Source organism: Cyprinodon tularosa, unplaced genomic scaffold (genome assembly GCF_016077235.1).
Source record: "Cyprinodon tularosa strain WSP-4 unplaced genomic scaffold, ASM1607723v1 ctg141, whole genome shotgun sequence".
NCBI lineage: Eukaryota > Metazoa > Chordata > Actinopteri > Cyprinodontiformes > Cyprinodontidae > Cyprinodon > Cyprinodon tularosa.
This window is the reverse complement of record NW_024038232.1, coordinates 429,464-554,381: the sequence shown is the minus strand read 5'-3', so window position 1 is coordinate 554,381 and position 124,918 is coordinate 429,464. Positions and strand designations below refer to the sequence as shown.

The 124,918-nt window shown below is 38.3% G+C and overlaps 3 protein-coding genes across 16 annotated transcripts; 1 reads left to right on the top strand and 2 right to left on the bottom strand.

The window, feature by feature from the left end:
- Positions 1 to 5,106: 5,106 nt before the first annotated feature.
- Positions 5,107 to 18,025, bottom strand: mybphb (myosin binding protein Hb). Its single transcript, XM_038278487.1, has 12 exons — positions 17,759 to 18,025; positions 16,079 to 16,150; positions 15,860 to 15,994; positions 14,349 to 14,516; positions 11,600 to 11,688; positions 11,324 to 11,519; positions 11,104 to 11,243; positions 9,703 to 9,862; positions 7,476 to 7,612; positions 6,290 to 6,476; positions 6,111 to 6,162; positions 5,107 to 5,442 (listed from the first exon to the last, which is right to left on the bottom strand). The coding sequence occupies exons 1-11, from the start codon at positions 17,952 to 17,954 to the stop codon at positions 6,131 to 6,133; spliced, it is 1,512 nt and encodes a 503-aa protein (XP_038134415.1). The 5' UTR covers positions 17,955 to 18,025; the 3' UTR covers positions 5,107 to 5,442; positions 6,111 to 6,130.
- A 249-nt stretch (positions 18,026 to 18,274) lies between these two features.
- Positions 18,275 to 95,559, bottom strand: nav1b (neuron navigator 1b). 14 transcript variants are annotated; one of them, XM_038278472.1, is made up of 32 exons: positions 94,774 to 95,558; positions 94,541 to 94,629; positions 71,759 to 71,861; positions 64,500 to 64,859; positions 44,458 to 44,608; positions 41,257 to 41,557; positions 38,822 to 39,581; positions 38,088 to 38,501; positions 36,201 to 36,242; positions 35,959 to 36,119; positions 35,685 to 35,858; positions 35,220 to 35,272; positions 34,624 to 34,647; positions 34,147 to 34,224; positions 33,743 to 33,754; positions 32,480 to 32,563; positions 31,783 to 31,894; positions 31,568 to 31,689; positions 30,806 to 30,814; positions 30,170 to 30,345; positions 29,801 to 29,957; positions 29,425 to 29,623; positions 28,650 to 28,747; positions 28,465 to 28,560; positions 28,026 to 28,194; positions 27,167 to 27,402; positions 26,906 to 27,060; positions 26,752 to 26,823; positions 26,354 to 26,550; positions 26,138 to 26,256; positions 21,283 to 21,480; positions 18,275 to 21,187 (listed from the first exon to the last, which is right to left on the bottom strand). In XM_038278472.1, the coding sequence occupies exons 1-32, from the start codon at positions 95,532 to 95,534 to the stop codon at positions 21,110 to 21,112; spliced, it is 5,760 nt and encodes a 1,919-aa protein (XP_038134400.1). In that variant the 5' UTR covers positions 95,535 to 95,558; the 3' UTR covers positions 18,275 to 21,109. The 14 variants fall into 14 exon arrangements, with proteins under 14 accessions (XP_038134400.1, XP_038134402.1, XP_038134405.1 ...); XM_038278474.1 differs by having other exon boundaries at positions 33,743 to 33,751; XM_038278477.1 differs by lacking the exon at positions 34,624 to 34,647 and having other exon boundaries at positions 94,774 to 95,559.
- A 25,770-nt stretch (positions 95,560 to 121,329) lies between these two features.
- On the top strand, positions 121,330 to 124,422 carry csrp1b (cysteine and glycine-rich protein 1b). The gene is made up of 6 exons (XM_038278489.1): positions 121,330 to 121,448; positions 122,148 to 122,257; positions 122,660 to 122,828; positions 123,038 to 123,167; positions 123,283 to 123,376; positions 124,074 to 124,422. The coding sequence occupies exons 2-6, from the start codon at positions 122,149 to 122,151 to the stop codon at positions 124,148 to 124,150; spliced, it is 579 nt and encodes a 192-aa protein (XP_038134417.1). The 5' UTR covers positions 121,330 to 121,448; position 122,148; the 3' UTR covers positions 124,151 to 124,422.
- Positions 124,423 to 124,918: the final 496 nt, after the last annotated feature.

Below are 124,918 nucleotides of genomic sequence, written 5' to 3'. Positions count from 1 at the left end.
AGGTGAACATGGGCCTGGAGTGGTCATGACTTTTAGCTACAGCTTTGGTCTTATAACCATGAAGCTCACATTTGATATAAAAGGCATTTACTACGGTTTAACTTTTGAAAATATTGTTGAATTACAAACATAAACTACAAGAAAGTCCATGTGTTTGCAAGAGGCATTCCTTTTTAGTTGGGTCTATGTCATTTTCAGGTGTTCATTATTTTGTTGTTTAATATGTTGTGTTGATGTGAGCACATAAATTGTGCATAGTCCATTTATTAAGCTAAAATGTATGAGTTAAGATCAAGGAGATGCAATACATGATATTTAGGATAAACATTAAGCATATATGGTTTCCAATAATTGTACTGGCCCCCTTTCATTAGCAGTTCAGCTGCAACCATTTTGTGGCATTTGTATCAGCTTAGTCTTTGCTAATTAGCTCAAACAAAGTCAAACTAGGAGGCAAACATCCGTCTTGCAACAGATGGTCAGCAGGATTTTGGTCTAGACTTTGGGTTGAACTGATTGATGCTAATTGATGAGGTGCCTCAGTGGTTGCCATGATATGTGCTGTTTAAATAGTGCTAGCAGTATGAAAGGAGGAAGGAAAAGGAATATATATGTTTCCCATCAAAGTTGATTTAGCAAAGGGATCTGTTGATTAAGAGCTACTGTATAAGGAATTCCACAATCCTAAAAACAGACCACCTCAGAGATTTAACTGGGTGGAAAATATGAGACTATAAACACTTGCTCATGTTTTTTGTTTTTTTTTCTAACCAAAAGCTGCAGTTATTCACTACATTTGAGTCAGTTTAGTTTTTTGTCGTTCTTTTCTGAGTAGCTGTAGTCTTGATTTTAGAAGCATCATCCATGTGCATTTCTGCAGCATGCATTGCAGTGGCTTAATGGCTGTCTGAATTAAGAACAGTATAGACTTCTTGCTGTTGACCCCAAGAAGGTTGAAGGAACATGAGCTAGGGGCTCCAATTAGTTGTATTCAATATTATTTAGTGACTACCTGTCATGGACTTCTCTTGTTTTTTGTTTCTGATTATTGCACTCACCATTTTTCTTTGTTCACTTCCTATAAGTAGTGGTTCATTAAAATATATCCATCCACTATGCATCTGCCAATGTCTTGTTTGCACTTCAGTCCCCAACAGCAGAACATGGCATAATTCTTTTCAAACCAATTGCTTTTATCTAAATCTGGGGTCTTGAGTCCAGCTGCTCAGGATCACTGTCCAGCATGTTAGATGGGTCTCTGATCCAGCAAACCTGGAGGAAATTGTATTACTTTTCCAGCAGCAATACAGTGCTGCAGAGGTCTGTTTGTCACTCATTAATTTAAGTCAGTTGTAACCATTTAAAGCATGCATTGTAGTGGGTCCTAAAGACCAGGATTGAAAAAACTGATCTAAACCTTTGTGTTGTAGCTCTGGCTGTATATCTATGGTGGCTGAATTAATGAAAGGTGAACGTCCCCCTAAACTTTTATTTACTTCTATCCACTTTTTAAACTCAAATTTCCTATTTTTGCTGGAGGAACGCACCATCACATTAACATACACCCACCACCATGTTTAATTGCAAGCAGGGTGAGGAGTGATGTTGTTTTGTGCTTATTTAAACAATGTTTTCATCATAGTAATCTTCTGAAAAAATAGCATGTAAACAAAAAGACTGGTCCTGAGATATCAGTTAATTTAAAATCTGCTCTCCCATTTATTTCTCCTTATTATTAAGTGCATGTTAAAGTGACATTTAAATGCAGTCAAAACACACCCAGGAATGGAATATGCAAGTAACAACATTACTAAAGATAGTGTCACAGAGACAGCTAAAGAGTTTAGTACATGTTTCTTCTGTGCTTAATTAATTTGAATGATTTTAAACTGTACAAAATGAACACTTATAATAAAACATTTTTGGTCTTATAAGGAAATTCCTAAAAAGTCTGCACTCTTCTGGATCTCAGGTTTATGAAAATATACATACAAGAGATACACTGAGACAAAGGGACAATCACTTGCATAATGAAAGTTGTTTTGATCCATTTATTATCACGATGATTCTCATCTTAATTATCATTATTATGTGTAGTACTGAAACTTCATTGTAAAGGGTTTACACAAAGACATTGTTCCATCCGTGATTCATAATTTTGCCTGTATGAGGCTTGCTTCAACATAACTGGAATACGTGTCCAGCATTAAAATAGAAGTCATAGGAAAAATGTGTTCTACGTGCCCACCAGATCAAAGCATTTTATGTTTATCTATAATTTACAGTGTTGTGAAAAAGTAGATTGAGGTTAGAAAATCTAGATTCTGATCTTTTTCAAATGTGCTGCTTCGCTTTTGTTATTAAGCTGCTCACAGGGAGGTTATCCCCTCCTCCAGAAGGTATACACATTCACTGTTTTACTTTAATATATTATTATCAATCAAATTTTTTGTATTTATTTATTTTCCTAATACAAATATATAAATATCTCATCTAATTTCTAAAGTTTGGTGCGTTAAATGTATTTTTAATTCTAAAATTGTGTATGTTAACAAATTGCCTTAATTTTTCTAAGCCTTTTTAATGTGCGAGACCTTAATTAGCAGAAGTAATCTTTTTTTCTGTGACCCTGTTGGAGCATGTCAGCATCCAGGGACTCATCAGAAATAGGCCCAAGACCCAATATGGATCATAGCCTAAAGGTTAAAGGTACACTACTCAAACTATACAAAATACATCAAAAGATAACATTATAAAAGGGAAATAGCAAAGCTAAGAACTAAGAACAATTTAAATGCTTATGCTGTATAAATTTTGTGATCATTTATGACTACATTTTTCAGTTATATATTTAATAACATACAGTTAACTGGCAAACCAAGTTAAGTCTTTTAATGCAGGTTTTTCTAATGTCATTACATAATTTGACCACCAGAGGACGCCAGGTTCAAAGAAGCCTTTTTTTTAGAACTTCTATTTAAATTCACTTTTGCATTTACTACACTGTACCAGGTTGTCTAGCAGGGTGGACCTTTACTTTACTACAATATTTGAAATAAAATATGTGTGAGTAGAAGAGCATTTTGTTTTAGTTATTAACTGAAATCAGATGGGGGAAAAATATTTAGTAAGATGAGATAGAATTATCCTTGTACAGTAATTGCCTGTTCAATTTTTATTCTTTATTTGTAGTTTCCCCACCAACTTAAATACAGTAACTTAAGGCGCAGAAGTTCATTTCAGCAGCTGAGCTACTTGGTCCAAAAATAACCTCAACAAGATGGAGCAGCAGGACTAATTTTGTCAAGCCTCTGGGTGAACGCTAGTGTTTCTGTAACCTCGATATCTATGGCATCCAAGCCCTATCACTATGCAAGCAACTCATACATGAAATAGTTACAAGATCAGTACTTTGGTTTGACATTATTATTGTAGTATTCCTAGCATACTGAATAAGAAATCAGCCAAATATGTACATAAGGATGTTTAGAGAATAATATTTGAACCAGTCAGTAATAGAGGAACCTCCTGGTTTTCTGCCACTAAAATTATGTCAGTAAATGTTAGCTTTTAAATAATAAAAGTTAAATTTGATTAAAAAAGCATTTCTTTATTTAACATTTTTCTTAAGTAAATCTGGCATTTAATGCATACTAAATGTCTTTGAAATACTTTCATTCTACTATATTCTTTGACAAATAAAATTACAGCTCAAAAATTTTAAAGCACAATGAAAAGTTTTTGTTTTTTTCTTATTCTTATACAAGTCATAATTATTTAAATTAATAACACAGTGAAATATTTCAAGACTTTATTTTTTTGCAGTTTTGATGATTTTGGCTTGCACATAATGAAACTTCCAAAAATCAATGTCACAGAAAATGCTAGATCGTAAACATTTTGCACTTACATTGCATAAATACACTTCCTTTATACAAACTTACTGATTTGATACAATGTTCAGAAATCCAGAGATGCAGACGTCTAACTTTTTCTTTCTTTCCCAAGAAGTCTTAAATGGTACAAAACACCCGTTTACGCATAATTATACATATACCATGATGTGGGAGAAATCAACAGTGATGGTCCACTGTTCTTAGAAGTCAAATAAACTCTATATGCAATAAAGTGCTACATTACACCAACAAGTATAACAATAAAGGACTTCATCTATGCTGAACAATTGAAGTACAGGGAGCACATCTATCATACCTTCATTTCCTTAATCAGAAATCCATCCTCTCAAGCCTGCGGTAACCGTGTTGCTAAAGCACCTTTTGCTAACTCACTTTTTCCTTATCAAACTTCTAGGTATTTAACTTTTTGACAATATTCTAATAATTTGATTCATCGCTTTATTGGGTTTCACTATCTGCAAGCCATAACCAGCAAAATTACAAGAACAAAAATGTAAATCTCTTGCATAAAAATGTTGGCAAAGATATCTCCTTGGGTTTTTCCCTAAAAGAAACTTTCTTCAATACAATCTGCTTGGTTTTATATTCTCACAACAGCAGAATTTCAGCTGTTTTAAAAACAGGATTTTTTTTTATCAGTTACACATCAGATAATTCAACAGTTTAACAGTTGCACAAGAAGCCTTAACAGGCTGTAGAAGTCAACAGGATTCCCTGACACAATGGAAAATGGGTTAAAACTTTAAAGTGCAGTTCATTTGGCAGTTATAATGCTAAGTAAACGACTGCATGTGGTTTTCATCAAAGCACCTTCATTAAAGGGACATAACAGATTTTATCTGATATCTGCATGCTCACATTAGCCCAAATTAAAGAGTAATATACTTTTTTTTAACTCTTATGCCATGATAGGTTAATGAAATCTATTTATTATTAACTTGTATCTTCTATTTTCACATTTCCATTAATCTTAACATTTAAGGTAGTAAGGCATGTATTTCATTTTATTATCGCAATATATTTTTTCGCCTGTCTCAAGTTCAAATCACCTTGTTAACAAACGATGCAGTACATGCCAGCTGCATGCATAATTGCCTTCAAACAGGTTTATTCATCAGCCAGTGGAGTTCCTGCTTAACAGATGTATTAGTTGAATTGACTAAGAAGACACACAATTTTTGCTGTAATATAAAAAACAAAACCAGAAATTAAATTATTTATTGACATAAACACAGATGTTACATGTAGTTCTCCTATGAGGAACAGTAAATTAATTTAAGTAGAACTGACAAGTTGTTAAAGTAAAACAACGTTTGAAAGTGTCATAATGTAATGATTATTACTGAGAGAATATGTGGGGGAAATGTCATGGATTTGGATCTGGACTTGTAGTTCTAGGCATAAAACGATGACAAACACTGTTCATCTTAATAGATGTTTAAACTCCATAAGACGTCAAAGGTTTAAATCCATTGGTAGTAGAATCACCAGCTGTAGATGCTGTCTTTCCAGTATCCAACCAATCCTGTGATGACAGAAAAATAGTTTGGAATTTACCATCTGTTTTATTGATGTGGACAGCTGCTTTAGAAACACTTAAAGTGACACACACCTTAAACTGCAAAGACCTTCTGCTCCTTATTTTAGAATTGTAACAATGAAAAAAAAAGCTGCTGTTTAGTAATGTTGGGATTTTTCCAACAGTTACAAGTATATGTAGATACTTTAACACAAATGTTAGCTTTTAAAACACTTTTACACGTGCAAAGGCCCCAAAAATATTTCTTTTGATAGTACTAAGAGAATACCTTATACGTTAAATTACTGTATGTACTGAAAGACACGCCTGCTGAGTCAAGGAAATGTGATTAAGTCACCAGACTGAGTGTAGCAGGAGCCATCATAGATCTAATTTATGAGTGCTTCTGCTTAGACCCTCTCAGTGGCAGAGGCCAAGTTTAGTGACCTCCATATATGGACAGCCTTTTCCATTTATGTCACAGAGGAAGCTGGAGTTAAATTAGTCCTTATATATCCCACTTGAACAACATGGAGTTTGAGTGTTTCATTTGCATGGAATATGATTGATAAAGATTAAAGTATAAATGCAGCAACCTATTTTGGAATAATTTCCATAAACGAGTATAAAAATGAAGTGAAAACACATCAAGTATTTTCATATGATTTTCTCACCTGTTTGTGCAGACGTCCATTTACTTCTTCTCTGCATCTGGATTGATTGGTTCTGTTTAACAGAAGGTTTATGTTAGACGCACTGCTTAGCAACCGGCAATATCCATTTTCTAAACACAGAACATGTTCAACCTATCATGAATTCAAAGAAATGGTAAAAGTTTAAAATCTTGACTTACGTTTCACGTCCAGCTTGCAGCTGACTACTGCCTCTCCGTGATCATTCTTGGCTCTGCAGGAGTACACACCACCGTCAAAGTTTCCAGGCTTCCGGATCTCCAGAGAACAGATTCCTTGGACGCAGATCTGCCTGAACTTGGGGTCATCTCCGATAACCATCTGGTTCTTCATCCATTCAATCTTGGGCTTTTAACACAATGTCACATCACAACACCAGCAAACAATTAGCATGCTATTTGAAGGCCTCAGATACATGACAAGACAGTAAAAAAAAGCTTTGATTAAGGAAGACACACAGTACACTCGTGGTATGGGACGTTTAATGACAACGATATGGTGAGAACCTCCCTGGGCCCCAAACAGAATGTTAAACATCTAACCAAGCTTCCCTATCCACCTGCTTCTCCTCTTCCAATGCCTCAAAAAAGAATTCTGTTGACATTTCACCCTGTTGAGACCCAGCTGATTATAAGCCAAAAGAGAGGGTGAGAGGCTCAGACGGCAAGCTAATGAAGGCAGGTGAATATCTTCCACATTGTTAGGCCAAAGCCTGAGCACTGACAGCAATGCAAGAGCAATGGGGGGGATGTGCTGATACTGACAAGTAGCCAAAATTTATATCTATGAGGTTTGCACCCCTGATGTTTAAGGAATTAAATTCTAACTGACTTAATTACTTTTTGTGTATTAAAAACATCCCCTTCACAGTAAGGCGCCTGATGAAGAAATAGCCGATTTTTAAAGTAATCTTCACCTAATTTCTTTCTAACTTTTTTTTTTTACAGCAGACAAAAGAAGCTTGAAAATCTTCTTCATCTTTTATGGATATATTATACCACAGGTAAACAGCATATAACCAATATACTCTCATTACTTTGGGATCTAAAACATTGAAAAAAAGCCTTTATATACAAATTCTATTGATATATAGAAAAAAACACAAAACGGTACTGTTTTTATATCAGTGTTATGAAGTAATCTTAAAAGTATTTTAGTTCTAAACACTTTTTTCACCTAAATGCAAAATTTCTAAACAAAATAAACCTGAAGCTCTCCTGTTACCTTACCTTAAAAATACAGAATTCCCTCTTTGCTGGTGTTTTCTAACATAATTCCCTTCATCATCCTCATTCCATTGCTGATTACATATATTTTCAAACATGAACTACTCCATTGTAAGGGTACCTTAGGGAATCCCCTGACGGAGCATAGCAATTTGGTGTTGTAGCCAACAGTGGTGGCCCTGTCAGTCAGAGAGGTGGTGAACTTAGGTGCTTCACTGAAGTCATGCTCCTTATACTCAGGCGGCTTGTAGTCAATACCTAAAGAAAGGAAAATATACGTTAAGGATTAACTTTAAATTGATGGTGTCAAGGTGTCTAGATACAAACATAGAAAACCAGTCCAGATCAGAGTGGTATCTATCAATAATGAGAAACTCTGCTCATGTTTTATATGTATTGTATTTTTCCCAAAAGTTTTCCCAAAACTTCCCACAAACAAAACATGTTAAAATATTGTTTCGCTAATAAGACACACAAATCTATTAAAAACCGTATTTATGGTAAGGAAAGAGGGTATTAAATATTAGCTATAGTCTTTATAACCTCAGCCTAATATCTGCCCTATGAGGCACTAATGCAGGAAAACAAGCTTTTTTCTGTTTTTTTTCTTTTGTTCTTTCTGCCTAAAAAGCAACAAAATATGTATATTTTTAATGTTTGTCAATATTAATGATTATCAACAAAGAATCTATTCCCCATTTAAACAGCCTGCATCTCATTTCAAACTTTTTTTTTCATTATTTGTGAAACTGGGTCATTTGCACAACACACTGTAGGGGTGTCCCGGTACAACTTTTTCATTTTCGCTACAATGCCAATATTTCAGCTTTGAGAATTGGCCAATAGCAATAATGATCCAATATGATATTAGTATGAATCATACCAGCTTTTATTACTTATTTTATTGTGTAGAATGTTAGGAAAGATTTGATCAAGTAATATTACTAAATCAGAGAACGTAAGTCAACAACAAAGTGTATGAACGCAACTGACCCATCTAAAATTATCTGATCAGAAACAGAAAGTTTAACAGAAATATGGTGTTCCTATCAGGATTAAAATATTGGAGATTTAATATGCTGTCCAATAAAATCCAATATTAATATCGGACTGATATTAATACCGGATCAGGACATCCCCAACACACTGTATTTAAAAACAAATAAAAAAAAATCAATGCAATTGTCAGATGCTAAAAACATATACGTCATTAAAAACTATGACCTGCACTTATATAGCACCTGTTAAGTTAGAGGACTCCAAAAAGGTTTGCCCTATATTTAGTTATTCACCGATTCAGGGGGTGGTAAGCTACAGTGTAGCCACCGCTGCCCTGGGGCACACTGACAGACTCCAGGCTGCTGCAAACAAGTGTCACAGGGTCCTTGATCACTATTAGTAGGCAGTATGAGTGAAGAGTCTTATCCAAGGACACAATGACTAAGATGGAGAGAGCTGGGTTTCTATGTGGTGACCCTCAGATTGCAGGACAAGCTTCCTAACTGGTCATTTTATGGCGGGGGGTTGCATTGGGGTATATAACCTTCCTTATATTGGGGTATATGCAATTTAAGTTTCAAATCCCTACTTAAGCAATATATACCATTTTACAATTTTCATAGAATTTTACATCTGAGAATAAGATTCTGTCTCTGGCTTATACACTGTTTAGACACTGTTTATGAATTAAATCAGTGAAAATAATTCTGTGAAAGGTCCTAAAGTCAAGATGACTTTAAGGTAGTATAGAAAACAAATATATGTAAGATATGCATCGTTTGTAAAATAAAACAAGCAGACAGGAGTGAGCCTGTTACATTGTAAAAATCAAAAACAGTTAAAAACAACAGTGCTTTTAAATTGGGATGATATAGGAAAAAAAAGCCTTATTATTTCGTTGTTTACCAGAAAGGTGTGTCTCTTAACAAATCAACTATCTGCATGGGGTAGTGTCTTTTTTAGCATAAAGGTTTAATGATAATAACTGACAAAAAAAAAGTCACAACTTGAACTCAGTGTTGCAGCCACAGTTAAAAATCTTATTTAATAGCAAATAGTCCCATTGTTTATAGAGCAAAATGGTCCTACTGAGACTATTTATCACTTACTGATGTTTTCAACCTATCCAACTGTTTCCTTGCAGCATAAATTCTTTCAATATTCTGCTGATCTTTGTTCGTTAATACTTAGTTTCTTCAGCATTTATTCTGAAATCTTTTTATTTTTGAAAAATAACAACATAATGAGTCTCAAATGGTCAAAATTATGGCCTTTTCACTAATAAACAAACATGCATACATTTTACATATGCAAAGCAGAAGCGCCTACAGCAGAACACAAAGTGTTACCTGTCTTCATGATCTTAGCCTCTTCCTTTGTAACAGCAGCAGACTCGCTTATTCCACACTTGTTCTCAGAAAATACTCTGAACTTGTAAGTGTTTCCCATGATGAGGTCAGATATGGTTGCATTCAGTCTGTGGTAATGTTCCAGAACAGTGAACCAGTCCTGGAAAACCAAAGTACAAAGCAATCAAAATGGATACCAACTTCTATGGATTGGTTTTTAGCTCTCTGACCTAAATAACCACCAAATAAAATTCAGCAAGGCTAAATGCCTTTAGAATTCACCTAATTAGTAAATTCAGTTTAAGAAATTTAAGCTTAAAAAACATTCAGAAAGGATATTATATAGGTATTTTTTAACCCTTTATCTACCAGGTTTCTTCAAACAGAGGTTGGATATAGTGATGCCTGGGAATAGGAAAGATCTCCAGCAGTGCATCTTCTCACAGCACATCCATAGAAGCCTCTGACTTAAGACACTCTGTTTAAGAGTCTTCTTGAAAAGGATACTCAAGGTTTTAGACTAGTCCCAAGACTAGAATCAGATTTCCTTATGAGGCTGTTGACACTTTTTTTTATAAGTTCCTGGTTCTGATGTTCCTCTCCAAAGAAATGGTGGCAAGAGATCTCACTCTCCATAACAGACTCATAGACGGCATGCAGCATCTTCCTGCAAACACTGAGGAACCTAGGCTTCCTTAATAAGTGCAGCCTACAAACACTCTATATTACATTTAATTTCAGGTTAAATATAGAGGTTTTCTCAGAGGTTTGTTATGGTATGATACAGTTATTGAGAAATTTAAAGTAAGACTAGGTTATGAAATCTTGAAAGCTTTAAAAATCTAATTGAAAAAAATGAAAAAGGTTTGGTACGGATACGATACAAATCTTCCATCCTTTCTTTGCTCATGTGAGAGAATGACTGACTATTACATAATATCTGACATTAGCAAAACCATTATTAAAGCAAACAATCAGAAGAACCATATGCATTTTCCTATGAGTCTTACAGTAAAAACCATAAAAAGAGAAGAAAGTACTTAGAATTTAAAATGAAATGTGGTTTATAACAGTGAACCCTGAATACATCGACTTCACAAAGAACTTTTGCTATAGTAGCAATATGGTGGAGAGATGCTTTCTTTTGCCTGCAAAAGGAATTTATTAGGAGTTGATATATTGTGTGATTACATGTGATAGCAATAGTGAAAGAAATATGTAAGAAGAACATTTCTACAGACATAAACCCTTAAGACTTACAGCTAATTATGGGAAAAGCTTGATTATTCTCAGGGGACATTTAGATCCAAAGCATCTAACAATTTTCTGATATTTTTTTGTAAATGATTTAAACCCTTTGCAGACTATTAAGACTAGTAAGCACTGATGTGGAGAACTTACTCCTGTCTTTTTGTCAGCCTTCTGGATTGTATATCCTGTGATCTCAGTGTTTCCATTGTCTTTGGGTGGAGTCCACTCTAGAGCAACATTGAAGCCCCAGGTATCCACGATTTTCACACTGGCAGGAGGTCCTGGCAGCTCTGTGGGTCATCATTCATAAATTCATAGTCAGACTGTAGCATGTTAATCCTTGACACCCTTTTGTGTTGATTTAACTCACCAACAATCTGAAGGATCAACGAGGCCTTGTCTTCAAAGTCATCCACCTTCACACACATCTCATACACTCCAGAGTCGTCTCTCTCAGATGCACGGATGAACAGGATGCTGTCTCTTTCCGTGCTGCGGATGTTCACTCTCTTTTTGTCCAGGGGCTCGCCGTTCTTTGTCCAAGACACCACAGGTTTGGGTTTGCCCTGAAAAAGTAAATAAATAACATCAGCAATATTGTATCTTTTATTAAGTGTGGTGAGATCCATTTTGATATAGTGTTTACAGAGAAAGGGATGGTCAGGTTGATCTTTTCCCCAACTTGAGCGACGTATCTCTGCCTGAGGAACCGAGGCAAGCGGACCTTAGGACGATCTGTAGAAATAAATGTAATATAACAGTAACAGTAAAGTTTTTTAAAAGTTATCCAAATGCAGAGTTTATTTATATCTTGCTTATTTTAAATATCTGCTTTTATAAAGTTTAAATGCAGCCTTTTTTTATCTCAGGAGTTTGCTCAGCAAACAGAACATGAAACCAACAAAATCTGAACAAAAAAGTTAATTTAAAAAGTTCCATTACGCACAAATAATATTAAAAAGTCACAGAGTTTATATCTGCAAAGCTAATTTTAAGCCAGTTTACATGCAGTAAGTAGGCAAATCTAATGAGCAGAACACAGTGACCAGCCTGCTGAATGCAAGGTTTTTCTCTTAACACATAATTTTTTTAGGATACTAAAAAGTTTAATTATTTAGTTTAATTATTTCCATTTTTCTAAATGAATATTTGTTACCATGGTTTTATTTTTCTGAGTAGTTTAAACTATGGTAGATAGCCTGTATTCAAAACATTTTTCCGCCCTGTCATACAATTAGACCAAATATCTTCTACTTGGTCTCATTAAAGGTTAATAAATGAGTTTTATTCTGCCATTGTCTTAATGGCAGAATAATAAGAGCAGTTTTTAGAAAATGTTTTATTGCCTTTTTCTTGCTCATAAGATTACATTTATTTTTAGAACTTTTTGGTAAAATTAACTTTTAAATAACACGTCTTAGGCCAAACACTTAGCGTACAGTATGTCTCCAAAAGTGTCTGATAGTAGTGTGCTGCACACTATGACACTCAACAGCAATAAGTAAAAAAAAAAATCTGACAGGAGAATTTGGCTTGATTTTGCTTTTTTTTAGTGTTTTACTTTACGATTATGTGGTGAATTATTTATTTATCAATAATGTGACATTGTACAGAGAAGATCTCTTTGCCCAACTTATGATCCAGTGTTGCCTAGCATTTTCAGATTTTAAGGGACTAGCTTGGCATCTCATTAAAAAGCCACTTTAATCCCTGCTCTTTAAACAGCATTTGTTCATAAAGAGTTACAGGAAAACTAAAACTAGTGAAGCTGTAATGGAAAAAAAAACAAACTCATAATGTACATTTAAACAACTCAGCTAAAGATGGTGAGATAAGAGCGGTAACCAGACAGAATATGTAATCTACTCCATAATTCCATTATTCTCTCTACAAAGCCTTATTTTCCGAAAGGTTAAAGTTAGCTCATGATACCTTAAATATATATAAATTGGTTGTGTTCTGCTCTGATTTCTGACGTGACACCAAAGCCCCTGTTAAGGCACTTGGAAGTATATTCCTGCAGGTCACCACCTGCTGAGTGAAGCACAGCAACATTTGTCAGGACTCTAAATAAAGAAGGGATACTGTAGCACTCACCATGTCAGCTCCCTCCTTCACATCAAATTTGGAGATAAAGTTACATAAGAAAGATTAAAATCTTCAATGAATTATTTTTAAAAAATCATAACAAAAAACTATAAGAGAACAGGGGAATGCTATCAATGTCTATACTTTACAAAAAAAAAAGATTTATTAAAAATAAATATATACATATTGTAGTTTCTCAGTAAAGTTAGAATAAACTTCAGATACGGATCATGCTTAATGAGTATTCCCCTTGCAAAGTCTTTAGTATGTTGCAAGATAAACAGTTAATTGCAGGAGCTTCCATGAGATTTGGGTGCAATTTGAGAAGTCAGAGCCAACACCCCCTTTCTTGGAGATGGGGCCCACTGGAATTCACTACCCCCTCCCCTCTTCTCTTCATAGCCCAACCCTACTTTAAGTCAGACCGATTGACACCATCTATCTAGCAGAAATTAGTCTGACCCTTCCCTCAGCATGAGTCCTGGCAAAGATCCCTACTCACTCCAAACTCCCAGAGAAAACTATTTGTTACCAGCAGGTATATCACAGCTATTTTCCAAACATTTGCAGCAAATCTGCCAGAGACTATTCAGTAAATTGTTGCTAATTGAGGACCATCTGGTATGGTGAATATGCATCGTGGAGACCAGCGCCAGCTGAGCTGGGATCATGTTGCCATTCCACCCACTTTGCTTCCACTTCTTTAAGCATAACACCAATCTGAAAGATAACCAAAGTGCCACAGCTCATCCTTTTTAAATCCTCAGGGTCTAATCAGCATTTACCAAGTAAATTGCTACAGATTAACAACGTCAGATGTACAGGGTCAGGGTAACCACCAACTTATCACATGCTGCAGCGGGAAGGATAGGTGTTTCAGCTCAAAGTGGGAAGGAGTTACTGGTACAAAGTTGTATCCCTTCATGTTGCAGGTATGTTTCAACGGACCAGGAAAGCTGAGAAGAAATCATTTCTGAGTTTCTCCTACTTATAATTTATGGCTGTAAACCATTTAGGCCACATCGATATTAGATTTGTCCCAATTTAGTTTTAGCCTAATTAACAAATAAGAGACATTCCTTTTGTATTTAAAAACAAGATTAAAAAAGCTAAAACATGTAAATAGTGCTTATACATTAGCAAGATTTTGTTAAACTCGTGTCTTTTGTATTTATCTGATGGTATTTGTTCTTGTATCTACTTTCACTCTAACATCTTCCCAGACATAGTTTATTATAGGATTGCAAATTGTAAATAAAATGTGACCAAAATGTTTTCAGCTTAATCTAACACCAAACATTTCTTACCAGCAACCTCCTTCACCAGTACGGGCTCAGGGAGGGTGACAGGGGGGCTGCGGCCTCCTTCGTTCACAGCTACCACCCGGATCTTCAGGCGGTCACCAGTGGTCTGGTTCTTGATTACATAGCGACTGGACTTCTGCAGGTCTTCATTAACAGCTTTCCAATCTTCAGCTGAATAAAGATAATGTTAAAGCGTAAAGTCTACAGCGCTGTGATAGTATTGCACAAAAACACAAGCATTTATTCAGTAAATGCAGACCAATGTGGAAAAAAAGTTTCTATGGATACAAGAGCTTTCTCAATGGTATGTTATTGGATTAATTTATTCTTGAGGTCATAAACAGAAACTTGGCAATGATTCTGATTGCTCTGCCAAGCAGCTGAAATGTCTTCTATAATATTGTATTAAAACTGATTTATTTCCTCAAATAACACTGTTATTTATCTTTATTAAAATTATTTTATTGACATTTATTTTACAAATAACCCTTCTGATTGCTTAACTATATACATTAGCTACTTGTTTTTCTAATAAAGAGAAGTAAAATTTTTGACAATGTTATCGCGAGATAAGATTCTCATGCATGTCGGAAATTGAAATAATGCAATGTTGATTTTTTTTTTTTTTTTTTTTTTGCATGAACAAAAAGTCAAAAGGTAAATCTGCACAAGTCCTACATTTGACCAGAATAACCAATCTTGTAATGAGGCTTTCTTCTTTTACAAACTTTTACAATACTGTGTAAAAATCAATAGAAATCAGTGGACTTTGCATTTTTTTAACAAATCTATTATTTGACTATTTTTTATTTATAGTATTATTTTCCAGTTGTAAAAACCAATTCAAGTCAATAGTTTTTGGTCCACCATCTGTTTATTTCTTCAGTTTCACATCCATTTATCTTGATTTGATCTAACCATGCAGGCTGTTATTAGACGTAAAGACAACCCAAAACATATACAACAATACCAAACTTATGCTAAGCAGGGATTCACTTTTCTTGGCGCAAAAGTAAGTTATTTTGCACTCCATAATGAGTCACACATAAATGTTATATAGTCTTATGTATAATGCCAAATAAAATACCAAAAATGATAAAGTTTTGTAATGGAAATAATGGTGCATTTGACAATTTGTGCATTTAGCACTGAATTGTCTGTATTTGCTAAATGAAACGCTCACTCAACCACTGTTAGTCTAAAAGCAGGACCTTTAACAGGAACACACCAGCCCTGAAATGCTTCTTCCCTTCTAGGGAGAAGTTAGGTAGCTAATGATATAACTCTAAGACGGACACTTCAGGGACAGCTGTAACTGATACGGCTGACCCATAATAAAAAACCAATGTCACATTTTCCTCAATGGATCTAAAAGAGCGTTAGTCATTGTGTTGAAAACTGAGACATAAATATACTAGTAAATGTAAAAAACAGCTGTCTACTGAACAGCTCATAAAAACATTTCTAAGGTCAGTCTTTTCAGTGCATGCACTTGAAAGGAGCAAAGGACTTACTTCCATCCTTGCAAACTTCAATGACATATCCGTCTAGACCACAGGGCCCGACGGTCTCAGGCTGGCTCCAAATAATGGTCACCGAAGTGTCATTTTTGTCTTCAATAAACAGATCCACAGGAGCGCTTGTAGGCTCTGGAAATAACCAGTAAAATGTTAATTATTTAGCTGAAAAACGTTTGATTTCTGTCTTTTTTTTCTCCCAGAAAAAAACCTTACCTTTGGGTGGAGGAGGTGGAGGAGTGGGTGGTTTAGGCTCTTCTGGTGCAGGTGCCTCAGCAGGAGCCTCTCCTAATATTGAAAAGACAGCTGTATTATTGTTTGTAAAATTATTAAAGGTTTTATTTTAATACAGGCATTTTATAAATGTATATCCCTATGAATGTATAGAAGGACTTTTCCTGGGTGGTTCACTATTAACAGCTGCCTCAGACCCTGGAGCAGGAGCATCAGCAAATATTATTAAATGTTAGATATCAATAATTAGTGCTTAAAGCAGACTTTTTTTTTTTTTTTTTTTACAAATAATTCAAGCAACGGTTGAGTTGAAAAATCATCATAAGAGACCAAGCCCTAGACTTAGCTTCACTAAGATAATAATAAAGGCTTACACTGTTTCTGTATTGGTTTGTATTTTACCATTAGTGAAGGCGATAGTAATATATATTTTTTTCCCCCTTCTGCATGAATAGTTGGTGATGTTGTAGATTAAAACAGACGCCTAACAGAGAAAATAGCTTTCCTGTTAAAGTAGGACAGTTTAAGATTAGATGCTCCACTTGTTGTTGTTATACTTTTGGCGAAAACTGCAGCTGCAGCAGAAGCAGCAGCTGAGGATTCTGAAGTAGCAGATGCAGCGGCTGACTTATATGGAGAACCAATAGAACCAGAATAAAAAATAATAAAAACTTGTTGAGATTGAAATAAATTCACCGTGTTTTAGATCATAATCAGAAAATGTATAAGTAAAAAATATATAGTTTGATTCACTGCATACATTATTATTTCACAGCAGCCTGTAGCAGCATATCGTGAAATAATTTAATCTGAAAGTCATACTTCTCAAAGTTAGTGAGCCACTGCTAAACAACTGTGGGTACTACTATATATTTAAGACATTTATATTATGTTTTATCAATATATTTACATTAAATAAATGAAAGCACATTACATTTTGAAAATAAAATGTGTAAAACAGTAATTTGATTTCATTCCATATGTTGGCAATTTTGGCATTCTATAGACACTAAAGTGGTTAGTATACAGAAATTAGGTGAAAATTGGGTATTTTACCTTAAAAGGAGGTCACAACCTTTGGTCAGCAAGCAGTATTAAAACTAAAATTGAGATTGTAAATGTAAAAGGAAAAAACACCTCAGCAATCAATAGAAAAATAATTGATTTACAGAAGCATCAACAGTAAATTTTAGTAGAAGCAGAATTAGCTGGGTAAAGATACTATATATAAGAAACTACATATTACAATACATATAAAACTATTTTTCTTCTTATCCTTAAAAAGGGTAAACCAAATAATGTCGGATTTTAGTCGCACTTTACTTTAAGGTTTCTTAATTGGTGTCCCAAACTAAAACTGGTTTTTATCTGCAGTGTCAGGTGAAAATGATTCACTTTTATGTCACTATTACGGTGCTTATTTCCATGGGGTGAGAAAGGAATTCACTAATTCACTTCTTTTTCCTTATAGGCTGGAACTTCTCAGAAGGAAACATAGAGCCACTCTCACAGGCGCGTAAAGGTGCGCACTAATCTGATTTGCACAAACACGTTTTCACATCATTAAAACAAATCCCAGGTTTATCCATGGATATATTTTATAAATGATGGTGTGTCTTGCATTAATCGTTGTAAGCCAGGTGACGAGGCGCTGGAAATTACCCTCTGCAGGGGCAGCGCCCTCAGCAGGCGCTTCTCCTTCAGCAGGCGCTCCTTCAGCCGGAGCGGCTTCAGCCGGTGCAGGCTCTGCAGGAGCGGGCTCCGGGGCGGGCTCAGGGGCTGGCTCTGGAGCTTTTTCCTCCTTTTTGGCTGGTTCTTTCTTGGCCGCCTTCTTGATCGGGGCAGGCTTGGACGGCATGTTGGAGGTCGCAGCAAATTCCCAACTCAGTTAAGCCCTTCAGACTGTATCCAATGCCATCATTGCTCGGGGGAATCAGAGGCTTATATATGGCTCTGCACGATGAGTCGCCACCCCTTTCATGAGCTGCATGTAATAGATACTAAACCCAACGGATGACTCAAAGCATCATGTCTGAACAGAGTGCGTCTTCAGAGCCTTTTTGGTATCATCCATGGATCAGCACATATATAAATATATATTTTTTCTTACTTACCTTCCTTATAGCAAGATATATCAGGGATCTCACCTATAAGTTAAACTGCACACAGGAAGACAAAGAATATGACATGTATTTATTAAATGCCAACAAACAGTGATGAGTGGATGAAAGCCTTCAGGAGCACCATTTATCCATCTGTTGGACTCAACTCTGTTGAAATATATCTTCTATGTGATACTTTTTAATTTCCCCTCTTTAATTGTTGCTGCATCCATAATGTTGACCAACCGTATTTACAGTCTCTACACTGATGTACTGTACAAAGTAGATAAATCAAGTATTACAAAGGATTATCTTAAAAAAAAAAAAAGATATTAAATATTTAGGTATTTTTTAAAAAAAAGAATGTTTTCGAATGTTTTCTTTTTTAAGTCTACGGTCAGGTGAACATTTTAGTCTCATCACTCAGCGATTAAACATGCATTAACAACACCTAAGAACCCTTAACTTTTGCACAGCCATGACATTACAAACAGCATAACTTTGCTTAAATCTTAGTTTAGTCAACAACAAGCTTTAAAAAAATATGACTATTCAGCAACCTGTATTGGCCTAAGAACTCAGGTTTAGAACTGATTTAGGCTCATAATTTGATCCTTAACTGTCTTTCAACAATTTGTAGCTGAAGTTACATTTCTTCTGGTGCCATACATTATCACAGAATTGTTTTAGACATCCTACATTTTTCATCCATATATGAAACCCTGTATTTAAATCCCAACTCTGTTAAGGCCATGTCTGACTGGCTAAAACAAACCCTCTGATGGATTTTGATCCAAATCAGGAACTTAGGAAAGACCCGATGAGAACACAAAGCAACTGCATGTGAAGTTGAGATCTCTGCCAATTGTAAACACCAGTAAAAGTTGCTGCATAGTCCTGATACACCAGTAAGCAAACACATATCACAGCTTATACAGAGCAACAGGCACAACAACCAGAAAATGAGATGAAAATCTGGACCCGATGGCTTTAATCAACCTGCAGAAACGGTTTAGAGTGTCATCAATGGCCGGTAACACCATTTGATACCTGGAATATTTACAGCAAAGATCATTTACTTTGTTTTTCTCTTTAATCCATTAATTTGTACCAGTCAGAGCTGTGGGAATACAAAATAAATGATTACACTTCCTTATTGTGCGGTCATTAAAGTGGTACGACATTCAATCAGCTAGAACATTACTGGGTGTTTTGGGATGATGGATATTGCACAACCACATACCCTACATTTGATGTACTTTAACAGGACCTCTTCACATAAGTCTACATTGAGCACCTAATTAAGTTTCATTTGTGTCCATACAGATCCGAAAATATTCTCAAAAGAATACTGTACTACACTGATGAGTGTTAAAAACCACACAATGTCTCACATGGGTGTCTTCACCACTATTTCACAGAGAGGTCATATTTCCAGTTTGACAGAAAAGACATCAAACTTTTTGCTAACCTACTTTGCAATACAATCCTAGAACAGTTTTGGGGCATTTTTTTTATAGAGCATCATACAAATCTAACCGATACTGTTATGCATGAATGGTGACAGTGCTTATTTTAACTGTGGTGGAGGAATTCACCATGCGCAGCGGTATAGTCACTCTGCTCATCCATTTTATGTGTTTTGCAGTTGTACTTTGATAAGGCTTAAGCACCTACTACATGATCCTAATGTACACTTAAGTGTTTTATAAACATTCATAGCTCAACTTAAATGACTAACTTAGCAGGTAATATGTAAGGTTAAAGTAAAATATTTGGTTCAGTATATTAGATTTTTTTTTGCACCAACTAATGCAGATAAACTGCCACACAGTCTGTTTGTATGTACACTATATATACACAATATCATGGCAACCATTTAAAAGAAATGTGCTCTTTCTAAGAGAAATTACGGTCTGAATTGGATTCAGTAAGCATTCACTCATTTGTTTCTTTTTCCCCCCATTAAACGGTGTTTCTTATTACTATCCCTGTAGAGTAAGCATCTTATACCTGATATTCATGGCAGCCTCATGGTGGCACCGCTTGCCTTTTATGAAATAAAACCTTCGTAACGTGGTGCGTGCAGCAACAGAGCAATTAAACCACATCACAAATATTTAAGCTCAGTTTTATATAAAAGTAAAAGAGTATGACAGCAATATTTCCTATAAAACTGAAAAAGACCAAAAGGTCTGATATATTTTGTTGTAAAATAAATGATTAGCTGAAATGATGAAATGCAGAGAGACCTGGGGAAAGAAAAGATTTTGTACTGAATAGTTGTGATATTGATGAAAGCACCAGTAAAACCAGCTTATGTCAAGGTGAGAAGAACATCTCTGCTGTTAAGGCATTTTTTTTTACCTGCTTGAGTTGTAAAGTTCAGGATTGCATATGTGTTCAGAAAAAAAAGCCTTCAAAGGCTTTCTGTATACTGTAGATATGTAGAAAAGATTTTTGCGTCTAACGTTGGAGTCTGGCATGCTGTCATACTCTTTTCCAGAAGGTTAATATCACAATTAGAACCATTTGATGAGGACTCACTATCCCAGTATGCACTTAAGGATAAAACAGGATGGACGGTGCATGTTTTTGCAGAAATCCCCTGAACTGAGAGTGGATTTCAGAGTAAAAAGATAGCACCAATCTAATAGTATTGAGGGCTAGTGTGGTGGTAGACTGTTACATATAGTTTTGTTACAGAATATAGATATTTATTTATTAGAGCTTAAGTGTTTGTCTTTTATGTGTTTTCATATTGTGAATCTAAACTGTAAAAGCTTTACTCATATAAACTTTCCCCAAAACCATTTTTTTCCAGGATATTTTTCCTCCTGATTGCTTCAACACAGTGAAACACATGAAATCAAAAATCTTTAGTGCTGCATTTTAAAACGTGAGTTTGTGTTCAAAGTTTAGGCAGATCTTCCTTGTCTGGAGATTCGATGTAATTAGCAGCCTCTTGAAGTTTGAGAAGCATTGCCATCTACAAAAGAAAGAAAATGAATATCAGAAAAAAATACATTAATAAGAAAAATGATTTAAAGTATGTGAAAAAAACTTTCAGAGATTCTTTCCTACCAGGGGATCTGATTCCATAGAGCTGGGCGGAGTTTCTTTGTGAGGCCTCTCCTCACTGGACTGACACGGACTGCTAGAGCTGACACTTGGAGGAGGGAGATGGAATAGCTTTGCCTGGTCCTGCTGTGCGGACGGCCATGGCAGGGTTCCCCTCACCCACTCCACTGGGTCCTCCCATACCGCATTCTGACCATGAACCTAAAAAAGCACAAAAATCCATACATTTAATTTGTGTTTGAAAAAATAAAGGAGAAAATGTAGATGAAAGATGTTAAAGATTTGACTTGACTGTTGTCAAGTTTGGCTGGAAGTTGATTGAGGAACCACATGCAGAGATGAGGAGGCAGAGATGAGTTATTGTAGATTTTATTTAAATTCTGATGGCAACAGAAGCACAAATCCAGCAACAATAAAGGAAACCGAAAAAGGTGACGCCAGGGAGAAACACACACGGGGAGCAAAGCAATGAAGAGAAACCAGCATGAGGAACTGGGCAGGAATAGTATAATATATGATAGACAGAACAAAGAATGGGGTAATCAGCTGATAGGGAGCATGTGTGGATAGAAGCAACTAGAAGCCAGGGGAAAAGAGACTGGTGCAAGAGGGCAACAGAGAGCAACACAAAAACACAACACTGCTTAAATACAACTTGAAAACAACTACAATAACACAAAATTACAAAAAAAAACAATAACCAAGAAAACAGAGAATGAAATCAATAAAAATGCAAGTGAAAACTCAAAAAGTTCAACTCAAAAACTTAAACAGAACCAAAAAGTCCACAAAGGGCAGGATCATGACCACCATATGTAGGGTCTGTTGTTTTTCTGCTCAACATTAAAACATTGGTGAATGTCAGTGTTCAGCAGTTTCTTTGTCCAGACAAGTGTCATCTTTTCCATGTTTCAGTTCTTTGCAGCAATGTAAAAGGTAGTCTAACTAAAATGAGGGAGACCTAGTCTTGGGGGATTGTAGTGATCTATCTTGACATGTTATAAACAGTGACAGCACATACAAACACACCATATTTTCACCTCCAAGAGCTGCTGGCCACTTAAAAATGTTCTTGTAGGGGCCTTTAGATTTATCTCTGTCTGTAAGGTCCCTTAAAAATATGTTTTATAACTTTGACAATTGTTACGATGAAAACGTCTAGGCTGGATTTTTTGTGAGAGCTCTTCTCCTGAAAGCAGATGCTGACCAGAGGAGAGCTAAATTAAAGAAGATTTTGTTTTCCAGAGCTTTATAGAAACACAATAAATAGTTTTTTTTCCAACTGGGTCAAGGAGACTGATCAGCAGTTCAGAACTGCTTAAAACAGCTGCTTTTATTAGTGTTGATAACTACACCACTTCCAATTTTGCACAATTGTTCCTAAAGGGATCACAGAATGATTATATAGGGTATTTGGTTCTGGTCCTTAAGGTCTCTAATAGGGTTTGCAACATTGATTGGGCTGAAAATGGCATATTTGCTGTTCTATTAGCCCTAATGCAGGCCTGGTTAAAAGCCCTAGAATGAAACGACAGGTTTTCTTCCTCTAATGGTATGCTCATGAATATTTAGATGAGCTGTGCACTGATTAGTTGGTTTACAACGAGCGAAGCTGCTAAGCAAAGACGCATCATAGAAACAAGCACTCACTCACTGAAACATCAAATTGTTGTTATGGTAGGGTGACCAGACATCCTCTTTTTCCCGGACATGTCCTACTTTTCATACCTAAAAAAAAATGTCTAGGGGAATTTCAAAATCGTCCAGGATTTTGGTCGACTACAGTACAGCAGTAGTCGAAACACAATGGGCATTCGAACCCAGCCGTCAGTGCCGGGGCTGGTCCGGGAACCCCGGCGGACGGGGGCAGGGAGCCAGTGGGGGACAGAGTGACCGAACCCAACCCAGTAATGGTAGCCTGGACACCGGTGGCCCCGTGCTTCCCCCCGCCTGCCTTACCGGCCCCCACCCCGTCTCCTCAGGCTAAGGAGGGGGGTTGGCTAGCGCCTGGACCACTCTCTGCTGAGGTGCGGTCCAGGACCTAGCCCAGAAGTCGACACTTCATACCGTTCATATCTGTTACTTTAAACAGAATTTAACACTGAAATAAAATTAGGTGTTTATGCATCCATGATATACAGTGAATTTTTCAATAAAAATAAAAAAATCCATTTTAAAATCTAAAGTGTAGATTTCAAAATGGATTGGTGAAGTAGAGAACAACAATCTTTCAGTTTGGTATATAGACAATTTCCTGACTCATTTTTTAAATAAAATACCTGAACTGACGTTTGTTTTTTTTCTTTCTTTTTTATGGCTTAATGAGAGCAGTGGGCTTTAGGCTGCCCTGCAAGGCTTTAAAAGCCTAACTGGGGACAGGCATTGAGAATGAGCCTTAGCTTAAATGTTGTAGTGTGTGACATTATTCATGAAACATACTTGTCCCAATCAAATAAACAAATAAATAAATAAACATGGGTTTTATTGAATGGAGACAAAGCCATTCCCAAGCACATATCAAGGTGCTCATTTTGAGCCTGTATCCATATTTATTTTTGATTCTTTTCATGGTGGAGAATCCTGCTTCACAGCAGGAGGTTGAGCCAAATATACTCTAAATATTCAGGCTCTGCTCCGGTCCGGCCAGGTCAAGATCTGCTATTGCAATCGCACCAAACAGGAAAAAGAACAGCGAGAAGATCTGGTTTGTCAAATTAAAATATAGTAACAACAGATTGGTACCTACAAATTAGAGCATAATTCTTATATATTTCAAAAAACTAACACCGTTTATTTAAATAATTGGATGCAAACGATTGGTACTTCAACAGACCAGGAAGCAGATTTCTCATCTCCATCAGAAACCGCACATAAGCTGGATGCTGTTGGGAATTATTTTGATATGTCATATTAAATTAAGCCTTCATTTCTGTATGTTTTGCTCCTTTGAATTTAATGATAATATCGCACACGCTCTCCTCAAGCTCCGAAGATAAGTCAGAGCTCAGCAATACAGGAGGAATAGCAGAGGCTCTAGGCTTTGCTATGCGCAGGAGGTCTGGAATGCTGCGGGGTGGAGCAGTGATGGAGGATGTGGGATTTCGGAGAAGGAGAAGCGGTGCAAGTGACATCAGACAACATGCAGTAATTTATTCATGTTTTAAATCAGGTTGGGACAGGATTAGCCAGCAGGTGGGTCCGGATCCAGACCACGGTCTGCTAATCTGTGACCTCTGATCTATGACAATATAAACTCTGTTTTGCATTCTATGTCCCCTTTAAAAATTCTATTTGCTACTTCAACCTACAATATAATAGAAAAGAATACAATAGAATTTAATAGAATGGAATGGGAATAGAATAGAATAGAATAGAATAGAATAGGATAGAATAGAATAGAATAGAATAGAATAGAATAGAATAATTACTTATTATTGCACATTGGAGAAAGTGAAAGGCAAATGGAAACATGCAGATACACACAAAGGTAAAAATGAAAAACACACGATTGTGTACAGTAAGGTGAAGTTATTAAATGGTAAAAAACAAAAAAATTTAAAGCCAAGTGTATCAATCTCATATCAAACCTAAGTGTTTGAGACCTCTGTAATATTTTTTTTCTTGCTAACTCTGACTTACACAACCAGGAACATATAGTGAACAGAAAACCTTTAAACGATTATACAGAAAGGACTATTGATCCAAATTGATGCAAATAAAGGATCTAGTTTGACTTATACAAAATGTATGATTTTTAATTTCATTTTTCATAAAGTTCAAATATAATTAATTGTACATCAGATATGTTTGAATAATCCCTTCCAAAGTCTAAACACTTTCCCTTATAACATACAGTATATAGATACTTTCTATTAGAAACTTTGTCTTTATGTTTCTTTTTTCACTGTTACTAACTGGATGTCCTCTTTGTCACCCTCTTACATGGGAGCAGGCTCGGAGCTCGTCTGCCTTGCTGGAGCTGGTTAACAGTTACTGTTTGTATCTCTGCTGCTTTTTCTTTGTCTGCTTCTGTCTCCTTTAACCCCAGTCAGCCTCAGCAGAGGGCCTTTCACACTTACGAACTGTTAACCACAGTGGGAACCTACATGCACACATGTAGCATGTAAAGTATTTCTGAGGAGTCAACAAGAAAATGCAAGCAATAATCTTCTGCAAAAACAATCTAGAAATAAGTTAAAATTTCTTAAATTAAGTGTATTCACCCTTAATTTGAGTAGGTAAATGAGATAGTTTGCCAATGGAATGAGTAATTTTACTTTTAAAATAAGATAATTAGATAATATGCACTTGAAATAAGACAATGCAATTGTGTTTTCTTATTTTAAGTGTTAATTGTCTTGTTCCATTGGCAAAATGTCTCTTTTACCTCCTCAATTCAAGAATAAATGCACTTATTTTAAGAAATAATTACTTATCTAGATTTAGATTTTGCAGTGAGAAAGTCATCAGGACTCACATGTCTTACAATTCAATGACTTGATGCAATTAACTGGTTTTCCTTGACATATACTTTTAACCAATCTGACTGAATTGTCTGTAAAATATCCTAGGATGACATGTGTTGTGAATTGGCACTTTCTAAATAAACTGAACTGAATTTTTTGTTAAATGAATTAACTTATGATCAGTGTCTACTAGCATTTTGTTTTAATAATTTAATTTCAATTGAATTGAAATAGTAGTGCAAAGGTCAGTAATATGTACTTCATAGTGATCTCAACAATTTGTTTTCATAACTGAAATAGTGAGACTGGTGTGCTGGTGCTCTGACACCATTAATGCTAAATATTGCATTCAATTATTGCATCATAAAAGCCCACTGGTGATGAGATATTACCTTGACGCCATCTTTTGCTCCTTCTTGAAGATATGGAATGATAGAGTGGTTCCACAGATCAATAAACCAAGATCGAAACTCATCAACGGAAACAGGGCATGACAGGAAAAAGCAAGGACCTGAAGAGAAGGTGAAACAGAAAACATGTAAACAACATGCATAAAAGTTAAAGCCATACGTTGATATCATTTTTTTGTTTTGTTTTGTTTTTCATACCAATGAGAAAGTCCGATGTGCTATGCTTTTCCAGGAATGTATGCAAATGGTACCACAGTTTAGGAACCCAATCTAAAACCCTGATGAGGTCTTCATTGGTTAAACTCCCTTCATCTTCTGACTCCATGAGCTTCCGGTGCAAATACCGTGTGAGGAATCCATTAGCCGGTTCAACGTTGTTAGAAAAGGTAACCATCCTGAATCAAGAAACAAAAAAATATTAACATTTCACCAAACACAGGTGGGATTCTTAACTCGCATCCTTTATCAAAACAGAATTGGTTTTGAGGTTATTATGTTAGATTTTTAACAGTTTACATGGCTATAACACACCTGTAACATAATAAAAATGAATATCCTTTAGATTTATTGTGATCTAACTGTAAAATTAAACAAACCTGAAGCTTAAATGGAGGCCATGATTTGCCATCATCTTCACAGGCTGATTGCTTGTGCCAATGATATAAGGACTAAATGCAGAGACAAAGTCACACATTTACGATCATCTTAAAATCTTTATATTCAATAAACATTTCTGAATTTAAATTTTACCATTTGTGATATTTGCATGTGAGAGCACCATTAACAAGTTCACTGATGGACACTGGATCGTGAATGTCATCTAAAATAACAACCAATGGGATTTCTGATGAACTGGTTTCCCGATCGATTTGATTGGCCAAGTTAGAAAGATAAAGCTGGAGATCCTGTAAAAAATTAGCGACAAAGACAAGCAGTATTAACCGTGAAATCCTGACTGACAAAATAAAGTTTATAATGAGGGGATCTCAATGAAAAGTTTGTTTCTGCTACCTTGCAGGACTGTCGATGCATGTTGAAAGTGATCACAATGCCTTCTGTGATTTCGCGGGCGCTGCGGTCCACCAGGTACTCGGCCAGCCGGGAAGCAAGGTAACTTTTCCCTGTTCCGCTCGGCCCGGACAGGATGAGTCGGCGGTGTTTGAGAAGGAGACTTATATAATGTTGCATCATGGGTTTTGGGATGAGAGTTTCGAACACAAGGCTGTCGACACACTTCTCTTTCAAACCTGATTATAACGAGAGGAAGTGAAAATGATCTAATGAGAATTACTATCTATTAACAGCGTGAGACATAATAAAGGGCAGTCTTAAACTTTGGCTGGGATCAATAACACTATGAATATGAACTAAAACTGGTTGTGTATTGGCAAGATGATATTTTGTAAAGAGACTTTGATCACCTCCTATGTCCTTTATAAGCCTCGCTAAGCTCAGACTCTTCACTCTGAAAATACCTCTGCTTTGAGCGTAGGAAGTCAGTGTATGCCCAGCCCCCAGGCTGCAAGAGGACCATCTTCTTTACACTTCTTTTGGGCCCATGTGTCTGAGGCTGGTTGGCCAGCTGGATCTGTTAGCACTCAGATCATGTTGCTTAAAGCTCAGTTTAAGCTTTGTCTACCAGTACAGCTTCCCTACAATTCGTATGTGCAGAGGTGAAGGGAGGAACTGAATACATGCAAACAAATGGCTACTGTACTGTAAGTATTCTTTGATACAGAGCTCAAAAGGGAGAATTTGAACTTTAATTTTTACATAAACATTGCACAATCAATCAAAATGTTGCCTACTGCAAATAATAAACGATTTTGGATCTAAAATTAAAAGTGACGAGTTGACCGACTCTGCAGACCTTTTAGTGCCACTGTGATGCTGCTTGGGCCTCGCGACATGCAGCGAGATGGCTGCGTCTCAGGGGCTTCGCCTCCCAGCACTCTTTTAATGTGACCCATGCTGTAACTGTAGATTGAGTCCGTGGAAAGACCCAGGCTGGAGGTGGGGTCCACCTTGGCTATATAGACCTGTAATAAAAAAAAAATAGAATAAAAAAATTAGGAATGTCTGATATAATTTGAAATTTAAATCATGTGCTTTATACAAAACCTTCCCTGAAATAAAGGCCAAAACTTGCTCCAAATGTGGTGAGACAATGATTGACAAACTCAACAATATTTCAAAAGTTTTAGTTTTTGAATGAAGAAAACCTGCAATGTGAATCCCAAATCCCATTCTAAAACTTGTGTTTCCTAAAATAGTAAATAAATTTAGATTGTCTAAAGTCAGTGTCTTACTTTGAAAGCCTGACTGACAGCAGAATCCAACATGACCCAGTCCATCCTGCCATTGACCCTGACGGTACCGATGAAGAAATCCTGTGGTTTAGTCTCCTGCTGAGTCAAAGTGCATCCGTTAGGTAATACAGAATGCAAGATTATTCATGAAAACAAAATGAAAGAGAAAAAACACCAAAACATACATCTTTAAAAACCCGTAAATCTGCCACACAAACTACCACTCTGACACGATGATCATCTCTCTGGGAGGAAAGGCTGAGAGAATCTGCAGGCTGGACATCTGCTGAGGAGAACAAAAGGACATAAAAAAGAGGAAATTAAACTGAAGCTCTGAAAATCATAAGAAAATATGGATTTATACACATCAGAAGCTTGAAGGGATAGTGGAGGATGTTCTTTTTCTGGGTGGATCATCAAAAGAAGAGGTCCTCTAATTGTCAATCATTCTGGTGATGTGTTTAGGTAAGGCCGTCCTACATACTTGTCCCCATGAGTCTAACATAGTTAAAAAAGTGCTCATCTTCTTTTGGAAAGTCATTTTGTATATAAAAAAGGCAACTTTTAGACAGAGTGTGCACGAGGAGAAATTGGCTCGTGCACACTCTCACACGCGTTTAACTGGCGTTCCCTCTCAGGAGCAGGTACAGGGTTGTGAATGTGCATTTTTTTTTTTTTTAAGTGGAGAGGGTGGGTCTTTTCAAAAATTTGCAAAAATCCTCCACTACACCTTTAACAAATTGGGGCCCTAGTGTTGCTTAGATTAATTGTGCTTTTTATAAGGGCCTTCAAGCTTTAAAAAAAACTTTTTTTGATATCTTTTTAAATTGCATTTATGTAGATTTCAAATATATTCTATGAAATAAATATTTTTTAATGGCTGAGGTTTTTCTTAAGTCCAGTCTGTAGCTACTCCTCAACTGCCCAGTGTTACTCCTCTTTCCATAGACTGGACTGTACCTGAGCTGCTCCCCTCACTGAGCCCTCTGCTGTGGCTTTTGGGCAAGTGCATGGCTACTGACTGACGGGGGGATGAACTCCCCAGGGCTGTGAGACCAGAGGACTGTGACACAGAGCTGGAGGGTCCAGGAGACGCAGAGGGAGACAGACTACCTGTCTTAAGCTTATCATTCTCAGTCTTCAGGTTCTCCACTGTCCTCTGCAAAGATAAAAAGAAAAGAAAACACATAAGTCACTGGCAGAATCCTTTCAAATGGATTATAAACATTGCATAAGTGATAGTTTTTGCAATATTTAGTATTTTCTGTTAAAAGCAAATTTCTTTATGTTCAACTTTTTAGAATACAAATGTTCTTAAATAGGCAAGTAGATATACCTGCATGTTAGTCATCGCCTCCTGCAGCTGCTCTAACTGATGTGCCGAGCTCAAAGCCTCCAGACGGATGTCTGTAAGCTTTCGCTCTTTCTCCCACAGCTCTGAGCGCAGTTCTGTCACAACTTTATCATCTCCCGCATCGTCGTCTTCACAGTGTCTGGAAAAAAAAAGATATCCCATCAATACCGATAGGAGAAACTTGACATTTTCTGTGTCAGTTCATGTTCTTTTCCTGAAACACTGAAACAGCTCATAGCGAATGTAATCTCTAGGCCAATCAGATCATTTGCTCTGTCTATTAAATAGGATTACAACTACCAAAGTCAAACAAATATGAACATCAAGGCTGGAGAGTTTATGGAGGTTTACCCTGCTGATGAAGCAGAGGCTGAGGATTTCATTGGCTGCTGAGGGTTATCGCCAACAAAGCTGACCTTCGGGGACGAGGGGGCAGAGGACTCTGGGGTGGCGATCTCTTCGATGTCAGCATATGGCCCAGACTTTGAGCCTTTCTTACTGAAAGCTTTGTTGAAGGAGCTACGCAGCTATTTACAGGAAATAAAACCCAGTTAAGAATTTACAAGGATTTGAAAGGTGTTCCACAACAAAAACATTGAATCTTCAATTGGAAGTGGTAAACAGTTCGTATTACATGAAACATGGTTGTAGGTTAACTTTTGAACAGCTATTATACATGTGTGTATAAGTTATGGGGAAATCATTAGTTAATTAGAATAGATTATTCAGAGTTGATGTTCTGTTGAATAAGATATGAAATATGTGATTATATTTTGTACAATTTGTGAAAACTGAATTTGTTGTGAAACACATGCAAAATGCAATGCTGGGTATTTGATGAGATAACATAATGAGAAGCGTAATGAATAAACACAAATGGGTATAAGTTTTTTAATGTCTCCTAAGTATGACTCATTAAAAACATGCAGGCTGAAATAAAGGAGAGTGAATGGATTTATTTATATATTTTTTTACAACATCACTCACCTCAAAGACCTACAATAAAAAGGGGAGCATGAGGGAGAGAACAGAGTCATACTTAAAACTATGTGGAGAAAAATAGGAGATTCATAGGCATGCACTGAAATGCAGGATCACAGCTCATTGTTTCTGTTATCTTTGGATTTAAATTAGCTTTAATTAATTGTTGCCTCCTGGTTTCTATTTATTTTCATTGTTGTGGTAAGCTGTCCTAAATGTGTAAATTTGATAGGTGTAACATTAAGTTCAGCCAACTTTTGTGGCTCAGTGTTGTCATGTTATATTATTCTTTGGATAGTGAGATCTATTAATAATGTTTTTTATGTTAGTTTTTTACTGATTTTCTTTCTTCTACTCATTCAGTTACTGTACATTTTCAGTTTCTTGTCAGTACATGTTTTCCAGCTTTTTTTTTTTTTTTTTTTGCATGTTCTCTTCTGTTTTCTGTTTTTATGTTCTCCTTCTCAAACACTGACATAGCTCACAGTACATATCAACTCTTGGCCAATTAGATATTTTTATCCATCTATTAAATTTTATATTTAGATTAACTAAATGACTAATTTTCCTGCAGAAATGTGTGACTTTACTGGCAGCTGTTTCACTGGGCATATGGAAAAAAACTAAACTAATCAGTATATGTTACACTAGAGACGTGCTTTACTGTGAATTGCTCAAAGTAAGCTAATTCTGAAGAACTGTCTAAATAAATATTTTTATATTTAGTCCAGCAGAAACAAAGACACTTTTGTGCCTTTGTTTTCTCACCCAGCTCTTCTTTTTCTTCTTCTTGGCTTCCTGCTCCTTGAGGCTCCCCATGCTTGAGTGGCTTGTAGTGCTTGCTAGACTGGAGATGCTCTCTGAAGAGTTCTGTCGATTTATCAGCAGCTCTGGATACCAAAGAAAAAAAACAAGACAAAACGAACTGTTTAAGCTTTCCAAAGAAACCTAATTTAGGTCCAAATTGGCATCACAATCTGTACCTTTAGGCGTGATATCTGGGTTACTCAGAGCAGTCTGGATGATTTCTTGGGCCTCTGTATTTTTGGCTTTCAAAACCTCAATAGTCTGTTTTAATTCAGTAAGCTCCGAGTCCTGGAGAAAGAAAACAATGTCGGTTCACAACAGCTGACATACTGAACTGTCTGTTCTGAGCAGAGGAGGGTGGCAAGTCCTTAAGCTCTCACTCAGGGTTTCAGGTTGGGCTAAGTGGTTGATGACAGCATGGATTATTCTGACATTGCAAACTTTGACCCTCATCTGTTTTTCTGGGTAAACTTAATAGCTACACCCGTGACTTAACAGAAACTAAAAGGTTAAAAATCACAATGATATAAAGTGAAAAAGACCGATTATGAATTTGTTTTTAAAGGTACATTTTGTAAATGAACCAAAAACACTTTGTAAACAACATTCTTTGAACGGATAAGCAAAAACACAGCGGCATAGACAATTTATCCTACCTCTCAGCCACGGTGGTGGAGGGATGATGATTTGATACTTGTTCATAAGACCATTTATCAAAGACAAATTTGCAATTTTGCTGTAAAAATAATAATTCTAAGGGCATATAAAATGCTCTGCTCTGCTGTAATTCATCACTAGTGCCTTCAATTCTGTCACTTATGACGCGTTCACAGGTCAAACGGGATTCATTAATTACTTATGTCGACATGATACCTTCTGTTCTGAGGAGACCGATAGTGTCTGCAGACGTGCTGTCATCAGCGCCAGACTCTGTTCAAACGCTGCAACCAGATTAGCCTGCGTGAGGAAGAAAGATAGGTAAACAACCACAATGTGTGCAGATGGGAACGAGTCATGAGCTGAATCAAAGTGGTCTGCAACCTCACTCCGTACATCAAACAAATGGCTTGAAAGCAAACATTACGGTGATAATGGTGATGCACAACAATGACGTGAAGCTCACTCCATGTATCAAATTAGAAAAGTAGGTTTGTTTCTTTTCTTTCAAAACATAAATTAGGAGGATATTTGCAAGACCCATGCTGTAATGATCAGACTAAATCGGCAAAAAAGCCCAGAACTCTTTCAAAACAAGAGACTTTTATAGCAGACATGATTTTTAAATGGTCACTGGGGCTTTGCTTTTTGTTTGTTTCTTTTCTAACACAAATTTGACAATTTTATATGTTTGCTATTCATTTTGGCTCACTAGAAAACATTTCAGTGATTTAGTTTTCATTTGATAGCTCTTAAATAAAACTTTTTTTGTAAACAGCTCCAGAGCAGGATGTGACACTTAGTCAAAGTCTATGTCTTCCAGTCTTGCTTTTTTTTTTATAGTTGCCTCTGAATTTAAACCATATTCCAATAAAGAATGGGCTTTAAATCTAAGATGTTTTCACTTTTTCTAAGTGGTTGTAGAGCCCTGTGTTTGTAATGCAGTTTGTTTATACAAACCTGTCAAACATTATTGCTGCATACTTGATATAATTTGAAGCTACAAGTAAAAACTTAATTTATACACACCAAAATTTTTGCTAAACAGATGTAATGAGAAGACAATGACAAGTGAGAAACAATAGAGGTGGGATGACATGCAACAAGAATAAAGCTGAGAGTTGTGCTGAGGAGTAAATCCTGATGGGAGTTTTTTTTCCACCATGCATGACAACTATAATCTCTCAAAATTTGAAAAATGTTTTGAATGATTTCTAATAGCATTTAGACAGTAATGTAATAAAATAATAGTTGTTTCTAAGGAAACACCAAGGTTGTGATCCATGAAAACTGAAGCATTCAGAAGTGAAACATTCATCAGAGAAACTGCTCAAAAACAGCAATGATGCTGTGCCAATTTAGACAACAGAGGTTTTACTTAAGAGGTTGCCAAATTATAAAAAGTACTGTATCATGATGGGATGTACTATACCACATCACAACTCCAAAAGTTCATCACAGAGTTACACTCTAACAAACCTGGCCTAGCTGCTACACCCAGCATCCAAAGTTGTGAGTCAGTAGGATGCAGGCAGGGGGCAGCAGTGAATCCAGCAGTCAAAACAGCCAAGGCATAAAGAAAGGGACAGTTGCATTAGATCTGGGAAAAATCTTTAATGCAGTCATATAAAGAATAAGACACACACAAAGGTGGGCTTAATTTACTCACTAAAACTGAAACCTGAACACCAAAACAATGTAGTAAATGTAAAAAATAAATAATAAAATAACTTCTTTTGTTTCAGAGGCAAAATTCTGACTTTGAGTCAATGTAATGTGTCAGATTCATGCATAAAAAGATTCATAAAGAAGTAACACAAAGAAGCAGGGATGAAAAAAAAACTATTAGACAGGTTGAGATTAAAATTAACAGCGATACATACGTTGGCAGAAAGCTGCATAGTAAGATCGGCAACCTTTTCCTGGGACGACTCCAGCTCTCGTCTCAACTTGCGGATTTGCTGCAGACAAATTTTTTAATCAGGCTCAAGAAGCAACCAAACTGATCTTTGGAGAAGCAACGTAATTCATCTGTGGACAAAGCTTTAACAGCACAGAAGACTGTTACTTCAATGACTGTTGTCTTTGTTTACAACTAAGACACACAAACAACATAAATATGTAGTTCACGTCACCACAAAAACAAAAGATGAAAAAAGGCACTACAATACCTGAATATGGAGAGAATGCACTGACAAATGTATCGGGTTTGGAATATTTATTGCATATTTAGGAGGGATATTGGAGATTAAATCATGCTAGAGATAATCTAAATTCAGTGGAACACTGTCAGAGTACTGGACACATTCAAACAGCCCGATGACAGATGACAGAGCAGATCAATATAATGTGAAACTTACCTCTCCTTGTATTCTTTCCTCATTCTTATGAAGCATCAAAACAAGAAAAGGGGATAATGTGAAGGATTAAGTCTACTGGTTAAAAAAAATATTGTAAGGTCCTGTTTAGAAATGAAATATGAAAACACAAGGAATACAACCTCTATTCACAACCTTTACTGCTGAGGAACAAAAAGATTTTCTAATTAAGTAGTTCTTGTCATGTTAAAAAAAGAAAGTAGGAAAGTTGGTTCATGTTTTATAGAAAATATGAATTAATATTGAATGTAAATATGCCTAAATTGGAAGGCAACAGGACTTTCATTAGGTTTATTTCTAAAGACCTTTTGACAGAAGTCTCTTTTTTCAATTCTGTTGCCTGTTTTCCAGAGCAACCTGTAGTTTCAGTGCTGATGTATTTAAGTAACATGGAGGTGTTGAAACTTCTTCAAAAAAACTGAGCCCAAGTCCTGTTGCCTTCCAATTTAATAAATTTTTGTTTTGCATGACCCAGATGACTGAGACTTTAGATAGTTTAAATCATAAGGACTAAAATACAGCAAATGTCATGTATGTTCAATGTTTTTTTTATCCACATTAGAGTTGTGTTGACTCACCGCGGAATAGTTAGATGAAGCATTGGATGCCAACGAAAGCACAGAGCCGTGCACTAAAAAGACAAAGAAAAATATCCCTGTTGAAGGAACTAACGGCTTTATATCAACAGAACACAAACAGAAATTTACAATAGCATAAGTTAAGGATATGCTCTGATAACCTAAGGGTCAAACAGTTTTTCTACAGTACTTAGTGTAGAAAAACTTAAAGTATTTCAACAGAAGCATAGTTTAGAATTATTCTGTATCCCCATTCTTAACAAAATAAAAATAGTAAAGGAAATGTAATATGCCACTAAGTACAAGAATCAAGCACATATAATAGCAGATTAGTCTATAAGCTGTTCGATTTGCTCTTAGAAAGTGTGTTTAAAAAATTGCATTTGCATTGTATTTTTGGGGTCATAAAAATGCACTGTTTATGTTGAGGTATTCAACCAAAAGATCAAAAGCAAGAACATTCACCGTCCTCTCCTGGTTCACGGAAGGACCCGGATCGCAGCATGCTTTTTGGCCGGTCAGCCAGAGACATACTGCTACCCAGGGGCGAAGATCCATACAGATCACAGGCTGAGTCCCCGGAGGGCCCTGTGCTGTTGGAGCGTGATATCCTTGGGCTGCCACAGGAAATTGGGGCAACTATTGCACAAAAGAGGCAAACAGGATCAAACTGAAATTAGCAAAATTGTTTCAACATGCTGTCGTTTAAATCTATCTAAAGTAGAGCAGACAGACTTACCAATGTTTGTTAGAGTAGTTTTGCTGGTAGAAGGATGGAGAATGCGGGTGGGTGAAGGTAGCTGAGGGGGGGTGCTGCTCTCTGTCATGCTCACTACAGTGTGAGAATGGCGCCTTCCTGGTTTGCATCCATCACTGTCCGAGAGGCTTGAACCATAACGTCTAAAGATGAGAACATTTTAGTAAAAACATCACAAAAAACTGGGAGAATAATAAAAAGCATGCAATGCTATTTGAACTCACTCTAAGCCTTTTTTCGGCAAAGTATTCCGGTCTGTTTGCAAACTGTGAACAAAATGGAAAGAGTTAAAACATTAATCTCACAGAATCACATTCAGCAGCATATATATATGCTGAGCTTTGTGGGAATATTTAATATTTCAAAGACATAGCATTGGTTTATATCCCAGTGTATGTAAATTTAAGCCATATAAGTACTGTACAAAACAATGCATAGGATGGTCTGCAGTTGTTTGCCAGAAAATATATTGGATGATCTTCACTGTGGCCGAACAGCAATTTCATGATGGATCCAAACCTTCAACTCTTATTCATAATGACAGCACACACTTTGGGTTCCCATAAAAGCCACACAAAATATTTTCTGGCTGCCAAGAGACATACAATGTATGCTGACTTTGCAAAAAGCACAGAGCAAATTATGAGTGGCAAAGACAAATGCAGTTCTTTCTGCCAATATTTGTAGTCAGTTGACCTCTAATGTGAAGACCAGTGCATTCAAATCAAATTCTAACAATGTCTTCCCCAGCAATTAAAACACAACAAAATGACATTGGGAATTATTATACATAGAAGTTCTGTGTCAGTATCTGTTAACAGATGTGAAGGTTCATATTGGAATTGTCTTTTTTTTTTTTTCGCGGAGACAATTATCTCTTTAGCAGGGTTACAGACTGATTCAGACCTAAATTAAGAAGTTCCCATTTTTCTTTATAGCTGCGGCCTGGTTCTGGTACTGCATGGGTCACAGATATCTTCTGACCTGTAGAGTCTTCTATTTCCTCATAATTTTTTTTAGATCAGAGTTAAACATTAGAATAAGAAATAATACATTTAAAATTTTTTATTTAATGCTGTATTATGAGTATAAATTTAGATTTCATCATTAAAATATTTTTTCTTTGTAAGTAATGTTTTTCATTCTATTTTATTATTCACTTTTTTTTCCAGAAATTCCATATTATTTTGCCAAATAACTAAATTCTAATTTACTTTTAGGTTATAAATGTTCTTAGTTTTGTTCATTCTTCATCCTCTAACTGTATAATGAGTTAACTTTTGTTCTGTTTTCAAGATAATACTAAATTCAGAGAAAGAGAATACAGAAATTCAGGTAGCCTAATAACACAACATGATTGTATTTGTTTCTTGTTTTTGTTCCAGACCAGTGTCAAAAAAAGTTTTCTTCCAGTGGGATGAACTTAAGGTTTTGATTTTTTTTTATTTGTTGATTTAAAATTAAAGGCATAATGGAGGATTTCGCAAATTTTTGAAGATACCCGCCTTCTCCTCTTAAAAAATAACGCACATGCACAACCCTGTACCTGCTCCAGAGAGGGAGCTTTTATTAAACGCGTGTGAGAACATGCACAAGCCCCTTTCTTCTTGTGCACGCTCTGTTTAAAAGTTGCTGTTTGCTCATACAAGCTCATTTTCCAAGATTTACAATTTTCCCAATATGTCAGACTCAACACCAGTAAGTAAAATTGGGGACGAGCATGTAGGACGGCCCTTACATAATAATAATTGAACTTTATTGATCTCACATTGGAGAAATTGACCTCTGCATTTAACCCATCCCTTTGGGGAGCAGTGAGCTGCCATCATGGGGCACCCGGGGAGCAATGTGGGGTTAAGGATCTTGGTCAGAGACCCAGAGTGGCAAGCTCTATGCCCTAACCACTGGGCCACCACTCACTATAAACATATCACCAGAATGATTGACAATTAGGAGGATCTCTTTTTTGATGACCTACCCCGAAGAAGAACATCCTCCACTATACCTTTAATAACACCTAGAATTTGCTTTATATAAAAACTAGGGATAGCAATGCAACTGATTGAAATGTGATGTGCTACAGCCTATTTGAAAATGATGAGCCAACTTGCCTATCCGAGAGGTTGAGCGAAGTTCTACTCCCACCTCTCCAGGTTCCTGCACTCCTCTCTTCCTTATTGCTAGTATCTGGTGGCACAAGCCTTACAGTGGATGGCACACTCATCTGGAGGGGTAAAGACTCCAAGCTGCGATGCATGCTGGAAAGTTTGGTGTAGAGCATTGGGGATCCACTCAAGCTCAGGCTTTCACTTGTGTAAGTGGGAGAATCAATGTGGAGGATTGGCGCCGGGCTCGGGGTGAGACGGGTGGATATGTGGGAAGCGGCCAGGTCTTGGAGCTTTGAGTATGGTGGTATTTTAGGTGGAAGGTCCTGGATGGTCACACAGGAGTCAAGACTGTTTGAATTCATCTTGTCCAGGTGAGCCAAGCTGGGCGGACGACCAAGAGACTTGGTGTTCAGCATCCTAGGAATCAAAAGGAAGGACACCAGATTATTAAATTAAAAGAAGAAAATAACTGTGATACAGCATAATGTAAAGTGGTCCTTTTCTCTAATGAGGTACTGCCTTTATCCACTATAGATGAACTACAGTCTAAGTAAAAAAAGTTTTAAACTACTATTGTAACAGTAGCTGCAATATAAATCCACAGAAAGAGGTTCCCATTACTCAGATTTCTCTGATTATATTCTTTTGCAACAAAAATAGAACTATCTGTAAACCAAAAGAGGAAAAAAACTAAGCAGTGTTTTGTGATCTGGGTGAGCTGTAGTTTAATGAGAGACCTTGGTGTTGTGGGAGAGGATAGCTCAGGATATTTGCTGCTGCTCGTTCTTCTCAGGCTGTGCAGCTTCACAGCAGACTCTCCTGCACACTCCGACTGACTGTCTTCTCCTTTCAGAGAACCGCAGTCCATTTCCACACCAACAGCCTTCGCCTTAGCCCGTTCCTTTTCCTTCTCTCTGTCTGTTTGGTTCACCGGGCCTGTACTCGTTCTGTTTATCATTTTACCGCTGCAGACACTTTGCTCTTTAATCCTGGGTCCTGTGGTGGCTATGGAAACTGGTTTCAAACTCAGCATTGAAGGGTCAATAGTGCCACTGACAGGACGAGCTGCTGGGCGTCCAATCACAGTTAGAGTGCTCGATTTGGCTGGCCGAGGCAAGCTGCGGTACTGAATGCTGTTTCGGGCATTTGGCCCCAGGAAGCCATGCTCACTGCTGGCATCAAAACTGTTTTTTCTACCTAATCCTGTTCCTCCACCTACAGGTTTAACAGGGATGCCAGATGACTTGGGTGTTTTCCCCACGGTTGCAGAGCCCCCTGGGATATGGGTGCCCCCTGCTGTCATTACAGTTGCAGTACCGGTGGCTGCTGATGGTTTCTTGTAGCCAAAGGAGCCTCCAGCAGATGGTTTGACCAAACCTGACGGAGGCTTGCGGTGCTCTCCATGAATATCCCTGCCAGCATCTGAACGGGACCGTTGTAGACCAGCAGTTTTGATGGACATTTTGGATTTGTCCAGAGGCTTCTCACTTTTAGGTGCTACAAAAGAGAAGAAAAAATATACCACATTATTTTAGTCATGTAACTTAGTTTCTAGCATGGTCCTTGCCTGCTCTGAGCCATGCCTTTGCCAAATTAGACAAATCTGCCCTTTCAGACTTCAAGGAAATAATCTGAATTTAAAAGGCTTTGTTCAAAGAAGAATATAACGAAAGTGGCAGCGTAGAAAAATGCACAACTAAAGCACCAGTAATCATCAAAATATAACACATTGTTATATGCCATCTGTTTGGCACCCTGCAATGTTAAACAGGTAAATAAGTAGATAACTTTGTCCTTACATAGGGGATAAAACTTGCAGGTCAATTCATGTCAGCAAAAGCCTAAAAGCTTCAGTTTGCCATAAAAGTAGGTACTTCAATTATCGAAAAAGGGAATCTCTGAACTAAATCTCTTCTTAATTCAGTTTAATCTCAATTTCAAATTTATTATATTGGTAAAACCTGTTTGATAAAAAGCTTTCCAATTTTTTTTACTGAAGACAAATTTAGCCTCCTCCAGCATTAGGTATGACCTAATGCCTCAGGTATGACCGAGATGTATTTTGCCTCTTAACCATAGACTGTCTAGATAGGCATTGTGACTCTAAAGGAGGAAGTGGGGAAAGATGGATGGATGGATGGATGGAAAGAAAATAAAAAAATTGCTAACACCTCCAACTTATCCCCACACTTGGCCATGCCCATTAAGTCTCTTGGCACAGCAGACTCTGGTGGATGTTTTAAACATTTGCCTGTGGGCAGAGTTATGTTTTCCTTTCGGATTCAGTTACACTTTAAATACATTACTCGAGGTTGAACCAGTTTGTTTGTTGTAGAAACTACATTAGTTCTCAAGAATCCCAACTAATAACTTAGATTTCCCAATTCCCTTTTTCAAATCTTGAAGTAGGTTCAGGGTTTCAGCTGTTAAACTTTTTCCCGCTTGCTGTATGAGTTTTGAAAATAAGAATATTTAAGACACATATGTTGGCAATGTTTTCCTACTGAAGTGTTAACAAAACTACCATTAAATATAATATAAATCCTGACCCACAAAATGCTACAGATTAAATTTACATATATTGTTTACAAAAAACAATTAGTATTAATAATAAAAACAGCACTAACAGCCAAAGTAGTTGGTTTTGTTAATTTTTAAGTAATGCTTTCACATCATAAGCACTTAAAAATAAAAATGTATTGTTTAGTTTAATTCTTCTAACCGCAGCCCCAGACTGGTTGATTGAACCGGATCACAGCCCCCTCACTTGGAATTAGGTATAGTGAAATAGAATGAAAATAATAAATTGTGGTGATAAAAAGAAAGGCTTTTCGTACCAACATGGTATGCTTTGTCATGGTTTGAAGGATACTTAGGGAATTTAATTCAAGCAATCACTCTGTAGACAATAGAAACATGTCTGCATAACTTTACAATGAGATTGTATTTTTTTTTCTTTTTTCATGAAGTGTGTGGTATAAATCAGAGCAGGACTTAAGATAGCAAAAACAACCCTTCATTCTTCACAGACTGTTTCATTTTCCCTTTTAAAAAGAGGGCAGATAATTTATGACCTGGAAAGTTTATTTAAATGTTAATAAAAGAGTAGAATTCCAAAGAACAGATAACCAGGAGACGTGGAAAAATCCAGATAAGAAAAATAGAATCTCACCTGCAACTTTGAGCATACTCTGAGAAGTATGGGTGATGGGGGAGGTCACGCCCACCGGAGGATTTCTGCCCTTCTTAAAGCTCCCTGGTTGACCCAAACTCTGAGGCTTCTTCAGATCTCCTTTAACCCCAAAATCTTCGCTGAGGCTTGGAGGCTTCTTTCTCCACTTGCTTGGGGCTTCAGTTTTGAGGCTTCCTGAGTTGAAGCTGCATCTGTCAAGCCTGTGACTGGCTTTGCCATCCTCGCTGTACCAAGAGAGGCCACTTTCCACCAGAGATCTCTTCTCTGCATCAGTGCGGAGCTGAAGAAATGAAAGAGGGATTTATAGTTCAAGTAAGAGTTAGAGATATAACAATACCTTTATTGATATATAGATTAGATGATTACAAATAAAAATATAGAAAGGCAAAATTTAAATATTTTATCCACATAATCATCTTTTAGAAACCTCATTTTCTCTAGTGTCACGATGTGAAATTTGCAGACATAAGTTAAAATGAATTAAAATCCAATCAAGACAGATTCTGTGATATTGGGAAACATGGGAACATCTTCAAAACAGATTGATACCATATTTTATTTTAATAAAACCAGGGATTTCCAACTTTTGTAACAATCAAATGCAGTGAATGTCGTCCCTAAAATAAGCTGGTTTCTGAAATCTGTTTTGTATCCATGCTGGTTTACAGAAGAACAGTGCAAATTAACTAAAGTCCACTGATTTAGACAAATGAAGAAAAAATTATATAATGTTGAGATGGAAAATGTTTATGTGCTATTTTTAGAAAAGAAAAAAAAAGTCAGTTGCTGTTTAATAGATATCATATGGTGCAAATGGAGGTGGCACTAAGGACAAAATCAGGCATGCGGTTTTCTGGCATGTTATTAAAGTGATATAAAGTGGCAGATGGCTCAGAGTGGAAGTAATGCCCATGTTCTCCAACCAAGCATTGTCTCGTTAGAAAAAGTGAGTCTAATGTTTATCTACAGAAGGGTGGAAGCTACAATAACACAAATCGAAAATAAAACTGTTAATACAGTATTCTCTTACACATGCAACCGAAACAAGACATTTCTATACACTATAAAAATGCACATCTTTTTTTCAGCAGGACACAAATAAAATCCTACTTAACAGGCACTCCAAAAGATTATGGTTCTTATTTAGTCATTTCTGGCTGTCTGGATGTCTTGAGATCTTGCTTTCTAATGCTTATTTTTCTCATAATGTTCATTTGTACTGTTAGTGCTGATTTTTTTTAAAATGCATAATTTCCACCTGGAATATACACATAACATGCTGCAACCCACAGCTGAAATTTTTTTCTCATATTGCAAGCTTCCCCCTTTTTTTTTCCAAATGTAACACTAATCATTACAGAAAAATTATTTGTGTAATAATGACCTTTTTTTCATTAGATGGAATTTTTAGCCCATGTCAGTACAGTGCTTTTTTTATTTTTAAAGCTTTAGCTAGCATATTTCCATACTTTTGCTTTTGTTAAGGGATTGATGTTTGCATTACACACCAAAAGATAATTTATCTTTTCAACACAAAAAAAAAACTCTCCTTCCTGAATTAAATGATGGCTTGACATCCCAACATCTTGAATACTTGCATATAATTGTTTAAACAGACCAATGTGACCCTTTCAGACATCTGGAAAATGTGCTGAAGAAGAACCAGCGTGTCTGAGGTCTACAATTATCTGCCCAGCATTTTTGCAAATGTCTTTAGGATTTATTCATGGCTATAAAGTCATACCATTTCATTTTTTTCATTTAAGAAATGCAACTTGGGCCATATTTTGGCTTCGAAATGATACTATAACACACTAAAAAAAGATTAGCAGTTTTTCCTATTTTTTTTTTTTGTTTATTTTAAATCAAACAATTCAAAACTGGTACATGCATGTACGATTTCAAATGGTGTAGAACAAAAGTATAAAATTTACTGAAAAAGTGCATTCATTGTTTTCAAGTTAAAAGTTCAAAGAAAAAGTTCAAAACAAACCACTAGACTTTGTCTTCCAAGTTTGAAGACATTTTCCTTCCCATCCAGAAAGCTTTCTCAATTCAAAATTTCTGGAATAGCGTTGAGTTCCAGGTTTTATAGAGTAGCCCAACAAAGCTATGTTATGACTTAGAAAACATGCAAATTGAACCAAAAAACAGGTCCACCCCTTTGTAATGGGGGAGTCGTTGAGGCCCAGAGTTGGCCTCTACCTTGCTCTGCACTCTGCCTGGCGTTCTAACTCCCCGGTTAGCCTCCAGAGCAAGACCCACTACCTCTGCCCAGCTCTGATGACATCTGTCGGGCATCTTGCTCAGATTCACTGCTATCCTCCTCTAAACCCCTCTTGTTTTAGAGCAAGAGTTTGCAGACCCCACTCTGAAGCAAAACGAGCTGAAGGGAGATGTAGCACGTTCCTACTCTTTCAGTGATTGGTTTATAAAAAGTCATTGCCCATTTGGTATAGATCCTTGTGATTGGCTGATAAAATTAAGTTATCTAATTTATTACAATCATAGGGGGTTAAAAATGCAATCGAACTACATCAGCAGAGTCTCAAAAATCCACACGCAAATGCAGTTAGTGCAAAGAGCATTGGTAGTTTATAAAGCAAGATATAATTGTGTATGCATCACAAATAAATTGAAGTTTGTCTTCTGAATGTGTACATTTTATGTAGTGTTTAAATCATTATGTGCATGTGTAGATCTTTTCCTGTGCATGTGTGGATTGTGCTGTGCATTTTTTTTTTTTTTTTTTGTTTGCATGTGTGCATTGACCTGTTGATGTATGGAACAAATATTTAGGTTTTTGTATATATTTAGAATCTTCTAGCTCCAAAATAGGAATATCAGGTATTAAGTCCTGTGTGATGGAGCTCAGGAATTGCCAGATCCTAGTGGCTCCACAATGGCTCATCCTCGCGTTACATTTCTAAGATTTAAGCCAAAAAATAAGCAAAATGCGGGTGATTATCTGTCCAGTTTTTGAGCTTTGGTGCTAACTTTAATAGACAAACAGACTCATAAGGTATACGGTAGATAAATTATTTGGTTTGGTTAGCATTAAAATAGGTGGACTTGGTAAATAGCGGGTTTAGCATGAGAGTTGGAGAGCAAGAGTGAGCCAGGAGGGTATGGCCTGTATTCCACAATGGAATGAGGTGAAGATGCATTTTTAAAGCTAACCATAACCGAAGAGCTCCGTCTTGATCCCAAAGGCGTGCTCGGCAGGGATGTCAGAGATGAGCTGGCATTGAATTCCTCTGAGCTGAGGTTTTCTGAGCCATCACCGTCACCGTCGCTGAGTCCGCTGCTGATGGAGCTGCTCTCATCCCAGCTGAAACAAAACAAGAGAGTCACTAAGAAAAGTGCATTCTCTGCCTTTTAAGTAAAAAAAAAGAAAAATCAAAACTAATCAGTCAGGATTAAGCTACTGAATTATTTTAAAAAGGGAATGATATCACTATGTGGGGAGCAGCCTGAGGGGAGAAATAAATGAAGTTCACAGAGATAGTGCAGAGAATGTCAACCCATGTTTTTTATTATGTTTTTTTTTTCTTTTGTTGTTTTTTACAGCGCATCGCAGTGCAGGAAAAGATAAAAAAAACCTCAAGATTGACTACTGACTATAAAAATTAGAGTGTCAAACCAAAAGCTGTGTGCGACTGACTGTTTGTTTAGCTTTCAACGTTTGCACTAAAAATATCTCATGTTTTTAGGGTTAGGCAACCATTAAAAATGTTTTGAAGTTTACTCTTTAACGTGTGATATGATTTGCTTGCTGATGGATTGCTTTCATTTACAACCTAAATTAGCTGATCACTTATGAATTTGGCTGCTTTGGTTATAAGAGCAGCCATGTTGACCATATACAAACATATGAGCACTCACAAGTGGAAAAGTGGAGCAGAATCACCTTGGAGACTGTATCACTCGGACTCACAATTTCAGTGTTCAAAGGTACAGAATATCTAAAGCACCATAAATCTCAGGAATCAGGGGAGGAGTTTATAAAATTGTTAGATAAGGGAACATATAGGTGTTAGGGTCTTTAGTTGCAGGGGATCATCACAGTTTTGGAGCACAAGCATGTTCTTCGGTCCAAATAGCTTACTCTGATTTAAAGTGAGCAATGGTTCATTGTATGTTTAAAAAGTCTTTGTCCACTCACAGTGCAATCTCATGCTAGGGTAACACATCAGAGCAAATTACATAAAAAAGCTCTACAGGCTAATAAAGAACACCCGTAGAATCTCTGGAGAGGATTTCACAAATAAGAATTCATAATAAATAAATAAAAAATGTTATCGACAACAGCGAATATCCTCTTCAAAACGTTGTTAAACAACAGAGGGTCTTGATAAAGAGGCTTCTCCAGGACTTGTGCAAGACAGACCGCTACAGAAGATCCTTCATGCCTACAGCTGTCAACATCTGGTTTAAAAAACCTATGAGTTACTGTAACATTTAATTTCCCTCTGGGATTGAAAAAATATTTTTGAATTTGAAGATAATTAATTTGAAGTGAACAGTCTGACATGTATGATATCATATTTTCAACAAGTTTGCCCCAGCCATTGACTGAAGCCTGAAAAACACTTCAGCCTGTGCAATCAAAGGAGACCTGTAACATCTACTTTGACTCGTCCGTCTGTTTTCTAACAGCCCAAATCAGAGGTTTTAGAGGTTTTTAGTTGTTGCCTGTAAAACGCATTAAGAAGCCAGTAATCTTGCATCGTTCAACAAAATGTGGAAACATTCAGTCAACCAAAGTCTTTTAGAGGGTGGAACTGGTAAGTCTAATAGGAGGCTGTTTTTTTTAAAACTCTGAGCACTATTTGGATACAAGTGTTTTCAGACAGCACTAATTACTAGCAGTACTAATTCTAATTCCATCTGAGTGACAAAAATCAAAGTGATATTTAATGAGAGTATGAAACTAAGTCCAGCTCAGATTCTGTATAATCATGATCTCCATCATTACCACTGGTAACCACAGGTCATTACGGAATTTGTACTGGCACAGTGGAAAATGTAAATGAATCTAATCATTTAAAAAGCTGAGTCACTGCTGGGGTTGAATCAGTTCTTTCCCTTTTCGTTGGTTTCTCTGGTGAGCTGAAAATGGTCTTTGCGGGACTGAAGTCTGCAATTAGCAACGTTGTGGAACATGGCACAGCACAGAAAAACACAGGGAGACAGAAATGACTCGTGCATGTTCAGAATTTGATATAATCACATGGCAGGAAAGGGGAGGCATGATTGAACTTGTAAAACTCAAAAGGAGCGGTAGATTTCACTGCTTCAAGGTACTTATTTAGGCCAGTTAAATAAGTGATGGTTTTAGGAGCTAATTTGTGGCTCTAGGCGAATAATTTCCAAGTCTCAATTTAAAACAGAAAGGATTAAGGTTTAACCTAAAATTATCAGGAAGATGTCTTATACTATCGACTCTAAGATTAGTTTAACGATTCCCACTCTGTACAAATTTTTGTGGTCTCTCAGACAATACCTCCTCTGTGAGGAGCGACACACAGGGGCCATGAATAACCCCAGAGAGATGTCAGGTCTTAGAGGAAGGTCTGCGGGTTGTTGATATTACAAGCTAAGTTTTCTGCACTGTGAGGTAAAACCCAGCGAGGGGGAGCGTGGGAGTAAAACAACCAAGTACATGCTTCATGTGGCAATTAACATTTTCTGCTTTCTGTGGCATACGGCCAGAATCCTTTTAATATGTTAGTCTAAGACCTAATTCACTACAAAGACAAAAATCCTAGAGAGCTGGAAGTGTGTGTATATTTCCATAACTTTCAGATTTTGTACTGTACAGAAGTAATTTTGAAGCTGTTTTTCAAGCATTTTAGAAATGAACAAAACAGTATTGAAAGAAACAATACAAAATATGCAATAACTCATTTTAATAAGACCCTAAATGAATAGTTTGCATAAGCTCCTCTAGTTTTCTTTCAGGTTTTCTTTTATGGTTTAACTTTCCCCATCAGCTTCCCATTACATTACATTGTGAGGATATTTGTTGTCCACAATACATTTTTTTTAAACATGCCAAAGATGTAATTATTTTCCTCATTTATAATTCTTATTCCATAATCTGGTTAACCTAAATGGACAATGTGTAACAATAAACCAGTTGCCAGATGCTGACAGAAAACATTAAACTCTCCTGCATTAAAAATAAGTAAATAAAAAAAAAATAAAAACATGCAGAGTCAGCCAGTTACCTTGGTGTAAAATGTAAAGTCCGCCTTGGACCTGTCCCTGACCGCAGCAGAGACACTTTCAAAACACGACCACTCATTTTGTCCTTTTCTAGCTTTTCACTTTAAGTGACAGAACATCTACGTAATTATCCATATTTGAGTTCTATTCATATCGTCTCTATGCAAAAACCCATTTCCAGCAGCTATTCAGTCTGCAGAAAGGAGCCAGGCTAAACCACTCCCCAGTAAAAACCAGAGAAAGAGAGGGAGAGAGAGTCACACACAAAGAGGGAGAGATTGTGTCTGTGTGCATATGTGTAAGAGAGTGGAGACTTAGAGAGAGAGAGAGAGAGAGAGAGAGAGAGAGAGAGAAAGGTGACTCCCATATTTAATGAAAGCGTGATGACAAATGATGACTATGGCAACTTCTACTAAGCCTTTGTCCTCAGCTCACTCATAATTAAGTAGTCTAGACCTGAATTACACAAATAGTTCTTACTTTGCAGCATTTATCCAAAAATATAGGGAGACTATATTTAAAGTTTTTTATTCAAACCTCTCACCGTTGGATCTTCAGAAATAACTTAAAGGAGTTTTTTTTTGCTTGAGAACATATCCACAGGCTCATGTGGCTATTGTCATGTCTGAAAGGTTTTGATAGAAGCAATTTAAAGAGATCTACCCTGTTGCATACTAGTCTACGTTTTACCTGTGAGACCATTTCCAGTAAGTTTGCCTGTTAAATCAAGAACAGAAGTCTTAGTTATCTCTGAGAATATCTTAAGGTCTAGATATTCCAAAATAGCATTTAATGTGAAGAATACAAGTTTTCTTGCAGTTTCCATACAGTCAAAAAGTAGAATGGAAAACAATCAACCCTGTATTAGGCTTCTCTACTGTGGACTTTTTGTATTTTATTTTATTAATCCAGTACAGTAGAACCACATATTTTCTGTTTAACTATTGTTCCTTGACAGACAAAACCACAAATGGGAGTAGTGCTTTAATGAAATCTACAACTATTTTCTTTCCCATAGCAGTACCTCTGGAAGACCATTTTATTTTCTTAGATTTCTATTCTCTCAGACGCCCCACTCTGTCTGATTGTAACAGCGACATTGGTTCTGCTTGCGCTATATTTAAAAAAAAAATTCGAAGAAGAGTAACTCCTTTCTCCTTTTCTTCCAGAATCCTTCATTTTACGATCTTCAATATAAATAGTTCAGGTAGATGACAGGTTGCGCAAAACAGCGTTGATATGATTAACTCTTGGTTGTTATATTACTGTGACACCGAACATGAGATCACACTTCTTTCCTGGAGTGATGAGGATTAGCGGTAACTTGAACAAAGCTTTAAAACTGACAAGGGACAGCTGGACTAGTCATACCGTTTAATACAGTCTCAATTCTGATACAGCAATATCAAACTAAAAAATATACCACCTTTGCACAAAAAGACATATGCTTGGACGTTTATGGTTTTTGGTACCTGCAAGCACTTTTTGGATGAAAAAAAAAGCACCAGAAACCACTACAATCTGCAGTACTCCTCTAAACCCTTTTAGTTTTTAATGAATAGCACTGTCATTGGGCAGCAGTGGCTTTTAGTGCCGTCATGTCCTTGAGCAAGACACTTCACAAGCATTGCCTTCTGAAGGTGGTCAGGACCCGGTTGTCAGAGGACCAGACAGCCTCGTTTCTGTCAGTGAGATCCATGGCAGCTTTGGCTACAATGTAGCTTGCCACCATCAGTGTGTGTGTGTGAATGACTGAATGTAGTGTAGAGCGCTTTTGCCAAGTCCTCTGACTTGACCAAAGCGCTATATAAGAAGGCCATTTACCATTTTGATAAAGAATTCAACAGGATTTTAATTCCTGCTGCTGAACAGAAGGTTTAATAAATCGACCAACAAAATAGAAGGTTAGACAGCTTAAAAGGACCTTAGCAAATAGTTTTATGTTCTCCTAAGAATGATTTATTAGCATACATTAAGACACTTCACTAATGTACTTATGCACTATGGAATAATATGCAGCTAAAGATAAAAATCTAAATCCCTGCAAATTAAACCGCAAACCCAGAGATGACAGGATCTCCTATGATGCATGAGCAGCCTTTGAAAAACCAACCTCCCCCTCTCATTAGAAGTGGAACAGTTATATATTATATTTACCGGAATTTTTGGTGATCTCAGATCTGTGAAACACTCCAAGAGGTCCAAGCATGGGCCAAGACAAGACTTTAAGCTGTCCACATCATCAGTCAAGATGTGTTCATCCTCGTTTTTGGATGGAAAATAAGGCAACATGATTGAAGCGGTAAGTCATTTTAAAAGATAACATCACCGAGATCAGGAGTCCAACGAAAAAAATATTTGAGGATATTATTTTATTTTAAATAGTGTCACCTTAAAATAAAGTTTTTTTTTTCCATTTTGGGTTGTTTTAAAAATTGTGAGGAATCCAGTTTGTGTGGTCTGTTTTTGTGTTTCCTTTCCTCCTCCACCAGGTGGTGCCCCGTCCTCATTGGGTCTCCCTGCACACCTGCAGCTCATTGCCCCATTACCTGTGGAGTGCTCTTAAGCTGCTGACTGCCACTACCTCAACGCCAAAGTGTTTGCCAATACTGGGTACTCTAGCCATGCTTAGTTTAGCAGAGTCTAACCTGAGTTTTTGTTTTGCTAGTTTTGGGTTCTCTAGTCAAGCTGGGTTTTGCTGAGTCAAACTGAGTTTTTGTCATCCAGAGTCTTAACTTTGTTTTTGTCTTTGCCTCTCGGCAGGAAGTCATCCTGCAAACTGGATTTTTTCTGAGCTTCTCTCTCTGGAGGGATCAACTGAGCTTCTAACTGAGCTGGGGTTCCAAACAGGAGGTTTTGATCCGCTTTCCCCAAGAGGTCGTTTGAGCTTCACACTGAGCAAAGGTTTCATCAGCACCACTGTCCATTCAAGTACTGCAGGAAATCTGAGTGGCAGTCAGCTTCTCCGCTCACCAAGGAACACCAAGTCTGAGTAAACCCTGTCCGCCCAACACCCAACAAGACAATCACTGAAACATTCCACACAGACTGGATTCCATAAAGGACACCTTTGTCTGGAGAAGTGAGTCTGCAACCTATTCCTCCAATTCAAGCCAAAGAATCTAATTTCCCACTGAGCCTGAACTAACCACAGTGTCTTCCTGTCACCTTCCAGTTCCGGTTTGAAGGGTTCTGTGTAGCACTGGATTCATCACTATATTCTTAATAAACCTGTTAAACTTTTCCCTGGTCTCTCTGTTTGGTCTTCTGCATTTTGGGTCAGACCTTTAGATAAAATCATGACAAAAATTTCGTATTGAAGCCTTTGCCTTAAAAATAACAATTGTTTTACATCAGTAAGAGCAGTAGACAAACTTTTTAATAATAAAAAAAACAAAAACAATTCAGAAGAAACCAAACCGTAACTTATTCTGTCCTTTTTGTTATTAAGCTGCACAAATTTTTGACTGATCTATGCCTTATGTCCTCCAAGCAGGAACTGATACAGGTCAGGTTGGTAGGGGAAACTGAAGGAAAATGGTACTGTAGAATCGAGGGTCATCAGTATAGGAGTGTAAATGTATCCAGGTTTGCTGATCACACCACCGAGGGAAAGCATGCAAGTGGTGTAGAGAGTAGGACTGAGTATAGATCCCTGAGAGATCCCATAGATCACATGCCTGTGAGGTAGGAATGAAACCAATGAAGGGTTGTCCAAAAAGTACCAATATACAGGTGCTGGTCATAAAATTAGAATATCATGAAAAAGTAGATTGATTTCAGTAATTCCATTTAAAAAGTGAAACTTGTATATTATATTCATACATTACATACAAACTCATATATTTCAGATGTTTATTTTGTTTAATTTTGATGATTACAAATGACAACAAATGAAAATCTCAAATTCATCATATCAGAAAATTAGAATATTGTGAAAAGGTTCAAAATTGATGGCCCCTGGTGCCACACTCTAATCAGCTAATTAACTCAAACCACCTGCAAAAGCCTTTAAATGGTCTTTCAGTCTAGTTCTATAGGCTACACAATCATGGGGAAGACTGCTGACTTGACAGTTGTCCAAAAGACAACCATCGACACCTTGCACAAGGAGGGCAAGACACAAAAGGTCATCGCTAAAGAGGCTGGCTGTTCACAGAGCTCAGTGTCCAAGCACATTAATAGAGAGGCGAAGGGAAGGAAAAGATGTGGTCGAAAAAAGTGTACAAGCAAGAGAGATAACCGCACCCTGGAGAGGATTGTGAAACAAAACCCATTCAAAAATGTGGGGGAGATTCACAAAGAGTGGACTGCAGCTGGAGTGAGTGCTTCAAGAACCACCACACACAGACGTATGAAAGACATGGGTTTCTGCTGTCGCATTCCTTGTGTCAAGCCACTCTTGAACCACAGACAGCGTCAGAAGCGTCTTGCCTGGGCTAAAGAGAAACAGGACTGGACTGCTGGTGAGTGGTCCAAAGTCATGTTCTCTGATGAAAGTAAATTTTGCATTTCCTTTGGAAATCAAGGTCCCAGAGTCTGGAGGAAAAGAAGAGAGGCACTTCATCCACGTTGCTTGAAGTCCAGTGTAAAGTTTCCACAGTCAGTGATGGTTTGGGGTGCCATGTCATCTGCTGGTGTTGGTCCATTGTGTTTTCTGAGGTCCAGGGTCAACGCAGCCACATACCAGGACGTTTTAGAGCACTTCATGCTTCCTGCAGCTGACCAACTTTTTGGAGATGCAGATTTCATTTTCCAACAGGACTTGGCACCTGCACACAGTGCCAAAGCTACCAGTACCTGGTTGAAGGACCATGGTATCCCTGTTCTTAATTGGCCAGCAAACTCTCCTGACCTTAACCCCATAGAAAATCTATGGGGTATTGTGAAGAAGAAGATGCAATACACCAGACCCAACAATTCAGAAGAGCTAAAAGCCACTATTAGAGCAACCTGGGCTATCATAACACCTGAGCAGTGCCACAGACTGATCGACTCCATGCCACGCCGCATTGCTGCAGTAATACAGGCCAAAGGAGGCCCAACTAAATACTGAGTGCTGTACATGCTCATACTTTTCATGTTCATACTTTTCAGTTGGCCAACATTTCTATAAATCCTTTGTTTTTATTGGTCTTCAGTAATATTCTAATTTTCTGATATGATGAATTTGAGATTTTCATTTGTTGTCATTTGTAATCATCAAAATTAAACAAAATAAACATCTGAAATATATGAGTTTGTATGTAATGTATGAATATAATATACAAGTTTCACTTTTTAAATGGAATTACTGAAATCAATCTACTTTTTCATGAAATTCTAATTTTATGACCAGCACCTGTAGTTCTCGAAAAGGTGCAGCAGGATGTTGAGATCTGCTGAGAGGTCAAGAAGGATGAGGAAGGATGTGGAGCCACTCAGATACCATTAGCAGGTCACTGGTGACTCTGATAAGAGGTGTTTCAGCGCTCTGAACTGAAATGATTTTGGAGCTGGGATACAACTTTTTCAAGAAATTTCGAAGGAAAGATTTTAGGGTAATTGGGATAATGCTGGTTTCAAGTGAGAGATTAATTATTTTAGTCTTTAGAGAACAAATGGAATGCATGTGAGTTTTGAGCAGGGGAGATGGGAGGTGGTCAAATAATTGGAAGGTTTGTATTAATGCATAATGTTCTTGACTTTTTGTTGTGTTGTGAGGTGAAACTTGGATAAATGTTGCCTGATAGGTATAAAGGGAATGACTGTGGATAAGCTATGGAATGGTAAAAAGGAAAAAAAGATGTCAATTTTTGAAGTGAAGAAGATTAGAAAATAGTCAGAGTTATTTATGGTGTGATTATAGAAAAGGGAGATCTGTGGTTTTAGATTGTAAATCTATGGTGGACTGAATAATTGACATCATTATGTCAACCACAGCAAGTCAAATGTCTTATGTTTAAAGGTTTTGCAAAACATTTTAATGAACTTATAAGTAATTTTTCAAATTGATTCTCTGGGGAAACTCTTTGGCTATAATGTATGCATGTATAATAAATAAGAAATATAAAATATTATATCTAAATTCTAAGGAGCCAATTCAAAGGTGTTGAAGACTTTCCACATGATGGATTTTCAGTGTCACTAATTCAAAGGAAAAGACAATGGAAAATAGCATTCAAAGAAGATTTTGTTTGATCACAACGCAGAAAATTGCTGCAAGAAAATAAGCACAATTTTTAATCTACCCATGTTAAAAGGAGTAATTAGGACATTTATAACAACTTGGGGAGTTTTAAACAAGACTGGGTGAGAAACCAAACATTTCTTGTGAATACTGTTAGGAGTTTGATGCACTGAAAATTGAGGAAATCAAACGGTTTGAGAGATCTGTTTGAAAAATCCTAAAACTAGACATTTTCAACCCTTGATTTTATCATATCACAGCAATAACAGGTTGTATTATCATGTTTTATGTTGTTGTTTGTGTTGTATTATGTATGTTTCAAAATCTTTCAAAGAACAAGATATCTTAAATGTCTTGTGACAGGCTGGTGAGTCGAGGTAAAGCTTAGAGAACTGCTGAAGTGTGGAGTCTTATGGTAACTAATTCCATGACAACACTTTAAAACACTTTTAAACACACCTTTAATCCCAATGATAAAGGATTACAGTTTTAGTTCTCCTGCCTGCTGCTTTGCTAACATCATAAAACATTGGTACACAAACTTGTTGCCCCATTCCTTAATACCCAAAATTGTTTGCATATGTGTCGGACAGAGATGATATGTGATCTAAATTGTATACAGTAAAAAAAAAAAAAAAAATGTTTTGGTGCTCTCATATCCTGTTTATTTCATCCAGACCTCACTGCTTCAAACCATCACCTAAACAGCTTTCAAACTATGTTTTCACTTTATAACAACAAAAGACCTACACTGATAAGCAAATGGGTGCATAAAGAAACATCCTCTGTACATTTGCTTTTCCATGTTTTGTGCTGCTGCCAACATGAGTTTTTTTGGACATGTACACTCTGTAAAACTGGAGAGAAATCAAAGCTTGAGGTTTTGGATGAAGAAAAAAAAATCTTGCCGTACGACCTTTAATTTCGGTCTCTTTTGACTGTGGGTGTCTCAGTCTCATCTGGTAAACTGGGCTTGCAACATGTTTGGCTGGTCGAATGACATTAAAACGAACTAGGGCAGAATAAAAATTAGAAATAATCTTTTTAAAAAAAGAAATTATTTTTAAGTTCAAAATATACATTATAATTCATATTCAGTATTAAATTGATTTACAGCTTAATCTAGTTATGTAACAAAATTAAGTTAAAAAGTTTTATTAAATGTGTGTTTTGTACCAACATATCCTGTATAAGGAAGTACATCAATATATCATCTTTTCAAGCTGTTTCTGTTTGTATTTGTTTGTATCCTGTAATCCTGGAGAACACTACTGCACCAGACTGGACAGCACCGTTGGATTAAGACAGTCAAGGTAAAGTATAGTTTACTATAAAGTCTTAGTATGAGGTGCCCCCAGGGACATAAATCAGAATTAACTTGCATATACACATATTAAATTACACTCTTCCATATAATATACTGAAAACCTCACACAAACACTAGTAAAAAGCTCTCACATAAACTAGTGAAAACATTTACCTCTTATATAATCTACTCAAAAGCTCTCATACAAAGTAGTGAGAACTGTTCATATAAACTGGTGAAAAGCTTTACCTTTCATACACACTACTAGAAAGCTTTCATATACACTATTAAAAAGCTCTCATATACACTAGAATGCTCTCATATACACTATTAGAAAGCTCTCATATACACTATTAGAAAGCTCTCATATACACTATTAGAAAGCTCTCATATACACTATTAGAAAGCTCTCATATACACTATTAGAAAGCTCTCATATACACTATTAGAACGCTCTCATATACACTATTAGAAAGCTCTCATATACACTACTAGAAAGCTCTCATATACACTATTAGAACGCTCTCATATACACTATTAGAACGCTCTCATACACACTATTAGAAAGCTAAAATATATGGTCCCCCTCCTTTAATTTAGGCAAACATTGCTCAAATATCACCGAATCCGGATGGTTTGTTGTTGATGAAGAGAGGAATAAACACAGTTTAAGATTTGCAGCTAAATTAATTTGTTTCCATATTATGGAACTGCTATCAGGCACTTCCCATCATCTTATATCAGTAATAAAAAATTATAAATACAAATTTGGTATTTGGTGACTTGACTTTTATTTCTGTCAGGCTGAAGTGAAAAAACTTGGAAAGAGACTGATTCTCTTGGCGTTTAAAATAACAACACAAAACAGCATAAGAAAACCGCATTTATTTTTTTTATTTTACAATTTTGTAAACAACAGCGGCTGATTAAACTAAATGTCTCAACCTTGTATAATTTTACGACTTTTTATTTAACCAAGAAATGATCCGAAAGGCCTGGGAAATGATCAGATCCGCTTATGTGGCTGCAATGCGCGGCGCGCTCCCGACACAGGTGGAACAGATTTTCACATGGGAACAGAATTTCGCACAACACCGGAAAAGGATCTCTGTTGAAGCATAAACATAAAAAATAAAGTTGAGTAATGCCCATGCTTCTGTGAGTTGTTTAGCGGATAGCTGAGCATGAATCAATAATTTTATTTGATACAATTTCGGCCGGAGATAGCACAAAATGTACGGAGCTAGCCAGAATGACCTCCCTTTAAAACAACTTCCGGTGTAATGACGGTCCTTCCTGTTTCACTGAAACACCTTCCGTTTCAACTGAAATCCGCTAATAGCTTTTCAGTAGTGTGTATGAGAGCTTTCTAGTAGTGTATATGAGAGCTTTCTAATAGTGTATATGAGAGCTTTCTAATAGTGTATATGAGAGCTTTCTAGTAGTGTATATGAGAGCATTCTAGTAGTGTATATGAGAGCTTTCTAATAGTGTATATGAGAGCATTCTAATAGTGTATATGAGAGCTTTCTAATAGTGTATATGAGAGCGTTCTAATAGTGTATATGAGAGCGTTCTAATAGTGTATATGAGAGCGTTCTCATAGTGTATATGAGAGCTTTCTGATAGTGTATATGAGAGCGTTTTAGTAGTGTATATGAGAGCTTTTTAATAGTGTATATGAGAGCTTTTTAATAGTGTATATGAAAGCTTTCTAGTAGTGTGTATGAAAGGTAAAGCTTTTCACCAGTTTATATGAACAGTTCTCACTACTTTGTATGAGAGCTTTTGAGTAGATTATATAAGAGGTAAATGTTTTCACTAGTTTATGTGAGAGCTTTTTACTAGTGTTTGTGTGAGGTTTTCAGTATATTATATGGAAGAGTGTAATTTAATATGTGTATATGCAAGTTAATTCTGATTTATGTCCCTGGGGGCACCTCATATCTTAGAATCCTCTCTTCATCTAAATACAGATCTTTGACTATCAACTATGTTCATGTCATGTAATGTTTTTAGGACTCCAGCAGGGGGCAGAAATAATATCCTGCATCGCCTGACAGTCTATCAAAACGAAGGACTACTTGGTATTCAGAAAATTAGATGGCTTTTGAACCTCTTTACATATAGGAGGTAACATTTGTCTGTTGCATTCGGCTCTGAAGCTCAGTGGAGGAAATTACTTGAGAAGGAAAGCATCAGAGCATAGAACCCTGTGCCAAGAATTCATGTCAACATATATATATTTCATTCTAAACCAATAAAAATAAAAAAAGATACATTTCTCAGATCCTCCCGGTGCATGATTTTGATTGGTATCAAAACTGAACAAAGTGGCAGGTTTCATTATAGAACAATGAAGTAAATGGCTGAGGTCAGTGCAGCATCAGTGACTGTGTCACTGACTATATTCAACAAACCTTTGAGGGGCCCAGTAACATGAACATGGTAGTCAAATACTGGCCTAGAAAATTTCAGTAGAATCAAAATGGGTCAGAGGAATCTCCAGAGGAAGTTAGCATTTCTACTGGTGCACCCAGGATAGGTGGAACGTCCTGGGTGCGTTTTATATATATATAGATATATATACAGTATATATACAGTTTATATATATACACTATATTGCCAAAAGTATTTGCTCACCTGCCTTGACTCACATATGAGCTTAAGTGACATCCCGTTCCTAATCCATAGGGTTCAATATGACGTCGGTCCACCCTTTGCAGCTAGAACAGCTTCAACTCTTCTGGGAAGGCTGTCCACAAGGTTTAGGAGTGTGTTTATGGGAATTTTTGACCATTCTTCCAGAAGCGCATTTGTGAGGTTGCACACTGATGTTGGACGAGAAGGCCTGGCTCTCAGTCTCCGCTCTAATTCATCCCAAAGGTGTTCTATCGGGTTGAGGTCAGGACTCTGTGCAGGCCAGTCAAGTTCATCCACACCAGACTCTGTCATCCATGTCTTTATGGACCTTGCTTTGTGCACTGGTGCACAGTCATGTTGGAAGAGGAAGGGGCCAGCTCCAAACTGTTCCCACAAAGTTGGGAGCATGGAATTGTCCAAAATGTCTTGGGATGCTGAAGCATTCAGAGTTCCTTTCACTGGAACTAAGGGGCCAAGCCCAGCTCCTGAAAAACAACCCCACACCATAATCCCCCCTCCAACAAACTTTACACTTGGCACAATGCAGTCAGACAAGTACCGTTCTCCTGGCAACCGCCAAACCCAGACCCGTCCATCAGATTGCCAGATGGAGAAGCGCGATTCGTCACTCCAGAGAACGCGTCTCCACTGCTCTAGAGTCCAGTGGCGGCGTGCTTTACACCACCGCATCCGACGCTTTGCATTGCACTTGGTGATGTATGGCTTGGATGCAGCTGCTCGACCATGGAAACCCATTCCATGAAGCTCTCTGCGCACTGTTCTTGAGCTAATCTGAAGGCCACATGAAGTTTGGAGGTCTGTAGTGATTGACTCTGCAGAAAGTTGGCGACCTCTTCGCACTATGCGCGTCAGCATCCGCTGACCCCGCTCCGTCAGTTTACGTGGCCTACCACTTCGTGGCTGAGTTGCTGTCGTTCCCAAACACTTCCATTTTCTTATAATACAGCTGACAGTTGACTGTGGAATATTTAGGAGCGAGGAAATTTCACGACTGGATTTGTTGCACAGGTGGCATCCTATCACAGTTCCACGCTGGAATTCACTGAGCTCCTGAGAGCGACCCATTCTTTCACAAATGTTTGTAAAAACAGTCTGCATGCCTAGGTGCTTGAATTTATACACCTGTGGCCAAGGAAGTGATTGGAACACCTGATTCCAATAATTTGGATGGGTGAGCAAATACTTTTGGCAATATAGTGTATATATATATACACATACATACATATATATGAAGAGTGGATACAGCAGATACCAGGAAATGCATCAGACATCTCGGTCTACCTAAGTGAAGTTCTAGGAAAAGCAAAAATACTGCGCAGAACCCTCAAGTTCCCAGATCTCTAATAGAGGACCCAAGCTTGGAGGAAAGGGAGATCGCCCGCAGTGGGTGAGGGAAGTGTTTACATGCAAAACTTAGTTTATATGTTCATATAAACATATAAAGTATATATATATATAATTTAAGTTTTTATTTTATTAAATTTTTTTGGTGGGGAGGTTTTTGCTGTGTAGAGCTTTAGAAAATGTAATCTCTACAACAATTATACTATCGAAAGAAAACTTAGTTTTGTTTTCTTTTAAAACAGATGCCATATGATTTTTTACATTTGAATGTTTTATATAAAAAAAACATGTCCACCTGGGGCTAAGCAGCAAACACCACTACACATGTCCAGACGACCACACGCAGACATGATACAGGGATGATTCATGCTCCCTGTGGGGCTGCAGTAGTAGTTTATTATTCACAGGGTTGAGGACAGTGGTGAGTCTGAAGGGAACATTTGGTTTTGGGGGAGTCTTTTTAAGTCCCCATTTCAATGACCCTTGATGAGAGCTCCATATTGACCCCAGATGTGTTTTAAAGTGATCAACTAAGCTAGAGTTTGTGCTCTATTGGTTTAAGAGTAGCCATTGTTTTTACCAAATTAAACAAAAAATATTTAGCATAAACAGCATTTGAATAAAAATGTTAATATATAAGTTGATAAATGGATCATCATCAGAATGACCCAGGAATATAAATTTCTTTCTTAGCAAAAACCCCTGAAGCTGTGGTCTCATACAATGGTAATCTCTGCGGTAACCATAAAGGACCAAGGCAGATGGGCTGAAGTAAAACTTTTGCACAAATGGCTCAGAAAAATCATGGGAGGCTTTAGTCTTGGGAGGTACAGAATGACTAAGACCAGAACTCAGACAGGAAAGGGAAATTTAACACAGACTGCGAGGGAAGTCATCCAGGATGACTTCAGAAAACCCTTGGTGAATTATGGAACGCATTTGTCAATGAACAGTATCTTCGAGAGGGGTATTTAATACAGCTTTTTAAAACATACCTAAATACTGTATGCCACATAAAAAAAATAAAAATAAAATACATTAACTACAGTTTATATATGTTGCAATTAGGTCAAATGCTTATCCACAGATTATAGAGGCAATGGCAAGTATTACATATATTCAGTTTACTGTATGTGTGACACTTTCATTAACTATTATTAACCAGATGTTCTGAAATAATTTAAGATATAGTCTAAGATGCAGACATCAGAAAGAAAAATATATATGCAAATTGTACTTCAGACTAATTTTAGAATAATCTAATCAATGTGACCCATAATCGCCTCTCTTAGCAATGATCTACTCCAAGTACTACCCTGTTTTTTTAAGCTCTTTTCTTTTTCACACAGACCACCGTTTGAATCTCACACATGCATCCTCCACACATTCATTTGCTCAGCAGCTACCAAACTGACACACAAGGCAGCCGATCACTGGGTCAGTGGAAGATGGTTGCCATGGCAGCCCATCCAGAGCTGTGTTGGTGCACGATTGTGATCAGTAGTGATCCTGCTGCTGAACCAGGCTTCCTCCTCTGCTCTGCACTGCTGCCTCTGTGCTGCTGTATAGACAAATACATGTCTGCATATTCCCCATGAGCCCACTGTGTAAAACTATACTATTTAAATTAATAGTGTATTATGCAACACTATAAAAACATGATGTTTTACAAAAGGGAATTAAAAACGTGGAAAGTGAACTGTTTGAACAATGGTGAAAAACAAATCAATAATAGTTTTTATTATTATTAAACAAGAGAAAGCAGCTTTAGGTTTTAAAAAAGAAAAGTAAACCTAATGTGTGCATATGCAGTAATTATCTCTAAGTTTTATTATCTTCTCTGTGCTATGGCACAAACATTCAGACAGACAGCAGTATTTTCCATGTTAAATGAAACGTGTTGGTTCTGTTAACCAACAGTTGAGTTTTTTACGTTACGTTTTTTTTCATGATGTAATTCAAATAACCTTTTTTCTGCTCCCCGGAGATCAAACAATTTTTATCATAATTGTGCATGTCCATAGAAGAGGTCTTAAAAACATCCTGCCTTGAGCAGATTGGTTGAAAACCAAAATGAAAAAAATAAATAAAATGTAGGCCTAATTTTTCTTTTTTTGTTTTAAGCTCCAGTCCTTTAGATTTTTAAGTATTATGATTCACAAAGATGTTGATGGAAGAAAAGCAAATGCTACTGTAATTAATTTTTACAAATAGTAGTAGTAGTAAACTACTAGTTTCTCTTTCCTATTAGTCCAAGTGCTTTGGAATAAACCAGTAAATCTTTAACATTTAAGGTTTTAAAGTTTTATTTTTTTACTCATGTGTTCTATAGTGTAAGTTTCCAAGATGCTTATAATTAAAATCCAGTTAAGAGCACATTTTCTAGTTTAAATATCAGGCTTTTTAACAAAAGAACTCCCAAGAACCAGTAAGTTTTAAATTCTAATCAGAATGACACAGAGATTACTTAAAGGGATAGTGGAGGTTTTTGGAGGTGAAGTTGTATGAAACGTTGACTGTCTGTAGCTGAGATGTAACAGTCACTGAGCCTTCTGCTATGAGAAACGACTGGTAACACACCAGAGAAAATGTAGATCCTGAATGCTACTGGGGCGCAAATAAAGGTTTTTAAGCTAGAAAAACAATGCAATGAATAAGTTAAACAGCGCATCAACAGTCCGTGGAAGGATCTACTACAGAAAAAGGGAAGGTGAGACGACATTCTGGAGTTTAGATAGGAGCCGCTGAAAATCAGTGCTCACCTTGGTTGTCATGATCTTGGAACTGATGGCCGGTGTAATTGCTCATTCCATTCACCTGTCTAACTCAGCCGGTTGCTCGTTTCTGCTTATCTTATCCACCTGCTTCTGCCTCTATTTAAGGGACTTGCATCCAGCTATCAGGGCCAGATTATCCTGTTCTCGCGGGCCAGTGAAGAGAGGGGTTTTTAGCGTACCATAGTTTTCTGATTTCCTGATCCTGACCTGATCCTCCTCTCATCCACTATGCATGCCTGTTCCTGTCTAATCTCAGTTGAGAGAGTTTTTTTTTTATTCCACCTGAATAAATCAATACATATTACACTAAGAGTAACATGCTTTAATTCAGACACCCAAACATAAACACGTCCATATTTTTTATTAGTACATATCACAATGTAGAATAAAGAAACATTGTCAAATTAAAAGTTCTGTTGTAAGAATATCATTATAATATCAATACTAATAATAATGTTAAATTAATACTATCTGTGGCATTTGATTTCAGATTACTGAACTGTGTGAAGAATGGAAAAAGCTGGGCCTTCACTGAATAGGAACAGAAATTGCACCTCCTCTTTACAGTCAATTTTCAGCTGGTTTCCATGGTAACCATGCAGGAGCCTGGTCTATTTTCAAAAGCAGAGAGCTATTGGTTCTCAATGAGCTGAACTGTAAGCATGTGTAAAGGGGGAGGTAGTAAGAATGCAAATGGATCACACATTTTGATGAAGGAAACTGGAAGCATGAGCTTCTGCACTCTCCTAAGAAGCTGGATTAGATATTTCTCTGCTTAGACGGTTGTTAGGATATATATTTGAGGAGGAATTAATAGTTGTTACAGAGCACCACCACATCAGTGATTCTGGTGCGGAAAGAAATACTCCTCCCTTTGATCATATGTTAAGGATAAGGAGAAAAGCATTAGAACTTAGGCTTTAAACAGCTTCCAAGTTTAAGCATCTAAATCAAACCAGATTAAGAAAAAAAAAAAAAAAACTCTCTTGCCTGTACCATATTTGGAAGAATTTGCCTTGAAGTCAACTGTGTGTTCCTTTGTGCATGCGTGTGTTCTGGTGAGTTGAGTGCTGAGGTATTAGACATTTGTGGCCTGGCAAAGATCGTTTTGAGCTATCCTTGAAGAGATATTTTTATGAATATTTAATGAATATGGTGTGTCAAAAGAAAAGGCTAAAAGTCCACATTCACACTCTCACAGCAACCGTACTGATGTACATTATACTGCAATAAAAAATCTAAATAGACTGTGTGAAAATGAATTTAACTATAACAGAAGATGCAATAAATTTATTTATCTAAATATTCATTACTTCCAATCTCAGGTGATTTTACGTTTGACCATCTTCTTTTGCCTATTCTGGCAAACCAAAGTTTAACTTGCTCCAGTTTAATTGTTCTATTTCTTGCTCTAATTCCAAATATTTTTAAATGTGTGTCATCTCTTTTCTGCCTCTTACCATGCTCAGTAAGAATGTGACCTGGCATGCAGGGCCTTGAGAGTGCTCCAGAGGCTGAGCTTAAATCCCTCTGCATGTACCACAAAGATAAAGCTGCTACTCCACTCTTGAGAACTGTCCTTGATTCTTTTTATGTCACTCCCTGAGTCTCACCATTTTCTGTCAAGTTGTGGACGAAAAATTAGACAGAGGCAGACTGAGGACTAGAAATTAGTAGTGCAGTGGTGATAATTGGGAGTGGAGAGAAGAAAACAAAAGAAATGAAAAATACAAATAAAATACTGCATTTGAAAAAAAAACAGCTCTCCACCAGTGAGGTGATTTCTATTAATGCACTTGGCACTTGCTGATTACAGCCCTTACAACAAGTGAAACACCATATGAATTGTAATTTATTACTTGTTTTCCTTATTGATTTGTGTGATGGTCATCAAATAGTCACTTTGAGAAAACTTTAAAGAGTAAGAGGAAATGTGAGAGTGCAAATAAATGACATTAAATAAGTCAGCCAAGAAACATAGCAACATATGGCCATGGGCCAGGTACCTGTATCAAGCTACACCAGAGATTTAAGAGTTTGGTTTTAAAGCTCTGTGCTTACAGAAATTGTAATTGGCCACGAATCACAAATAATGTCATAGTTCTGGTTCTGTTATGTTTTCTTTTGAGTTTTCAGTTTTACTTTGCCCCATGTTTTCTAGTTTTAGTGGTTTATTTATTATTTTTGTTCTCTTCTCTGGTTATTTTTCAGTTTTCAGGTTTTTATTTGTTGCCCTCTGCTGCCCTCTTGTGTTCTCCTCTTTCTCTAGCTATTTTCCTGTCTGCTCTGTCCACACCTGCTCCCAATCTGCTCGTTAGTCCTCTCTTTGTTTTAGTCTCCTATAAATACACTCCTTATGCAGTTCCTCAGTGCTGGTTCCTCGCCTAACTTTGCTCAAACACCGTCTTGCTGAGTCTTCCTCCTCGTGATTGGAGGAAGGATTTCAAATTTGAATTGAAAAAGCTTCCTGGAGAGGTGGCAAAATGTGTTTAAATCTTGGAAATCAAGTCCTGTGGATTTTTTGAACTCTTATGGAATGACTATGACCTGGATGACGGAGAATCTTCATCAGCATACGACCAGTGTAACTCTAATTTCATTAGAACAAGGTGTAAAATATACCAGTTCATGTTATGTAAACCTATAAAGCTGTATTTTACCCACTTATAGCTTGATCTGATTTCATTGGCCTTTGTTTTTATGGCAAGAGTTAAAACAATTATTTTCTTACCCATTAGCCAAGTTGTCATCATCGTCATCATCCGGCAGACTCTTTCCTTGAAGGTCATTATCACTCAGGTAACCAGACTTGAGGTCAGGATCATCATCAAGTCCCTCGATAAGCTCAATGCGAGACGAGCTACTGAGACGACTGGAGCAGCGAGCAGGCATGGTGTGAGCTGTGTACTGGGGGGAGCTTTTGCTACCCTGGTACCCTCCACCTGTGGAAGATGGGGCATCGCCAGCCTGAAGGCGAGGACTGGATTGACCATGGCGCCAAGACAGAGGTGAGGAACGGTTGGACATGCTGGAAATGCTGCGGGCATTGGTCTCATCACTGTCGTAGCCCACATTACTGCTATCCACACAACTGGAGAGATAAAGAGGGAAAGTGTCAGAGGAAGAGTTCATAGCTGTTTTTCAATTAAAACGCTGTCTAAGTGCAAAAGGAAATGTCTTGATGAGATAAGGAGACATTTTACTATCCCTCGAAAACTTTCTCAGAGAAACATCCTTCAAGCTGCTTTTATCGGAGCAATGTGGAAAACTGCCACTAGGCGGGGCTGTTAAGCAATGTCTGTAGACCAAAACAAGAAGTCTAACAACAATGCCTCTGTCTTCTTCCAGTCCGGCTGCAACCCAACCCTGTTGCCCCCTTTTTATGTATATATTTGCAAAGGATACATACACAGCAAAATAGCATCACCCTTTTAAGGAATATGTCCAATATAGAAGTAGGCAGCTAATAACTTTATAATGTTGTTAGCAAGCTATTTCTACTGGCTGGAAGCGCTCTCTGCCATTGTGCAGAGAATGAATCCAGAGTGCCTATAAAACGGTCTACTCTCTCAGTCTCATTTTATTACGGACTACATGCTCACACCACCAGCCCGGCTTGTAAATAAGACACAGTGTTAGATGAGGTACGATGTTTGATGTCACACTTTATCTTATCAAAAAAAGACTCCAATAATTCTTCACATCAATTTGTTTTTAGTTCTGTCTAAAATGATGAATAATTTCGTATTGCTCCTTAAAAATCTTGAAATGTCAGACTATCTTCAAAGAAAAATTACCCAACAGCTTTAACCATAACCATGTGTGTTGAAGGTTAAGCCTATGGTGAATACACAATATTATTCAGGGCGGTATATGCCTGTAGCTGCAGCTTAGATGTAAAGAGACAGAGACTGGACCCAAATAAACCCAGACAGGTTAGTGACGTTTAACTTTGAAGATTTATTGAGAGGGTTAATCAGAAAGCGGGGCTGGATCTGTGTGGGCAACTGGCTGCAGGAAGACAGACGGGTAGATTGAGGAAGGATTACCAGTTTTATCCGGGACGGAGAGGCAGGCAGTCAGGCGGAGCTTTTCAGAGTCAGAGATCCAGAGAGGGGGAAGCAGGCAGGCAGAATCAAACGGTTCGGGCAGGCTCGGAGTCAGGGGGCAGATCGGGTCGGAAACAGATAGGCGGTCAGGTTCTTCCTTTGATGCTGGATTATTCGTAGCTGGTTGGCTTGAGATAATCTGGCACAGAGGACAGATCTGATGGGGCTTTTAAAGTGCTGGAAGCAGGTGACTCCAGTCAGAGCTGATTGCAGATGAGTGGAGCAGAGCAGGTGCGTGGACTCAGTGATCAGGCCAGAATCAGTGCAGAAACCATTACAGAACCCCCCCCTCAAGGGCGGATTCCAGGCGCCCTTTTGGGCTGGTCAGGATGGGCCCTGTGGAAATCCCGGATCAAGGTTTTGTCCAGGACGAAGCGGGAAGGGATCTAGGATCGCTCCTCGGGTCCATAACCCTCCCAATCCACCAGATATTGGATGCCCCTGCCCCTCCTCCTGGATCTGAGAATGCGCCTAACTGAATAGGCAGGACCCCCATCGATCAGACGGGGGGGAGGTGGGGGTCTGGCAGCGGGCACAAACCTTGAGTCTCTGACCGGCCTGAAACGGGAGACGTGGAATGTGGGGTGAATTCTCATCGTCTGAGGGAGGCGAAGCCGGACAGCCACTGGATTGACCACCTTGGAGATGGGGAAGGGCCCAATGAATCGGGGTGCCAGTTTCTTGCAATCCACTTTTAAAGGTAGGTCCTTGGTGGAGAGCCAGACCCGGTCTCCAGGTTGGTAACATGGAGCTGGAGACCGCCGGCGATTGGCATTTCGAGCCTGGACCTGGGATGACTTGATGATGGCTCTCCTTGCCCTCCTCCAAGCACGCAGACATCTAAGGGCAGACAGACGGGCTGACGGTACTCTGGACTCCTTCTCCTCGACAGAAAAAACTGGTGGTTGAAAACCGTACACCACATAGAAGGGTGAGAGGCCGGTGGAGCTGGAGGGAGTGGAGTTGATGGCGTGTTCCACCCAGGGTAGGTTCTGCACCCACCTAGTGGGGTCGGACTCACAGAGGAGTCGAAGTTTTGTCTCAACCTCTTGGTTCATCCTCTCTGTTTGACCATCAGTCTGAGGATGGAAACCAGACGACAGATTAACAGTTACCCCTAACAAAGAGCAGAATTCCTGCCAGTAACGGGCCACAAACTGAGGACCTCTGTCGGACACTATGTCAGCCGGCAGTCCATGCAGACGGAAGACCTCCTTAGCCAGGATTGTGCCCATCTCCTTGGCAGTGGGGAGCTTAGGTAGAGGTGGACCATTTTAGAAAATCTGTCAACAATGGTTAAAATGACAGAGTGACCCTCAGAAACTGGTAAACCTGTGACAAAGTCCATGGAAATGCTAGACCATGGCCGAGAAGGAACGGGGAGAGAGCGGAGCAGACCGGACGGAGGTCGCCTGGAGACCTTGGCCTGGTTGCATTGAGGGCAGGCTGCAACAAACTCCTTAACGTCCCGAGTCAAAGTGGGCCACCAAAACTGGGACCTGATGATTCTGACTGACTTAGTGTAACCAGGATGACAATACAGACGAGAGCAATGACAGAAGTTAAGGACTTTATTAATCAGAGAGTCTTTGACATAAAGCCTGTCCCTGGGGCAGGCCTCCGGAATCTGTACTCCCTCGAGAGATTTTTTGACCTCCCCTCCAGGTCGAGCCTCGTGATGGCACACCTAACGGTGTCAGGGAGGATGTACTCCTGAGCCTCCTTGGAAATCTCCTCCCCGGTCTTGAACATCCTGGACAGGGCGTCTGGTTTCCTGTTCTTGGACCCCGGCCTGTAAGATAGGGAGAAGTCAAAACGACCAAAAAACAGGGCCCACCTGGCTTGCCTGGGGTTAAGTCTCTTTGCAGTCCTGAGATACTCCAGATTCTTGTGGTCAGTCCAGACCAGGAAGGGGAGCTTAGATCCCTCTAGCCAGTGTCTCCACTCTTCCAAGGCCAACCTAAGTGCCAAGAGTTCCCGGTTTCCCACATCATAATTGCGCTCAGAGCTAGACAGTTTCCTGGAGAAAAATGCACAGGGGTGAATGCGGCCGTCACCGGCTCTCTGACTGAGGATGGCCCCGACTCCAGAGCTGGAAGCATCCACCTCCACAATAAACTGCTTGTCTGGGTCAGGGGAGACCAAAACCGGAGCTGACGTGAACAGGGATTTGAGCTGCTTAAATGCCCTGTCAGCATGGTAGTTCCAGAGGAACTTAACTTTGCTAGAGGTTAGGGCATGAAGGGGAGCACATACCTGACTAAACCCACGGATGAAACGGCGGTAGAAATTAGCAAACCCCAAAAACCTCTGGAGTTGCTTTCTGTCTGAAGGAACAGGCCACTCAGTGACAGCCCGGACCTTGGCTGGGTCCATATAAATCCGGCCTGGGGATACCATGAAGCCAAGGAAGGACATGGATGTGACATGAAATTCACACTTCTCTGCTTTAACGAACAGCTGGTTTTGGAGAAGGCGGAGTAAGACAGCACGGACATGTTTCCTATGGGCTGAGAGGTTTTCAGAATAGATTAGTACATCATCAATGTAAACAAAAACAAACTGCCCAATCATGTCACGGAGAACCTCATTAACAAGGTTCTGAAAAACTGCTGGGGCGTTTGTTAGGCCAAAAGGCATGACCAGATATCCATAGTGGCCAGAGGGAGTGTTAAAGGCGGTCTTCCACTCGTCACCCTCCCTAATGCGGACCAGATGGTAGGCGTTCCGCAGGTCCAATTTAGTGAAGATCTAGGCCCTCTGGATCTGGTCGAAGGCCGAGTTCATAAGGGGAAGTGGATAACGGTTCTTAACAGACACCTCGTTGAGCCCCCTATAGTCAATGCAAGGTCTGAGGGACCCATCCTTCTTACTCACAAAAAAAAACCCAGCACCAGCAGGGGATGAAGAAGGACGAATTATCCCTGCCCTGAGTGACTCATTTATGTATTTCTGCATTGCCTGGGACTCTGGTATGGACAGAGAGTAGAGTCGACCCCTAGGGGGGGTTGTTCCCGGTAGCAGTTCAATGCTGCAGTCAAATGGACGGTGAGGCGGTAGGGCTGTGGCTCTGGACTTATTAAAAACCTCTTTAAGATCATGGTAGTCTGCAGGGACCCTAGAAAGGTCAGGGTAAACCTCCTCCACCTCATTCTCTGCAATTAAAAGAGGTTGGGCAGACAACAAACAGGACTGAGAACAGGAGGGAGCCCAACCCATGACCTCCACTCTTCTCCAGTCAATCAGGGGAGTGTGTCTCCGGAGCCAGGTGACACCCAGGACAACAGGAACCTGTGGGGAGTCAATGATTATGAAGGTCAAAGTCTCTCTATGGTTACCTCCGACTAGCAGTTCCCCCGGCTCCGTGACGAGGTGAGAGTGGTTCAACCGGTGGCCATCCAGGGCAAGGACACTGTGAGGTGACGAGCCCGGAAGGAGTCCAATGTTCAATCCTCTGGCGAACCCCTCGTCCATGAATTCAGTGTCTGCCCCAGAATCAATAAGGACAGACAGGTTATGTGCTATGGCTGAAACAGTCAAGGTAGCAGGTAGTAAGAGGTCTGGGGAGACAGAGAGTGTAGTGCGGCTCAGGAGGGATCTCCCCCCCCTACTGAGCCTTGGCTTTTACTGGACAGGTGCCAATGTAGTGACCCACTGCTCCACAGTAGAGGCAGAGGTTTAATTGACGCCTGCGTTGGCGCTCCTCACTAAACAGCTTGCTCCTCCCCAATTGCATGGGTTCAGGATCAGCTGCGCTTTGGAGGGGTGAAGCCTCTGCTGGTGCAGAGAACGACCTGGGGAGAAACTGGTTAGCTGCTCGGCGTTCCCTTCGACGTTCCATAAGTCGAAGGTCAATCCGGGTTGCCAGATCCTCCAAGTCCTTTAGTGACCGTGGGAAATCCCGGGTGGCGAGTTCATCCTTTATTTTTTCATTTAGTCCAGTAATAAAAACATCCATCAGGGCATGCTCATTCCAGCCGCTCTCAGCTGCTAAGAGATGAAAGTCAATAATATACTCAGAAACAGACTTATCACCCTGCCTGAGGGTTAGGAGCCCCCTGGTGGACTCACGGCATGGTAGCACGGGGCTAAAAACCCTGATTATCTCCTGGGAGAAATCGTCATATGAGTGGCAGATATCAGAGTCATTTTGCCATTCAGAAGTTCCCCACAATCTTGCCTTACCGGTCAGCAGGGAAATTACATATGCAACCCTGGAGCGGTCAGAGGGGTATGCGGATGGCTGTAACTCGAACTGGATCTCACACTGCGTGAGGAAGGCTCGGCATTGGTCCGGATCGCCCCTAAACAGTTCGGGCGGGGTCAGGCGTGGTTCTGACAGCTGCGGTGAGCGTGATGCGGTGACAGGTGCTGACGCCTGCGGAAGCGAGGCGGCTGGAGGAGCCTGGTCACGGAGATGTGAGAGGATCTCACTGACACCCGCCTCTAACTGAGAAATAGATCTCTCCACGCCAGCACGCCACTGATCGTCCGGTGATGGATCCATGTTGGCCAGATTATTCTGTAAAAAGACAGAGACTGGACCCAAATAAACCCAGACAGGTTAGTGACGTTTAACTTTGAAGATTTATTGAGAGGGTTAATCAGAAAGCGGGGCTGGATCTGTGTGGGCAACTGGCTGCAGGAAGACAGACGGGTAGATTGATGAAGGATTACCAGTTTTATCCGGGACGGAGAGGCAGGCAGTCAGGCGGAGCTTTTCAGAGTCAGAGATCCAGAGAGGGGGAAGCAGGCAGGCAGAATCAAACGGTTCGGGCAGGCTCGGAGTCAGGGGGCAGATCGGGTCGGAAACAGATAGGGGGTCAGGTTCTTCCTTTGATGCTGGATTATTCGTAGCTGGTTGGCTTGAGATAATCTGGCACAGAGGACAGATCTGATGGGGCTTTTAAAGTGCTGGAAGCAGGTGACTCCAGTCAGAGCTGATTGCAGATGAGTGGAGCAGAGCAGGTGCGTGGACTCAGTGATCAGGCCAGAATCAGTCCAGAAACCATTACATTAGAATTGAGTGTGTATTCACAAAACCTGGAACCAAACTCCCATAGTATATATGCATTGGCATGCTGGTGTATAAAGGATTTACAATAGCGACTGCAAACTAAAAAAGAAGTGATGTGACTGTACAGAAACCAAAAGTTGCAGAAGACAACCAAAAGGTGCCCCACCAGGCAGAAGCATCCCAGCCAGAGGCCACGGTGTGGGACCAGAGACAAGTATTATTTCTCTTAATTGTCGATTATTTTGTTCTAATGTAACATTTGTAGACAGATGGAGGATTTTAAACATGTGCGGAGATAGAAGAAACTTCCCCACATGGCAAGCCATTTATGTTTTTAACCATAAAAGGTAAACCCAGCAGTAAAATAACATTGTAGAATGTGTAAACTGCACTTTTTATTTCAGTAAGAAAAACAAAATGTATCATTATAAATCTGATTTCTTTTGAATAAAAAAATAGCACGTTCTTAACAGATGTAGTAGTTTCCAGTTGAGATAAGACAATTTTATATTCCATCTGCTATAATCACTGTACGTGGACAACAAATTCATCTTAAGACCTCCTAGTCATCCGAAAACTAAGATTCCTGAAATGATACCACTAACATGAAAGAAAGAAGGCCATTGATAAAGAGATGGGAGCCAGATGTGCACCAGATGGAAATTCCCCAAGAAGCTTTGACACCATTGTTTGCACTTAATAAATTATTTGTTGATTAATTTTGAATGGTTATATTTCTTTTTTCCATGCTTATACTTTAAATTTCACTCATCTCTGACCAGATCAAACAAAACCTACTTCTTGTTTTTGTCTGGAACACTGTTTTTCACTCCAAAAAGCAAATGCATATCCATATGTGTTTACCTGTGGCTCAGCTGGGAGCCTCGTAGACTCGACATTGTATCTTCAAGATTCTGGCGGAGGTCAAGAACATTCTGCACAGTCCGCTTCCTCTGAGAATCTGGATCTGTGTAAAACAAAACAAAAGAAAAAAAAAGTCTTTTAAAAGGGGATATCTATTTTTTTCCTTTTTAGGTTTTTATTTGTTTTTTAAAAGAGTTTATCCACACAAAGTCTCAAGAATCCTATCTTCATTCTTAAGAGCTGGCTATGTTATGTATGTCTACATTGGAGTGCCAGCTATTTTCCATGGAGGAACTATCAAGTGTATGTTCAAGTCATTAAGCAGAGTACAGGTGCTGGTCATAAAATTAGAATATCATGAAAAAGTAGATTGATTTCAGTAATTCCATTTTTTTGTTTAATTTTGATGATTACAAATGACAACAAATGAAAATCTCAAATTCATCATATCAGAAAATTAGAATATTGTGAAAAGGTTCAAAATTGATGGCCCCTGGTGCCACACTCTAATCAGCTAATTAACTCAAACCACCTGCAAAAGCCTTTAAATGGTCTTTCAGTCTAGTTCTATAGGCTACACAATCATGGGGAAGACTGCTGACTTGACAGTTGTCCAAAAGACGACCATCGACACCTTGCACAAGGAGGGCAAGACACAAAAGGTCATCGCTAAAGAGGCTGGCTGTTCACAGAGCTCAGTGTCCAAGCACATTAATAGAGAGGCGAAGGGAAGGAAAAGATGTGGTCGAAAAAAGTGTACAAGCAAGAGAGATAACTGCACCCTGGAGAGGATTGTGAAACAAAACCCATTCAAAAATGTGGGGGAGATTCACAAAGAGTGGACTGCAGCTGGAGTGAGTGCTTCAAGAACCACCACACACAGACGTATGGAAGACATGGGTTTCTGCTGTCGCATTCCTTGTGTCAAGCCACTCTTGAACCACAGACAGCGTCAGAAGCGAAACAGGACTGGACTGCTGGTGAGTGGTCCAAAGTCATGTTCTCTGATGAAAGTAAATTTTGCATTTCCTTTGGAAATCAAGGTCCCAGAGTCTGGAGGAAAAGAAGAGAGGCACTTCATCCACGTTGCTTGAAGTCCAGTGTAAAGTTTCCACAGTCAGTGATGGTTTGGGGTGCCATGTCATCTGCTGGTGTTGGTCCATTGTGTTTTCTGAGGTCCAGGGTCAACGCAGCCACATACCAGGAAGTTTTAGAGCACTTCATGCTTCCTGCAGCTGACCAACTTTTTGGAGATGCAGATTTCATTTTCCAACAGGACTTGGCACCTGCACACAGTGCCAAAGCTACCAGTACCTGGTTGAAGGACCATGGTATCCCTGTTCTTAATTGGCCAGCAAACTCTCCTGACCTTAACCCCATAGAAAATCTATGGGGTATTGTGAAGAAGAAGATGCAATACACCAGACCCAACAATTCAGAAGAGCTAAAAGCCACTATTAGAGCAACCTGGGCTATCATAACACCTGAGCAGTGCCACAGACTGATCGACTCCATGCCACGCCGCATTGCTGCAGTAATACAGGCCAAAGGAGGCCCAACTAAATACTGAGTGCTGTACATGCTCATACTTTTCATGTTCATACTTTTCAGTTGGCCAACATTTCTATAAATCCTTTGTTTTTATTGGTCTTCAGTAATATTCTAATTTTCTGATATGATGAATTTGAGATTTTCATTTGTTGTCATTTGTAATCATCAAAATTAAACAAAATAAACATCTGAAATATATGAGTTTGTATGTAATGTATGAATATAATATACAAGTTTCACTTTTTAAATGGAATTACTGAAATCAATCTACTTTTTCATGATATTCTAATTTTATGACCAGCACCTGTAATTTTACTTAATGGCCTGTTTCACCATGTCAGGCTACACCCCTCTGAACAGATGTGGTACTTCCTCAAGTTGTCTGTAACTATGTTTGCCCAGCAGGAGGATTTCCACCTCACCCAAGATCCATTTCAGATGTTTTCCTTCTGAAGTGTATTTCTCTTGTCCACTGGGCATTAGCTAATACTCACATGCCTCAAACCTTATAAGTACCACAAAGCTCGACTACAGCCACAGCAAATTTACTCCATGTCAGCTTATTTTCTCCATGCAATATGGATCATAAAGTCACTGGGTTATGGCCATGTCAAATCAATATTACACTAGAATTAGGGGTCTTTCTGTGTTAGCTGTAAAATGTGCTTCTAAAAAAAACACAACAAGGATCTGGGGTTTCCAGAACTGAAGCAAATAACTCAGGGGAAGACAAATGAACATTAACTGCATTAACTGGGTAAGTGGCAGGCATGTCAGGAGACCTCACACATAACAGCAATAAGCTGAAGTTATAGGAGGATGTTTAACTAATTAAGTGAGGGGGCCAAAGAACAAGAATTGTAAAGATCAACTGAGCAAAACAGGGTATCTTGTGTTTTTAAAACATGTTGATTATTTACCTTTTGGTGAGATTGTTAAACATAAAAAGTTAAATCTGCTATTGATTTTAGGGCTTCACATATAACCATAACGCTTGCCCTGTTTTGGACTTAAGAAATGAATGTTGTTGAAAATAATTGTGAAAAACGGTTTTACTTCACAATCTATGACAGCTTTAAAGAATTATACAGTTATTTTACTATTGAAATGAGATTATGCTGCTCCTCCACATTGAGAGGAGCCAGTTGAGGTGGCTGGGACATTTGGTTAGGATGCCTCCTGGATGTCTCCCTGGTGAGGTGTTCCGGGCATGTCCTTCAGGAACATGCTGGAGGGACTATGTTTCTCCCACATCTTGGGAATCCCCGCAGCAGCCGCCCAAGTGGCTGGTTAGAGGGACATCTGGGCCTCCCTACTGAAGCTGCTACCCCCGCGATCCAACCCCAGATAAGCAGAAGATGGATGGATGGATGGATGGATGGATGGATGGATGGACAGACGGACGAACGGACGGACAGACGGACGGACGGACTGACTGACTGACTGCTGGCCTCTGCCATTATAGCCTGTCAGATACCCTTCGGCACTAGTGAAGTGTAATTCTTTGGAATTACACTTCACTAGTGTGAAGTGTAATTGGGAAGGCTATAGTAAAATAATATTGTTCAGTAAATATATAAACAAAAGAAAATGATGGTATACCCAACTGTTAAAAGGGACTAACTGCTATTTAAATTTGTCTGAAAAATGCATAAATGCCCCAGTTGTTTCTCACTACATGGCCATGGGGAAAAAAATTATATACTGTATGTCCCTTAATTCTAGGTTTTTATGATTAAGAAATTATTAAAATGATATGACACCCGCAGAATACTGTTGGCGCTCACATCTGCTAATGATCAGAATAAATGTAATCTGTCAACTTTTAAGAAGGAAAAACGGTCCAAATAATTTGTGTGACCAAACATTTTCAAACTTTTCATATCTTTATCACCTTGAGTCTGCTACTTGAAACCAGTTTATTTATTTTTAGTCCATACATCTAAAGGGGGTTTATTTTACCCCTAACTTTTTAAGGGAAAAGAAAATATGCATTGTGCATCAAATATCACATCTAATGAACTCTTTATCTACAAACACAAATATGCACATTAACTGAATTAAAGCTGCTCCATGAGATTACCATATTACACACTGGCTGTGTCTATTTCCTATTTGTCTATTTCCTCTGAAATAACTTTTTCTCAGTTCACTATACACTTATTCTTTAAGCTAGAACTTGTTTTATGTTTTTTTAAGATGGGACAGATAAGAAACATGACCCACCCTTGTTAAGAGGATGGGTTGTATATTTCCATGAGGAGTGGTAATATATATTTCTTATTACACATTAATTGCATTTTCACTACCCCAGTTCCTTGTTTATAGAATAGAATAGAATACAATACAATATCCTTATTATTATTGTCCCTAAGTTGGAAAATTCAGGACAGCAGAAATTCAGATATTCAATGGCGCATGCACAATGTTTTTGTTTGTTTTTTGGGGTTTTTTAATATGCCACCTGTTACCCAGAAAGCCAAAGCTCACTATTTTTATTAGAACAAAGAGGTATGAACATCCTTTACAATCAGATTGATCCCAGCACTGAAGCAGGATGGGCTGATAAAAGCCACGTGTGAATCACATCTGTTTTGAATACTTCTGCATAAACTATGCACTGCATATCCGTGAATGGCTGGTGGTCCTCTGGCATCCTGCACTGCAGCAATGCCAACAGAGAGGACAAAATTTAACAAAGGCAGCTAGCGCATGTAGCATTGCAAAAATGTCTTACTCAAGAAAGTTATCAACATTTTTTTCTACATTGGGTGCTACTGCTTTATATCTGTAAGTAACAGACCTAAATGATAAACATTTACTACATATGAATAATTCAGACCATGTTCCAACTTCCAATTGATGATGACATAAACTAGCGCAAGTCAGATTTTGCAAGTCAACAAGTGATTATTGGAAAAATATTACTGTACCATGTCAGACAATACAGGTTTTGCACACAGCATGGTTCACTCATATAGTATAATGCATAAAGATGCCTTAATCAGATTTCCTACTTGTTTTAAATTCTGTCTCATTTCTCAGAAAGAAAATGGCTGCTTAAACACATGAAATAAAAACAGACAATTTTGTTGTTTATTACAGTAACAGGGTAGAAAACAAGCAAGACAGGTTTAGTTATTTTATTTGCAAAGCATTCTATGTATTAAAAATGTTAGCACTAAAGGTAAATCCTATAATATGATATTGAAATATTTTATCATTTAAAATATTTTCCTTGTTGTTCAATGGCCAAACAAAACAAAAAAGCTTCAGCGTTATGTTGTGGCTATAACAGGTAGATAACTTAATGACAAAGATGCACAAACAAATTTAATCTACACCCTATTTTTTTTACAAGTAAAAGCCGTTTAAAGAAGCAATTGGACTGCAGCAGTGTAGAAAAACATAAGTGCCACAAATTCAATTATTTGAAAAGAAAATGTATCCATTTGCAAAATAAAAAAAAAATGAAAATATATGTCAATGTGACTTGAGAAGTGAGCATTAAAATCATGAAACAACATTTATCCTAAATATATTATTAATAATTTACTTTTATCTAAGAAGCATTACAGAGTTTCTTAATGATATTGAAACCTTTGGCCAAAACACAGAACTGTAGCACTATTCTGCTCATGCTTGTAGCTCGCAATTGACCTTAAAAAGTTTTTCATTTAACTTTTTTACTTTATGTGGAAATGCCATTATTTTCTGAATTGAGCTGGATCCCGGTCACTTCTGAGTATCCACAAAATCCATTGTGAGTATAACACTTCAATTGTTTGCTAGGTTGGACCCTTTCAACATTGATGTGCTTGATGTCACATGTGCCAAACAGTGCAGGAACTTGAAGGAAAATAGGTTACAGGCTTATTGGTGCATCAGCGCTGAATAACTCATGTGTCTGTTCACCAAAAAATGTTTGAGTAAAATAAAAAGGCTATTGTAAAGATATTATTCAGTAAAACATGATAAATGCCTTATGCATTTATCAAAGTCAATCTTGCTACAAGAATTCCAGTAATGATTTGTGAGCTGCAGCTAATTCATTTTGTGCTTTAGCAAGGGAAGCAAAAAAAGTTATTTAAAAATATACATTTATTGACACAATTTTATCAAACACTTGATTATAAAGGGAAGTGAAGACTTTGGTAATGAGTATTAATGAGTATTCATTTTTATTGGGAATGCCGATGTCTTAGATTTATTTAAGAAGGACTTTTATGTTTGACATTTTTCCGAAGTGTAGGGCGCTGGTCTAGGTCTTGACTCGGTCTCACCCTCCCATGCTCTTAGTCTGAAATGCATAATAGAACCACTCACCAATGTAATGTAATTGTAGCTTAGAACCCTATTAACAATTTTTGCTTTAAGTAAATAAGTCTTTTTTTTTTTTCTCGTTTCTTTACTCATGTGCCTCTTACACTTGCATGGACAGACGCCCACTGACTTTGAGATTATAAAGGGCCCAGAAGGCTGCACCCTTGAGTAGGACCACTGATGTCAATTTATCTTTCCAATGACGTTGCCACATGTATGTTTCTAATCTAACTCATGGGGAGTCAAACAAATGTTAACCTGATGTCTCAGTCTGGTAACTTACAAATTCAGCATAAAAAATGTTTTCCTGTTCACATCATGAATTAATGACTTGGATATAATACATCCCTGTGCTATTTGGAGCATAAACTAACATAATCCATCAATAAAGGAGACCATTAACCTAACATCTTTCTTGATGATATGCTGGGAAACAAAGAGACTTTCTACGTTTGGAAGCAAAAGCATTCCTTCAGGGAGCTCATAATGAGGTATGGGGCTAAAGAAGCTCCATGTTAAGCATTGGCCAGGTCATGGGTGTACAGCAGACTACATCGGCATCGCCAGACCCCATTTACTGGGGCACGTGCCCCAGTATAAATGAGCTGTGCCCCAGTATAAATCTCATGAATATTTGCAACAGTGATACATTTTTTAATGCATCAATTTAGATAATTCCAACGGAAGAAGACGTATATTTCTACTCAAATGCGCAGCAAGTGTGTTGGTAACTCCAAATTGAGGATGTATTAGCGCCCCCACGTCAGCGCATGTCACTGCATGAACTGCAGGTAAACTAACGCGCTGCTCTCAGCTGAGTTGGATGGGACACTGTGCTGCGCATTTTTTTTTTTTTTTTTTTTATTGACAGGTAAGAAACTTTGTTCTGGTAACGTTTCTTACCTGACATTTTTATTATTTTCCCAGTGAAACCATAGGCTACTAACTGAAAATGACTGCATTGGTTTGTAGATGGATATCAGGAAATTCCTCACACGAAGCAGAGACAGGGAAGCAATAAAACAAGATGAGAGAGAGGGAGGTAAGGTCCCGTGATGAATTAGTGATTTAAGCTAAGCAGTTACATTAGGGACGTTATAAGCAATATGATAGATATTTACATAATTATAAATTTACGTTTTTTAATGTTTGCTGTAGAGAATGAGAATGAAGGTGCTGGAGTAAGAAAGGGAGGAGGAGGCGAGACTGACAGGCAAGAGACAGGTGAAGGACAGGAGAGACAGGACCATGAAGGTGATGAGGATGCAACAACCAGCTTCCACAAACAAGAAGGGGACATTAGTGACTTAGAGGGAAAGCATGATGGTCCTAGACAAGTAAAGTTGTCCCACAATCCCCGGGACAAATTTGGAGTAAAAAAAACTTTCATTCAATTCAAAATGGTTTGAAAGCTTTTTATGGTTGAAAAAGAAAGCCTAGTCATCAAGGATATGCAGTGTGTTTTCAACTTGCTTGATAACACCATGCTCCCCACACTAACGCAGGTCATCCAGATCTCCCTCACAATCCCAGTCTGGAGTTGTGAAAAGTCATTCAGTGTGTTGAGAAAGCTCCACACTTGGCTGAGGTGCACAATGGGACAAGACAGGCTCCATCATCTTGCTATTTTATCAGTTGAAAAGGAAGAACTTTCTAAGCTGAGTCACAAGTTATTGACCGCTTTGCAAAAGTGAAAAATAGGAGGTACACTTTAATGCTCAATAAATAAGAGAAAAACTTAGTTCGGGTTGAGTTAAACTTTACCGTGAACTAAAACTCGGAAACCTAGGAATTAATGATTACCTCAGAATGTGTATAAGGAAACTTTTTATTTGTCAGAGTTGGTGATGTCTTATTTTTTATAGCTGCAATGTTGAAAATGTTCATGTTTGTTAAAACAAATATGCTCTTACACTTATTAATATCTCAAATGGTAATTTTGGTGGGAATTTATCAGGGTTGGGCAGTGTGCTTGTCTGTATTTGTGTATGGCAGGAGGGGCATATGCGGTAGGGGGCCAGTGCCCCAGTAAAGCTTTGTGCCTAGCAACGCCCCTGGCAGACTACAAACACAAAACTATTTACAGTAACATGTATGTTGACTATATTTTAATGCCTCATCTTCTGTCATTTAATCCTTGCTTCTGTTTTAAGGTTACAGAACACAGACTCCATCAACGGTTCAACTACTTAAAATGCAAAAATAAGGAAATCAAATATTGGAGGAAATGTGCGTCAATAACAGAAAGACTGAGGTCAATTCATAGGAAGGTTCTATTTCTACGAACCCTAAAGGCAAGTTTCTAAGGCCAAAAGATAACGGCCATCATGTCTAGATCTATTCCAGAGTACTCAGGACATCAGGGTCACTTGGCCAAGTTTAAAGTCCACCATGTTATGTGCATGAAACAGGGGTCAGGGGCTTTAGAGCCACATTCTTCTCTTTAATGCCCCCCTTGTGTCTCCCTGGAGATTTTTCAAAAATGTATAAAAATGGAAAAAAGATAGATTCTTTTTTTGTTTGTTTGTTTTAATATGGTGTGCAGGTGGTGAAACCAACAATCATTATTATTTTTTAATGCTGTAAAAATGTCTATAGTAAAAAAACTTAAACAATAAATCTAAACATTTCTGTTAATGAAGATTTAAATCATAGCCTGCAACACAGTGTGGTACGGTGCCAGGCAGGTGGCTGTTGTAAACAAACCAGTGGTTGTCTCTAGAGCCATGGATCCCAAAGGGAAAAAAAGGAAGATAGGTGGTGATAACAGAGGTTTCAAAGAAGAATGGACTAAATAATTTGCTTTCATTATCAATGTGGAAAGATTGCCTGCATGTTTGCTTTGTAATGAGAAGATGCCAAATAATAAAAAGAGTAATAGGAAAAGGCATGTTGAGGGAAGGCGTGCTATGCAGCCGACCACCAAGTCTGGAGAGAAAGAATAAGTGTGATTACGGTATTTATGGATACATTACAGAAGCACAAGGATACAGGTAGATCTAAGAAGTGGATTGCATTTCCAAACTCCTCTACTCCACATTTCCATTCCACTTTATGAAATGGAAATGTTCATTTCACTGCTAAGTGATGCTCGTTTTCTCTCTGAAAGCTGTACAAAATGAAATTTCGTTTTGTATAAACTCTGTGTATAACAAATGACAACAAAAGTTGTCTAAGTCTAAATCACCACTTCTGCTAGTTTTGTTGCAAGCATGGAAAACCGTTCACAGCTCGAATAGGTAGGGCTTTTATGTAGGTATAAGAACTTTCTTTCATTTTCCCCCCCCCCAAATCCTCAAAATTAAGAATAACATCAAAAATCTGATTTCTTTATTGTGTTTCTATATTTTCATCAATGCAACAATACATTAATATTGTAATGGAATTTAAACTTAAAACACCAAATATCGTCCAGCAGAGTGGTCACATGATGTAAAATTTGCTTATTATATTTTATTATATATTTACTGTAAGCCCACATAGTTGTTTTTTATAGTGGGCTTATATACTTAAAGCTTGTCTTGCCATAGAAGGCTTTTATAACTTTTACATTTCTGAGACTCCATGCAGATTTGTTTTGTCTTATTTTGATCCAGTATGGCTCTTTGAACAGTTTGGGTTGCCGACCCCTGGCGTAAAGCATTAGGTCAGGTAACAGAACATAAACAAGCTGAATAGTGCTGTGTTCCAACCTAGGGTATTATTAGTCTTTATATGACAAGACAACGCAGAATGTAAAAAATAAGAAATGGAATCATATTAAAAGAGTCCATCACTAAATTTAAACAACATTTAGGCATCATTTCACATAACCCCAGTCAGGGTTAATGTTACTGCATCAGGTTTGGGGCCAACTTGCTTTCAACTTTTTAAAGCTACAGTCAGTAATTTTGAGCGACATCTAGCGGTCAGACTGCAGACTGCAGCAACATGAACATCTCCCCCCCACCACTTCTCCCCCCCCAACAGTTCGGCGAGCGTTACGGGACAAAATGTCTTCCACGACGTCCGCATCACCTACCTTCTCAAGTGATGAGGTTTGTTTACATAGATAATTTTAATACTGCCATCTATTGTTCAGTACCGTCTCAGTTCATCTCTCTCAACTTGCCGTAGTTACTTTCAAGCGTAATGGGCGATCTCGCAATCGCTAGTTTGTTGGCTCTGCGCTGCCGTAGCGCAAAGATGTCTGCCTCCATGGCTGCGAGACCCGCTCCTATGTAATTATAAATAACGAATTCTAAGGCAACACAAATATTAAGGTTAAGAAGCTGAGCTCGTAGATGATGATAAATAACATAGTTATGTATAATATATTACATTTCTGACTGTATATCCCTGTAATTATTACACACTGTAGCTTTAATTCTGCTCGAGTAATTTCACATCAAAACAATGATTGAAATTAATCCTCTTGCAAACTAATTGGTATATTTAAGGCCACTGTCTACATAACAGACCCTTTTATGTCCAAGTTCTTGCTTTCTGTGTAAATATTTCTACATAATGTTTTTTTCTTAAGAATTTATCTATTTTATTTTAAGGACTGCTTGGTTTGTAGCTAGCTGTTGAAGTCATGCTCCCCTTTACTCCAAATGTACCTGTGATTATTTTTGCTGTCTAATAATATAAGTTTTGGTTTGTCAGACCTTAGGAGACAGGCTTACACATCCTCCACATTTTTTCTCCCTAAGTGTATCTACACAATGAATTCAGGATTTTTATTTAGCCCGTATAGAACTTTGTTCAGAAGGTGTAATGTCACTCTCTGCTAGGTTAAGCATGCATCCTCACAGGAGCTTTTGTTTTTGTTCTTTGGCGGATATTCAAATTATGATCCATAGGACCTTCGTCTTAAGTCAAATGATTTTTCATACTTAATTTTATAATGGAAGGACATTGTAATAGTGATAATGATGATGATAAAGATGATGGTGGAGATGTGCTTTAAAAATATTCATGTGTGCCTCAACTAAACTAAAAGGTAGAGAATTAGAAGCTGCTAAAACTCAGGATATAATTATCTAATCTTTCTTAATCTGTTAAAATTGTCAAGACTCAGAACAGAGGACCCAGTATTCAAGGCAAGAGAGACAGTGTGATAATTTAAAAGCATTTATTTAAAGATGGGTCTGCATTTCAGCAGCTGCAGTGGCTAGGATGTCTATCTGTAAAAGGAAACTCAGGAAAGTGACAGCGAAATCAAATGGAGGATGACATGAACGCGTGAGTCCCTAACCTGGTTTAACAGTTCAGGCCGTGTCCTGAGAACGAGGTAGGATTCAGCCAGCGGGCTGCCAACAAGATGCGACGGGCATAGCCCAGAGTGTCCCAGATGCTGCAGCCCAGAGAACAAGCAGGAGTCCAAAGATAGATCAGGCAAACCATTCAGAAGGGAACAGGGAGGCTCAGTGGTTGAGAGGCAGAACAGGTAAAGGTCAGGAAACCAGAAACACTCAGGTAAGCTAAAAATCCTCTCACCACTGGCAGACGAGAAGGAGAATAATCTGGCCCTGATAACTGGATGCAAGCACCTTATATAGATGCAGGAGCCAGTGGATCAGATGAGTGATTAGAAACCAGGTAGCGTTGGACAGGTGAATGGAATGAATAATTAAGCCATTCATCAGCGCCAAGATCATCAAACAAATGCACTATTAGTTTTGCATAATTCACTGACTTTTGCAGAAAGCAGACAAAAAGGGAATGCAATTGATTTAGGAAACTAATTTAATTTAAGCATAAAAATGCATACTGAAGTATGTATAAAAGTATGCATAAAAATGCATACTTCATTTTAAATAGTGCATGAAAAGGTCTGTCAGTGGCAAACACGGTATTTCTATCATGATACATAATGTAGTAAGATAACACGCCTCCATGCTTTAAAATAACAAATGTTGGTTTGATTTGAATATTTGAAGTCAAATATTAACAAATAGAGAAATGTATGGGAAATTTACAATTCTTTGAAGCCCCACAAATGACATGAATATGTACGTTGCCGTCTGTCGTGTTTACAGTTTACATTTCCTGGTACTGTATACAGGTGCTGGTCATAAAATTAGAATATCATGAAAAAGTAGATTGATTTCAGTAATTCCATTTAAAAAGTGAAACTTGTATATTATATTCATACATTACATACAAACTCATATATTTCAGATGTTTATTTTGTTTAATTTTGATGATTACAAATGACAACAAATGAAAATCTCAAATTCATCATATCAGAAAATTAGAATATTGTGAAAAGGTTCAAAATTGATGGCCCCTGGTGCCACACTCTAATCAGCTAATTAACTCAAACCACCTGCAAAAGCCTTTAAATGGTCTTTCAGTCTAGTTCTATAGGCTACACAATCATGGGGAAGACTGCTGACTTGACAGTTGTCCAAAAGACGACCATCGACACCTTGCACAAGGAGGGCAAGACACAAAAGGTCATCGCTAAAGAGGCTGGCTGTTCACAGAGCTCAGTGTCCAAGCACATTAATAGAGAGGCGAAGGGAAGGAAAAGATGTGGTCGAAAAAAGTGTACAAGCAAGAGAGATAACCGCACCCTGGAGAGGATTGTGAAACAAAACCCATTCAAAAATGTGGGGGAGATTCACAAAGAGTGGACTGCAGCTGGAGTGAGTGCTTCAAGAACCACCACACACAGACGTATGAAAGACATGGGTTTCTGCTGTCGCATTCCTTGTGTCAAGCCACTCTTGAACCACAGACAGCGTCAGAAGCGTCTTGCCTGGGCTAAAGAGAAACAGGACTGGACTGCTGGTGAGTGGTCCAAAGTCATGTTCTCTGATGAAAGTAAATTTTGCATTTCCTTTGGAAATCAAGGTCCCAGAGTCTGGAGGAAAAGAAGAGAGGCACTTCATCCACGTTGCTTGAAGTCCAGTGTAAAGTTTCCACAGTCAGTGATGGTTTGGTGTGCCATGTCATCTGCTGGTGTTGGTCCATTGTGTTTTCTGAGGTCCAGGGTCAACGCAGCCACATACCAGGAAGTTTTAGAGCACTTCATGCTTCCTGCAGCTGACCAACTTTTTGGAGATGCAGATTTCATTTTCCAACAGGACTTGGCACCTGCACACAGTGCCAAAGCTACCAGTACCTGGTTGAAGGACCATGGTATCCCTGTTCTTAATTGGCCAGCAAACTCTCCTGACCTTAACCCCATAGAAAATCTATGGGGTATTGTGAAGAAGAAGATGCAATACACCAGACCCAACAATTCAGAAGAGCTAAAAGCCACTATTAGAGCAACCTGGGCTATCATAACACCTGAGCAGTGCCACAGACTGATCGACTCCATGCCACGCCGCATTGCTGCAGTAATACAGGCCAAAGGAGGCCCAACTAAATACTGAGTGCTGTACATGCTCATACTTTTCATGTTCATACTTTTCAGTTGGCCAACATTTCTATAAATCCTTTGTTTTTATTGGTCTTCAGTAATATTCTAATTTTCTGATATGATGAATTTGAGATTTTCATTTGTTGTCATTTGTAATCATCAAAATTAAACAAAATAAACATCTGAAATATATGAGTTTGTATGTAATGTATGAATATAATATACAAGTTTCACTTTTTAAATGGAATTACTGAAATCAATCTACTTTTTCATGATATTCTAATTTTATGACCAGCACCTGTATAATTTGAGACATACTTGAATGATGGATTTCTGTTCAGGTTAATGAGGCATGGGCAACATGTCGAATTGCAACAGATGGGTTCATTAAAAAGCAAGAGTACTAATGTTGTTAATAAGTAAAACGAATGTGAAGGAAAAACATGCTGCTATATCTGAGAGCTAATGCTGTGCTGAAAAAGTGGTGTTAAAAATCGTCCTTATATCAATATGACGATCAATGATATTAAAATTCCTCTGATTGGTTATATTCAGGGGAATGCTTTTTATTTAAAAGTAAAGTTTTAATCGTAGCATCAAGTTTCTAAGTAAATTTAAAGCTGAAACATGTTAGAAAAGACTTTGAGGATCATCACCCTAATGAATGTAGGCTTTGTGTTGACAACATCTGGCAGATTTCCCAAAGATAAAGCTTTGTTCTCTTCTGTGACTACAGGTGATAATGCTCCACTTGAGAAAGAATACAAAAGACCCTGCTGTACGAAGATAAACAAAGCACAAAATATTCAGCCATTACAATCCTAATCATCACCTTCAACAATTAGAATCTTATTATTATTCATGAAGCCCATCCCAATACCTGAACTACACTTAAAAAGCTCAGGGCTTTGCCCTGCAATGGTAGAGATGATGTAAACCACCCCTCAGAACTGTGATGCCCAGAGAAGAACAAGGAACTCAATATGGCTTGTCAATGTTTTTTTGGAAGCATGCAGAAATATGATCAATCTACTGGTTATAATCCACAACCTCCCCCCAACCCCTCCAAGCTTTACACAGTCACCCCATATTGTTATGATAGTGAGTGAGAATGTTTCACATGATCAACCTTCAAACATCAGACATCTAAATAACATCCTGGATGAGTTAGAACAATGGAGATTGATGGTGTTCAACTATCTGAAAATCTTTCTAGGGGGAAAAAAATAGCATAAAAAAAAACAATAGGAGTACAATGATGCATTTCTCCCTCCCACTTGTGAACCGCGTAAAACCTGCTAAGGAGAAATGTCAACCTGCTGCAGAAGCGGGGTGCCGTGTTGCTGTATGAGAGGGGGCGTGGTGCATTGGAGCAGATAGCATGATCAGGTCCTCTGGTTCGTAGTACACCTAACCAACTGACAGGGCTTTGCTGTACTTACCTAACATCTGACTGAAAAGAAGCTGCTCCAGGTCTCCTAGCACTGTCACCACCAGCTCTGGGTCCACCTTCAGAAATGGCTTATCTCCACCTTCCTCTCCCTGGCCTTTGCAACTGGACTCCGCACCAGCACCAGCTTTCTTTGGAATGGCTTTTGCTTTGCTCGAGAGGATTTCATCATCTGACTTTCCATCCTCAGGTGCCTTGCTCAACGGCTTCACCTCAGCAAAAGGACCACGAGGTATGCGGCTCTGCTTGCTCAGGGAAGAAGGAGCAGCCAGGGCACTGAAAGGTTTGGGTTTTCCCTGATACAGTGAATGTTCAGATTTGGATAGGTTTCGAGAAAGGGGGGCACCCCCACCGGCACTGCTGCCACTGCCTGGGGTTTTTGGCTTGTTGGTCTTGGTCTGCCCTGCTCCAGGCTTGGCCATGTCATCACACCACTTTGGCTCATATAGATGCAGCTTCTTCTCAGCATCAGTGAGGACAGCCAGATTTGTCATCGACCTCTGCTTGCGAAGATTTGAGGGCACTGGTATCCTGCCCTCAGAACTGCCTGCCCGATAAACCTTTAGCTCCCCACGTTGTGTGCTCTGGGGCACTCCAGACTTGGCCCTCTTAGCTGCCATGCCTACTCCTTTGCCATCTGCTTGGCCGTATGCCTTGGTGCTGTCAGTCCTCTCCATCTTCAAATTTTCGTTTTTGCCTTTCACTCTATTTCCAAGCACGCCTCCTGCACGAGACCATTATCAAAACGCATTAGGAGGGAGAAAATGGTCTTCCTTAGTGAAACACGCCTCCTTGTGTGGAATCATACATGTATATCCCCTTCAGTTCAAATCTTCTGCTTTCTTTCCCTTCCTCCTGTCCCTTTCTATCCTTCTTTCTTCCAGACAGGCTGCTGCAGTTGCAGTGCTGCCCAGACGCTCCCTTTCTCTCCTTCCCCTCTGTCCTCCTCTCCACCGTTTTTTCCTCTCTCCTCCCTTCTGCACGCCCTCCTGCTGCTGAACGGCGCAGCAGCAGAATGACAGAGGAGGCAAACGCAACAGAGCTCCCTCCTCCCCCGTGCTCTTTTCTGTCTCCCCTTCGCCTCTGCCTTCCTACCATCCTTCTTCCGCCCGTCCTTTTTCTTTGACTTAAAGATGCTTTATTCCCTCTCAATGGAATAAGTTAAACATAACTGACCAACGACAGAGCTGATTCTATGATTAGCATTCATCATTTTCTAACCCATCATGTTTTCCCACCATTTTCTGTGATTCCTTTGTTCTTCCCCTCCCCCTCTTCACCTCTAGGGTTCACTGTTCGATACCTCTGATGAGAGAATCAGATTATGGGTATTATTTGTAAGGAAAGAAATATAAATTTAGATGTATATCTAAAAAGTACATGATAATCGTTGTCATTATTTAAAACATTCTAACTACTGCAGCATCTAGATGATCTCTTGATCTTATCTGAGCACCCCTGTGATATCTATTCCAGAATTCCAACCAGATAAATCATCTTCTGACCCATTCTGCTGTGTAGCCCAGCTGTTTTCTATATACACACTGTAACTAAATGACTGCAGCTTCCCAAACGAGACAGACCACAGCAGGCTGAGTGAATGACAAGATGTGCCAGCGTAAGCAAGTCCTCCCCAAAACCACACCTTGGAAAACTTTTCTTTTCATTTGGAATGCATTTACACAGAGACAGAGAGTAAGATATGTTTACCTAAAAAACAAGTTTAAAGGTTTCAACTGCACTGGGAATTATTTGCTTTATTCTTGTAAAATGTTTTATTTTTAATATATATATATATATATATAGTATATATTAGTGCTGAGTATTGACTTGTGTTGTGATACGATATGTGTCAAGATACTTGGTTCACTATAAGACATTATCACAATATTGCAATATCACTGTATATTGCGATATTTTATCCAGGATTCAAAATTAAATGTATAGATAAAAAAATCAAGTGCTGTATATTTTCTTCAGAATTTATGTTGTTTGCTGTTTGAGTCTGCCCATTTATTTTATGATTTATTTATTTATTTATAAAAAGAAAAAAATAGACAAAAAATAAAGAAAAAAAAATACAATATTAGGAAGTCAAACATCAATCTTATAGCCGAAAATCATGATATATATCATGATTTTTGTCTATATTATACAGTATGTGTGTATATATATATATATATATATATATATATATATATATATATATATATATATAGTCTGCCAAAGGGCAGAGGATAATTCAACATTGCTATTCAAATGCAAGGCTGCTCAATGGAAACAGACAGCCTTCTCTTGTAGTCTTCAAGTTCTCTATTCTGGATTTAGTATTAAAAAGCATGTGGTTTCTGAGCTTTTTTAGGTACAGTTTAGGTTGTGTTCCCTCTCTCTCATAGGTGTGGCTTGGGAGGAGCTGGCTGCACACACCTGAGACTGATCTTCATCTGGAGCAATATTTAAAGCCTGGCCTCTTGTGTGCTCACTGCATGATGGTCACTGTTATTTGGTAGATGTGCCAACTTCTTTCCCTTGTGGAAATAATCACTTCAGCTTTGGGATTGTTTATATGGATCCAACCTGTGCTCTGTCTACCCAGGATCCAGCTCCAAACCAGTCTCCAGCTACCAAGCCATACCACCCACCTTGATAATCTCTAGCTGCTGCAGAGAGCTTGCCTTCCTCCTCAAACTGCCCTAGCTTCCAGAGACGCCTTCCTTCCCTGTGTGCCTGTGAACCAAAATAAACTGTCATTGCTCCTATCTCCTACTATGGCTGCCTGCATTCTGTCTGCACACCTAGCTCATCTATTGAACAACACCCATTTCTGTACTGCTAGAAAATTCAGTTCCTTAGTTCAATAATGCCTTTTATATTGAAATAACACCACGCTAAATCTTCTAGAACCATGTGATTTTTATCGACCCATGCCCAGAGAGGACCTCTTCAGCTTTTTTTTTTATTTTTTTTTTTCCAACTCTCACTTTAGGATTCAACACTCCACTGCCCTCTTTATTTGGTTTTTAAAGGCCTGGCGGTTGCTTGTGCTCCACTAACTTTGTAATCTGGCCATTAGTGTGTGCAAACAATGCAAAGACTTAGTCCTCATCATCACGGGTTCACTCTCCAGCTGACTCAAGATCACCATAGATGACTTTGCATTAATTTAAGCAATGAATAACTGTTTGTTTCAGATGGTGGGAAATACTAAATACATTGCAGCAAACCTCAGGCTGGTTTTATGCATAAAATGTACATCAGAAAAAAAGACATGCTTATTTTCCTCAATGGCAAATACTCAACTAGCAATTAACTGTAGTCCTAGTACTAACAAGTTACTACCTTAATTCTTTATAACCATGCAGCAGCAATTTTACAATTTGTAAAATTGTTCTTAAAAGCAAGATTGATTCATTAAACACAAGGTTTAACATCATCAACATTTGTTTAGGCAAAGAAAATTTACACAAACCACTAATTTCAGAGACACTGTGTCAGGTTAATACATAACAAATAAAAAATGCCAATAAAATACATATGTCACTTTAATACAACAGACACAATTCAAAACCTTTCAAAATAAAGTGTCGTCCTTATTTTTGTTTTCAGGGTTTAATATATCTTTAAGCATAAAGTTGTGCTTATTCAGTTAAAGTGGTAAATCTCAGTTGTAGCCAAGCCAAAGGAGGGAAGGGTGGGGTTGGTTTTTAGATTTCTAACAAATTTGGGTCTGATTTATGTTCTCCAGTTGGGCTTCCACGTGACCCTGGAGCATCTGTGCATGTACACACACACACAGTTACACAGCTGTCTGCTGTGTATTGCATTTCCCTGCTCAGCAGATGTGAACATTTTTTTCCAACTCAGCTGCTATGATGTAATGAACTCGGTAACATTAGATAGACCTCCACATGTGCTCTAAAGGGGGAAAACCTCAAAGAAAAAAATGGAAATGTGGTCTTAGTTATAGGAGTTTGGAAGCCTAAAGGTATAAATAATTCAGATTTTATCTCAATTTGATTTTGCAGGAAAGAAACAAAACCAGACATTCAGCCAGTGTGTCTTCACTGCAAAAAAAAGAAATCTCAATAAGTTATTTTTTCTTAAAATAAGTGTGTTTTTCCTTGATTTGAGGAGGTAAGTAAGACACTTTGCCAATGGAACAAGACAATTTCCTTTTAAAATAAGAAAAAACTATTTTATCGTCTTATTTCAAGTAAATCTTATCTAACTATCTTATTTTAAGAGTAAAAATACTCATTCCATTGGCAAATCATCTTATTTACCTGCTCAAATTAAGGCTAAATATACTTAATTTAAGCCATTTTTTACTTATTTCTGGATTGTTTTTGCAGTGATATGTACCTCTATTATTATCTAAAGGTCTACATGATTTTAAAAAATTGGATAATTTGGGGATAAATATATGTTGAGCAATGTGGAATAAGCTGTCATAAATGAAAGAAAAAGAAACAAACTTTAGAATTATTATCTCTTACATGGTTAATTTCCATGTATGAAATAATACACACATGGAAAAATCAGGCCTCAGAACTGGTATGGACAAGCTGAAACCTAACATTAAGTACTTAGGTTTAAGTGGTGGATTTTAAGTGCTTTATAAACTGTTTATGATTGATTTCAAGTGGAGTCACATTTCATTGCATTAGGGTTCTATTTATACTCAGATTCTGTTGATCACACAGTTCTTGTTAGTGGATTTGGAGGTTTTAATTGGGATAACTGGTCTTGTTTAAATCGGTTTTCAATGTCATCTGGATTTATTAGCATCTAAGAACTTAAAACTTGATTAATAAACTTGTTTTTGCTAGGACTTTCAACATAATGTTTTCACTTTATTATATGTTTTTTTTATGCATACATTTACATACTATATAGGTGTTACTATGCATGATTATAGAATTTGTAAACAAAACAGTCACTGAAAGATGGTTTAGCTTTAGGAAACACTTTTTATAGAAAATGTTGAGCATTGCATCAGTAAGAAGAATGTTTCCTAACTCAGTCACTGAAAATTAGGGATCGAAGTAAAGTCTGAGATTACTTAACATAACTGAAAACTCTGACTATAAAAACGAATCTTCATCTTCTAAGTGATACATTATGTCTGAGTGTACTTTGGGCTTTGGAACAAAAGATAAAAAGCTCCTATTTAACCTAAAAAAAAAATACTTCACAGCTCGCAACAGATTGATGGTTAGCCAAGAAGCATCTCTAACATCAACTGTCAAGAAAAGGCTCTTAGTTTGAGACACTAAAACCAATCCTCCAATCCAAATAGTCTTTCACTTAGCCTTTAAGCTGTCTAACGTATTTCGCAAGACAGGTCATTTGTTGGTCTGCCCTCTCCCATGGGACAGAAGAGGGTGTTGTTTCTCAATCATTAAGATAATTAGGATGTCATGTCACTCAGAGTAAAGTGATGAGGTAATCAGGAACATTCATTTAACAGACATGTCAGTAAAATTGTTCTGATGGGAATTTTTTCAGTGGAGGGACTGCTGTCAAGCCAGTGAGTCAATGCAATCAGCTGGTTTTCCTGAGATAGGAAAATTTGTACCGATATGACTGCATGATCTGGGTGAATTATCCCTTAAAATGCCTTGAGATGACATATGTTGTGAATTGGCGCTACATGAATAAACTTAATTTAATTTAAATTTAATTATTACCATAAGCATGGAAACATTCATTTTAACAGGAGTTAGAAAATACAGCTTAGTCTGCTAACTGTGTTATAATACAAAATGACCTAAATGTATTGTTTATTGAGAAATGTAATATTTTTCACTTCACTCCTTTTCAGTTTCCAGACTGTATGTAGGTCTATTCATAAACAAAAAAGCACCATCATGCAAATCACCAGATCAAGGCTGCTGCACAGGAGTCCATAACTGTATGCCAGTTCACTAATATTACCTTTAACTTCTAAAACTGTTGTGTGAGGACATTTATTTGGTGACATAATCATACACCTAGAAAGATATAAATCAGCTCAGATGTAGCTGGTTTAAGCAATTTTGAACACTGTTCTAATAGAATAGTACTCACAAAGACAGGGCCACATTTGTAATTTAACTTTCCTTAATATTAATGAGACATACAGTATAACAGAGCATCCTTTTCATAGGAATTAAATAGTGGTATGGCAATAAAACCCTGGCTGTGAGGAAATTATTAAAGGAGTCATCAAAACAGTAGAGAGGGTCAATGGAACTGACCTCACTCTATGAGATATGTATACTAAAATTAATACATAAGCTTTATCCTGAAACACTGTGGTCATGTCTGTATCACTGCTCAAACGGCCCACATTTTTTTTCTCTTTGGAACTGCTTGCATAGATCCTTGAAAAGGGAAAGGTAATTTGAATTTGATTAAAGAATTTTTGAATTGAATGAGGTGGAAAATTAAAACGAGCATGGTTATCTTCCTTTTTTTTCACAGCCCTAACATTAAAATAAAAATAAAATAGAGATATAACAGACAGGAAATTAATGCAATAGCCATCAAAACAGCAGAGAGGGTTTTGAGGGCATAAAGAGTGCCTTTGTTTTGGGTAAATGTGTGATTTAACAGCCTAAAAGGAACGGAGTATTTTAGGAAATTCTGATGGACAAAAAAGGCGCATGGCTATGTGTCTGAGAAAGACTTAAAAAAGGAAAAACTGTCAAAAAAAAATTGTCCCTAAAAAAACTGTGGCATTGAACAGTAAGCAGTCAGCCTTGTAAAAGTTTGGGTGTTACAGGATTCAATAAAAACAAATGGAAAAACTGTGTTGTCCATAACCAAATGACAGTTCTAAGTGAAGTGTGTTCTGTTTTATAAACTTCTTTAGGTAGTTTATAAAGAAGCACAGAAAAAGCCCAACCTAGTAGAGGGAGAATTTTTAATTTTAGAGACTCACTTATTTTATTTTTTTATTTTAGATTATAGATAATACTAAACACCTTGTAAAATTATATATACCCATTTGATCTTGATTTTTGCATTTCATCACATTACAACCTCAGCACACGTAAAAGCACACTGTAACACTGTAACTTAAATGTAACGATGGCAGTTTGTCCCTATCGGCCTGAAAGCAGTAATTAGGTCCTGCCACAGACTAAATTTTGACCTAGGTAATTCCAGAGATGGCAAAAGTACTCACTTTCCGTACTTGAGTAAAAGTACAGATACTTGTGTTAAAAAATACTCTGGTAAAAGTGGAAGTACTGATTAAACTTCTTTACTTAAGTAAAAGTAACAAAGTACAGGCTTGTAAATGTACTTAAAGTATAAAAGTAAAAGTAGAAACCACTTTTTTCATGCCGTTACCTACATTTTAAATGGATGTCTGCCAATAGGACTAGATCTCCGTTGTGTTCATTTTCAATCATCTCGTCGTCCATGCTACTATGCTAACGCCACCGCCACCAAGCTGCAATGATTTGCCGCCAATGAATACCGCCGAATCTGTCGATTCATCTTGTAGTGGTGCGTGAAATGCAACGTAGATTCCCATCCAATTAGATTGAATTTGGTATTGATGACGTGAAAAATAATAACGGTAACTCCATTGAAATGATTCAAAACTAAAGTAACGAGACAATTTTTAAAATGTAAGGAGTAGAAAGTACAGATATTTGTGTAAAAATGTAAGGAGTAGAAGTAAAAAGTCGCCATAAAAATAAGTAGTAAAGTAAAGTAAAAATATCAGAAAAATCTACTTGAGTACAGTAACGAAGTATTTGTACTTTGTTACTTCCCATCTCTGGGTAATTCTAACAATAATATCAGAGCTTGATGCACGAATGTTTTAGTTTAATCTTTAATTTAAGTCTATCTCCCTAACTCTCCCTCTTTCTCTATGTATACACATATATATATATGATAATATATATATATATATATATATATATATATATATATATATATATATATATATATATATATATATATATATATATATATATATATACAGGGGCAGGATGTAACGTTGCAACGTTAATATTAAAAGACCTAAAAGACACATTACATCTGGGCAGAGAAAATTTTATATTGAGAGGCCCAATATAAAGGTGTAGCGCTGCAGACTCACCTAAATCATCACAGCAGACCTCCATAGAATCAGAGGAACAGTCACTTAGATCATCAAGTGCAGCATCTTTGTCTTCATTGACTTGAAACCTAAAGTCAAGTATACATTTAGGAAACAGTTTTTAAGGCCAAATAGAGAGTAAATATCAATAAAGAGATTTTTTCTTGTTGTCAGAAGAAAATTAAGTTATCTGCATATAGTTTTAACTGAAAAAGGTGAAACACTGTCCTCACCTGAACCTAAATGGAGCAACAGCAGCCATGTTGATTTTTCCTGGCTCACTACCTCTCCGCTTCATATTAAACCTCTGGTAGGAATTCCTTCCAGGAAAAGCTCCCATGTCCTGGTTTGAGATGTTCCTTACTTCTCTTTGGAAGTGTTCCAGTCCAAAAGAAGATGGACAGGATTTTTCATTCCCTTTTGTGCCTTTGGTATAAAGAAGGCTTCCTCGTTCTTGGCCTGAGTGATAATTAGATGAAAGCCTTTGTAAAGTATTGCCATCTCGTGCATTGTCAAGACTCCTTAGACGACTCTTTCCAAAGGTCCAGTTCTTGTTTGTGTGTCTCCTTAACTGGAGATCTCTTAAAGCCTTATGCGTCAATGCACTGTTTCTGAGGTCCAACGTGTCTTTGGAACGAGGAATGTCCCTCTTTGGTATTTGAGGGCTGCTGTATGCCGAACATGTCCCATTGGTTCGTTCTGTAGCAGCAGGGCCTCTGTTAGAATACATGCTAGTCTTTTGATGTTGTATGTTTGCTTTTAAAGGTTTGTCTTTCACCATGTTTGCTGGACCAGAGGAAGCAGATGATGAAAAGTATGTAGGTAGTCGTCTGGCAGTCAGCTGATACTGCACTGCGGGAATGGGGAGGCCGCTGTACTGTTTGGAATCCATCTTTGGCAGAGGCATCATGGTCTGAGGCAAAGGGAGACTTGAACTGACGCCTGCATCACTCTGGCTCTGAGGTAGAAGTTTGATGTTGGCTCCATTGCTCATGGTTAGAAGAAGTTAGTGTGTGTCCCAGGGATGAAATCTAAGATAAGAAAAAATTAATTGGATAAGGACAGGAACAACAAGTGCATTGGACAAACAAAGGCAACAAATCTCACCCTGTTCAGAAATGTGATTACCATAGCAAAGGAACAATCATTAAAAGAAGCAGCAAAAATGTGATGCTTATGTGATGCTTAAAATCAGAATCAATGCTCTTGGCATCCATTAGCACTTAAGGGGGAAGGCTGTTAAGACTGGAGCTCCCTCTTTTGGCACTGGAAGAATGTAGCAGCTTTAGACTAGATAAAGTTTATAGTTAAGTAAATCTGCAGCAAAAGTCTATCCTACTGTCATTGGGATCCACTCATCAAAGCTGCCAAATAAATGTTTGCTGGACAATAAAGATAAAATGTTAACACCTAAGTTTTGGTTAGTTACAGTGTTTAAATATAAGCAATAGCACTGTAGCTCAGCCAAACCACAAAAGAAGCTAGAATAGCTGCTGTTTGAAACTATAATCTTAAAGCATTGCTTTAAAAGTAATACGTTTTTTCAGTTCGTTTTTCAATGTGTGTAAAACACCTTGGTAGTCAATTTATTCTTTCTGGTTGTGTCAAAGGTGTTGATGTCTTTGGCAGATATATAATTCATCTAAGTGATGAGTCATTTGTAGTCAGTGTTATCTAAACAAATACATATAAATAATTAATCTGCCTATAAATGATCAACAAAAAATCACCTTTGTTGCCTTTTATTTAACACTCCAAGAAGACAAGAAGTAGATGGATAGAGAAAGGTGGATGACATGCAACAGAAGTGCATAAGTTTTGATTCAAACATAGGATGTATTTTCTGCCTCTCCCACACTGCCATGCCAAAAACAATAATTTTTTTTAGCAAAAGTAATAATCAGAGTGTCTGTGTTAGTACAACTGCTATGTTCTACATATAAATATAAACTTCCCTCAATGGAAAAAATGTACTTATGACACATTAGATGACTGCTTCCAGGTGGTTGCACAACATAATCAGTTCTCTTTCTTCACCACTTAAAAAAACACCCCCTTAAGAGAAAAAAAAAAAAGTTCATACCTGGAACCTCATTGTTGATAGAAAAGCTTTGTGTATGTGCGTATCTTTTCACGTACTGTGGAATTACTGACAGGCATAATGCATTCTGAAAATATTTTATAATCAACTGTAATGTTGCTTACAATTTGCTAAATAGACATTTTTTGGAGATTTTTTTTTTGTTTTTAACCTGTGTGGATAAAATTCAAGTTAAAGAGAAAACCGAATGTTGAATACTAATGTAGATTGAGTTGACATACTGGACTATGTGATAATTTGCTATGATTTTCTTCAGATTTTACTATTTAATAGTTAAATGACTGAATAGAAGAGAGTGGAGCTGTAGGACCACCAAAGCCTTCACCATTATCTCTGCAATGGAGAGCTCCTGCCTACTGCTATAACAGTGTTGGCATGGCCTAAAAGGAGCATGTCCCCCTGCTGCACATGCCAATTGGTGTCAGTCTGCCACCAGCCTTCACAGCATGTTTCACACTAGAGATATGGACATAGGACCAAGAAAACATTAGACAAAGCTGTTGAAACATATGGTGTCCTTTTAAATAAATAATGGTGCTTTGATTGATTTATGTTTGTTTTTGTTTTTTAACTTTCAACTTTCCATTTTAAATACCAATTTATCATTAATCAAATAATAGAGAAGTGTGTGATTGTATCATTTTGGGACAACTAATCAAATAAAAAATGAAAGTGTAGATCAAATAGACATTAAACACACCTTTCCTTTCCTTTTTTTTTTTTTTTTTTTTTTACAGTGTCCTGTCTGGCAAGGTGGCAATAAGAATAATTGTCTTGATGCCAAAAGGAGCCCAACAGATTTTACTTTCACAAGTGTAGTGGTATGGCAATTGCCATACTGCTCCACTTGTTTCATGTATATAAATTGCTTTATTATAATTATGCAGGGAGTTTTACAGTTCATATGGACACTGCAATGTAAGTAGAGCAGAAAAACAGAAGAAGAAGAAGGAAAAAGAAAAAGAAAAAAACAGGACAAAAGATGAAAGAAAGAGGAGATAGGAAGGAGACAATGACAAAACATTTTCAGTCTGCTTCAACACCTGTAATGAGATGGAAAAAAAAAAAAAACAAAAAAAAAAAAGAACAGCACAACCAAAAAACATGGTACGAGATATACAATAAAGCAAACACCTTGAAACTATCGCTAACGTAATATTATTAAGTCTGAGATGTACTCTGTGTTACCTGAAGATATGAATGTGGGGTTTCTGTTTGGAAGTGAATCTCTAAGTACCTGAAGCCTAGCACCTGTAGTTGTTTGTGAGGGTGAACTTGTGCATGTAAAGTTTTAACCATAGAAAAAATGCTCAATAGTGGTTGTGGAGAGCCGGAGAGGCACACCCCCCAGAGCACTGAGTCCAGCGCCGGGAGACCCAAAGCCCCAGGCGCCCAAGGGGACCCCAGAAGCGAAGGCACCAAGGCGGGGCCAGCCCCGGAAACCAGACCCCACCAAGGCAGGAGGAGAGACAGCCACGAAGAAGCCCCCCAGCCACCGCCATGACGGCGCCCCGGGGAGCCGCGGGGACGAGTCCGCGGGCCCCGCCGGCAGCCGGCCACCCCGAAGTAGGGCCGGGCACCGAACACCAGCCCCCCCACGGCGCCGACCGAAACGCCCCTGCCCCACAGAGCACCGAAACACGCCCCGCCCCCCAGCACCAAGCCCCGGCGACCGGCCGCAACACCCACCGCGACCGCACCACCCAGGAAAACACTCAGGCGGCCCCGCCCCCGGCCGGGGCCCATGCGCATCCGCCGCGAACCGGCCGCGAGCGCCGCGGGACCCCCCCAAAACGCCCCCCCGGCCAAAAGCGCAGCCCCACCCCACCAAGACCGATGCCAACAGCGCGCAACGAAACACACCGCGCACAGAATCAGCCCGAGAGCAGAAAAGCCGCCCGGCGCAAAACCGCAAGAAGAGCAGACCGCAGCCGGCGCAACCACCCCCCCCCCAGCAGCCCGAGGGGCAGCACAAAGCCAGAGCGGAGCGAACCGCGCCGCCCCCCCACCGGACGAAGCCAAAGCAGCCCAGCCACGTCCGCCGCCCCCCCCCGCCGCCCGCACCAGGCCCTGACACGCGGCCAGAGCAGCTCCGCCGCCCCGGCCCCCCACCACGCGCCGGCCATAGCCGCTCCAGGCCCCCACCCGCCCCGCAGCCCCACCCGCCGCGATCAGCGGGAACAGAGCAGCCCCGCCATGCCTCCAGGAGGGAAAACCCACCCGAATACCCAGCCAGCGCAGCCAGCCCGCCCAGACCGGCCCCCCAACACTACCCCCGCCGGAGCCGCCCGGACCCCCACACACTAGCGGCGCGCCGCCAACAGGACCCCCACCCAGCAGGCCCGCCCGCCCCCCGAGAAAACAGACATGCCAAACCCCCCAAAGGAAGAAGAAAAAAAAAAAAAAAACAATGCCCCCACAATGCGACAGCGGACACCAGACACCGACCCGCCCACAACCGCTCCCCCCCACCGAGGAAGAGAAAAAAAAACATAAATAAATAGGTAAATTAATTAATAATTACAATTAAAATAAATAGGCAAGAGGAGAAGTGCGAGCGGAAAAACCGGAGCCCAAAACAGGACCCAAGAGCCGCACCCCACCATGCCGTGCAGCTCCCCCCCCCCCCCCCGAACCGGTACCACAGAACCGGCATAGGAAAGAAACACCGCCCAGGAACCGGCATCGCAGCGAAGGCACCGGCACCGACCCCGAAAATCCCCGAACAACACCCAGCCCCACCCCGAAGCGGATCCAGTCCCAGGCCCCAGGGATCCGAGGCCCCAAGGGCACCCGATCCCCAGACAGGAGCCCCAGCAAAGCCCCGGCCGGCCGGGGCCAGCGGAGAGGCCGCCAGGAATGAGCCAGCAGTCCCCCGGGCATCCACCCCCAGCTCCACCAGTGCACCGGTGAGCCCCGACGCCAGCCAGCGGAGGGAGAGCAGGACGGGGGGAATGGGCTCCGCACTTAGCGGAGACTTGAGATGTATTTGGGAGAGGGTGCGGTTGAGACCCCAACCTTGGAGAAAAAAAAAAAGAAAAAAAAAATTGAATAAAATAATAATAATAATAAATAAAGAAAATAACAACGCGGACACACATTCACACATAACACTCACATCCAATAAAACCAGGACCAAAAACCCGGTGACACCGGTGGTCGGTCCCGGGACTATCGGATGACCCCATAAGTGAACCTAAAATCCGGATGTGAGGGGAGGGGAGCGGCGACACCGCCACACCAACCCATCTCTTTCCTGCTTCAATCCCGGCCCCCCACCCCGCACACGGACCGGACCACCCCCAGCAAGAGCCCCCCCCGGGACCGGGGCCCACCCATCCCGCGCCGGCCACCCAACCAGAACCGCCCCCCCCCCCCCGAACAGAAAAAAAAAAAAAAAAAAAAAAAAAAAAAAAAAAAAAAACTTCAACCAGGCACTTCATGCCCCTCCATCCAACCTTCTTTGGGGAGAGCAGAGGTGACAGCCCCGCCACCAGCAGGCCACCTAGGCCCCGCAGCCAGCCCCAGCCAAAACCACGGACCAGGCGGCCCGCTCTTCCTCCAGGCCCCAGACTCCAGGCGGCAGCCGGAGAACAGGGGTGTGAGAAGACCCTCCCTGCGCCCGCTCGGATGTGGTGTTGTTGCGTGTTGCTCTCAGATGCAAACACACCTTTCCAAGAAATTATACTTGGTGGCTTCTGTAGATCTCTAATGTAACTCATACATTTTTTTTTTATATTTCTTTACCTCCTCCTGTTCTCTTCTCTTTCACTTAGTAACGCCTTGCATTCCCACAGCTGGTCATGTGGTTAGAAACTGTCTCTCTGAAGCAGACATCCTGGAATGTGCAGCTGTTTCACTGCATTTAGTGCAGCATAAATCCCAAATGAAAGCTTGCTGTGTTTCACAAAGTTTGACCCACAAAGGGTTTTCTTTACAGCCTCACACTTACTGTATCCTACAATTAGAGATTTGTCTAAAAAACATATGTTTGTCTAATAAAAGTAAATACCATTGTGTTAATCCAACCTTCCATTGTCTGTAACTGCTGGTCCTTGATGGGTTAAGCTTGGGAGTTCTGGTGTCTATATATGGCAGTCATTAGGTAAAAGGTGGGGTTCATAATAAATCGTTAGATGGATTATTTGTGTCAGTCAATTCTTAAAGTAGTAGAGATAAAGATTTGTGTTGGAAATTGGAGCTGATCTGATCTGGGAATTATGTCCCAAAGTGCAAAGTCCCTTTTTATTTGTGTTATAACTGTTGTGGCACCAACTACATTTTCAATACATCTATTTATTTATTTAACCTTTATTTATCCATGAAAGTCTTGTTGAGATTTAAAAACCTGTTTGCAAGAAAGTCTGGGTCAGAGGCAGCAACAATTACATCTAAATTGCAATAAATATGACACATTTAGGATACAATTTAAGAAAAACAGTACAATTTTAAGGACACCATTTCAAGTGCTCTCAGTCTGGTCTTGAAAGCATTCAGTGTAAATAATTATTTCCATTTTCAGTCTTTTTGCAGAATGTTCGATTAGATGGAGCGGAGTAAATCGAGGTTGTTTTTCCAGTTCTGTGCAGAGAAAATGGAACCGAGAGCAACAGGTGATCATTTGAATGCAAAGAGTAAGACTTTACATTTCTCTGCGTGTTTAAACCACCAGGATAGGAGGGTGGTAGTTGCATGACCCTATAAATAAAAATGTACCAATGTTCTAGCTACCTTGTGGAAAAAGAAGGTCCTCCTAGATGAGAATATAATTTAGAATGTTGCAACAAAAATCCGTCGATAATAAAATCCAGAAAATAATGATAAACAGAATCAATAATTTAAAGACTTTGAGCTAAAATGTTCATGTACAAAAGTTTTACATGTTTGAGTTTAAGTGTACTCACAAGATTAGGTCTATCTACAGTATATTTCCAGTGAGAGAGTCATCAAAAAAATCACTGAGGTATTTGAATGAGTCAACTTTATACACACTGGGGAGGACTTGAGGGACCTTCTTGCAATTTGTAAACAACATGAGTAAATCCTTAGCAGCATTGGGAACCGACTTTAGCTGTGAAAGTGTGTCCTTGACTACCTTAAAGGTGTTCTGCAAGTGTTGAAGTACTTTAGCAAGTGTTGAAGTGCATGGTACATTAGTTTCCATTAAAAAATGTATTCCTCAGATAAAGTATTTTAAGCTTACTATTACTGCATGGATGCATCACCATATTTTTGCCTCTCTATTCCTATTATTTTATCCTTAAACCCTACAATACAGTTTTGTTTGTTTATAATGCTGCAAAGCTTTCAATCGAAATGTGAAGTTGCAGATATTAAAAGATTTTTGTTTTGACTGTGTTATGTTCAGTTTAATGATATTTATCCTACAAATCGGATAAATCTCATTCAGCACTTATCAGTTCAGAACAACTACAGTCAAACAAATTAAAATCCAGGTTTTCCAGTAATGTTGCTGATACTCCCCAGATCAATAGCATTACCTAATCAAATCCAAAAATAATATTCTAAGCCAAAAACTTGAGTAAAAATATATTTAAGATATTTTTCTTATCCTACCTGGGTTAGTATTGGTCCAAGATGCAGAGAAAAAGAGGATGTGATGCAGCCAACTTGCCTATAACAGTCAACCCACACTTAACAGTGGGATACAGCTTACAGTAACACAATTTAGACCCACATGGTGCTTTGCAGAGGGTGGGGGGGGATCGATGCTGCGAGACAGCAAGCAAGTGATGCTTCTCATATTTCACCCCATTTTTCCTCTTTTGTTCCGGAAGTCATTCACACATTTCATCCATTATTACCAGATAGAATATACTGACTCATATTTCAGTCTGTCTGGTGACATCATGCATAGTTTTCCCTGCTCGAGGCTCGAATGTCACTTTTGATGTTATTTTACTTTTATATACGGTGAAAGGATACAGCCAGTGTTTCGAAGAACCTAAAACTGTTCCATTTTCCCCAAACTTTTAATCCAAGCCTTTTGGGATTAAACCAAAGATACTTTAAGTATAACATAATTTAGATAAAATATTCATATGCTCTTGCAGAATGTGGAAGACTGGACAGCAGCAAGTATATCAATAAAAAATAAATAACACAAATTCACCTAAAGATATAGTGTATTTTCCATATCATAACATAAATGTTTTACTAGTGGACCATAAGGTCTAAGTAAAGCTTAAGGAATCGGACCAACAGGGAACACAAGATAAAGCAGAACATTTTCTAACTGCTACATTTAACCTCTGTGAGGTTGTCAGCCAGTATAAAATGCTAAACCATTTGCCAAAAAAACAGAAACAAGAATTCAGTTATTATTCGTTGCGCTATCTATGCAACAACTAGTTGAGACATGTTTATGGAGATATTTCAACAGGTTGGTGGTAACATTACTGTTTTCTGGTGAATATGTTTTCACAAAGGACCTAGAAGAAATTTGTTTTCCGACAATCCCACTTGTCATCTAGTGCCATAGGCTTTTCCTCCCCTCTCTTACCTCTTTTTTTCATAGAGATGTTTTTTTTTTTTTGTTTTTTTTTTTTTTTTGTGGGGGGTCAGCATCAGCTAAAGCCTTATTTTTGGTTGTATGTCAGGCAGAAAAACACCAGATGTAAGGTAGATGAAAGGATGTAGATGAAGCTAATAAACTTATACTTAGGATCATCAGATTAACAACCATCTTAAATTGACTCTCGCAACTAGGTTATGACCCACAAGCTGAAAATACAGCTTAAAAATCCTTTTTTGTTTTAAATAGGATCCATATATTAAAAATTACAGTTGTCTTCACTCCTCTTTTAAACCATCTGTCCTCTCTGTCCAAATCTGAATAGTTTGTGCGTCAAAGGTATCATTCTCACAGCTAATGGCTGTACTGCTGGGCCATGCATTTCTATCATTGTTCTTTGTTTTCATTATTGTGCTCCAACAGTCATCCCTGCTCTGGGCCACATAAACAATGAATTTGTGAAATATAACATAATGTAAATTTTTTCTTCTTTCTGTAGCCTGCATGTTCTCTTGCCTTACAAGAGTCCTCATGTCCTGTTTTTAATTTATTACTTCCAAATTCTTCTTTTTTGCACTAAGTTCAAGTCCTACCATCATCACAGAGGAATTCTGTATGGAGAGCTATCGACTGACAGTACACCAGACTGAATAACAGCTCACATATTCAGGAGAATGAATAATCAATAAGTTAGAAGATAGCTCTCCCTACAGTTTGCATCAATTCTACTTGGATGACACCGCTTTCTTCCGTTTTGCATTGTAACATGTATGTTTTCAGGTTCTTTGGATTTATTGTTAAGTTTATTCAAAGATTCAGACTTAGGCATCATTCGGAAATATTGAAAACCTATTGCTGTTCATTGGGGAGAAAGCCTCGAAAGAAAATTCTCCACAAAAATAAAACACCTTTTTTTATTGTTATCTTTATAACTCCTCAATATTGTGCAGCTCATTGCTAGTCTACCTTGTATAGTCTGCAGCCAGATTTTACCAGTCACATTGTCTCTTAGATATCGGTAACAGTCGTTCTCAAGCCCTTTTTCAGTCCATCAAACATGCTAACAAAATTACAGCACTTAGCTGCAGCACTTATCTGCAGTGTGTATCTGTTTACATTTGAAGATATTTGTGCTGTTAAACAATGCCTTCTTCCTTTCTTGTTAAAGGTTAGAATAATGATAATAATTAACATTGTAGCTATTATGTCTTGTTTTTTATTGTGGCAACTAACAATAGGGCATTTTTTAAGAAGAGTTAATTGATCTGATGACTGATTATAGGAATTTAGCCTTAACTATAAGTTGTTTCATTAATTCATGGTACAGTATTAAGCATTGGCATAAAGTTATCAAATAAACAGCACAAGTAGTGTTAACATTTTACAACCTGAGGAATAATCATGTTTTTATAGGAGAAAGCAATCCACCGTGAATCTGGTATTTATTAAATTGTTTACAGCAGCCATTAATTTGCATCAAAATGGAAACATTTGTGAAGTAGCTTCTACATACATGTAGATCAGTGGTGGCTGCGGCTCTCTGAAACAGGGGAGGCTCATTGCTGTTAATTAAATTCAAAGTCATGTATTGCATTAACAGATGCTACAACGGATAAAAATAGCAAATTGTAAAGAACTCTGAAACAATAAACTCCAGACACCATGGCAAGAGTTCAGCAAAGGGGCTGACTGTTCTGACTGAATGAGCTCTTTTCCCTCCCTCCTCGCTGTCTGGTCACTGTCAGTTGAAAAATCCCTAAGTATGTTTGCCAATCAGCATTGAGCAGCCAGCTTCATGACCCGCCCCCTGCTTCACAGACCCCCTAAGAGGTTTAGCCTCTGTAGGTGATGTATTTTGTATTGTTTTCCAATCAGGGCTCTATTTTCTTGCTGCTTACCTCAATAGACCGAGGCAGTGCAGCATCATGCTGCTCCAGAAGGGATTGCGTCTGAGAGCGGAATAAACAGCTGATTAATGCTAAACATACTCATGAAATCTGGTGCATTTAAGCACATATTCAATGCATTTAACATGGGGTTTGCATTTTCACCCTGAGCATGCATGGACTCTCTCTGGGAACACCTGCTTCCTCCCACAGTCCAAAAAAAAAATTATTGTAAGGTTAATTGGCTTCTCTAAATTCTCCTTAGGTGTGAGTGTCTGCGCGATGAGCTTTCCTGTTTGTCTCTGAGTTGCCCTGTAATGGACTGGCAACCTGTCCAAGGTGTATCTCGCCTTTAGACAACTGGAGATAGGCACTAGCACCCCTCGTGACCTCGCCTGGGATAAGCTTGATGGAAAATGGATGGATCGTTCTTACCAATAATTTTACAAAATTTAGAGGGTAGGTTTAGCCACCCTAATATTCAATGAGCTCGCCACATTTTGCTCTATTGCAAAATTAGACTGATCTCTAACCTTCAATGAATCATGAAAATTATTGCAGAAGCTGTATTTCAACTTTTAAATAGCTTCTTAACAATATTGAAAAACTACTTTGATATCTCTCAGTCCGACTGGCCACGTCAAAGTGTTCAGCGATATCCACACAAATGTAGACTGTGGAAGAACCACAGTGCTGGTTCTGTTGGACCTTAGCAAAACATTTGACGTTGTTGACCATGATAAACTATTAAAGTGATTTGAGGACTGGGTCGGACTATCTGGCACAGAAGTGAACTGGTTCAAATTCTACAGCACCTAAAGGACAGGAAATTATTTTAATGCATAGACTTGTTTTATCTTTAGCTTACCCAATGTTGCTAAACATTCTCCACATATTTTTGTATCATTTTACAGGCAGGGCAATAATTAAGCCTGGTTGTGGTCTGTGAAATATAAATTCGCTTTCCAAAACTTTTGGTTGATCACATTTTTTTGTGTTCTTTATGAAAGTAAAAAAAATAATAATTTTTTTGAGCAAATTTGCTTCGTTTACCTAGCATATGACGCAAAAATCTTGTGTCCTTTTTATGAAAAAAGGTCAGTGAGTCTATATCGCTATGACATTGTCAGAAACTGTGTTCTGGTTACATAACTTGTTCAACCTAACCTGAAACTGAAGGAAGACATGGACCCTGAAGGAATAGAATTGAATCTTAAGTGGTTGAAGAAGTTGGATGTAAAGTCCCTGAAGCAAACTACAAAAGCCTGCTGCTGCGGTTATGCTGCTCTTATGCAACTGACACAGTTTTCTAGGCTTAATTCAGGACTGTGCAGAAATAATTAGTATTTGCATAGTCCAGCAGAGTTATGTCTTAAAGGGAGCAGTTTCTTATACTGGTGCTTGCAAGTGGGTATTTTAAAACCAAGACATGACATGCAGAGAAGTCAAACTGCAGCTGCAAAGTCCTCATTTCTGCAATGCTTAAAATAGTACTGTATAAGTGGTATCATTTATGCATAAGCAAAGAGAGCATGCTTAGTTGCTATTGTCTCATTCTTCTAACAGAAAAGACTGAAGATGTGGCTATATTGGCTTCATACTCAAAATTGGATACGGTAATGTGACTTAATTGTAATGTTAAAAAAGGTATTATTTATCAATATTTTAGAGATTATAAGTGGATTTGCATTAGTTATCAAAATAATATTTTAGGTTTATTATTTTTTTCTAGTCAATGCAGAAGCTGATCTGGTGGGAACTTTTACAACTTTACGGAAAAAAGCAACCATTACAACCTGCTGTTAAATGATTTAAATCATAACAAACTTTTCTTTTATTCAGTAAATTTGCATGTTATTGAAAACCAACAAAGCTGAGTGTAAAACACCACAATGAATGTTCAGAGCAAAGATATAAAACTCTATATATTTGAATTGTATGTTGATATGTAGGCTGGTGGCAATGTTCCCACTCATGAAATAATTCAGCTTTTGTATCAGAGGTTTATATCCTCTTACAGACCAGAAACCAATAGTTTATAAACTAACTAAAATATTTTGATTGAGATTTTCTAAGTAGTATTATTAGCATTTTATCAGAACTTTCCTGCTTGGTGAAATAATACAAATAAAATAATAATGTATACCCTTATTGATAAAGCTACAGTGTTCAATAATTACAGGGATTTATTCACACAAATGTAAGTAAATCTCTGTAATTATTGGGTAAAAATACACACCGTAGCTTTAAACATTACTTCTTGTTATCACTAACTGTGCATTACAATCAGTTGTTCTATTGAACACTCTAACAAATACATGTATAAAAATTGTCTTCCAGTAAATAAAGTTCAGAGGAAAGTTTTAATTACTTGGCCAAAAGAGTAAAAATTACTACACAAAAAAGAATTCTGACAAGGTTAAACATCTTAGCTTGCTCATGGACACTGACCTGAATCTTAATCAAATAAAACTTGTCATAAAATAGGACATTATCACCTGAAAAGTTTTTGCCAGAATTAGAAAATGGATGTCCTGACAATCCTAAACAAATTGCTTTGTTTTAGTTTTTTAAACAGACTAAAACTCAGATTTTTTGTACAGGACTTGAAAATCCATTAGGTAACTACATCTCATTCAAAAAATACTGTTAAAAATACTGACTCCTTACAAACGCAAAGATGGATTATACCTTGTCCAGTTCTGAGGTCCTAACAATGGATACCTTTTGCTCTGAAGCTATAGATTAAAATTTGATAAATGCTTTAAAAAGCACTAGCTAGTCAGAAGCTGAGTTACATCTCAGATCTTTTTTTAGCGTAATAAATTATTAACACCAAAGACAGATACATAAAATAGACTGAATCAGATCTATTCACTATTGCAAGTATTAGAGGAAAACATGTAGGAGGACCATTTAGCTTTTGTGCTTATAGAAATCTATGATAATGGTACAATGACTGCTTTTATCCTTGGCTTCTATAAAACAGTTCAAAATATTTCTATTTATTTTCTATTTTGCCACTACTTTACTATTTTAAGTCTCATGTTTGTTTTTTTTACTTTTTTTTTATTACATTTTATGTATAAGCCCTGGCAGATACAGTTTCCCTGGTGGAAGAAGATAAATGGGGCTCAGGCAAACTCATCACCCTTTTTTTTTTTTTTTTTTTTTAAGCGGAGTGTGTATGATACTATCCGCGCGCCGCACTGGAGTTGTGACCGGCAGCCCGGGCCACAGGCGGCTACGCTCTACCCCTTCTATTCATTCGGCTAGCTAATCTGAATCGTTCAATTCCATTTCAAGAGCGAGATCGTCTGTGGTGGTAGCACTAGAAATCTTCCAGGAATGTGAGTAAAACTAGCAGCAGTTCAGCGGACAGGATGAATGAATGGTAGCTGGCGCACACGGATGACGTCATACTGTACACACTCCACTTTGTTTTAAAAAAATATAAATATAAAAAATATAACCGCGGATGTCTGGGGGACAGTGATTCGCCTCCATGTTATGAATGCTGGCGTACCATAAAGAATAAATTATGAACAGTTTAGTTTGTGCCTTCAAGTCGTTGCCCAAAGGAAGACGTTACTTCGATATTACCTAACGGAATATCTTCAGAACAGCTCCAAATGACACAAAACTTATTGGTAGGAAGGTTACTTATACATATGGGTGAGTAGAACAGGATGTAGTAATGTAAAATCAAGGGCCACTGTAAAAAAAAAAAAAAAAAAAAAAAAAACGCTGTTCCCCTTTAAGTGAGAAAAACCAACCTGCATGTTTTCAATTGAATTCAGACAATTCAATTCAGTTTATTTATATAGCGCCAATTCACAACACATGTCATCTCAAAGTAATTTACAGTCAAATTGATTCAAAGTTTCCTATCTAAGGAAAACAAGGCTTTGTTAGGCTACTCTGTAAAGCTTGGAACTCTAATTCAGACATTTTGAATTGAAAAAGCTTCCTGAATGGGAAGAGAAACATCCTAAACTTGGAAAATAAAATCCAGTTGTTTATTTTTTTAAATAAATAAATAAATAAAACTTTATTGATCTCACAATGCAGAAATTTACTCTCTACATTTAACCCATCCCCTTTGGGGTGCAGCGGGCTGCCACCGTGCGGCGCTCGGGGAGAAATTGGGGGTTAAGGGTCATGCTCAGAGACCAAGAGTGGCAGTCTCTGGTACTGGGTTTCAAAACCTCAGGGTTCCAAACCCTATGCCCTAACCACTAGGCCGCCACGACACTCACTTTAACTTTTTTGGAATAACATATGTACCCTAACTATTTGTTTACCTTATATAAGGGCACTTTTGATCACAGACAACTATGTATATGGAATAATAAGATCAACAGTAGTGTTGTGTAAATTAATAGATGTTTTACCCGTGCAAAATGTTATCACATTCAGTGTCTTTGTTTGCCAAGAAAGCATCACCAACACTGCATGAAAAGTGGGATTTTCGTCAATATGCGGCACTGTAGATTGTCGTGGAACTTCAGGTTAGCGGCAATTTATGGCAATTTGCAGGCTTCGCCGAAAACTCCCGTAAATTGTCAGAAATTGACGTGGACTTTCTTAGGCAGTGTTCCCCCCATGCCTCCCCCCCATGGAATTCTAGGGGAGGCTTTAACATGTAAATGAACATGCTGTGAGCTATACAAATGCAAATCAGGGTGGCAGGGGGGGTTTTACTCCAAGTGACATTTTTCTAAAAGGTAAGAAAATCTCTGATACAAAGAGATCAGGCTCAGTATTGCCTCTTACATTTTAGCTTGAATTGATTTATTTAATTAAAGTATAGAGACCAAAACAGATCTTTAGCTGACAGAGCAATACATTTAGAGCAGTAATTATAAAAAAAAAAAATTGCATTTAAGATAAAAAATAAAATGTTGTCTGTCAATATGCTCAATTCACAATTACTTAAGTGGAAAAATTCCAAGAAATGAGTCTGAGATGATTCACTTTATAACATGACGCAGTATCCTGTTGGAAGTAGCCATCAGAAGATTGGTACACTGTGGTCATAAGGTCCGGCCAGGTCAAGATCCGCAATTGCAATCGCACCAAACAGGAAAAAGAACATCGACAAATTCCGGTTCGTCAAATTAAAATATAGCAGCAACAGATCGGTGACTAGAAATTATAGCACAATTCTTATATATAAAAAAAAAAAAAAACTAACACCGTTTATTTAAATGATTGGATCCAAACTATTGGTTATTCACCAACGAGGAACCAGATTTCTCATCTCCATCAAAATATTTATTTTATACCGAGGGACTTAAACTTTAATCAAATCCATTCAAAAGAAACTTCTTATTACAGGAATGAAAAGAGATGCTGAGTTTGAGAGTAGTGAACAAGGTCATTCAAAAAAAGCAGTTTTGAAATATCCTTATCCCCGTTACAAAAATCTACAAATATATATATATATATATATATATATATATATATATTTGGGCAGAAACTGAACATATGCTGGATGATGGTGGGGTTTTTTTAATATGTCATATTAAATTAAGCACTCACAGGGTTCATACAGGAATGAGTGACTCTAATTTAATGCTATTTTAATGCTATTTGAAATGATTTTAATGCCATCAACAAGAACCATGTACACAAGTTATTAGTGTACATGAAATATGAAGGAACTGTAAGCACAGTTCCTTGACTCCTGTATGTATGTAAACACACACACACACATATATACGTATATATATATCCTCTAGCTTTTTCTCCGCCTGGAGCGATATAATATATCTGACGAAATTGTTTTTATAAGCATTTTTTATTAAAGAATTATAAATACTTCGATAAAAATATTTAGTGCCAATTAAGGCCTTGATTTTTTTTAAAAATGAATGATTTTTTAATTATTTTTATTGATCCGCGGAAACCCTGGTTCATCTCGCGCATGCTACCTACGATCTCCAAGAAACTCAGAGCGGAGCAGCCTAGCCTAAGCTACGGCTAATAGCAGCCTAGCCTAAAGCTACGGCTAATAACAGCCTAGTCTAAAGCTACGGCTAATAGTAGCCTTGCAAGAACAAGCTTTATTAAAGTGTATTTTTTGTGATTCACAGGAAGCAGTACGCCGTCTTCACAACTCAGAGACTAATTGCAGGCGCTATGAACCGGAGCAAGGGTAAGATTTAAAGAATATGCTTTCATTCTGCGGTAAAAGGCAATGGATACGGATAGATACCGATCATAGCTGTACATTTTGTTTTCACACCTCCTATTTGCTCGGAGCCATATCAGCAAGTCCAGATTTGCACGATGTTGATAAAGACAACATTGTGTGTAAGTGACTTGTTTTAATGTTTTCTCCTTCCTTGTTACTGTGACTTGCGTTTGATTTTTTATTTATACCACTCTCATTTAATTGTTTTCCAGCTGCCTGTAAGACGTATTATCAGACGGTACGCAGGAGCTTCAGATATACGCAGCCAGCCAACACGCTGCGTGCGGAGGCTATCTGCTCGGAGTCGGGCCAGAAGAAAGAGGGTAAGACTTTATTTGGTGACTATTTTTCAGGTGCATTGATAGATGTGTTGTGTCTATACGCAGTGCGCTGATTCATAGTTTTTTTTTCAGCTGCTGAAAGCGAGGCAGAGTGTGCTAGCAGATGAGGAAGTGGAACTCTGGAAGTCCGCCACCGTCGGCCTCATGTCCGACGAAGAAGATGGCGTCGTTGGCAGTGTCTCTGGAGGGATTGTACGGTCGCCGCCATTTCGTAGGCCGGATCTCACTGAACTCTGTGTTAAGCTGCAGTCCCGGTTAGAAGCGATGCCGAAGTACAGGGCCACGCACAGTCGGCGTCTGCACATCGGACCTGCCTCGGAGGGAATGCTGCCAGTTACCTCCAACCCCGAGGAAGCAAACGGACCGTTCACGGAGTTGTAATTTTTAGATACGCATGTGTTTGGATACGCGTTGTATATAGTTGTGTGTGTTTTAATAAAGCTCTTTCTTTGCATAAACACTTCCTGGCAAATGTTCATTTCCTGTATAAATTCATTCATGTCCTTGATGGTAGCCTAATAATTGTGTAGTAGTGTAGGATAACATAAATACACAGCATATGAATGAATAAATATATGAATGAATAAATATATATTCATAAATATATATATATATATATATATATATATATATATATATATATATATATATATATATATATATATATATATATATATATATATATATATGTAAATTTATATGTAAATATATATATATGCCAACCAATCACAAGCGACTTTACTTGTTTAAAAAGAAGTGGTTCCGTCCAATACTCAGTAAGAAAATTAAAGCCTGGCGTGGCCACGTGTGGTTTTGCTGCCAATCACGAGCGATTTCATTTGTTTGAGAATAGTGGTTTCAGCCAATACTGAGTAGGTTATTCAAGCCAGACCTGGCCAGCCGCGCGGGTTTGCTGCATTCATATGCTAATTAGGGCCATTAGTACAGCTGATCGCTCTCCACATACGTCAGAGTCTGTCTCCGACAATTTGTGGCACGACCAACGTGGACAAGCGCGGGTTGCAAATTGTCGGAAACTGACGAAAATCAGGGAGATCTGCGGGAGTTTACGGGGACGAAAATTTCACTTTTCATGCAGTGCAAATGTGTCTTCTCTGACCACTGTCTTTGCTTTCCTATAATAAAAACAAGCCAGAGTATGCAGATTTTTTTAAAGGTCTCATTCTGATTCAATTCTATCAGTAAATAATCAAACGGCAACCTCATCCATGCTTTTTAACCACTGTTGCAAATATGTAGAAGACCCTCTGTATTACACACACACAGCCAAGATAGAATGTTGTTACACTTGGGGCCATCAGTAACAAAAAAGATTTTTTTTAATGCCATGGGCTACTGAGGGTTTTGCAGCCAATCGCCTTGTGACTTCTATCATTGAACTCAAATCATCCCAAACTGTTATCCTGAAGGTAGAGTGAGTATAGTATACTTTCATTCAACAGAGAACTTTTGGGATGTGTTAGAAAAAGAGATTCAAATCAGCTGCAGCAGATGTGTTCTGCCATCTTGTCAATATTGATGAAAATATGGTGAATGCTAACAAATCAATATGTCTATAAAGAAAACTAAATTAATCAAAATGGCTTAATCAGGTCATTTAGCCATAGCATTTCTTATATGATAGTCTTGCCTCTGGTGACCTTTTGATTCAGCATCAAAAGAAGATAAATCCAAATCATTTCCAAAAAAGTTACATGCTCTCTATGCCCTATGTGGTCCCTGGTAACTAAAAGAGTTTTTGTTATATAAAAGTATTGCATGAGCATATAAAATATATATCAGCCTTTTGCTCGTCGCCACACATGTCATTTTGGGTTAGCCAAGGGGGAACATGTCCACCAGTGAAGCGTGCCTGCGGTCTAGATTTTCCAAACAAGACAACTCACCAACACACAGTTGGACTTAGGATACAAACAGACGTGGCATTTAAAAGAGGCAAAAACTGCCCTTTGAGAATGAGGACCTACGGCATTTAATAGACAGCCTGAAAACATCTTCGTGCCTACATCTTAAAGCATAGCTCTTTGATAATGATCTAAATTACCTTTATAAGAAATTAGAAATTAGCCAGGATGTATTTTTTTTGTTTGTTTGTTTGTTTTACTAACATGTCTACAATGCTGTGTCTCTCAAAAATGATTAGAGAGGATGTACAGTGTCTTTAAATGCTGTGAATATAAATGTGTCTGGAACAGTACATAAGATAAAATTGTGCCTCAAGCAGCACATTTTGTTTTACCACCAACTCCTTTACTGCACGTGCTGATAGACCACAGGGAACTATTTGAGTTACCATACCTATAATCCAGAATGGCAATTGAAAGTTAGGTTTAAGTGGAGCAAGTTGCACACATGATAAATCTATTTTATTGGCACTGACATCACCCAACATTAGTGGTATTCCCCTCAGTTGTGCATGAACTGCCAGCAATGAACTGAATTAGTTTATGGTTCATATCATATGGATTAATGTCTGCTTGAGCTAGGTGGTTGGTACTCCAAGAGTTTTTTTGGTATGTACCATTTCTATTCAGATCTAATAGTAAGATTTAAAGGATAGCTTTTCTCTATTTACAAGCATTCTGAAAATTCAGAGATTGGTACAATAAAACACATCCCAAACATACTGAGAGTGTTAATGTGATCAAAATTAATAAATAATAAACTCCAAAGTAAATACTTAATATCTTTGTTTGCTTCAACATCAGCAGACTTCTATATAGTTTTATCAGTGAGACAAAACATGTTCCATTTTTTTTTTATTTCATGTTACAAATACTTTGCTGATGTCATTTGTTCATCTTTCTCTTTAAATGTTGACCCTGTCTCTCTCAGGGCACCGCTCCAAAGTTAACATTAAGGTGTACTAATCTCAAAATGTTTCATAGCTTTTGTTACAAAAAACGGTCCAGCATAGCTTAGTCTCTTTACATAGTCATAAACTACCAGACGCCATGCTGTTTTTATTTCCTTTGCTATTTCCTTCACTCTTGGATATGTTAGTTGATCAGAGCTGACTTTTAAAGTATTTAAATGGAAATAATAGCTTTGATTTAAGCACAAAACAGGCTTAAATCAAAGGCTTGAATTTGGCTCAGTTTTCCTGAACACGTTTTGATGCCTATCCAAGTTCCTTGTCATTTCTGTTTGGTCAGAGAAGAAAAGGAAAAGGAATCAGTTCTCAAAATTCACTATTCATTCTGTCCTTATCCTGACTCGGTCTGCAGAGGATTTCTTCCTCTTTAAATAGTTCTATTTGTTTGTCTTTGTTCTTCCTTTTAATTGTTTAAAGCAGGCATCCCCAAAGTCGGTCCTCGAGGGCCGTTGTCCTGCAGGTTTTAGAGGTTTCCCTGCTCCAGCACAGCTGATTTACATCAATAGTTGATTAACAGGCTTTTGCTTAACTGCCTTCATCAGCATCAGCTGTGCTAAAGCAGAGAAGCCTCTAAAAACTGCAGGACAGCTGCCCTCGAGGACCGACTTTTGGGCTGCCTGGTAAAGGGAAGGAGGCTTTCATATTAAGGAGTTTTTTCAATATGTTGATTTCTGATTTTACATTTTGCATTTTTGCAGCAACTATTTTTACTATATATTGTAAATACTGTATACTGTATAAGACAATATACAATAAATAAAACTTGATTTGAATTGGACTATTATGGAAGGGCTTGAATTAGATTAAATACATTGATTCAAATGTATACCAATTTGAAATCCACTTGAGCTGTGTTTTTTTTTGTTTTTTGTTTTTTACATTTCTTTGTATAAATAGCCTAAATTGATTCCCTCTATTTGTATCAATCTAAGTCATCTAAAACACTGAAACTCAATAACAAAAAAATGCACATGCTTGCCTAAAGCATTCTTCACAACCTTAGTTATGTATGCTATAACCCCGAATACTAAATTTAACCCCTGTTTAGCAGACATTAACATTTTGGTTATTTTTCCCTTTTTCCAAACCTTCATTTAGGCCTACCTGTGAAAGGGATTGGAAGAGCTGCAGTACATACCCATCATAAAGGCTTAATGGACTGGATGCAATAATAACACCATGAATACTGCTGAGTGTTTTACTATTCTGTAACTAAAATTGTTTTAGAGTTTAGTTTTTTGCTCTTGATTTCTAATGTGTTTGTTATCAATACTGCTTTGTTCTATAAACACATAACATCTTGGATCTATTTTCTAGTAGAATAAAAGTGTCCTTTGTTGTCTCTCAGTGGAGATAGCAGCACAGTGACAACAAATGGAAGCATACAGATTCATGTTTAAAATATAGAAGCAAAAAACAACAAAAGAGAATCCTCAGAACAGTGATATAGTAAATCATAGTAAAACATAGTGTTTAAATTACATGCTGATGATGCAGCTAACTTAGGATAAGGTTTTGAAGTGCAGTTTGTACGATAATCCAGCCATTTAATCCATTACGTTGACCATGTTTAGTTCCAAACCACCAACATATCTACATATATTCTTTAATTTCTAGCTGTTGAGACGACTGAATTGTTAGTAGTAACGCTTGGTTCAGTTAGTGACACCTTTGTCAGAAAGTGTCAAAAGCCCAAAGGGGGAAATCACACATTAAAGCCAACATGTTCTTTGGCCAAAAAGAACAACAAAGGTGTGCATGTGAGAATCCTGCTTTCAACTCATTTAGCTGTTTCTTATAACAGCAATCCATGCTATAATAATTTTTGATTAAGCTACCATGCATTAACAATGGCCTAATAGAATATACATATACTTTATATAAAACTGACACTCACCTACAATAAAGCCGACAAAACTTGGTGTCATGAAATCCAGTAGAAATACAATTTATATCCTTTAGGTAAGGAGCAGTGTTCAAATGTGTCCATATTTTAGAAGAAAAACTAAATTCTATGCTCTGCTGTCTCTGATGATGAACCATTAAAAACAGCTTCCAGCTCCAGAGCATCTCAGCCTCTGTCCGACGTGCAGATCAAAGTGGGTCTGCTCTCTTCCTGCTTGCATAACAATACACTAGACAGATCCCAAGCTGCAGTTGCTGAATGTGGATCAGACCACTTCAGCCACCAGGCACTCTCCCTCTTTCAAATGGACCTGGCATTGCTCCAGTCCACTTTCCTCTGAACAAAAGTGCTGAGCTAAAACTGAACCAAATACTTAATAAAATACTCAAACTGTTCTTTGCTCTAATTTCTATCCTTACCCCTTTGAAGCTCTGACTGTAGCATTGCTGGTTTAGAGTGCATTTTCTCCTGAGTCACTGCCAAAGCCAGCGAACTGGACTAATTTGAATTGTTACTGCATGATTGTAGCTGGGTGTCTACAGGGTACAGACTGCCTCAATGAGAATCTATGCCAAATGGGAACAGATTCAGAGGTGTCAGCTCAGCAATAAAAAAGACTGACAGGAACAATGGTGTGATGAATTTATACTATTGTTTTTCATTTACATGTTCAAAGCATGGTTTACAATCTGTGCCTTATGTGGCTCTATATGGTGGTGATGTGGGAAAATAAAAATACTCAACATAGAGGGGAGACTAGACCAAGGACATCTGCTGGAACAAATTTAGTGTGTGCCCAGAGCAACTAAATGATACAGTGGTGTGAAGATAGAAGCCAACGGGTGGTGTATTGGTGTGACATAATATAGTTTTAAAGCTCAGTCGAGGAATTAGCTTGCAGCTGAGATAAATTGCTCTGCATGATGACAAAAGTCTAGAGCGAGAATCTGCAAACATATTGGAAACATTCACTCTTCTGACAGGATAGAAGAAAGAATTACTGAAAAGAATGTGACAAAGAAACTCAGAAATGTGTGGATTATCTATGCTCAAATTATATAATTTCTCTATGACCTTGGAAAAACAAACTTGCCTTTATTATGATATCTATCACAAAGACTTAATCCTTGCCTAATTGAAACTGCCTACATAAGTATTCCGAGCCACAGGGAGGTAGGAAAGGAACCAGTCAACTGATAAGGAATCTCTAATACTTCCTGCTCTCTCTGCATATTATCTTTTATTTTTTCCTATTATGTTTCCATGTTTTGCTTTTGATAATAAACCTATGTCATCTTTTGCATCATCACTATAAGTGGCACCAAAATAAAGAAGGCTGGAGGAATCAGGATACAGGGCGTATCCCAATAGCAGCAATATCAGTTTTTGGCCCATGTGCGACCTCTACTGACTATTTTTTATAGCTACATCCCCATTAATTTCAGGATAGGGGAGGAGTCAACAAAGCAGATAGGATTCAGGAAATGTTTGACTATACAGTAAAATAGAGAAAGGGTCCTTCAATAAAAACCTCCATCCTTAAGATAAATGTAAATACTGTTTATGACCTAAGGAGTTATACTTTACAGTCTTCCACCTAAGTGACATTAGACATATAACACCTTTTGCTTCTTTAGTTTGAATAGATTATGAACTTTTCTAAACAAAGTGCAAAAGAAATATTGTGAAATAGGGAGGAAATGAGAGATTAACTCCCACAAGAATTTTTAAAACACAGTTAAACACTAGAGGAACATGCATTTTCCCTTAGTTGTAATATTCTATCTGAAAAGGAGAAGTAAAGACTTGCAAGAACTAATTTTTACTTTAAAGATACACATTTCTCCTTCAGTGCCACAACTGTTAGCACTTTTTGCTAGAAATTTGAAACACACCTGGAAACATTCAGTTATATTTTTATTAGAAAAATCTTACAGTGTGTAATTTTCTCCAAATTGCAAATTTCATGTCTAATTTAGCTAAATATTTACACCACAGCACAACACATTTCAGTCATTTTACCGCTTCCTGCTCCTCCTCCTCCTTACCTTGAACCTTGACAGAGCTTTAGTAAAAAGGCCCTCCAAAATCAAAATAAATAGCAGAGGACTGTTGGCTTGAAGCTAAGACAAATTTAACAAAATCTGCAGAATCCTCCACAAAACTCCAGTGATCGACTAGTACTCCTTGTGGACTGATGGACCAAAACCCAGCCCCAATCCTGCCTCTTTTTTTCATTGCCTCCAATCTTCTTCTTTTCTAAAGAGTCACAAAGCTGCGGTATGAATTGCGAAGTCCACCTTTCCCTTCCACTAGTTCCTTGTTTATCATAAGGGCAGTCACATGCATGCATACTCTACAACCGAGAAGGGCGGATGTCCACAGACCAGAGACAGAGGGCTAGTGTTGGCAAGTGGAGGCTATAAATAGGCTATTTGAGTTCATCACTGTCTCATGCTATGATGGTGAAGAGCCTGGAGGGCTTAGAGCGGGTGAAACACAGACCAAACAGCATCCTTCTCTTTCCCCCATTGGCTCCCCTTTCCCTCATCATCTTTTTTGGTGTTTGGTAACTCATCTACTTCCAAATGCAATATATCATTCACTGAAAACTAAAAGGAAATGAGAAAATAATGGATAATCCAAGAGACAGAATCGCTGCATTGTTTTGAGAATGATGGCAGGAGCTGAAATGATGAAAGGTCACATGTGCTTTGATTCCACCCGGGAAGGAAATATGGTAAATGTCTTTGTATGCTACTGTTGAATGTCACAGGGCAAAAGATCTTCAGTAATATGATCAGAATGCTTGACAGAAAATCTGTAGACTGAGCTTCATTTTTGTGTAAGTTGTATTTGCCTGTAAATTCTAGTTACTAACCTGGTTGAATTGTTTTTGGCTTCTTAAAGAGACGTTATGTACATTTTCACTGAAAAATAATCTTTGCTGAAGCCTGTTTATTTGACCCTTTATGACTAAAACGTTGTATGATGAGCACACAGAAAGCTCAGTAGTTTAGCCCTGATTACTTCGGGTTGGAAATCCCCACGCTGTTCAGCGATGTGACGTCAAGCATGTCCATGTTCAAGGGGTCTGACCTTGCAAAAAATCCAAGTGTTATATTCAAGATTGGTTCTGTGGATACTTGGAAGGGACTGGTGTTAAACAAACTCAGACTCCAATGGCAACTGCAGGTAAAGAGAAAAGGGTAAAAGAAAAAAAAAAACGTAAGTACAAGCGGAAGCTATAAGAACGGGCACAAGAGTGCAGCAGTTCTTTGTTTTAGAAAACTTCTTTCCTACAACTACTACTACTTCCTTAAACCAATTAAAGAAAACATTTATGACAAAATCCAATAAGTTCACACAAGAAAAAATTTGTCATGTGAACTTTGATTCTTCAACTTCAGGCAGCACACCCTGCTCTCCAGTGGTGCAGACAGGCAATTTTTTATAGGAGTGGCCAGCAGGGACAATGGCCACTGCGAGGTGGCTAAAATCGTAGAGGCGCCAGAACTATTCCAGGGTCAATCATCCCAACCACACTGTCCTGACAAAAAATGAATGACTACATCTTCATTTTCCAAATAGATTATAGTGGATTGAGTTGATTATTTCTGTAGCCCTTGCTGATAAACATACACATACAGTATATATGCTGTCTTAGATAAAGGTTTAGCAGACAGTCTTCTTTTAGTTTTGAGTTTCAGGTGGATCATCTTTTCTATTGGTTGTCCCACATGCTAGTCTTAGTCATGTGCTCACCTAATGCCAATATACATGCTCTTTAGTTCTAGTGAAATTCGGGCCTTTATGTACTCAGTTTAGATTTTACAATTAAATGTCTTAGACGTTTGTAAGCAGAAGAGGAAGGTCTCAGAAGAAAGAAAGAATTTTTTTTTATTTTTTTGAGGTGTCCACGGAGACAGACTCACTTATTTAAATGAATTTAAATGAACCTGAGCAACCACTGCAAGGAAGGGGTTTGTCCTGTAACTGATGGTCACAGTTGTTGTTTCCTTGGGAAAGACCCACTTTGCTTCTTGTTGATGGTCAGAGGCTCAGACTGAATGACAGCCCCACCTCTGACAGTATGCCCCAGGGAGGCTGTGCCTAGATTGGTGCTTAACACTGTAAGTATTTTAATATATGTACAGTAGCAGCCATTCAAAATTGCTCTTCCCACTCAAATGGCAGCCCATTTCATTGCAACTCCCAGCAAAATCTCCTCCAACCTCCAGCCACTGGAGGGACTCTCTCCTTCTGCTGGGCATGCAATTTTTTTTTTTTACTTTACTCTGACTTTACCCTTTCACTGAATTACAGGGTCTGACAAGGAGATGACGCTTCTCTTTAGATCTTAATGTCAACAAAACCTGACAGAAAGAATATTTTTGTACAAAGCTTGATGTTTAAAAAGGAATTGTAGGGGACCAGCCGAGGACCCATCAAGGAAAGTGGGGACATTTTGAATGGCTACTACTGTATGGACTGATGGATCACTGATTGTAGTGTGAAGTGAGAAGAGTGGTGATAACAGCAGAGAGGATCATCAGGGCTCCTCTTCCCATATCAATGCGTTTTTGCACCATGTCTTTTCAACCACACTGTTTTTTTGGTCACTTCTGCACTTTATGAAACAGAAATGTTTCATAAAGCTGTACAAAATGAAATTTTGTTTTGCATAAACTCTGTGTGTACAAAATAACAATAAAAGTTGTCCAAGTCTAAATGATGTTTAAAGTCCTTTGACTTGTTAACTTGTTCTGCATGTCATCAGCTCAGCAAAGACCTGCTAAGGAGCAACTCATTTGATCAGGTGGATTGGGAAGGGTTCCATCTAAACATTGCAGGAAGGTAGCTCAAACAGACCTCACTCACTAACCCCCTCCTACTGTGTCTCTCTATCCTGACTCCTCCCTTAGTTTAGGCTGGTGTCCTCAAAGCCTTCCTCAGCTTCTCTTCATCAGACCAAACTTCTGCTCTCAACTCAGTTTTCTATTAGTTCCAGCACATCCAGAGACAGCCTTTTACTTCAGAACAGGTAAGTCTGGAGTTAAATTCATTTTGAATACTAATAAACATCTTTCATCATATATGTACTTTATAAATCTATTCAGTTTCCTCTACTCTTCATATTTTAAGTGTTTCAAGATGTAGAGTTTTTAAATAAAGAATGTCTTACAAATGAATAAAATTTGAGCAATTGTGGCGGTTTTTAATGATAAAATAAGAATACATGCTTCCTTTCTTGTATCCAGATTAAAGGGTTGTTCTAGGCCAATTTACCTTCTAATTAAAAAAATTAAAAGCAAACTAAAATTGAGAGGTCCCTGTTAATTGAGAAAAATCAAGAAGAAAATTGTCTGCTGCGCACCAGTTCCTTCATGTAATTCATGATGTAATCCTCAATAAAGTAACTAAAAGAAAACCTAACATATTTCACAGCTATATTGTATTTATATTGAGAGCTTATGCAGGGTGTTCTTTTGCTATCTGCTCCATGCTGACAGCTTCTTTGCATTTTACAGTGTTTTCTGAATCGCTCTTTTGATATCCTAAACTGCCAGCAGACTCAAGGAAACAGGATTAGGAGAGGAGGAAAGCAATATGTCAGAGCAAACAGACACTTTTCCTTTTATAGTTATTGTTGAATCAAGCCTAGAGTGTTGTAGATGCTCTGTCTGAACATTACATATACAGGGAATGGGGAATGTATACAAGCTGGTGCCTTGTGTTTCAGAATGCCTTTTGGGGGAGGAAACAAGTGTGGTTGCTGTCAGAAAACTGTCTACTTTGCCGAGGAGGTGCAGTGTGAAGGGAAGAGCTGGCATAAATCCTGTTTTCGGTGCAGTAAGTACTTAAATTTCTGCTTAAAAAAATTTTTTTTTTGACTGAATTAAGTAATACCAGCTACCGTGAAAGAATGCAGAGAATTTGGCACGAGCAGAGAACATCTTAAGGTTTCCACTCAGTCATCTCAGACCTTATTTGGTTCAAGAATAAATGTGACAAAGGCCTGGTCTTCCTTATACGGAGAAAAAGGTTTTGTATCTGAAAAGGATGAAGGCAGAGCTTCTACAGTCCCTACACCCCTTTGTTGTTTTAAATGTCACACAAAATTAGGGTTCAAATAAGAATACAATGATTATCTTTAAAAAAAACTTAGAATTAACTTGATTATAAAGGACTGACTACAACTGGTGCATTAAAATTAGTGTCTGTGTTTTCCTTTTTACATTTTTCTTACTGAAGTGGTGTGCAAGAAGAACTTGGACAGCACGACAGTGGCTGTACATGTAGACGAAATCTACTGCAAGTCATGCTATGGCAAAAAGTATGGGCCAAAAGGCTATGGCTTCGGAGGGGGAGCTGGCACGCTGAGCATGGACACAGGAGAGGGACTCGGGATCAAGCCTGAAGAGTGAGCAAGTTCTTAAATTATTCCATCATTTAACCTCTAAGTGTAAAATAAAGCTCCATAAGCAGAGGAAGTCCTTATATAACTTAAAACCAAGAAGGCAAGAGGTTCACAAAAATGTATAAACACTTGGATCCTATTTGAATTATTCTACTTCCTCGCTGACTAGATTTTTTATTGCTGATAAATAATTAATATCTTTTTCCTGATAGACAAGCTCCTCATCGACCTACAAATAACCCAAATGCCTCCAAGTTCGCCCAGAAATCAGCAGGATCAGAAGTGTGTCCACGATGTGGAAAAACAGTGTATGCAGCAGAGAAGGTTATCGGGGGAGGCAATGTAAGAAAAAACTAAAATACTACATATGTGTTTACCGGTTTAACCTATACAAATAAGAAAGACACTAATTTCAATTGGGACATTGGCTTTTTTTTGTTTGTTTGTTTTCTGTTAGTCTTGGCATAAGGGCTGCTTTCGCTGTGCCAAGTGTGGTAAAGGCCTGGAGTCAACAACCCTTGCTGACAGGGATGGAGAAATCTACTGCAAAGGTGTGTTTACCCAAACTGGATATTAAACTCTAAATTGATTAGCTGTCAAATTGAAAATAGAATTAGCTATTGTGTCTTTTTTTTATTTTTACATTTTAACTCTTTCAAGAAGTAATGGAGAGTTCTGATATTTTTAAATCAAACTGCTACCCTAGGTATTTGCAGTCATGTAATAATCATAACAAAAACTTTAACATATATAAAGTACATAGCACATATTCTATTTATTTGTAGAATTTGTAAACCACAGGTTGCACATATTGAACTGTTGCCTAGGTTTAGCCACAGCTTGGGCCATGTCCATGAATGGGCTCTCCAAGAGTTTACAGGGTTACTTCCACGATCAAATAGCAAGGCTTAAGGTTAATTGGTCTCTATAAATGTCCCTGGCTGTGTGTTCATGGTTTTCTATCCTGCATGCCTCTGTGTCATACTGTGATGGACTGGCTAGTTCAGACTGCCTCTTACCCAGTGGCTGTAAAATGTACCGCATCAAATTTATGATAAAAAAAATGTAATCTTTGTCTCAAATGTTCAACATTGCTTTGTATCTGTATAATTTTTTTTGTTTTGAACAAAGAACAATAATCCATTGCCTTTATATGGGCAATGGATCATTGTTCTGGCTTCAGAAGTGTTAAACGTGTAGTTGAATTTTATCATTGTCCCTCCTAATTTTTTACATTTTTCTCTCCAGGGTGCTACGCAAAGAACTTTGGCCCAAAAGGCTTTGGATTTGGTCAGGGAGCAGGTGCCCTAGCTCATTCGCAGTGAAGTTGAAGCCCTCAGCCAACAAGGAACTGATATCTGGTGTCCTCAAATATCACAGATTCATGGTTCTTTGCATCAATCCTGTAACGTTTTTTTTTCTGCTGGACATGATGCATAAAAAAATTGCTTTCTTCACACATATAGCCGACAGACCTAGGTGCTTTGGAAGGTTGTGCACATGTGCTCAACATTTTCAAAAGCAGAAATGTGTCTATATTTGGTTGAGCATGTTATTTGCCCCACTTTAGTGTTAATGATCTGCATAAAAAAATAAAGACTATATCTACAAAGTAATCGTGGTGATTTTAATGTAAATGAAGAGAGTATGAACAAACTGAAATCTACCTGATTTAAGATTATGTTCTTCTTTAGCTACAGGAAAAGCCATTGTATTAATGATGTACATCTTTTCTGTATAAAACAAATTGAGTATTTTGAAAAGTTAAAAAAAGCACAACTCTTTTTTTTTTTTGTTTACATCTTTAAACAAAATATTTTTTGTTGATGGATTGATTGATTTACTTTATAGATTTCACTGTGGAGATATCTGAGGTTCATCTTACAAACTTTTGAGTGTTTCCGTTCCTGCATCTCTTCTGAATCTTGATCCTCCTAAAGAGGGACAGCAAGCTGTTGTAGTGGACAACAAAGACATGGTATTCTGCTTCATCTCTGGCTGTGCTGTAGAGCTAGCACACTGGTCTTAGTGCCAGGCAGCTATGGCGGAGGAGGTGGGTGTCAGGGTGGAGGCAGCTGTTTGTTCCAGCACCG

Excerpts from the sequence above, each read along its gene's own strand:
- mybphb (XM_038278487.1), bottom strand. The coding sequence starts at position 17,954 with ATGCCGTCCAAGCCTGCCCCGATCAAGAAGGCGGCCAAGAAAGAACCA. Across the intron at positions 9,863-11,103 it reads AGGCTGACAAAAAGACAGGA|GACTGGTTCACTGTTCTGGA; the intron begins GTAAGTTCTCCA and ends TTGGTTTTCCAG. Across the intron at positions 6,477-7,475 it reads CCGTCAGGGGATTCCCTAAG|CCCAAGATTGAATGGATGAA; the intron begins GTACCCTTACAA and ends TTGTGTTAAAAG.
- csrp1b (XM_038278489.1), top strand. The coding sequence starts at position 122,149 with ATGCCTTTTGGGGGAGGAAACAAGTGTGGTTGCTGTCAGAAAACTGTC. Across the intron at positions 122,829-123,037 it reads CTCGGGATCAAGCCTGAAGA|ACAAGCTCCTCATCGACCTA; the intron begins GTGAGCAAGTTC and ends TTTTCCTGATAG. Across the intron at positions 123,168-123,282 it reads AGGTTATCGGGGGAGGCAAT|TCTTGGCATAAGGGCTGCTT; the intron begins GTAAGAAAAAAC and ends GTTTTCTGTTAG.
- nav1b (XM_038278472.1), bottom strand. The coding sequence starts at position 95,534 with ATGAGCAATGGAGCCAACATCAAACTTCTACCTCAGAGCCAGAGTGAT. Across the intron at positions 64,860-71,758 it reads GGCTCCCAGCTGAGCCACAG|TTGTGTGGATAGCAGTAATG; the intron begins GTAAACACATAT and ends TTATCTCTCCAG. Across the intron at positions 26,824-26,905 it reads ACATGCAAATATCACAAATG|TCCTTATATCATTGGCACAA; the intron begins GTAAAATTTAAA and ends CTCTGCATTTAG.